Source organism: Haliotis cracherodii, unplaced genomic scaffold, assembly GCF_022045235.1.
Source record: "Haliotis cracherodii isolate W230 unplaced genomic scaffold, xgHalCrac1.p SCAF_12, whole genome shotgun sequence".
Lineage (NCBI taxonomy): Eukaryota > Metazoa > Mollusca > Gastropoda > Lepetellida > Haliotidae > Haliotis > Haliotis cracherodii.
In genome coordinates, this window is record NW_027266267.1 from 29,665,448 (window position 1) to 29,787,343 (window position 121,896).

Consider the following 121,896-nt stretch of genomic DNA (forward strand, 5'->3'; position numbering starts at 1 on the left):
GGCATGACTATAACCAAGCGGACGGAACGTGTGGCCTAATGCGCCGTGTGTTAGAATTGCACGTATTCGACCCGAGTATTACCTTCCGTACTCGTTTGTTTCCTCGGTGTTGTAAAAGTGTGACCATGTTTCAGTCTGGTCTTTCCTACACATTAAGACGCAAAGAAAAAGCCATACATCAGCCAGGATCAGGTGTCATGGTTGGTCGATATACCAGACATTTGAAATCTGGTGTAGTGACGTACCATACCGCCTTTCAACTAAAACAGGGCCAAAGAAGCGGAAGTACGTGACAACAGCTTCAAAAACGTCACGTCGACCTCTGTAAGGTCAAAACTGAAAACACTATCAATGGAATTTCGAGTACCTGAAATATGCAATGACTTTATGAGTGAGATAGTGAGGGGTTAAACGACGATTTTAACAGTTTTACGGTTATATCGTGGCGTGTCAGCTTAATGTGGGTGGAAAGGTCTCAGACGTTTACCACTTGGGTGAAACCCACGAGCACGGGTATGGTGCTGACAAACCTAGAAACATAATCGGAGCGAACCGGGATTAGAACCCACAATCATAGGTTTCTGGCGCAACTCTGCCATCCGTGCCCCAATGACGTTTATGAAGATATATTAAATACATAGTCAATTTGTTATAATTGTTGCTAATGTGACAGCTTTACGGAAATACGTTTCTAACAACAATAGAAACGAGGTTTTGTCAGGGTAAAGTCAAAATTATCCGATATGTAGCCAACTAAATATTAAGCATTGAATGACTTCAACTCATTCCATGACAGACCGGGTGGCCCTGTGGTTTCTGCATGACAGACCGGCAGGCCCTGTGGTTTCTGCATGACAGAACGGCAGGCCCTGTGGTTTCTGCATGACAGAACGGCAGGCCCTGTGGTTTCTGCATGACAGAACGGGTGGCCCTGTGGTTTCTGCATGACAGAACGGGTGGCCCTGTGGTTTCTGCATGACAGAACGGGTGGCCCTGTGGTTTCTGCATGACAGAACAGCAGGCCCTGTGGTTTCTGCATGACAGAACGGGTGGCCCTGTGGTTTCTGCATGACAGAACGGCAGGCCCTGTGGTTTCTGCATGACAGAACGGCAGGCCCTGTGGTTTCTGCATGACAGAACGGGTGGCCCTGTGGTTTTTGCATGACAGGATCCGCAGGGTCGTGGGAAGATTCTCCAGATTCGTCCCGGCTGTGATTTCTGGGCTGTCATTCCCCTGGTCCGATGTGGTAAAGGCCACTCCTGAATTTCTAGTGCTTTCAAAACAACTTTAAATCCCAAACACTCATCAACAAAGCTTCAGCTATACTCGCAATACAATACATGGTAAAACTAATGTGTTTACGAATGTTTCACCTTACTCTGAAACGAAATTAAATCAGAAATACGATTACAGCTAGGGAGCTTAGTGGGTCGTTATTTTTCACAATACTGATCAACTGCGAGACTTGACACCTACAGTGATAGCAAGTTGAGAAATACGGTTCGTGATCTTCTGTGTAGAAATCACGTAAATGGAGGGGTCAGACTGACAAAAAGAACCCTGCTTTTAATAAAGATTTATTATGATTATTGAAAGGTTTTTGTCGCGTTATTTACAACGAAGAAGACGAGCACTGAGATAGCAATAGGTTTATGTCAAAAGTGATTCAGTGAGCAGTGATTTAAGCCAGATGTGTGTAATATTCTGCACAACGTTTGGGATATAAGGTTTAGCACTTCGGTGAAACCCATGAGCACGGGATTTGTGCTGACAAACCTAGAAACATAATTGGGGCGAACCGGGATTAGAACCCACAATCAAGGGTACGCAACTATGCACAGCGAATTGCGGCGCCTTAGTACTGCCATGGAACTAACATATTCAGCTTCATTTCAAGTTAAAAACAACCTGCCTTTCTAAGTATCCCTATCAAGGGTTGAGAAGCACACTTCATAGCACTATGCAGACAAAACATTTTATGAGTGAGTGAGTGAGTGAATATGGTTTTACGTCTTTTGGAATTATATAGTGTTTCGTTATATTACTTTCATGTTGCTGTGGGAGACTTAGCATGGCTTTGAAGTTTATCACTGTAGTGAAACTAATTAATGTGACAGCTTTGTACAGCGAATCGCGGCACCTTAGACTACTTACCAAAGTACAGAAAATATATGGTGTATACTTCGCAATGTAAAATCAATGCTTTATTCCGTTTGCTGTATAGTTGAGCATTTTAATCTCATTTATAAGTATGGAAAAGAAATAAACAGAAAACCGTTACTTTAGTTTCATGAAATTTAATACTCAAACATTGCTTGTCTGAGTATTTGATACACACAGCATTAGACGGTACTGTGACGTCATTGTGGCCATATACGTTGTGTATTTGTTGTTTAGCGCCGCACTCAGCATATTCCAGCCATATGACGGCGGTCTGTAAAATAATAATCGCACCTGGAACAGACAATCCAGTGAGCTGAGGTGAGATGAAATTGGGTTTAACGTCGCGTACAAGATTATTGCACTTATATAGCGACGTGCATGCACGTGTGTGTGTGGCTGTTTGTACTAGACCGGACTGATGCCGATTTATAGTGCTACCGCACTGAGATACCATGCCGCAGTTTAACATGAATACCCCACTCAGACACAGTATACTGACTCCGAACCGACCAGTCCTTGCTTTAACCCCTTAATGCCGAGCGCCAGACAGGGTAACAACAAGTACCATCTTTTGACGTCTTTTAGTATGGCGCGGCCGGGGATCGAACCCGGGACCTTCCACTCTCCGGGCGGACGCTCTACCACTAGTTCACGGAGGCGGTCCAATCCAGTGACTGACATCATGAGCATCGATCCACGCAATTGGGATACCATGACATGCATCAACCAAGTCAGGGAGCCTGGCCACCTAACCCCGTTGGTCGCCTCTTCCGACCAGCATGGGTTGTTGTAGACTTATTCTAACCCGGGTCTTCACGACTGCTCTTCTTTGAGCAGTGTACTGAGCTGGAATCTACTCGGACAAATCATTGCTAGTGATGTTCATTCCGCTTTGTGAAGGATATGTTTTAATCTTCTTTACCTGATTCAATACATGCCTATGAACTCAGATATGCATTAAACGCAAAGATGTATATAATGATGAAATATATTTATGGTGACGTTGCGCTTTAACAGCAATGGCGTGCGTGCGTGTGTGCGTGCGTGCGTGCGTGCGTGCGTGCGTGCTTACGTGCGTACGTGCGCGTGTAACGTAACACAAAGATTCTTGCGATGTCAAGCGTTGGTAAAGTGATAAATATATTTTTTACCGAGGCAGATAGGAACATTCGTACGACATCATGAGTCCATAGCCACAGCCTACATTCTAGGTCATAAGTTACAGTGACTCAAGTCTTAACAGGTAAGAGATAACACGCTGGAAGTGCAGGGTGGTAGACGGTGAATATTGCACACTTGTTTTATATCGTGTTTCTGGTTCAGTCTTCTGTTCACATGCTAAGCTGCGGAAATACTCATCACAAGTCAGTTTCTACGTTTATCTGAGGAGGTGAGTGTGTATCTGTGACCAGGGAGTGACTAACCTCCACCAAACAGGGTAGGGGGGAAGGTACGAATGTAATCTCAGTAGTGCTACCCATTATAACTGATTTCAACAAGTATTCATTTCATCAAAGACGAACTGAGCTTCCTGTTGGTACTGTTGAAGTAAGACATGTACAGATGTCAGACGTCCAGGGACATGTTATCTATGGGCACTATCTCTCCTTGAACAACAACCACAATGGCGGACGTTTGTGATTTGTTTGAGGAAATTCGTATACCCCATACCACTGTGACCTTATCAGAGATTTTTATATAGTATCATAATTTACCTTTTATTATATTTATTGATAATGTCATTCATTCATTCATTCATTCATTCGTGTGTGTTCGGGAACATGTGTTGCTGGCATGAAGTGAATATGTCTGTTTCACGGCAATATGATCTACCTGAAGTTAGTAGTATGTTATGATCTCTGTATTAACTCTTCAACATGGCTGTGGATATTGTTGCACCTGTGCTAACAGCTGTGGTGTTGTCAACGCGCATGTTGACGGGGAATTGTCTCTTACGGGAATCAAGGATAAAATCGACATCACTGTCCCGAAAAGTTTTATGCACAACATGTTAACAATACACAAAAAATACACAATGAGCGGAATACCTGCTCTGACAACACAAAGACAGCGATGAGCGGATTTTCCAGCTCAGGCATACTTGAGGTGCGCGGAGTTCCAGCTCAACCTCCGGACGTTTTCTACGAGCGGCACATCCTGATCGAGGTCGTCCCTACACCAGCACTCGGAATACCAAGCTGACTAACAGTGTAATGGTAACACACATATAGTAATGAAAAACAATGGACAGCTCAGGGGGTGAACAATTAAGGCTATAAATGTCATACTATAAATAACAGTAATTAACGGAAGTGATATGGTAGCCTAGGTTTGCTGAAAATGCTGAAGGTTGAAAATAAATAAGACATGAAATTCATTATGAAGATAATCAAGATTTCTTGATCTGAAACACACACAGTCTGTGTTTAAAGTCTGTATTATGAAAGAAATACGATAGAAAACAGGATGAGATAGATAAACAATATTGTGTGCAAATTAAACATATCAATTACAATGTCAGTATAGCTAGTATGAAAGGCAATATACCAGTGTAGACGTTCACAAGAACCAAAGGATGACACAATGAAGATGCAATAAGGAATTACTGACCAGTCCTGGCGAAAGTCCCGACAGTGTACAAATCAAGTGAGGACACGCAGAGGTGAGCCTGGAGTGTTACAATGGAGTCCACAGTACATCATGCTCATTAATTCAACTTGTAGAAAGTTCCACACGACCACCGCGCTTTCATCACATGGTCAAGTTACTTCAACTTCTTTGATAGGCATTTAGAATTTGGAGTACCAAGTAATGATACGATTTATGGATGAACAACTTCTTTATTACAATTAAGAGCGACCTGTATATATACTTGTCAACCATACTCTGTATATCGCATGCTTGATAACGGTGTTAGAACCTACACCGAAACGTCGCTATTAATTGTAATAAAGAAGTTGTTCATCCATAAATCGTATTCTTACAAAGTTACTTCAAATATCTTACTGTTTCAGCATGTGGCCGACTCCGGTGACATGGCTACTTTTGGGTGTAACTCATGTAAGTAAAGAATAAACTTATGTATCGATTTCCTTCACCACGGTAACCCTGGGGCCCTCTGTCCCATGTGTCACTGATACCTCCCACAAGGCCTGGGTCCCTCTGTCCCGTGTGTCACAGATGTCTCCCACAAGGCCTGGGACCCTCTGTCCCATGTGTCACTGATGTCTCCCACAAGGCCTGGGGCCCTCTGTCCCATGTGTCACTGATGTCTCCCACAAGGCCTGGGACCCTCTGTCCCATGTGTCACTGATGTCTCCCACAAGGCCTGGGACCCTCTGTCCCGTGTGTCACTGATGTCTCCCACAAGGCCTGGGGCCCTCTGTCCCGTGTGTCACTGATGTCTCCCACAAGGCCTGGGGCCCTCTGTCCCATGTGTCACTGATGTCTCCCACAAGGCCTGGGGCCCTCTGTCCCGTGTGTCACTGATGTCTCCCACAAGGCCTGGGGCCCTCTGTTACGTGTGTCACTGATGCCTCCCACAAGGCCTTGGGCCCTCTGTCCCATGTGTCACTGATGTCTTCCACAAGGCCTTGGGCTCTCTGTCCCGTGTGTCACTGATGTCTCCCACAAGGCCTTGGGCCCTCTGTCCCGTGTGTCACTGATGTCTCCCACAAGGCCTTGGGCCCTCTGTCCCGTTTGTCACTGATGTCTCCCACAAGGCCTGGGGCCCTCTGTCCCATGTGTCACTGATGTCTCCCACAAGGCCTGGGGCCCTCTGTCCGACGTGTCAATGATGTCTCCCACAAGTCCTGGGGCCCTCTGTCCCGTGTGTCACTGATGTCTCCCACAAGGCCTGGGGCCCTCTGTCCCGTGTGTCACTAATGCCTCCCACAAGGCCTGGGGCCCTCTGTCCCGTGTGTCACTGATGTCTCCCAGAAGACCTGGGGAGTCACCATGTGGTGCTTAGGTTTCAATGTGAGGTTGCGTGTTTACATTACATGAAATAATAACTTAACCAAACATGCAGCTGTACTGTGATATGAGGTTCAAATATATTTATTATATATCTACATCCGTGAAATGAAATTGAAAGATCTACTGTTTCCATTGATTGATGTGACGCTTACACGAAATACGCATAAATGTTGCTACTGATCGGCAAGTTTTGTGTTGTAGGTCATTGCAGCAGCCACTCAGACGCCACCTCTCACCATACGTGAGTTCATGCAACGTTTGCTCCCATGTCAAAATAAAGATACAATGTCATAAATGTCTCGTTACAATATTTTACATAAGGTAATCAGTGTAATGATATACTTTAATGGAGATGATTATATCATCACTTGCCAAAGATAGAAAAACGAGTTCCTCAGGAATAACATTATTATGTAATTCTTCCCAAACATTGAAGTTATAATCTATTGGATGGGTTCTCATGGCCGGTTTGTGTCCTCAACGTGTGTACACATAGAATGACCTGGCAGACGCAGACTTGAACAGATGTCACATGTTATTCATTTCATACATGGTACTTTATTACAGTGTTTTCCATTTCCACTCCAACCCACTGTACGTGCGATCGTGGTATAGCTGGCGTGTGGCGTTGGCACGTAGGTATATAATACTATGTTATGTAACATATTTTATGCTTCAGAATGTCTCTCAAATGGTACTATCAACATTACTCAGAAGAAGACTTACGATGCCGAGATATTTGTGGTTGGAAACGTCCCCAATTGTTCGGATGCCATGCGACACTTCAGAGTTGACTCTGGGGACCATTTGCTGAACACATCATGTAGAGTAAGGCGCCATGCTTGAATTCATAACTTATACAGGGAATTAAATGCATTCCTCAACGTAGAAATACACGGTTTGCTTGTAAATAGCCATTGGCACCTCAAAAACCTTTTGATAGTAAATGTTATTGACCAATTCAGTTTCTTTACAACAACACACGCAGACACTGGGCTATTAATTCTGGTGACAGTGGTGGCTCATTTGGCGTGGTTCGAATCCCAGATTCGCCCCAGTGATGGTCCTCGGTTTGCCACCGTCACACCCGGGGTCGCGTCAACGACGTGGAAAACCTCTACGACAAGATTTACAACAGGAAACTGTTTGTTGACTGTACATAATGTTAACAATGAAAGCAAAGATTGACAGTATAAGAAATGGTTGAGCACACAACATAGCTCAGCACTGGGGGTGTACTACCGTTCACAGGTGACACTTCATACCCCGCTAATCCTTCAGTAGCTTGTCAGACCAATTGCAACCAATGGCTGCGGATGTGTGCATCTGGCTGAATAAATAGAATAGCCAGGCATACTAGTTCTCTATAACAATCTAATATGATTGGGTAATGGAAGGGGGGTGGGGGGTGGGGTGTGTGTGTGTGTGTGTGTTTGTGTTTGTGTGTGTGTGTGTGTGTGTGTGTGTGGGGGGGGGGGGGGGGGTCATATAAACTATTGCAATGGTATTGGCATAGTTCCAGTACCGCAAAAGTCCGTGTTATGAGGTGAGTTCCAAATTATATCGCAGAGGTTAACCCAGTAATCGTTACGTCCAAAACTAACTTGTTAAATCAGTTAATGACCACAAAAGATCAATGTCAATAAGTTATACTGACACACAATAAATGAGGCAATACAGTGGGTCAAATGAGTTGTAGCAGCAACAGGTAACGAGCCCTATAACAGCTCCCAAATGTTCCAGGCAAAGTATTTGAATCCAGAATAGGTTTGGGAAACAAGACAGGTCGAAAAGTCTTCGAAACGTCCCCTTGATGCTCTTATATATAGATACAGCCATCCTTCTAAAACTGTCCCTTCCGGAAACGTACTGTTAGCTTGCCATGTACATGCCATAAGGGTAGATAACTCTTGTTCTACCACAAAACCATCTTGAAAACTCCACTGTTGACCGCAGTCTGTTCATAACAGCATTTGGTTTTCTATCGGATTGGGTTAAGTCAGTGCATGATATTACCATTGGTACACTCTCTTTAAAAATCAGATCTTAGTTCTCGCTACCTCTCGAATGGTCGGATGAAAGGTGAATGTGACGTGACCTATTATGGCATGTCCTCAGATCTTTGTTAAGCGGTAGCGAGAACTAACAGTTGATTTTAATTAGATTGGTCATTGGTTAGATGCACAAATTGAAAAATAGGAAACAGAATAAACCCATTCTGTCCCTGCCAGCTGTCATCCAAAGTCTGGCTGTCCGACATGAAAGATTTGCAGTTGTTCCCACTACAAGGCCTCAAATAACATAACCATTGCATGTAAGCATCACTACATTAACTGTTTGATCGAAGAACTTGGTATAAGTGACATATCACATAATGCCACATACAAGGCCAGTATGTTAACTAGAGAAGACATCTGCCTAAACCACACACCAGTATTATCGGCAGACACGCCCATTCCTCTCCTGCACTGGATTCCAAAACATCACAAAGATCCGTACAAAGAGAGCTATATTGCTGTACCACCACATCACTGTCTCGAGCATGAACAATAATCAAGGAAGGACTCTCTGTATATTCACAGGCAGTATTTGAGATAAGTAGTTTCTCAAAACTTCAAATGAACCAAATCTCAAAAAAGAACCAAGTACTATCTAATTGTAAATATGTGTTTCCTATGAAGTATTTATAGCAAAACTGTAGATCTTAACAACTCTGTAAATATTGCACGTTTAGTAACTTAAGGAAAATGTTATTTCATGCCACATTGTCATGGTAAAGTTATTCTACGTAAGAATATATGAAGACTTGTTTCATAAACAATGAGTTCATTTAGCCATATCATTGTAGAAAGAACATATATGAACGTGTTCAAGAATGTCACTGTGTGTAAGAGTGCCTACTTGGAATTAGATAATGCTGTTGCAGTCGCTGAAGCTAATGGCAGTCTTGTAAATGCCGTTCATGCTCTAACACGACGTTCTACTTAACCAGGGCACGGCTGGGTATGTCCTAGAGGTGCTGAATTTCACTCAGACCAGTCACACAGGCTTCACCTCGACGGTGTGCTTAGTCAACTGTACTGGCAACGCAAGTGTATTATCACTGGTAAACACAATGTGAGCAAAACTTTAACTCATTCATTTGCGAATTGACCATTTTTGCTTCTTTTCGTTAAAGAGATTTAAGTTTACCACAGGCGGAGAACTGCTGTCGTGAGATGAGCAATGATTTTATGTGTATAGGTCTGTCTCCATGTTGAACTGCCATGTTCCAGCTGTGTTGACGACCAAGCTTATATACCGGACTACCAGCTTTCCCCAATGAAGACAATTTAGCATGCAGCTTAGAGACTAAAACCACACTGAAAATGTTATATTTACAAATATAGTAGTCTACATTTCCTTACCTCGTTCATTCAGTCAATTTGTTTAATCACTTGATTCACTTGATTTGCCTGTAAATGGGATTGATTTATTTGACTTATTGACAAATTCTACTATTAGGTTTAACACGACCACAAATTAGGATGCTATACTCTTTATTTGTGTCAACTGACAAAAATGCATATAACAAGTCAATCAAATAACAAGTTCAATACATCATTAAAGAGGTAACACAAGACAGTAAACTGTTTTATTACCAGTAGAATCAGTCAATATGTCAAATAAATATCTCTTTCTGGTAACTTGTGAAGTGACGGAGTGGTAGACATCTGTGTTTAGCGTTAGGATAGTTATTTCCCGGATTTCATCAATATCTGTAGAATGTCTTAGAATTATTTACGATAACCGTTCAATTTCGAGTCACCAGAAACAGGCCTACGAAGAGTCCAAATCCCGCCATGTAAATCTGTAAGTGAGGATTCTTCAGTGTGGCCAGTCAGGATGTTTCTTTATCATCTCAGAAACATTCCGTACTCGGAAGAGGTTGTACTGCCAAAGTTAAACGTTGCCGTTTTGCCCGCAAACACAACGCTGAATTCATCAATGACATCAGCTAGCCTCAGTTCCATGTATCTGGGTCAAGAGGTCATGCTGACCATCTACAACGACGTGTCACAAGGTAATACGATGTTTCGTATGTGTCACACAGTGTGATCTATGTCATGTGTCATACAGTGTGATCTGTCTTATGTCTCACGTAGTATGATTTATGTCTTATGTGTCACACAGTGTGATTTATGTCTTATGTGTCACGTGGTGGGATCTATGTCTTATGTGTCACGTGGTGGGATCTATGTCTTATGTGTCACACAGTGTGATTAATGTCCCAGTGTGTGTCACACTGTGTGGTCAGTGTCCTGTTAGTGTCACGTGGTGTGATCTATGTCTTATATGTCACACAGTGTGATTTATGTCTTATGTATCACAGTGTGATTTATGTCTTATGTGTGTCTCACACTGTGTGATCCGTGTCCTGTGTGTGTCACGTGGTGTGATCTATGTCTTATATGTCACACAGTGTGATCTATGTCTTATGTGTGTGTCACACTGTGTGATCCGTGTCTTATGTGTCACACAGTGTGATCTATGTCTTATGTGTCACACACTGTGATTTATGTCTTCTGTGTCACGTGGTGTTATCTCTGTCTTATGTGTGTGTCGACTAACCGACTGACTGACTGACCGACCTCTCAATCTGTTAATGGAGTAGTTCAATATAATTGTTGTCAGTAATGCTTCTGTGTGGACAAACTGACATGGTGGCTGCTTAGTTAGAAAAGTATCAACGGCAACTTCTCAAAATTGTAACCTACCATTTGGACATCAATATGTCTTCGTAATCAGACGATTTGAACCCGATCATAATTGACCATACTTAAACGTGAGACTTGACCCGCCGCTGAGCACTGTGATCGTGCAGGGGCTTTCATCTTGGTAGTCATATCCGGCTGTAGACCTGTATCTGTAGATCTGTCACTTGTCATTGTTAGTTTGTTCCCACATTGGCGGTATTTCCTATTTAAGTGTTGAGTCGATGCGTGATGTGTTTACAGGGAGAGCCTCCTACATGCTTGTCCCCACGCTGTGTGAAGCCTATCCTACTGCCAACTCGTCAGTCAGACTCACACTACTGCAAGGCGATCAAAATGGGTAAGTGGGTAAGGTGGTAGATGCACACGATTATACAACTTACGGTTATCGATTATTTTATTTTTCCTAGCAGTATTCAGCGAGTCATCTGTTTTCAAACACATCATCTGCAATCCCATTGCGTGGGTCTGCTGCAGATATATGAAAGGAAATAATGTGTATAAATTTGATTTGCACGATTGGGAGTGAGTCTTCAGCTATTCGTCAGCTGATATTGTTATGTGTGGATGTGATGTGGCAAGCTACGAGTTCCAACAAGTCAGAGATCAGCATCATTTTCAAACTGGTAGCGCATTTAAACTTGGGGCGAACTTCAAGCATACACCCATATCTTGCTTATAGCATGAATGACTTACCCATGGTCTACCAAGAGTCACTAGGTTAGAGTTACAGGGGGAGATGCATTTGTCAGTTACGAGCATACAGACGGGGGTAAACCTTACGCTGTTTACTACAAATTGTCCACATCCTTACTCACATACTCACATCCTTACTCTAACAACAACTACACGTGAACCCGTGTGTTGTATAACACCTAGACTTGCAAGTCCCTACAGGCAAGACGTGTGTGTACACAGGGCAGCCCAACTTTAAGATAAATAACGAAACCAAAAGCTGTAAGTAACAACAAACAATACAAATTGGTTTCCACAAAGTCGCTGAACAGTTCAGCTGTAGAATGGGCATCTGTTTGGAACTCTGGAGGGCGAGAATTGGTAATTTCTCTCAACCACGAGGGACTCGTCAAATCGGCCATCTTGAGCCCTACTCCCCTACTCGACTTGGTCGCCGTATGTTGATGTGGGCTGTCGGGTCCTTGCTACATGGGTGTTACTGACATGTATGTACAACGCGAGCTGTATCATCAGTACCTGCTGGGATAATATTCTACTTTCGGGGGACGTGGAAACTAATCCTGGACGTAATGGTAAAGGTGTTGACAGTTCTGAACCTACTGCGTTAAAATCAGAGATTATACAGGAACTTCGTTCAATGAAAAGTGAGCTTGCACATGATATTAGGGACATTAAAACCCAAACTCGCAAACTCAGTGCTACCGTGGAAGATAGTAAGCGAAATATGGAAGACCTATAGGGTGAACAGGCTATAGTACGTTTAGATATTGAGGCAGTAAACGAACGTTTGGACCAAATAGAGCAGACTCACAGTATACCTGCAGAACCCACAGCTACAGTGATACAGTTACAGAACGAAGTAGAAAGACTAGAACAATATAGCAGAAAGAACAATGTTTTGTTATTTGGAGTATCTTGTTCATTTCAAGCATGTGACCTGGAGATTCCCGTTGTGACAGCAGGGGCCGCACATGCGCCTCGTGAAAACTACCACTATGTGTGGGACATGGCGAAACTACAACAGTTCAGGGATAATCTTGTACTGCCACATAGGGTTGATTGTTTTGAACAATGTACTCTGTTACTACCAGATAGTATAGATGGTGCTGTTAACTCATTCACGGACGCCATTTGTACAGCTGCTCGGTGCATGAAAAGGACTTGTAAGTCTCGCGACAGTCACACACAACCCTGGTTTGATAGCGTGTGTCGGTACTACAGGTGAGAGAGAGAGAGGTGTCTCAGAATATATAGGCATCTTAAAAATGATAGCACCTTAGTTTGTTATTTAAAATCAAGAAATACTTATACAAGTGTACTACGTGATAAAAAGAAAAGTTATAATGAATATATGCGTAATAGGGTTTTATCTAGTCTTCTAAATAGCAAATGTTTCTGGTCTACCATAAGAGGATTATCTCGGAGTACGGCAACTCGTGTACCTAAGATATCACTAGAACAATGGGTAGATCATTTTAAAGATGTGTTTGACAATCCGAGAGATGAAGATATCGTTAACACCGACACGACTATTAATGATATTCATGATGATATGAGTTGCTATATTCTGGACTCCCCCATTTCACAAGAGGAGGTGCTTTGTGCCATCAACTCTTTGAAAATTGATAAATCCGGAGGAAATGACCACCTCATTTCAGAATTTTTTAAATATGCTAATGATATTTTTGTCCCGTATCTTACAGTGCTGTTTAATAAGTTGTTTGATAATGCATACTTTCCTGAATCTTGGTCTTTGGGAATTATTGTTCCGATACATAAGCGAGGAGACATCCATTCCCCATCCAACTATAGGGGTATATCTGTCCTTAGTGCACTGAGTAAGTTGTATGTTTCTATTTTGAACAGAAGGTTCACGTCTTGGTGTGAGGTCTATGGTAAAATTGCAGAGTCCCAGGCTGGTTTTCGTCATGATTACTCCACCATAGATAATATCTTTATATTACACTGTATTATCCAGAGATATAGTAGTAAGCGTAAGGGTAGGGTATATGGTTTGTTTGTCGATTTTGCAAAAGCCTTCGACAGTGTAAACCGGATGAAATTATGGTCAGTACTAGCTAATAAAGGTGTCGCTGGCAAAATGATAAAAGCTATACGGTCTATTTATACACCTGTAAAGGCCAGTGTTAAATTTAAACATACATTTTCTGAAATGTTACAGTGTCCAAGAGGAGTACGTCAGGGTTTTGTGTTAAGCCCCCTTTTATTCTCGATGTTTATTAACGAACTAGCTGCTGAAGTTGAACAGAATTCTGGACCAGGAATACAACTTCATCCTGATATAACAGAGATATTCCTGTTATTATTTGCAGACGATATTATTTTAATCGCAGATACTATAGGTGGACTTCAGAAGCGTATTGATGTTCTAGAAAAATATTGTAATGATTATGATCTAGATGTCAATTTGGATAAAACCAAGGTGGATGTTTTTAAGAAAGGCGGAGTGTTGTCAAGAAAAGAGATTTGGTACTATAAAGGTCTAAAGTTGGAGTGTGTGTCCTCCTATAAATATTTGGGCGTTACTTTTACGAGAAGCCTGTCCTGGTCAAGTCATTTTTCTAATGCTGGTCTACAGGGGAAAAAAGCAATGTCTGGAATTTTAAAGTCATTGATAAAAGTACATCCTCTTCGATATGACTTATATTTTAAAATATTTGATATGAAAATAGTCCCAATTTTGCTCTATGGTTCCGAAGTCTGGGGTCTACACCAAAATGATGAAATGGAAACTATACATACATTGGCATGCAAGCGCTTTCTATGTGTAAAATCGTCAACACCCAACAACATGGTTCGAGGTGATTGTGGGCGGTATCCATTATATATTTATGCATACAAAAGAGTTATTGGTTATTTGATAAGGTTATTGAGTATGTCCGATTGTCGCTTTCCGAAGAAATGTTATTATATGATGCTTCAGGCAGAAAGTAATGATAAAATTAATTGGGTATCAAAATGTAAATCTTTATTGTTCCGTTTGGGTTTTGACTCTGTATGGGAAAACCAGTGTATAAGTCATCCTCATTCGTTTTTGACAGAATTTATGTCGCGTCTGAAATAAAGTTATGAACAGGATTGGCATAGTCTTCTGGTAAAGGGTAGTAAATCTTTCTCGTATTCTCTATTCAAGGTATCGTTTGGTACAGAGTTGTATCTTAGCTATGTGACCGTCAGTAAATTGAGAGTGGCGCTAGCTCGGTTTAGATGTTTTTCGCATCAGCTGTGTGTTGAAACTGGGAGATATGCTGATATCCCACGTAACAGAAGACTATGTTGTGTTTGTAATGCTGGGTATGTGGAGGACGAGTATCATTTTCTGTTAGTTTGCTCCGGTTATAACAAGCTACGCATGGATCACTTACCACAAACATTTTATGAATATCCGACTATACAAAAATTTAATATCATTATGTCTGCAACTAATTGTAAATTAATTGAACGTCTAGCTATCTATATCTATCAAGCGATGTCACTTCGTAGTACATTATTGTCACAACAATAACAGCTGTGTACATCACGTCCATTGTAATACAAATGTAACTATGGGCCGATTGCCTACACTTACAAAATAAACCGAATTGAATTGAATTGAAGATAACAACACCTACACGTGAACCCGTGTGTTCTATAGCAAGACCTAAACGTGAACCAGTGTGTTTTAAAACAACACCTACACGTGAACCCGTGTGTTCTATAGCAAGACCTAAACGTGAACTAGTGTGTTTTTAAACAACACCTACACGTGAACCCGTGTGTTCTATAGCAAGACCTAAACGTGAACTAGTGTGTTTTTAAACAACACCTACACGTGAACCCGTGTGTTCTATGGCAAGACCTAAACGTGAACTAGTGTGTTTTTAAACAACACCTACACGTGAACCCGTGTGTTCTATAGCAAGACCTAAACGTGAACTAGTGTGTTTTTAAACAACACCTACACGTGAACCCGTGTGTTCTATAGCAAGACCTAAACGTGAACTAGTGTGTTTTTAAACAACACCTACACGTGAACCCGTGTGTTCTATAGCAAGACCTAAACGTGAACTAGTGTGTTTTTAAACAACACCTACACGTGAACCCGTGTGTTCTATAGCAAGACCTAAACGTGAACTAGTGTGTTTTTAAACAACACCTACACGTGAACCCGTGTGTTCTATAGCAAGACCTAAACGTGAACTAGTGTGTTTTAAACAACACCTACACGTGAACCCGTGTGTTCTATAGCAAGACCTAAACGTGAACTAGTGTGTTTTTAAACAACACCTACACGTGAACCCGTGTGTTCTATAGCAAGACCTAAACGTGAACTAGTGTGTTTTTAAACAACACCTACACGTGAACCCGTGTGTTCTATAGCAAGACCTTAACGTGAACTAGTGTGTTTTTAAACAACACCTACACGTGAACCCGTGTGTTCTATAGCAAGACCTAAACGTGAACTAGTGTGTTTTTAAACAACACCTACACGTGAACCCGTGTGTTCTATAGCAAGACCTAAACGTGAACTAGTGTGTTTTTAAACAACACCTACACGTGAACCCGTGTGTTCTATAGCAAGACCTAAACGTGAACTAGTGTGTTTTTAAACAACACCTACACGTGAACCCGTGTGTTCTATAGCAAGACCTAAACGTGAACTAGTGTGTTTTATAGCAACACCTACTAATGAACCAGTGTGTTTTATAGCAAAACCAATACGTGAACCAGTGTATTTTATGGCAACATCTACTAATGAAACAGTGTGTTTTATATCAAAACCAACATGTGAACCCGTGTGTTTTATAGCAACACCTACACATGAACCAGTGTGTGTTATAACAACACCTACACATGAACCAGTGTGTGTTATAACAACACCTACACGTGAAACAGTGTGTGTTATAACAACACCTACACATGAACCAGTGTGTGTTATAACAACACCTACACATGAACCAGTGTGTGTTATAACAACACCTACACGTGAATCAGTGTGTGTTATAACAACACCTACACATGAACCAGTGTGTGTTATAACAACACCTACACATGAACCCGTGTCTTTTATAGCAACAACAACACGTGAACCAGTGTGTTTTATGGCAACACCTACGAATGAACCAGTGTGTTTTATAGCGAAAACCAATACGTGAACCAGTGTGTTTTATAACAACACCTATACATGAAACAGTGTGTGTTATAACAACACCTACACATGAACCAGTGTGTGTTATAACAACACCTACACATGAACCCGTGTGTTTTATAGCAACAACAATACGTGAACCAGTGTGTTTTATGGCAACACCTACGAATGAACCAGTGTGTTTTATAGCGAAAACCAATACGTGAACCAGTGTGTGTTATAACAACACCTACACATGAAACAGTGTGTGTTATAACAACACCTACACATGAACCAGTGTGTGTTATAACAACACCTACACATGAACCAGTGTGTTTTATAGCAACAACAACACGTGAACCAGTGTGTTTTATAACAACACCTACTAATGAACCAGTGTGTTTTATAGCAACACCTACACGTGAACCCGTGTGTTTTATAGCAACAACAACACGTGAACCAGTGTGTTTTATGGCAACACCTACGAATGAACCAGTGTGTTTTATAGCAAAACCAATACGTGAACCAGTGTATTTTATGGCAACATCTACTAATGAAGCAGTGTGTTTTATATCAAAACCAACATGTGAACCCGTGTGTTTTATAAAAAAACAACACCTACACGTGAACCCGTGTGTTTTATAGCAACACCTATACGTTAACACGTGTGTGTAAAAGCAACAGTCCTGTGACGTTGTGAGTACGTGTGTGTTATAGCAGGGACGCTGTGAGTATATGTGTTGTATAGCAGGGACGTTGTAAGTACGTGTGTTTGATAGTAAGGCCGTTCTGAGTACGTGTGTTATAGCACGGATGTTGTGAGTACGTGTGTGTTATAGCAGGGACCTTGTGAGTACGTGTGTTTCATAGCAAGGACGCTGTGAGTATGTGTGTTTCATAGCAAGGACGCTGTGAGTATGTGTGTTTCATAGCAAGGACGCTGTGAGTATGTGTGTTTTATAGGAGGGACGCTGTGAGTACGTGTGTTTTATAGCAGGGACGTTGTGAATATGTATGTTTGACAGCAGGGACGTTGTGAATATGTATGTTCAATAGCAGGGACGTTGTGATACCTGTGTTTTGTAGTGGGGACCTTGTGAGTACGTGGATTTCATACAGGGACTTTGTGATAGCCGTGTGTTCTAGGAGGGACGCTGTGAATAAGTGTGTGTTATAGTGGGGACGCTGTGAGTACGTGTGTGTTATAGCAGGGACGTTGTGAGTACGTGTGTGTTGTAGCAGGGACGTTGTGAGTACGTGTGTGTTATAGCAGGGACGTTGTGAGTACGTGTGTGTTATAGTGGGGACGCTGTGAGTACGTGTGTGTTATAGCAGGGACGTTGTTAGTACGTGTTTGTTATAGCAGGGACGTTGTGACTACGTGTGTGTTATAGCAGGTACGTTGTGAGTACGTGTGTGTTATAGCAGGGACGTTGTGAGTACGTGTGTGTTATAGCAGGGACGTTGTGAGCACGTGTGTGTTATAGCAGGAACGTTGTGAGCACGTGTGTGTTATAGCAGGGACGTTGTGAGTACGTGTGTGTTATAGCAGGGACGCTGTGAATACGTGTGTTTTATAGCAGAGACGTTGTGAGTACGTGTGTGTTATAGCAGGGACGCTGTGAATACGTGTGTTTGATAGCAGGGACGTTGTGAGTACGTGTGTGTTATAGCAGGGACGTTGTGAGTACGTGTGTGTTATAGCAGGGACGCTGTGAATACGCGTGTGTTTTAGGAGGGATATTGTGAATAAGTGTGTGTTATAGTGGGGACGCTGTGAGTACCTGTTTTTTTACAGCAAGGACGTTGTGAGTAAGTGTGTGTAATAGCAGGGACGTTGTGAGTACGTGTGTTTTATAGCAGGGACATTGTGAGTACGTGTGTGTTATAGCAGGGCCGTTGTCAGTACGTGTGTTTTATAGCAGGGACATTGTGAGTACGTGTGTGTTATAGCAGGGACGTTGTAAGTACGTGTGTGTTTTAGCAGGGACGTGTGTTTCATAACGGAGGTTGTGAGTACGTGTATTTGATAGAGGGGACATCACTGACTGTCATGTAAGATACCCGCCTTTTTATTGAACAGATGCACAAAGGAAGATGGCGTCATCGGTAAGTTCACCACTGAAACGATTAATGACGTTGATGTAGCGTGGGCTCCCCTGTACGGCTTCATTTTCGCCGGCTATCCTGACTCCGACCTCGTCATAGACTGCACGGTGCTCGTGTGCCCGGCAAAACCAGCCGGCCGCTCTGGGGGATGCAAGGTAATGGCAAGTTTCGCGATATATGTTAGTGAGTGAGTTTGATTTGATACTGCTTTGAACAGTATGCCAGTTATACCAGGGCGTGTCAGCTTCATGTGGGAGGAAAGCCTGAAGTGATGCAGGTGTTGGACGTTTGTCACGTTGGTGAAACCCACGCGCATGGATATTGAGCTGAAAACATAGAAACATAATCAGGGCGAACCGGGATTCGTAACCACGATCATTGTTTTCTAAAACGCCTGAGGGACGCTTTAGACGAATGGGATACCAGTGCCAGTTAGATGTATATGAACGTCAAATATGAACACATGTGTCAAATACAACACAGCTTAAAGTTTTTGTAAGTTTTAATTCGTTTTAAAACTTAAGATCAGTCACTTGACATGGGTATTCAAATCTACAATTGTTCAACTGTCTTAGGGGCGGTTGAGAAGCCTAGTGTTTAAAGCGTTCGCTCGTCACGCCAAAGACCCGGGTTCAATTCCCTACATTGGTACAATGTTTGAAGCCCATTTCTGGCATCCTCCGTGGTGATATTGATAAAAGCGGCGTAAAACCATACTCACTCACTCCACTGTCTTAGATTGCGAGGACAGTCAATCACGAGGAGATGACAGAGCGGAATAACAGGCCATGGTGGCGTAAGAGCCGACTCAAATTGTGACCGAGTGGTCAGGCTCTGCACTGACGTGACCGAACTATGTGGCATCGAGCCCCGATCGCGCCAATTTGTACATATATTACTGACTACAGTGCCAAACAACACTCACTCACAAACTTCGTTTGCTGCGTTACGAGATGATTACCAAATTGAAACGCGGAGGTTAACCCAGAAATGATGAAATCAGTATATGAGCACACAAGATCAATGAATAATCAATTTTCACTATATTGAAACACACAGTTTTGGTTTAACAATCACAAAAGACAACACAGTAGGTCAAATACGTGGCAGCAGCAGTGAGCAGTCCCTCCACTATATGTCAGGGCACGTACGACTGGGCAGGATGTTTCACTGTCGAATGTCTTCAAGCAGGCCTCTGATCTGTAGCCTGAAATCGTGTTGGAAGCTGGCAGGAAGTCGGGGTTTTCAGACTGGTATCCAATCCGCAAGACACAGCTAAAGTCGAGAATTTCCCCTCTACTCGGTCCTAATATGTACAGCCAGCCTTCAAGAAGTTGTCCCAAACTTATAAAAAAAATCTCTACTGCCATATAACACTATGTCATGTGTGTATACTAGTCACAACAACAACACGTATCCCTGGCAGCATCGAGTTTTCAAATAGTGTGCAAATGTATCTTATTATAAAAAAGATTGGTTGGTAGGTATGTTGTTTAACGCAGGACTCAGTAATATTCCAGCTATATGACGGCGGTCTGTAAATAATTGAGAATGGGCCCAGTGATTGACATCATGAGCATCGATCCACGCAATTGGGATACGATGACCTGCATCAACCAAGTCAGCGAGCCTGACCACCCGATCCCGTTAGTTGCATCTGACGACAAGTATAGTTGCTTTTTAAAGAAAGCATGGGTTGCTGAAGACCAATTCTACCCCGGATCTTCACGGGTCTTATAACAATGAAGCCCTTCAGTGCCACTGCATGTTTGCTTTCTCAAAATGGTTTCATAAAAATAAAATAAATAACTAAAAATATTTACTCAGATAAATACATTGGATATCCATGGTAACTCCTGGAATGTTCATTTAGTATCTTGAATATCCACGACATCACCTGAAATAGTCATGCTAAAAATCTTTAACACATTTTTCTAAAATATCCATGAAATTAACATATCCGTGTATTAGGGAGAGGACGGAGAGTTTATATCATACTTAAAGGACAGTTTAAATCTCACCTTTTTAATGAAATACACGTGAACACGCAGTCAATATTGTTTCTTCGATTGATTTTTCGGGATATAAATTCCACGTAATCAAATTGTGACGTTTCCCTGCTGAGTCTCTAAATATGATGGGAATATTCAGAACACATTTCGACACAACACGTATTAATATACTGAAACCAAAGTTGAGCACCGATTCGTATTTTAAAACCAAATATCTTTGTTTCTCTGACCAGCCAAGCAAAGATTGCATCAAGAATATAGGCTACAATCGACGTCGGAAGCGTCACGTCGGTATGCCACGTGACATCATCCATGCTAAAGCAGGCACAGCACGAACCAGGGTTAAGCTGAAGTGCAGCCTAGCACAAAGCGGTAAGTCTTATCACATGGAAACGACATTTGATCGGAATTCCTGGCCAGAAATTAAACAGTATTCAGTACTCATGTTTTATCATTGACAACATCTGTAGAAAGATGTACAACTAAACAAAACCATACATGAAGGAGCGTTGTCGAATACTCCATCGGTGTTATGACCGTTCGGGATGGCTTAGCCTAAATATGATTGTCTGCGTTGATGGATTTGGCTGCTTATTATGGTTGCAACATAATCCATCCGGGGTCTACCAACGTCTACCAATGTTTAGCCTAGTGGTTAAAGCGTTCGCTCGTCGCGCCGAAGGCCCAGGTTCGATTCCCGACATGGGTACAGTGTGTGAAGCCCATTTCTGGTGTTCCCCGCCGTGAGATTGCTGGAATAATGTTAAAAGCGGCGTAAAACCACACTCGCTCACTCTGAACTGACGTCAGAAGCCTTGGAACCCAGCGTGCTGAAACCTTTGTTATACCCAGTTCATTCTTCAGGATGCCTAATTTATTGGCTATCTGACGGAAGTCGGCTGTCATTCACAATCATATGTATTTTATCAATAATGTCTTCGGTAGCGGCAGCTTCCCTGATCTCAAACGTGAATCATATTCGAGGCTATCTTTTCCCTTGTTGAACTCCACTGCCCACCCCTTTACAAAGGCACAGGAAGGAGATACTTGATTGATGGCAATGTGGTAGCCCATACATTCACCGAAAGAGAATTGATACCTACAGAAATATGCTGCCTGGTATTTGTTTTAATTGCCGTCTGTAAACACGGAACGTATTACACTATTACATGCAAACTGTTAAGGGTGTTTCTTGTATTCCTTGATACACTCTTCAGAACTTTTAAAACTATGCCGTCAAGCATACTTTTTCACTATTCCTTCAAATATATTTTTTATGAGCTCGTATTATAATATTGAACACACCCACGCCACAAATATGATATCAGCAGGTTGCACCATGTATACTTGTAATATTCCTGTCCCATAAGCATGGTCACTTACAGTTAAAGGTCAAATAAAAAAAAACCTTCATGAAGGTCAAACACAGAAAGACCTTGAACTTCACGTGCTGAAGCACAGACTGTGCCATCTTGCTGTGCTTGTCAGTGCCATGAAACTAAACTGCGCTGATTCTAGCGAATGTATACATGGAACTTAAATTGTACGAAACGAGTCCCTGATCTTGAAGTAATGAAATAGATACTGTATATTATCAAATGTCCATCTGTTATATTTCAGAGGCAGTTACTACTTCGGCGAGCTTGCTCCTTCCAGTTGCTGTGATGATGACCATGTTGTAAGATGTGTTTCTGTTTCATAAATTAAAGGGGTTTTGTTTGTTTGTTTGTTTGTTGTTTAACGCCTCCGCAATATTCCAGCTAATAATCGAGTCTGGGCCGAACAATCCAGTGATTTGTATCATGAGCATCGATCCACGCAACTGGAATACGATGACATGCACGAACCAAGTCAGCGAGCCTGGCCATCCGATCCCCTTAGTCGCCTCTTACGACAAGCAGAGTCACCTTTCATGTCTTGCGCTCGGCATCAAGGAGATGAAAAGGGCCGTTCAGCTCGGATGTATGTTAATTTGCAGCAACTGTTTCGATCGGATAGATCCATAAAAGGGTAAAAATCTCAACACTGTAACAATTTCTCACCTGACCTGTACATCAGTAGTTTGTTTGCAGAAATGTATTTTAAAACATTTGATTTCCATTTCAAGACTATTCACCAGTAGATTAAATTTCTTAAAATGTAAAATGCTAAAAAATGTACTATCAAGTTAATATTTGTTTGTTTATAAGCAAATATTTTCCTGGTTAAGTATCATATTCTCCGATATCAAGAGAAAAATCATATTATGGACACTTTTATTTTGGCAAGTTGATAATCAAAAAATTTGTTGGTTTTGAGATTTTTACCCAAAATCGACATTAGTCTGGCCTAGTAGAAGCAGCACACACGCGTGCCTGCATCAGTGTCCCTTTATGATTGAAATAATCTTGAAGGTGATTAAACACCATTTCACCTCACCTACACACTGTGACATGACTTGTTGACAATGTTGATTTGATTATATTGATCAGTGGCAGGGTTCATGGGTTCACCACTTTTGAAAATAACTTAAGCATCCATGTGACCTGAATCCGTAAAATATAAGTTGTGTAGGTATGTGTAATGATTGTTACTGCTGTACTGTTGATGTTCCACACTTGCCTGACTGTAACTACCCATGGAAAGTTACTGCTACAATGCTACTCGTCTTATCCCTGGCTGATGGCTGTAAGATGTGTGGTCCAGGCCTGCAGTACACAAGCCTAGCTGTGACCAGCGACTGTAACAACTGATGCACAGTACAACTGCACAGACACTACACATAATGTATCACAGTGTGTCAAACTGATAGAGCGGATGCTGGTAGTAGTTCTGGAAGTGAGATTGTGTCAGCTCACCTGCGGTCCGCTGTCCCAGGGACAAGAGTGTCAGTCACATGGATGTTGCTGCAACTCACAACACTGCCTGCATCAGATGTAAGGTTTTATTACACTGAGGAGTAACATCAGTACCACGTAACTCTCAAGCAAGCATATCTTGCAAACAAAGAACTGTCAACTTGGTAAAACATGTCATTCAACCAAAGAAATGTTACCAAGAATGAAATACCACATAGTCTATTATGAATATATAACTGGTATGATTTTGCCAGGCCTTGACTTGTGGAATTAGTTTAGAGATCTACAAGCTAACATCCTTGATTATCCACTGTATCATACATCTCCAATCCACCTGGATATACACCTGTCATAAAGGACCCGAGTATGCTGGGTAATCAAGGGTGACAAGCAGAATGTAATCACACATTTTTACATAGCATCAGCAAAATTCATTTTGAATCTCTACATTGATTGATAACAAAAATGCCTTAATATCTCTGTCTGGATCAGATACCAACTGAACGTCCTTGAAGAATGCTTGCTCAACTGTTCATATCTGCTCAGACAGGGTTATAACAAACACATTAAATAAACAACTTTAACAAAACAGATCAACCTTCCACATACTTTCTGATTGTCATAATACGTAATAAATATGTAAGCACATATTCCATGTTACATTTGTTGGCAGACAATGTGTTCAGACATTTGAGAAAAAAACACTGTACAGGATGCATTTTCCAATTTGGTTGTGAAATAGGTACACAACAATATGAAATCAAACGGTTGTCTGCATTTCGTCATAATATCATAATGCAACATTATATTAAAAGAATTGTTAGCATAGCTACAAGACAACCATACAATATATGTTGAAAATACAGCTGCAACATATATACTACATTGGCAGAGGCCCTGCAAGAATAGAGTCACAAGGTTATCATTAAATTCACAACCCAAAGGATATAAATAATAAATCACTACTAGAAAAGCAAGTTAAGAAAACATGCTTTGATTCCCTGCATCCTACTCGTCTGATGACACACAGCTGTATTCAGAATGATTAAAGAAAAACTAGTCAAGATAGGAAAGGGGGGTAACTCTGTTTACCTAAACCGAACGATGGCTTCTGCAACTGTGTTGATCTTTATATAACAAAATACGTAGTGATGACTTTGAGTTGTGTTTTTTATGAACATTCCCCTTCACTTCAGATGGCCAGGTCACTGTACATGTCCCCAGTATGTATAGAGCAGCAATGTGATGTAAGGAGACGTCCTGTAGCAGGTTTATACAGATTGACCTTTATCTTGTTAGACAGATGCTTCCTGCAGACAGTGGCTATGCTATCTTCTGTAAGGTGTGTCATGCACACTACAAGAACTACAAGTTCCATGTAATCTTGAGTTAATTAACAAGTAATTAGAAAGGTGATCCCATTTGACAGAAGTCAAAAGAAGAAGACATTACAGATGGAAAAGTGATGCCAAATATTGTCAAAATATCAAATCATAGCCTGAAATAGAGGATCTACGCTAACAATGTTCTTGGTAAAAGATATGCGAGTTGTTCAATGCTCTAAATCTTGTTCCAGCAAGTCAGCAAGGGCAGCCTCCCTATCGGTAAGTCTGATAATTTGCCCATGTTGACACTGGGACTTGAATAGTCTGAGTTTGTCCTGGGTTGGTTGTCACAACCGACACTGACACCGGATGCCCCGCAACAATTGCTTGCTGGCCTGCTGGAGGTGGTGCTGCAGCAATCACTGTTGCCCCTGAAGTGGCAACCTGAGCAAACTGTGTGTGTGCCAGCGCGTGTCCGAGATGGCTGAGCTCGATGGTGGTGTGCTGCTGGCTGGGGTGCTGGGCCGGGGTGATCACCATCGTTGGGAGGCGGGATGTGATGTGGAACTCCCCCGGACGATACTCTTGCAGTGTCTGGGTCAGCTCACTCATTGCCTGGGTCAGGAGGTCAGCAGCTTGAAGGGTCTCGGGCTGAGCTCCCTGGACTGTTGCGGTCACCTCCTCATAACGCTCAGGCTGCTGAGCAGGTTCCAGCAGAGGAAGTTCATCTTTCATCTTTGGTCGTTCAGGCAACTGTGGTACAAAGTCAGGATGCTTCTTCCTTTGATGTTGCATAAGTTTAGCCTTGCTGGCGTATTGCTTATGACAGAACTGGCATGAATGGGGCATGGTTGTGATGGAGCCCACTGTCTGGGAATAGGTCGGGTTTGGAAGTCCAGGGATCTCTGGGATGAGGCATTTCTTCCGGCTGCTGATGGGCAGATCTGCACCAGGGTGGTTTTTGATGATGTGAGCTTTCCGTTTGGAACTTGATTTGTACACTTTATCACAATACTGACAATAGTAATCTCGCTGGGTTTTCAAGATAGGGAGATTGAGTTCTGGCACCTGGTCAGGCTTAATCTCGGGATGCCTTTTGGCAAGATGGTTCACCAACATTCCCCGTCGTTTGAACCCTAAGAGACAGGTGTGGCATTTGTAGATAAACCTATGATAGTCAGTTGGAGACACTTTTGGAATGAATTTCTTGGATGGAGACCTGTCACCCTTGTGAGCATTTTTCACCTCCCGCTCTAAAGAATGCATTCGCTTTATATGCTCCTTTAGTTTGTCTTTCCGTTTGAACTGACGCCCACAGTTCTCGCACATGAACTCACGATGAGTCGAATGTCTTAGCATATGAAGCTTCAGCTTGTCCTGTCGAGGAAACACTTTATCACACTCCGGGCAGGGGTAACGTTTTTCAGAATGGAACGCCTTCATGTGTTTGCGAATAATATGATAATCATCAAACTGCTTCCCACACTCAGGGCATGTGAAATATCCACTTTGAGCGTGAAGAACTATGTGATTCTTCATGGTGGTGATCTGGTCGAAGCCAAGACGACATATGGGACACTCGTAGTACTTCTTGTCACTGTGTGTCTTCATGTGACAGGCCAGTGCGGAGTTGTTCATGAAGCGCTTGTAACACACATCACACTGCAAGGGCTTGCTGTCCTCCTCACCGTGACACAACATGTGCTTCTGGAGACGGTCCTGAGACCCAAAGGCCTTCCAACATTTTTCACACTTGTGAGGCCTGTTTGGATTTAGCAATTTCTTCTTGCTTTTTCCATGTTCAGAGGCATGGTCAATGAGATCTCTCTTGTTAGCAAACTGCCTGTGACACATTGGACAGGCCAGGTACGTCTCCATGCTAACAATTTCACCATCCTCAGTGCGCATGTCACTATCCGAGTTGGCGTTCTGCATTTCTCCGACATCACATGCAAATTTCTTGATTTCATCCAAACCAACATCTTCAGCAGCATGGGTCAGCGTATGCAAATTTAGGAGGTTAGAGTTGTCAAAAGTGAGGTCACAGTGCATGCACACCCACTCATTCCCACCAGTGTCCTTGCCCTTCTTCTTGTAGAGAGATTTGATCGTCTGCCTGATCTTCTCCGTGTGAGGTCGCCGCTGATACTTCTTCAGGGTTCTGAGGTCAATGTAATAAGTCAGAATATTAGACACACAATGACGGGCTGGTTTCTTGACGTATCAGTCAACACTTGATGTAAAATGTAGCATGGTCTAAAGATTTCATGATTTATTTCTTAACAGAAGTGAAATATATCTTCCCAACAACAAAAATTGTCTGGACTGGAGTTTCTGAGTATAATCACTTTGTTAAATGGCATTTCATCTTCATAACCTAATTCTATACTTCCATATAAATATACTTATCATCATATGTTAGGAACGCCAGATACGAGTGGGAGTGAGACTGGGGGGGGGAGGAGGACCAAGGATGGAAAAGCCCTGGGGCCCTCTTGACTCCCGTGTTAGATATGGAGACAGGTTGATGGTGCTACTCACTTGTTGAGGTAGATACTGGTGGACTTTTTCTTCCACTGGTAGCCAGATGTCTCTCCGAGACCATCCTGTAAAGTAGATGCAAGTGTAATGTAAATACAATTCAGAAAAGTATGTCATCTTATTCTGAAAATTGATCCTCTCAGTAGTAGATCTTGACATCTTATCCCGTAAATTGATTTACTCAACAGATCATGATATCTTATCCTGTAAATTCATAGATCTTGACATCTTATCCCGTAAATTGATTGACTCAACAGATCATGACAACTTATCCTGTAAATTCATAGATCTTGACATCTTATCCTGTAAATTGATTCACTCAAGTTCATCCTAAGTGCACAAAAAAAGCCTGATACTTGCATTCCCTGATGATTGAAGGCACTGAATAAATCAATGAATTGTACAAATAATGCAAGGACGGTAATTCGCAGACAGCACCTATTCCAATAGGCTCACACAGGAATAAATAATGTCATATCTTAACCACAACTTCAGACTGGAAAACTATCCTGAATCTTTGCACTAACCTTCTTCCCTGCTCTAGCCCGGGCCTTGAAGAGACCCTTTGTGAACAACCGCTTCTTGGCCTTGCTGCGGACTTCAACCTTTTCATCAAATTCATCATCATCACCTTGGTTTGCAGTGCCTTCCTCGTGACCCAGCAGATGGCGCTGTAGTGCCACAGATGTCTTGAAGCGTTTGTTACACTCGTAACAAGGGAATCGGTATTCCTGCTCATCAAGTGCTGAAACACATTCACATCTTACTCTCACACTTCATCATCATCAAGAATAGCACATAAATCTCCATCAAAAGTGCTTGTTCATTATCATTCATCAATCATGTGTACTCGTGATGTGCAGTGATATGTGTTTCTCATGCTGAGACTACCCACCATCTCTGTCCTCCTGCGTCATGTCATGGGTCTTCAGCCCCATCCTGGTGGCATAGTGGGCTGCGTACCACACCTAGATGGAAAAACACAAACAGTGAGTGAGTGAGTGAGTATGGTTTTACGTCACTTTTAGCAATATTCCAGCAATATCACGGCGGGGAACACCAGAAATGGGCTTCACACATTGTACCCAAGTCGGGAATCGGACCCGGGTCTTCGACGTGACGAGCGAACGCTTTAACCACTAGGCTACCCGACCGCCCCCTAAACACAAACAGTCAGTGGGGGAGTCAGTGGGGTTTTATGGCGCTTTTAGCAATATTCCAGCACTATCACAATGGGGGACAGAAGAAATGGGCTCCACACATTGTACCTTTTTTGGCTCAACAAGCAATGCTTTAACCACTTGGCAATACCACTTCTCCAAAACAGTCATACAGATACATTTGTTATCAAATGCTTCTGTTTATCATATGATCATATAAAACTATGTTACACCAAAACATGAAAATAAACTTTGAATAAACAAAATGCATGTACAGTAAACTACGTTTATAACAAACACACTTATAACAAACTGACTGATATAACAAACTTATATTTTAGTCACGATCTGTGAGAGAAAATCTCCCCTGGTCCAGAAGCAATGAGATTTTTTGGATTATGCTAATTTTCAAAATTATTTCGGCTTCACAAAGTGGAAACTGTATTTGATTTTCGGTATTGTGAGTCAAATTATGTTGCAATGTAACCAGAAGGGGATGTAACAGGAAGTAGGTGGCTACCCACACTCCTATTAGCAGCATTCACGGAAATGGCCATTAAACAAACAAGCGAATGGATCACAACATGTATCAGAGTGTAGTTCTCTCTATCAATGGTTACCTTCAGCTCCTGACGGGTGTCGATGGGTTTGGCGACTGTGAAGAAGATGTCCTGGCCGTGCTGGTATGCCACCAGGTTCTGCTCCATGAAGTTCTCTGCGGGTCTAACAAACATCATCCAGTTACACTTGTTCTCATCAGAGGTCTCGAAGTAGGCCAGTGTGCTGTCACTCCGGTCCAGCTGCAACAGCAAGAATCTGTGTCCATACAACCCGACACACATCTCGATATCCATGGGTTATCTCCTTGTCTGCTCATACATAGACTGTATACATGCATTTGGACAACACTATAGTGTCAACATTTCTCTGGAAGCACTGTGGACACATTCTCACAGGTATCGAATAGAGGGGAGACAAAGTGTCAACATGAACTTTACCAGGCCCCTGGAATCTGATCCTAGCTTCAACTCCAGGCAAGCAGAAGCAGGCTGCTAAGGAATGTCACACATGTAAGGGATTCACATAATAATACATCTTACCATCAGTGGAAATTTGTGCACAGTGACTTTCTCCTGAGAATCAACCAGATCTCCCACAAAAGGACCAAACTGGGTATACTTGGGGATTGGCTTTTTGGCAAACACTCCCAGTTCTAGAAAAACAAAATAGACATATTTAATTGGTAATGGATGAAACATTTTATTCAAAAGCAAACAGTTGTTACCTGTTTGAAATCCAATCATTCCTAAATGAAAGTACATACACTGTCTTAAGAATTTCAAGCTTTTGGGGACAGATGATATTAAATACTATAATGAAAAACTCAAGACTGTTAACATGAGCAAGAAAAATAATGAATGAAATATATTATTTATGGGAACAAGCATGATTTTACAGTATCTTCAAGGGGAAGTAATTTTCCAAGAGGAAAGAGTTACCTGCCCCTCCTGTTTCACTGAGGCGGTAGATCTGTAGTTGTGGCGGCAGGCTTGACCATGCCCGAGACAGCACCACCTTGTCCAACACTATAGACAGTCGGTGGACAGGACACTCCGTCGGGTACGTGGTCATGCACTCCTCACACCCTGAACACAAACACACAGGACGATTTATATTTCTACATTAATCAAACTGTTCTAAACACAGCACTGGTTGAGGAAACCATATTAACAACAATATGAGGAACACAACACTCATCCCACAAATCTGAGCTGTCCAGCAACATGTAGAACACAACACTCATCCCACAAATCTGAGCCGTCCAGCAACATGTAGAACACAACACTCATCCCAACACAACACTCATCCCACAAGTCTGAGCCGTCCAGCAACATGTAGAACACAACACTCATCCTACAAGTCTGAGCTGTCCAGCAACATGTAGTACACAACGCTCATCCTACAAATCTGAGCTGTCCAGCAACATGTAGAACACAACGCTCATCCTACAAGTCTGAGCTGTCCAGCAACATGTAGAACACAACACTCATTCCACAAGTCTGAGCTGTCCAGCAACATGTAGAACACAACACTCATCCTACAAATCTGAGCTGTCCAGCAACATGTAGAACACAACACTCATCCTACAAGTCTGAGCTGTCCAGCAACATGTAGTACACAACGCTCATCCTACAAATCTGAGCTGTCCAGCAACATGTAGAACACAAAACTCATCCCTCAAATCTGAGCTGTCCAGCAACATGTAGAACACAACACTCATCCCAACACAACACTCATCCCACAAATCTGAGCTGTCCAGCAACATGTAGAACACAACACTCATCCTACAAATCTGAGCCGTCCAGCAACATGTAGAACACAACGCTCATCCTACAAATCTGAGCTGTCCAGCAACATGTAGAACACAAAACTCATCCCTCAAATCTGAGCTGTCCAACAACATGTAGAACACAACACTCATCCCAACACAACACTCATCCCACAAATCTGAGCTGTCCAGCAACATGTAGAACACAACACTCATCCTACAAATCTGAGCCGTCCAGCAACATGTAGAACACAACGCTCATCCTACAAATCTGAGCTGTCCAGCAACATGTAGAACACAACGCTCATCCTACAAATCTGTACTGTAATAAACAATATTGTAGATAGATATCTAAGCTTAAAATCAAGAGCTTTCTTATATGATGTGGTAAGATGCCTGTATTCACATGTCTCCTGTTGTCCTACTGTAGCCTTGAGGTAAAGGAGTGCTGACAAGGGCTGGAGTCACATGGATGGCAGCCCCTGACTCAACGTCTGACACTTACACAGTTCATCTGAGTTGTAGGGTTTGGGGACGTAGGTGTGGCGGCGCCGGCGCCAGGAGGTGGAGGCCTGCTCCTGGTCTAATGTTGCGATACGGGTGGACTTTCTCACCTGAAACACAACATCATTACACTGCTGACACACTGACACCAGATCAGGCAACATTAAGTGACGTGGCTTTCTACAGCCTCTAACTAATCGAGTCTAGGCCACACCAAATAGTGACTGATATAATGAGCAGCACCCCATGTCATCATGGCACATTGAAAGGCATTCAAACCCAATCCAATTTAGTCACCTCTTATGACAAAAGTAAACATCATACATTACAGCAACAGACTGTTGAGGAATACTGTAACCTGGACACCCTACAGGGTTTAGTGTACATGTATATGATGATAATCACACGGGAATACTGTAACCTGGACACCCTACAGGGTTTAGTGTACACGTATATGACGATAATCACACGGGAATACTGTAACCTGGACACCCTACAGGGTTTAGTGTACATGTATATGACGATAATCACACGGGAATACTGTAACCTGGACACCCTACAGGGTTTAGTGTACACGTATATGACGATAATCACACGGGAATACTGTAACCTGGACACCCTACAGGGTTTAGTGTACACGTATATGACGATAATCACACGGGAATACTGTCACCTGGATACCCTACAGGGTTTAGTGTACATGTATATGACGATAATCACACGGGACTACTGTAACCTGGACACCCTACAGGGTTTAGTGTACATGTATATGACGATAATCACAAGGGAATACTGTCACCTGGAAACCCTACAGGGTTTAGTGTACATGTATATGACGATAATCACACGGGAATACTGTCACCTGGATACCCCACAGGGTTTAGTGTACACGTATCTGACGATGTTCACACGGGAATACTGTAACCTGGATACCCCACAGGGTTTAGTGTACACGTATATGACGATGTTCACATGGGACTACTGTAACCTGGATACCCCACAGGGTTTAGTGTACACGTATCTGACGATGTTCACACGGGAATACTGTAACCTGGATACCCCACAGGGTTTTGTGTACATGTATATGACGATGTTCACATGGGACTACTGTAACCTGGATACCCCACAGGGTTTAGTGTACATGTATATGACGATGTTCACATGGGACTACTGTAACCTGGATACCCCACAGGGTTTAGTGTACATGTATATGACGATGTTCACATGGGACTACTGTCACCTGGACACCCCACAGGGTTTAGTGTACATGTATATGACGATGTTCACACAGGACTACTGTCACCTGGACACCCCACAGGGTTTAGTGTACATGTATATGACGATGTTCACATGGGAATACTGTAACCTGGATACCCCACAGGGTTTAGTGTACACGTATATGACGATGTTCACATGGGACTACTGTAACCTGGATACCTCACAGGGTTTAGTGTACATGTATGTGACGATGTTCACAAGGGACTACTGTAACCTGGATACCTCACAGGGTTTAGTGTACATGTATATGACGATGTTCACACGGGACAACTGTAACCTGGATACCCCACAGGGTTTAGTGTACATTTTTATGACGATGTTCACATGGGACTTCTGTAACCTGGACACCCCACAGGGTTTTGTGTACACGTATATGACGATGTTCACACGGGAATACTGTAACCTGGATACCCCACAGGGTTTAGTGTACATGTATATGATGATGTTCACACGGGACTACTGTAACCTGGATACCCTACAGGGTTTAGTGTACACGTATATGACGATGTTCACACGGGAATACTGTAACCTGGACACCCCACAGGGTTTAGTGTACATGTATATGACGATGTTCACATGGGACTACTGTAACCTGGATACCCCACAGGGTTTTGTGTACATGTATATGACGATGTTCACACGGGAATACTGTAACGTGGATACCCCACAGGGTTTAGTGTACACGTATATGACGATGTTCACATGGGACTACTGTAACCTGGACACCCCACAGGGTTTTGTGTACATGTATATGACGATGTTCACATGGGACTACTGTAACCTGGATACCCCACAGGGTTTAGTGTACACGTATATGACGATGTTCACATGGGACTACTATACCCACCGACGCACTGACTCGGCCATGACTTGACTGAGGGTCATTCTCCTTGTCGTCGTCCATGACCCTGCTGTACACCTGCCCCAGTGCTGCATCGCTGCCAGTGACCATGCTGTCCGCCACCGCCTGGGCTGAACACAGAAGCAGATCATACAGCCTTCTACTCAGTCAGTTCAGATCAGTCCTGTTGGGAAACACCTTGTGTCATACCCCGACTGAGTGTTATGTCCATTGTTTTGGCAGGTAGTTATGCAACAACCTTGCATGTGCAATTTGCCAATAAGAATTTTGTTTGTTCATATAGTAGTGAATATAAACTATAAAAAATAGTCCTGTAAAGCCTCAAAAAGAGATAGCCACTAATGCTTTGAGTAAATGTGAGATTAATATACACAAAAGGCCTTTTCTCTGGAAAAATAACTCAAGTTTTGATAAGTATCTTTGGGATAAGCTCACTTCAGTAGTTTCCAGGGGCGCAACTAGGCTAATATTGAGTGTTAGCAAAACCAATTTTGCACACACACCCAAAATTTTTTAGATGTTCTTAAAAAGCTTGAGACTGTTTATGTAAGATTTTATTAGTAACAAATATTGGTAATTTAACTAATATAATGTTATATTAGTAATATATATGTGTTTCACCAACACATTTACCACTTCCACTCAAGAAACATCTATGACAAATGACCTATCATTATAATGGAAATAATTGTGAGAGCTTAAGTCACAAAGCATGTTTGTTTCCTAAAGGTTTCGTTAGATCATTACTGATATCTCAATGCAGGATGAACTCAAAAGGCAACAAATGTTTATTGTATCATAATAAACAGACAAAAGTCACTAGTAGACTACTGATAGGCTATTAGTTTGTCACATCGGCAAGGGGATGTCATGATGATCTAAAATAACCTTTCAGTCTTTGTTGACTGTGTATATCGTATCAACAAAGGGACATCATTCTCACAACTTCATAAACCATTTACAACTGAAATCCTAAAGTGTGTAAACATTCTGATTTTCAAGTAAGACAACAAATATCATGTTTGACGGATAGAGTTTGCATTGATAATACTGCATGGTTGGTAAATTGAGGTTGACTTATTTTTAAAACAAGCTTTTGAGGTGTAAGCAGTTGCTTTTCTGCTACAATGGTAGTTCTGCCCTTAGTTTCTGAGAAAACGTGTCCCCAATGCACATACTATGCACCTAGTAAAATAACATGGATCGAGGGCCATAACTCTGTAAACAAATAATTTAGGGGACCAATTTTCGACCTCAGTTGAAACAACAAAAGCATTGAAAAAGAAAAAAAATGTTTTGAAAGTATGCAAATTTTCATTTGAGTAACTTCAGCAGTTTCTGAGATAAATCAGACCGATTGCACAAAGTTGAAAAGCACTGGCCAGGGGCAATAACTCTGCAAACAAATAATGTACGGCACCAACTTTCAATCTCAGTCTTGACAAGTATCTCTTATATAAGCATGCAAACTTTCATTCATGTAATTTCAGTAGTTGCTGAGAAAATTTGTCTGCAATTTCACACACTAAGTTGAAAAGCATGGAGTAAGGGTCATAACTCTATCAAAAACGAATGTACAACACTATTTTTTAAAACTTATTTGAGATCGTGACCACTAATATCAGTGTGTAAAATTTCCTATCTCTAACTGGAATAGTTCTGGATAAAATGTGTCCACATTCAGATGACGGAAGGATGGACAAACTCTGTTCCTATATCCTATCTTCCTATTTATCTTTGTGTAGTAGACACTAAAACCATAACATGATAACAGGTGGTGGTGTATACATTCCCACTCAACCTGCTCAATTGCTCTGAATTGTCCATATTTTATACAAGCAACACACTTCAAATTCATAAAGTTACATTTTAAAGTCTGTGCTGTATTACATACGATACAGCGACTGACTATGGGGGTTATCACGCACACGTGAGATAGGGTCTAATACATGGCACTACAGAGTCTGAGCTGATGCTGATAGTAATGGAGGCAATGTTGCTGCTATTTTAACTACCTCACTCTGTCCACTGATACTGTCATTATTCCAAACACATCCATGCTACATCTGGCATGCCAATGTCCAGTTATCCGGCCGACATATTCTCTCACCTAGATCGGGTCCTATAGCTGAGCTCCCGACTGACCTATCCATGCCGGCCTCCATGACGATGACGTCCCCTGGCGTGTGGAGTGAGGTGTCGAGTGAGGTGCTCATGGCCACCTCGTGCGAGGAGGAGGAGGCCAGGTGGCTGCTGTCCATGGTGGCGTCCATCACCACGTGGCTGCTGGAGGTGGTGAGGGAGGAGGGTCCTGGCATGGTGGAGTGCAGGGCCTCCGAGTCCATGGCGGAGGTGGTGGACGTGTAGGAGGTGGAGGGGTGCAGGTAGCCACGGGACGCTGCAACATCCAGGGAATCAGGTCAAGGTGTGATGTCTGCCAGGATCTCCTGTCAGCAGCCCATATGTTTTGTTGAGGGAATTACTTCTTTGTACTTAAAGATATTGCTTTAGGGTTTTTTAAAATCCCTGTATTTGTTTTTGGGTGCTGCCATACCAGGATTAAATGTACCTAATTGTAGCTGTGCTCTGTCCACACTGTGTGTTTGTCTGTACATACTGTGTGTTGTGTGTACTTACTATGTGTGTTGCTATTGTGTTAGTCCTGTGTCGCTGTGGTCTGTACATACCGTGTGTTGGTCTGTACATACCGTGTGTTGGTCTGTACATACTGTGTGTTGTGTGTACATACTATGTGTTGGTCTGTACATACTGTGCGTTGGTCTGTACATACTGTGTGTTGGTCTGTACATACTATGTGTTGGTCTGTACATACTGTGCGTTGGTCTGTACATACTGTGTGTTGGTCTGTACATACTGTGTGTTGGTCTGTACATACTGTGTGTTGTGTGTACTTACTATGTGTTGGTCTGTAAATACTGTGCGTTGGTCTGTACATACTGTGTGTTGGTCTGTACATACTGTGTGTTGGTCTGTACATACTGTGTGTTGTGTGTACTTACTATGTGTGTTGCTATTGTGTTAGTCCTGTGTCGCTGTGGTCTGTACATACCATGTGTTGGTCTGTACATACTGTGTGTTAGTCTGTACATACTGTGTGTTGTGTGTACTTACTATGTGTGTTGCTATGTGTTAGTCCTGTGTCGCTGTGGTCTGTACATACCATGTGCATTGCTGTAGTCATGGACATCCTCTTGCGTAGTGTCTGGCTCCCCACTCAGACTGTCGAGGTCTCGGCCATCCTGCAACACACACACCTACACATCCTCTACCAGTGCCATTACACTTCCAGTCTACATTACATGTTTGTTTGTTCGTTGTTTAACACTGCACTAAGCAATATTCCAGCTATATGATGGCGGTCTGTAAATAATCGAGTCTGGACCAGACAATCCAGTGGTTGACATCATGAGCATCGATCCATGCAATTGGGATACGATGACATGCATCAACGAAATCAGTGAGTCTGACCACCTGATTCTGATAGATGCCTCTTACGACCAGCAAAGTTGCTTTTTAAAGCAAGCATGGGTTGCTGAAGACCTGTTCTAGCCCGGCTCTTCATGGGCTACATTAAATGTAGAGCATTTGGCCAGAGCAAGCATACAAAAAGAAATGCGTCAGTGATCATTGCTGTCAGGGTTTGAAAACACCCACCTCAGCAGCGTTACAAACAAATCTAGTATTTAAATTTAGAATACTCCAATCTGTAATTTTACGAGAAGAGCCCATAATAGACTTTCATGATTGATCATAACACTGCTAAGGGGTCATTCCCCTGCAATTGTCTATTGATCAGCAGTTAGGAATGTAATCAGTTCTTGTGACAGATTGTGACAGATTGTGACAGCTTGTGACAGATTGTGACAGCTTGTGACAGCTTGTGACAGCTTGTGACAGAGACAGCTTGTGACAGCTTGTGACAGATCGTGACAGCTTGTGACAGAGACAGCTTGTGACAGCTTGTGACAGATTGTGACAGCTGGTAACAGCTTGTGACAGCTTGTGACAGCTTGTGACAGATCGTGACGGCTCGTGACGGATTGTGACAGCTTGTGACAGATTGTGACAGCTTGTGACAGCTTGTGACAGATTGTGACAGATGGTGACACCTTGTGACAGATCTTGACAGATTGTGACAGATTGTGATAATGATTGTGACAGCTTGTGACAGCTTGTGACAGATGGTGACAGCTCGTGACAGATTGTGACAGATTGTGAAAGATGGTGACAGATTGTGACAGATTGTGACAGCTTGTGACAGATTGTGACAGATGGTGACAGATTGTGACACCTTGTGACAGATCATGACAGATTGTGATTGTGACAGCTTGTGACAGATTGTGACAACTTGTGACAGATTGTGACAGCTCGTGACAGATGGTGACAGATGGTGACAGCTCGTGACTGATTGTGACAGATTGTGACAGATGGTGACAGATTGTGACAGCTTGTGACAGATGGTGACAGATGGTGACAGATTGTGATTGTGACAGCTTGTGACGGATTGTGACAGATGGTGACAGATTGTGACAGATTGTGACAGATTGTGACGTACCGCTCTGTGGGTGTCCCTGTCCTCCAGTGTGGCCGACTGTGACATGAGAGGGGAGTCTCCCGAGGTGCTCACTTCGCCGTGTGACGCAAACTGTGGCATGGATGTCACATGCACTGTCACATAGGACGGGGCACCACTTGGCTGCGGTTGCTGAAACACCATGACAGCACTTGGATGTCAAAAGTTTTCTTTTGTTGGAGAAAATCAATCTGATACCCATTAAATCCACATGAATGAAATGTATCTATCAAAATAATTAGATTTAGTCTGTGTTTTGTAACCTTAAGGAAACTGAATCCATAGTTTGGCATTTTCACATACATGTGTATATACTCAGCTCATTACATCTCATATGCTTCACTGTCAGTAACCGAGGAAATAAAATTTATGCTAAAGTATTGATGTTCTAACATTACAAACAAAGGGAGATAACTCTCACAACAGGCAGTAAAGCTGTGTTGGGCTGTGCCTCGGAGCCATCTTGTCTGAGGCTGAGAGATGATTGGCTGACGGTACAGTCAGCAGGGGAGATAACTCTCTGTACAGCCACAACACGGTGATCTTGGTCCAGTACCACTTGATGGACTTGATAACCCTGAGAAACAAGAGCATGTTAATCTAATACACTACTGGAAGTCCACCAGATCCTATGTTCTATGTAGCCTGAAACTGTTACTCATAATTTCACTTCAACCAAAGTCATTTCTCTCAAACAAATAAAGAGGAAACATCCATACTAATTATTTCTTCGTTAATTCTTTTCCTCTGAAGGGAAACAGGAGTTCTGAAACATCTTTTGGGAAATGATTTTAGTCAACTGCTTCTCGCAACAGTAATATTGAAAATGTTTGAAAAGAAAACCATGTGAGGGTTTAAGCAATAAGGGATCTTTGTGTAACTGCAGGTACCTGTTGTTGTAGGGAACTGCTGTCTACAGCCGACATACGTATAACCTGGGCTGTTTCCGCGGGCTGGATCGTGGAGTAGGACGATATCCCATCACTCCCTGCAGCTGCTGCCACTTCGCGGTAGTCGTCTACTGGGGATATCCTCTCGTACGTGGAGTGGGCAGCCTGGTACACATCTGACTGGGATCCGCTGTACTCCCCGGAGAATGTAGCCGCAGGTCTCATAGAATGGTAGTGAGTCTCCTCAAACTCAGCGGCCTGTGGAAATTTTTAAGAACATCACAGATTTTAGCATGACAACATTATCTCATCTCTTGATAAATCAGAAGGTAAACATTGGATCCCATGCCTACTTGTTTCCCTTCACCAAGACACTTCTCATCACTGACAATGCTTGTCACTCAGTAGTACCATACTCTGCATGGGAGAACTACTGGCAGTACCACAACAAGCACCACCATCTTATTACTATACCTGGTTATAAGCCTGCATCAGTGACACAGCACATAGACTAGGCATTACAGATCCTGTACCTGGTTATAAGCCTGCATCAGTGACACACCACATAGACAAGGCATTACAGATCCTGTACCTGGTTATAAGCCTGCATCAGTGACACACCACATAGACAAGGCATTACAGATCCTGTACCTGGTTATAAGCCTGCATCAGTGACACACCACATAGACAAGGCATTACAGATCCCGTACCTGGTTATAAGCCTGCATCAGTGACACACCACATAGACAAGGCATTACAGATCCTGTACCTGGTTATAAGCCTGCATCAGTGACACACCACATAGACAAGGCATTACAGATCCTGTACCTGGTTATAAGCCTGCATCAGTGACACACCACATAGACAAGGCATTACAGATCCTGTACCTGGTTATAAGCCTGCATCAGTGACACACCACATAGACAAGGCATTACAGATCCTGTACCTGGTTATAAGCCTGCATCAGTGACACACCACATAGACAAGGCATTACAGATCCCGTACCTGGTTATAAGCCTGCATGGGTTGCGCGTTGTTGGTGTCATACTGCTGTGGCTGTTGTGGTTCCGGCGACGCTGGATTCATTGAGGACGAGGATGCTGTGACAAATTGGCTCTGATCTGGCTGTTCCCAGTTATGGTTACTGGCAGGACTTGGGGGGTCCTCCATCCTCGTTAGTCAGCAGGTATTCTTGTGGAAATTTGTAGTTTTACCTGGAAGACATGAAATGAAACATTGTGATGCAGTCACATGACCCACTGCCATGATAAATATGAACAGTACGCTCGATTTCATAGACATCATATTGAGTGTTGTTAGCGCAAATTATTGAGTCTTTGATGTAACATTATTCCTAAGGCATGTAACGCAAATAGTAATAATAAATTTTATGTTTCAAATTGTATAGTTATGCCATTGCTCCATGCAAGTCATCCCCAATTACCAAGTATTATATTTCATTCCGGAAGAGACAAATAACATGGACCCATTTGCTGCCATAGTTCGTTTTGAGTTTGATTGAAATGCTGTGAAGCTACAAACAGATGTCCAATGAAATTATTTTCATGAGCAGAAATCAACATTCTGTGCTAAAGGTAGTCTGCATAAGAGATTGCAGATATCACATGGTAAATCATCTCAATGAGACTTTATGTATGTCTAATTCATGTTCAGATTGGTTACCTGCATGATCATTTTAGTTATTTTTTTCCCATGCAAATTAGGGTTCTAAAATGTCAAGGGTTCTAGTCAACCCCAGAGCAATTATTCCCTGGACCAACCCCTGTAAGTGTCTAACATTGCAAGTTCCTAAAAGAAATTATCTGATATAGATAATGAAGGCATATAAATATAATTTAATTTACTAAATTTGGTTTTATATGCAACACAATTATGCCCATCAATATTAATTTCTCGGTGCTCTGAATAGGCCTATGAGGTCAGTATATATATATATTATATATATATATATATATATATATATATATATATATATATATATATATATAATCCACACATGATATTTACTAATTTAGTATGTCTGAAAAAATAATACAACTTATAAACTGGCGAATATTGAAAGTTGCCATCTTAAGTGAAAAGAAAAACATGTTTTTTTCTTAATTTCCAAAGTTTAATTAACAATGAAAGTATCCTTATATTTGACAACTCCATGCACAGGAAAGCCTTAATTAATCAAATACATTTTAAAATTTAAATGCAAGTGTAATGTGATATTGTTTTACTTGTTTAATACATGAACCTTTTGTTTGTTTGTGTGAAACAGATTTCACTGAGTAATTAAAGGCTTTCTGACTTTCACCCCATGATATTAAATGGGCACATCCAATAGGGAAGCTGTCTCTGTCATTAAAGACAAGAGGGGGTATGGGTGGGAAGGTCCCATTGACAAAACATCTGTCAGTGCGGAAAGGTCACGGGCCCTCCACAAACATTTCAGTCGCTGCAACTATTCACTGAGCTAATCTCACTATTAATTGGTTACACATTTCTTCTGTGTTTGGGATTAACAAGGAAATAAATATGGGAGTAAATTGTGAAAAATAATTCGAACTTTTGAAAAAGTCTTATTATGTGATCGAACGAGATCGAACTTGGAGCGCAATGCCACTTTTGATCCGACGGCTTCCACTGATATGGCCGACATGTCGAGCTTGCGATATAAATTATGCTAATGGCGACCAAGCCGCATTTTTATACAATATTAGATATATCCCCACAACTATATGATTTAATCGAACTAAGATGGTACTGTCCGTGACATTTGGAATCTTCTAAACCCATTAGCGACCCCGCACCCCTTAGGTAGACTGATCCATAAAGGACGGACCCATTTCACGGCAAATAATGCAGTTTAGGAAGGTACCACCATCGTCAGCCCGAGTGGGTGGGGGGCAAGTTGACCTCGATTTCCCCTCTCACTTTTACGGACAAAAGACTAACTTAAACGCATCAAACCAAAATAAAATGCACAAACGCATATAGTACAGGCTCTTTCGGTTCCTTGTCAACACGTTTTACACTGGTCCACGAAAGAAATAGAAAATTTTCAAGAAATATCATTTAATGAAAATTGACCTACCTCCCGATTGCCTCAAGTCTCGTTTCCTCCCGTGGTTGTACCACGTGATCACTGACGCCATGTAAATAAGTGGGTTCTTCGAAAATGGTCATTCTGAATCTGACTGAACCAAGAATCAAATAAAAAATGATCACTCTTGTTGTTAAGGAAGATGTATTTTCATTGAATCCTCAGAGATGTTCTAATTTCGAGTTGTATGGATTTTCTCTGTTAGACTAACCCATTCTTTGTGACTCCTATTTATCTATAGATATTTCGTAATTTCTGGAAATAATTTCAATCAAAGTAAAGAATTGTTTATAAAGTTTTGTATTTATCATAATACAATGGGGATAAACAACACTGGATAGTCTAGGTTGTGTTGATTTGGGTCATTGTTCGATTGCTTTAGATTTGGAGGTTTTATGGGTCATTTGTGTGAACCTTATAGGTCCGTGCTTAATAGCTACCAGAAGTCCTCATCTCCTTCGACTCGACTTCCTGTGCAATGAACAGACCCCAATGTAGTTTCGTATCGTACATGATCTCACACGTTTCAAAACTGAGAGAAACAGATGCCGAACAAATAATGTCAATTCCATAAGTTTTTTCAGGATTTTGTCGGATGGAAAGCTTGCAGAGCCATTAACCTCCCTATCCCTATTCTTAGGGAATTAGGATTTTTTATCCGAACTTTTGAATTGGTCCCCTACTGCTCATTATCAATAAAACTAAGGGGCTAATATTGAGCGAGTTGTGTTATACGCCGCTTTTATTCCGGCAATATGACAGCGGGGGACACCACACATGCATGGGCATCACACATATTGTCATGATCGTACCATGTATGAGGAATCGAAGGCTAAACACGAAGACATTTAACAAAGTACAAACACTTTTATGTCACTTATTCCACACTCATACATCTTTTACATAAATGTTTTCGTGTTGTAGATTGGTAATAAACATGGAAATATTTTGTTAATGTGCTGCTGCTACGATTTCGCTTGTGCCTTCATGATGAGTTGCATAAACTTCGTTTCGTTGAAACTACTTGGGTTCTTTTAATACAACCGTGTTGTTTAGACATGGCGGCTTGCATGAACAAGTGCCTTACTTGCTACGGAACGTATTGAAATATTTGCGATGGATGATGACATTCATAAATCTGGTCTTTATAAATGGAAAAGGCAACCCCCAAAGTCCTCTTCAAGAGTATATTCTCGCTCACAGGTGCCATCATGATTACAGTCGCTACACAAAATTTCATTGTTAAACTTGCCAACTTGGCCTTTTGCTAGTGACTTTGACAGTTGTACTGATGGTCTAACCACCTGCTAACCGAACCACAACATCAGCGTTGCTTAAACAGCTGCTTGTCGTTTTCGTTATTTGAAAACTGCGATGAACTAACATTTGTTTATATTTTCGACATTTTGATGTAGAGATACTGTAAATAAAAATAAAATCTGTATATATCCGTTCACCATTTCTTTTTCAGAACTGCAAAACCCAAGATGATATTCAGGATTGGATAAAAGTAAGGCTTGTTTTTGTTTGTTAAATCGTGTAACAGATCCATATCGGACAATCACACTGTTAGCTAACGGTATTCTACTACTCTTGAGCTAATTGATAAAAAGATCGTCAGAGGCAAATTGTATCAGAAAGATACTATTTTCATCTCCATATTGATAAGGAACACATAAATATACTTATTTATATTTTCCCCTATATATTGCTACATTTACAAACATATCACAATACGTTTTGCTGAACATTTGCACCTCAATATACCGCTGTACCTTGGAGATTTGATTGACCGGAGCACCTTTAGAATACAGTACCACAACAACAATATCTGCCGTAGGTCACACATCTCAAAGACAAGCAACCAGTTTTTGTGAGAATCCGTCTGACGCGAAACAAGGTGTAAATTTACCTAGTCATGCCTACGACGTTACGGAACTGAACGAAAAGGGTCGAATAGGTGATGGACACTTACGAAGGTTATGGGTAGGCATGGTGTCTCGTGACTTTAGTCTACGGACACTTACGAATGATCCCAATGCACACTCGGCCAAGGATAGAGTTTGGGTAATCCAATAGCCACTTAATGGGTACCTAACCCTAATGATCGTAAAGGGGTGATTGATCGTAAAGGGGATCCAAGGGCTAAGGATAGAGTTTAGGGTAGCCTACCCTAACACTGGCGACATTTCGATGTGTTCAGCGCCAATATAATATCCCCAATAAACTGCATTCATGTTCATAATAATGAAAATTAATGAACCGAAAAAATAATATATAATAAATTATGTATATAATAAAACTCTCAACACCGCTGGTCTTATTCAATAACATCGTGTGAAGAGATGATAGATCACTGGGAGGAACTTATGCACACTTGATGACCCCTGACGTCACACGGCATTATTTCGCCGGTGTGACTGGCAACAAAATACCACAAATTACGTCATAGCGTATTGTCACATGTTTGAAAAGTTTGTGGTACTGTATTCTAAAGGTAGGTCGATTGATCCATACACAAATTGGTTGATGACAGTTAGATATAAGCATGCTAGGTGCAATTGTTCAATGACTTGTACATACGCTAAAGTTACCAATTGGCTTACTTGTACACTGATAATTCTGAGAGCAAATATCATCCAACCAACCCTAATTTGGTGCTAAAACTATTAAAACATTTTGATGGTAATCACTTTTAGTTACACAGCATATACATTTAACTTTAACCATGTTTTTACAGCAGTTTTCCGAATATTTAATTCTTGATTTGTACACCATGTACATTGCTCCGGATACTTGGGGTGGTGGGGTAGTCTGTTCATTAAGGAGTTGGCTTGTTATGCTGAAGACCCAGGATGGATGTCTCACATGGGTACAATTTGTGACGCTATTCCCTGGCTCCCTCAGGGTGGTCTGGCTGAAATAATTCTAAAAGTGGTGCTGAAAGCTGCTCACTCACTCACTTGTGATAAAATTACTTCAACCTTCCATTTAGAAAGTGGAACAAGCCTCAGACAAAGCAACAGAGGCTGTCTTTGGGCTGAACCATTACTCTGGAAGGGAGAGAGGGAAGTATGCAGCCCTGCAAACAAGACAACAAGTGCAAGAGCATGATTCAGCTCTGTCAGAAGGTGGGGTTACCTGTCACTATCCATGTCTGCCTTGATGCCCAAACAATCTTTTCTGTTCAAATGTGATCAAAGTGATAGATAGTGTCCGGACATGTCTGGTTGTGACTGCAAAATGTCTGCTTTGAAAAAGTGCAAACCAGATATTTTAAAAATTGCCAAGAGGATGTTTTTGAGAAAATGCTTTCTGGACATTACAACCTGAGACTGAATATCATAAGAAAGGATATAAAATGAAGAGAAGCAAGTCAGGCTGACAAGTGCTTTTGTTGTTGCTCAGTGTATACACAACTTGCATGGACTACTGTGTACTATCAAAAACATCATATTATAATTCATGGTAAAAAACTACATCCTATCCCTTCAAGGAATTCAGGTGTTAACAAACTTAAATTGGTCAATAAAAATGTGAAATTTGAGATAAAATATCAGCAGACATGATGATTAACCATTTAAATTGTATTTACTGTTCTGCTAGGCATTATTTTATATGCAGAAATTAGAATTAAGGTGTCTATTTTCTCGTAGTCTAAGCCGGAAATAGCAATCACATGTACACATATTTTCTACCAATCTACCGGTGATTCGATTAATACATACACAATAATACTAACTCAAACAATTTTGATGCAATGATAGGAAGAAATGTATTTGAAACTATTATTTTATCATACATGATATATTTCAGTATTGTGTTATTTTAGTTGCAGCTTTTACCATATATATTTATAATAATAATAACCATAAGAGTAGCACTTTGGAACAGCATACACAATAATACTAACTCAGACAATTTTGATGCAATGATAGGAAGAAATGTATTTGAAACTATTATTTTATCATACATGATATATTTCAGTATTGTGTTATTTTAGTTGCAGCTTTTACCATATATATTTATAATAATAATAACCATAAGAGTAGCACTTTGGAACAGCTGATTGCTATTGCCGGATAGTTTTTATGCATGGAACAATTTAACATGTCACCGGGGAGACTTCCTGCAGACTTGCAAAAACGTTATGTTGGCATATATATATGATAGTCAAACTACAACAAATAAGAATTTTAATGAGTCAAAGTGTGGCGTTTATGATTATTGTATCCTTTCTCTATCAGCTTTAGGTCATGTCAAGGTGTCAATATCGGTAATCTGACCGTTGTTCATGTTGTTGCTGTAAATAACAGGAGTTGTGCAGTCTACGATCACTTCACACATGATTTCTCCGAAATTAATGTTAAAGGGGCACTGATCTAACGCAATTCCCCGGGACTGGTTGTTGCCTTTGTTATTGTTTTTTCCCAGTGAGTACCCGGATGTAGAGCAGAAATATAGACTAGTTCGCGACCTCTGCTGCGCCATTCGTAAGCGCATTAGTCACTTTAATGGGTAGTAATAAGGGCGTATGGTCACATTGATCAACAAAATGAAATACAGTTTTCGAGTGACTGAAAAACATTTCCATCTGTATTATTATGATAACGAATTCCAAACATTTTGATGTTTAATGTCATCACCAAGAGACTGAAAATGTTACGTTGAAAAGTACATTTCTATGTTGTTTGGCTTCTAATAATCTGTTGTGATGTTTGTAGGCCCTTTTGATCGTCTTAATCAATCTACACAGACTTTTTAGTCTAAATGACTGAAATATTTACACATTTTATAAATTGCCTGAGAGAATCACATTTTACAAATTGACGCTTACAAAGGAAAAGACCTGTGAAAACAATGTCTGTCGCGCATTGAAGAATTTCCCAACCAAAACGTAGAAAAACAAGAACGAATCGGTTCAAATGAAGGAAAACAAAATGCAAACATCATAATTACAACCCACCAAATTTATGTGTATAAATTTTAGGCAGCTTCCTTGTTCGAAGAATGTATCCGTGAATATCCACACAAAGGAACAATATCCCACTCGTCTGCAGCTGTACAAAAAAAACTTATTCGATGTCACGTGTCTCAGTAACAATCAAATATTTTAAAAGATATATATCGTTTCGGGATATTATAACCCGTGTTCGTTTCTCAACAGATCACTTGGATTGTTTCAGGTGTTTTACATAGGTGTCAAGTCTAAATGGTCGGCTGAGAAAGCCCACGTGACAACTATTTTCATAACGTCCACGGTTCCTAAAAAATCCATTGAGTGATAGATAACAATGATCAATCAATCAACGTATTATCAGTTAACCCTTTGAACAAAGTATGTTGTTTTTACATCGGCACTTCACGCCATGATATGAGTGTATTCCCTTTGTTTTAGTAAACCTAGACATGTAAACACTCACTCTTGACATATCCACTGTGCAAGATAACAGTGATTAATCAATCAACGTATTTTCTGTTAATCCTTTGATGACTAGGAACGATCCGTTGATTTACAAAATAAAATAAATCAACTGATCATTCATCTCTTGCTGGGCTGCCACGTGCATATTACATAACACACATTCCACCTCACTTCAAACCTGGATTTAGATTGAATAATTACCCCCAGACACAATAAATGCCAAATGGGAACCTTTGTCAGGTAATCTAAGTGGTGCTGCCACTAATTGTACCTGTAATAAATTCATTAACTGAGCATCAAGTGAATGACGACAAATACACAAGTGTAGGTTATACGAGAACACGTGGATGACAACAAGGGAGTAGTAATCGTATTATCGACGCAAGCCGAAAGCTCAGCTCCGCTGTTCTTTTTGCCTGTTGGTTTAGGCTGAAGAAATTAATTAACATGCGCCCTTTGTCGAAATCTTTATAGATCACAGTTAACCAATCAGTGTTTATGCAAAAGTGCGTAAAACAAATATTGCCTCCAGCCTCCAAGTTTATTGAGCTGTCCTTACAGACAGTAGACCAGTCTCTGGTCACGCTCAGTTGCGTTGCGTATCATTCGGGTACTCACGGGGGAAAAAACAATAACAAAGGCAACAACCAGTCCGGGGAATTGCGTTAGATCAGTGCCCCTTTAACAATATTGAATGATATTTTGAATAAATTTAATAAAATAGATTACAAACATTAGTCTGTATATACAATGAACACAGATAGCGTAATAACAGGATTAATTGTGTTTTTCAGTACAGATTTGTTGACATGGTATTTCTGGTGTTATATGCTCATGATAATGTCTTTAGTTTGTGTTGGGGAATAAACACCAAGACTCATTGTGGTGTGTTTTTTGGGGGAAAAGTCTGCAGTGTACTCAAGAAAATATGATATATGTTGTGAAAGTGACCCTTGACTTCATTCTTTTATTTTTTTATTCATACATGAACGTCCACCAGCAACTGTCAAATATGAGGTGGGCGTGAGCAACACACAAATGTTCATTCACCGGATCCCTGGTGAGAACTGACTAGTTACATGTTTCAAATTCTGCATGTGCATAACTTTGTTTTTAGCTCAAGACCTGCTTAGCAACTGGATGCAAGAGAAACTTCAGGTGGATGATGATGGTGATGAAGATGACCCTTGGCATCAGAGGGCAGTGCAGGCAGAGGTCAAGAGGGAATGGGATCATCTCCTTGACAACAGTGTCAATGACTGGCAGCTGGATGTCACACCAAGGTCAAAGATCAAAATACCAAATAGAGGTACAGAAGAGCACCATCAGCAGTGTTTTCCTGTTTTCTGCATTGAGTTGTCTTTAGGAATACCAGTATAAACACACTGAAACAGTGAGGTGGACTCCATGTTTACATAGCATCTTCCCCATTCAGTTTGTTCAAGTAAGACTGGTTATTCTGTACAAAAGTATGTTGTTACGTATATATCATCAAGAATAGCAGTTTTGGGAAATGGTTAAAATAAATTACATTTGTCATTGGTTTCAATGAGATTTAGAAAGTATTCAGTTAAAGCTTTCTCTCAGTATCTATATATAGAATACTAAATGAGCTCCTGTGTCATACCAGCTTTATGAAACGAATGAAGAGTTCTGGACTTTGACGAGCAAAAATAGTCATAACATGGCAGGGAGTTTAGTATTCTATTTATTACTTGCTGTTCAAAACTTTTTAGAATTTCACTGTCGTGTGTGAATAGGGCAGACATTGACACGATCCACAGCATAGTCCGTTTGTATTGAAGAGAATAATACTTCAAACAAGTCCAAAGTTGATACTTATTAAATTTGATCTTATCCTGACTCATACTTATGCTTATCTCTCTCTTTTCCGAATAGGTAGTGAAAACTTCCTGAGTTGTGTTCCCAGAGAACAGAGGAAACAGCTCACCCAAATGCACCTTTGCTCCACGCATGCGCACCGGAACCATGTGACCAAGACCAGTAACTCATTACTCTCTCATTTTCATGCTATCTGCGTAGATGGAATTTTTTCCTGTGCTCCATAATCCAAAATTAACCTTTTTTAACAAAATGTTTTGCTTGGATTATCTTCTGCACTATTCTATACATCATATCTGATGATTATTTTGTTTACACCACACCAGCATTCATGCAGGCTCCTGCCTTCCTGCAGCCACCAGCGTTTACACTACCTAATACATTTGCACAACCTACCTTTTTTACACAAGGTACATTGCCAATGCCAGCTATTAATACAGATATTATAGCAAATATAGTGTAATGGCTATGTAACAGCAATACGGAGAAGTAAACAGCAGGCCTATGGTCAGAAGCAGAAAAGCTCTAACACATCAATTATCTGGAATACGAGGCAGTAATCCATGCAATATTTCACTGGGCCCCACAGTTAAGAAACCAACGTCTGATGATCAGAACAGACTGTTCAACTGTGGCATACAATATAAATGTTTAAGGCACGATGAAATCAGAGACCCTCCTGAAGTTGACGTTCAACTTTACGAGCTGGTAGACAATCTGAACTTAACGATAACGGCAAGACATATACCAAGAGCCTGGTCAATTGATGGTCTGTCAATATCATGGGAGAGCCTAAATGCATATGCGTTACCAGCTTTGATACCACGGATACTACAAAAAAAATCCAACACAAGAGCCTCCTACAGCTACTTTTGGTAGCACCTTACTGTCAGGCGAGAACTTGTCGGACTATCAGGGAATCCAATACTAAAGCTTCCAATCGGGCCAAATCTACTGCTACATTCTCACTCCAATCAGGTCCAGCCAAAACCAGATCTATACGAACATCACGTATGAAACTTATCAAGAGCTGTCTCGTAAAAAGAGGATATTCTGTTAGAGCAGCAAAGTCAGTGTCCTTAGCACCTAGGAGATCAACAAGAAATCTCTATGACGATAAATGGAAAAGTTTTGACCAGTTTGCGTGATCCAAGGGTTTTCTGCAGCTAAAGCTACTATACCACAAGTAGCAGATTGCCTATGTCACTTAAGAAGTACAAGGAATCTTAAAGGTTTGACACTGTGCACTTATTTGGCTGCTATCAGTTCTGAACTGACTATGGCTAACAGAATAAAACTTACTAAAGTTCCCGAACTGAAAAGCTCTACTCAGATCTTTCGGACTTGAGGACTAACAGAAAATATTTAGAGCCCCAGCATGGGACCTGAATATAGTGCTACAACACCTAACCAGTGATGCATATGAACCTCTCAAGCAGGCTGACTTTGGACGCCTTTGGAAACCCTATTTCTTCAGGCATTAGCTACGGCAGCCAGAATGTCTTTAGATCCATGCGATAGACTTCAATCTCATTACATTTGACAGTTCTAACAACACATCAGTGTACTTTGGCTTAAGATGGGACTTTATTGCAAAGAACCAGTTACCAGGCCAACTAGACATGCTCTTTCCTCCATCCTGGTTGCAAATGATACAAATGATTTATCCCTATGCCCGGTCAGAGCCTTAAGAATATACCTACAAAAGTCTAATCTAGAAGACAAGGTTTAAAGAGACCTGTTATTCCTTTGTTAAGGAATACACACACAGAAGTATTCAGAAAAGCTATCTCATTCTGGATGAGAGCTGTTATTCTCAGAGCATACAGAGCAGCGGGAATGGACCCCCCTTCAGCCTCCAACCCTCACGAAGTAAGAACCTTAGCCTCAACTTTGGCACTTCTCCATACCACAGTTATGGAAGGCTGTTTCTGGAAATCAGCTACAGTTTTTGCCAATCACTAGCTCAGAGACCTTGCCACAGAAGTCTTAGCTGGTATTCACCAATTCGGACCATTGTTTGTGGCACAAATCCTACCAGACGACACTAAAAGATCACACTCGCCCAATATCAAGTAGACTTGTTGACGTCAGGTTACTGTTCCATAACCAACGACTGAGGGTCCATAACCCCTGTTTTAATATGTAATTTAGCACATGAGTGAGAAACAATTGTGTTAAGATTATTGCTCTTCTCTTAACACCCTAATCGTTTAAGGGAACAAGATTCTAGAATCTTGGAAACCCTACAAATCCACAAATCTATATGTTTTACTTACATTGTTGCTGCCCACATTAAAGGAAGGTGGTACCCCCAAAAAAGAAACAACACAGAAGATTAACAACGTTCCTATGGGGTTTTATAGAACAGACCGATGTTAATCACACATACAGGTGGAACCCACCACCTACTGTGAGATTCAAGCATAAGTATGAGTCAGGAAAAGATAAAATATGTATTTCTTAGAGTAAAAATATCATTTATACTTATCCTGACTCATACAAATGAGTACCCTCCCGGCCTTCCCCTCTTTCCACTGATGTGTTATGGACCATTAAGTAGGAAAATAGAGAGAGTGATGAGTTACTGCGTTTGGTCACATGGTTCTGGAGCCCATGCGCAGAGTAAGGGTGTGTTTGGGTGAGCTGTTTTCTCTGTTCTCTGGGAACACAGCACAGGAAGTTTCCACTACCTATTCGGAAAAGAGAGATATAATCATTAGTAGGAGTCAAGATACGTATATATGATATTTGTACCCTAAAAATACATTTCCATACCACACAATGGTCCACCTTTAGCATGTTCAGAATTCAGGAGTCCATTTCTTAGAAACTTTTGTAGTCCCAAGGTTATCCATAACATTCATATACATGGAGTGTCGTTGTGCTAAGATCGCCTTGTGGCGACATGATTTGTGGAATGTTTTTGCAAGGTCCACTGGCAGAACAATGTCTGAGTCATGTGTAGTGAGCCTCGCAACAGGGTTGATGGTGTCATCTAGTGTGTATAAGGTCCTCTCAGTGATCTGTCATCTCTACACGCAATGTCGTTGAAAAAGTCCAGCGATGTTGAGAGTTTTCAATTTTTATTGTGAAACTTGTTCCCGAAGGACATAAGCACATGCTTTGGTATTACACAATGTGTAATACAGCTGTATGTTTATTAAACAAGTGATCTCTTCATGGGCAAGTAATAAACGTAGATAAAAAATATTTGAAACATCAAAACTAATGTACTAGAAACAACCAAGAATCTTGTACGTGATCAGAATTCTGACTTCACTACTCCAAAAATGCATTGCAGTAAAATGATATAATTACAATCTTTTTTATGTCCAAATTATTTCTACAAGTATATTACTGGTGATGTGTTTAGAACAACTACAATTAAATGGGATGGTTGATAGTCAGTGAGTTTGGTGCTTACTAGTTACCTACATGGCAGTTGGATAAAATGCATCAGAACCCACTATTTGTGTTTAACTTGTGGTGTTAAATAGCACAGCCCTCACTGCTATCATGTCACAGAGTGATGCATACTTGTGCTATGGTTATAGACCCCTACTCCACCCTAAACTACTCTGATGACGAGGATGCTGTTGGGATGATACTGAGCAACATGATGCAGAAGCCAGTGGTGAGGGAGGAGTTCCTCAACGACCTTGGCCTTGGGGAGGAGGAGCAGAGGAAGAAGCACGATCCTCGGATAAAGATGGAACTCCGACACAAACAGGTGTGGCAGAAAGACAAAATCCTCTTTCTAGTTTTGAATTGATGGTATTGACTGTAGTGTTTGGGTATTCCACCACGCCAAGGTGTACCAGTAACAATCCAGGCTCTACCACAATCCATATTGTACAGGCAGTTCATTTGTTGCCACTGACCATCACTGCCCACAACAATACCTGCAGCCACATAACAATATAACCTCTAACCATCACTGCCCGCAACAATACCTGCAGCCACATAACAATATAACCTCTAACCATCACTGCCCACAACAATACCTGCAGCCACATAACAATATAACCTCTAACCATCACAGCCCACAACAATATCTGCAGCCACATAACAATATAACCTCTAACCATCACTACCCACAACAATACCTGCAGCCACATAACAATATAACCTCTAACCATCACAGCCCACAACAATACCTGCAGCCACATAACAATATAACATCTATCCATCACTACCCACAACAATACCTGCAGCCACATAACAATATAACATCTAACCATCACTGCCCACAACAATACCTGCAGCCACATAACAATATAACATCTAACCATCACTGCCCACAACAATACCTGCAGCCACATAACAATATAACCTCTATCCATCACTACCCACAACAATACCTGCAGCCACATAACAATATAACATCTAACCATCACTGCCCACAACAATACCTGCAGCCACATAACAATATAACATCTATCCATCACTACCCACAACAATACCTGCAGCCACATAACAATATAACCTCTAACCATCACTGCCCACAACAATACCTGCAGCCACATAACAATATAACCTCTAACCATCACTGCCCACAACAATACCTGCAGCCACATAACAATATGACCTCTAACCATCACTGCCCACAACAATACCTGCAGCCACATAACAATATAACCTCTAACCATCACTGCCCACAACAATACCTGCAGCCACATAACAATATAACCTCTAACCATCACTGCCCACAACAATACCTGCAGCCACATAACAATATAACCTCTAACCATCACTGCCCACAACAATGCCTGCAGCCACATAACAATATAACCTCTAACCATCACTACCCACAACAATACCTGCAGCCACATAACAATATGACCTCTAACCATCACTGCCCACAACAATACCTGCAGCCACATAACAATATAACCTCTAACCATCACTGCCCACAACAATACCTGCAGCCACATAACAATATAACCTCTAACCATCACTGCCCACAACAATACCTGCAGCCACATAACAATATAACCTCTAACCATCACTGCCCACAACAATGCCTGCAGCCACATAACAATATAACCTCTAACCATCACTGCCCACAACAATACCTGCAGCCACATAACAATATAACCTCTAACCATCACTGCCCACAACAATACCTGCAGCCACATAACAATATAACCTCTAACCATCACTGCCCACAACAATACCTGCAGCCACATAACAATATAACCTCTAACTATCACTGCCCACAACAATACCTGCAGCCACATAACAATATGACCTCTGGACTTGGTCAGTTGAGCTGATGATGTCCATCCACTTATCAATGGTCTGTTGTGATGGACAAAGTCTCTGGATTGCCATGCTGTTATACTGCAGAAAAAAGGAAAACCTTACCCTGTGATGGAAGACTTTGTTTGACATGTGTCTGAATGTAAGGTCTATTCTCTTGCCTTTTTGAGGAGCAGGTATGTCCACAAGAATAACAAGCATATTTGAAAGAAAATATCAACCACTGACAAGACAATGTTGCCATGGTATTTTGTAAAAATTTTCAAATTATCCTGCATTACCCTTTAATGCATTTACTGCTGTCTTTTGACAGAGACGACCTGTGTAAGATCCAGCTGCTGAAGAAAATGTGTGCCAACCAGTATAGGCAGCACCCTTGCACAGTCGGCACGTGACTCGGAAGTTATGACGTCACCATCAAAACACATAACTGCTTTGTCAACCTCCACGGACGGACGTATATTGTATCCATTTAAAGCATTATTTTACAAACTTTGCATTGTTTCTACAACAGAAGGCTGCTATGTTGTTTATTGTTTATGGTTTGTTACCTTTGGGTTTCTCCCATACATAATTGGTAATGTTTATCGCTCATTTGTGGCTTTAGTCACAGTACTTTACAGGTGTATTGTTGTTTCCGGCCATTTTGTTTTTTCCCTCCATTTGTGCAATTCACCACATGTCCACGTACTCGTGTTTTGTGTTTTGTGTTTTGAATTTGTTATTTGTCTCGTGTATTACACTAAAATTAGTTGTTATTTTGGCATGTTTAAGGCATTGTTTTTTTCCTACCTTTTAGTGTAATTGTTTTCTCTTATAAACTTTTATAACATGAAACTTTTTGAGTTACATTATGCTTCCGGATGTGTGTTTGTACGTCATATTGATTTTATGCCTCGCTGCTCTAACTGCCGTGGGAACAAATCTAGTCTAGACCCCCACCCCTGCTGCCTTGACTGTACTATGCCTTGTACCCTCACAGCGCAGTGCCGATATTGCAGTCCCTTGTTCCTTATCTATGAGTATCCATGAAATGCCTCACTCAACGTGTACGTCGACGCCCAGACACAGCTTACAACTTAGAGTCTGCCTCTTTCATCATGATAGATGACTGATGTCTTTTACACCTCCCTTGCCGTCTGGCGCCTTGGACTTCTGCGGCGCCTCGGACTTCTGCAGCGCCTCTGGCGCATTGGACATCTGTGGTGCCTATCATTTATGGACACTTAACCCAACATGTGCTCCCGTCTCCCTTCATGGATCCAACCTGGATGCAAGCGTTCATGCAGTTGTTGTTTACTCAAGCAACTCCAGCCACAGCAGCGCCGGCGGTGCCTCCTACGATGCTGGTGCCACTAACGTCCCTGATTACTGACTCTCTGATGCCTGTTGCTCCGGATGTTCGTCATCCGTCCTCATTCGTCATATGCCTCAGCGCCACTCTTCCATGTCCTCTCGATTCTGCCGTCGTTCTAGAAGTAGCTCACCCGTTGTTCCTCTTCATCGGAGGGATCTTTTTGACTTGATTATGATCTCCCGAGATCTCCCGAGATCTCCCGAGATTGAGACATACGTCCCAGGTAGCTGATTGGCTGGCTGACTATTTGTCCTCTGTCGCTCCCTCCCTGGGCACCGATGTCGACCAAATATTTCTATCTGGTCAAACCCGACCTCGTTCCACCATTCCCACCACTTCGTCGTTCTTTTAAACCACTCTCTACTCTTGCCTCCTCCGCCAGAGCCATAGGCCAAGATCTAATCCTAATAGGATCGACCACTTACTGACCGTCATGACCTTTCAATTCGAAATCAACTGAGGACCGCTCTAGACTTTTAGGGTACTTGGCACTCACGGAATGGGATTCCGAGTTCAAGCGATCTTTACTACGTCAAACCTGGTCGGGACATACCCTCTTTAATACCCTCTACCCACGCTAGGGTCTCCAGTTTTGCAAGGGACGAAATGACTCTCAGAGCCCTGTTACCCACCAGTCAGCGGCCAAGTCAGAGGCAATTACAAACCTTGCCGCTCCTCCCTCAAGGACGCTCCCCAAAACACCTCACCCTTTCATGGCCTAGGGCATGGTCATGGAAACTCTTGTGGTTCCTACCAGCCCCAATGTGATTGTCATTCCAGCAAGGGTGCCGATTCGAAATCCAAGTGTTGACCCGTTAGACTTCAACGACTGGGACCTCCCACCCCGAGTTGTTCCGGTCACCGACACGTCTATGGGTGGGAGACAAGGGCAGTTTTGGAGAATTTGGACGATACTAGAGGACCCGTTCGTGACAAACGTCCTCAGTCAGGGGTACCAGCTCCCACTGGCACTACATCCTCTTCTGACGTCCACTCTGACGGCATATTCACCACACCAATATCATCTCCTTCGCGACAGCGTCGACACCTTGCTTCGGAAGGAGGCCATATAGGTTGTGCACAACCCGATTCAGAGCCCGTGTTGTGCACAACCTCTATGACTTTTCTCCCCGATATTTTTGGTTTCCAAGAAGAGCACCACCAAAATTTGCATGATTCACTACCTCTCGATTTTCAACCTGTGTTAACTGGTACGTCCTCCTTACTTCCAGATGACCATGTTGAGGCTGCTCAGGACAAGAATCAAAGCAGGCGATTCCCTGATCAGCCATGACATCCAGGACGCCTATCTTCATGTACCCATCCACCCCAATGACCGGCGCTTCCTCAGGTTTTTTTCAATGGTACCCATTACCATTTGGAATTTCCACGGACCTGTGGCTTTTCACACGGATCACAAAGACTGTGGCTGCCTATCTACACCTGAGGAACGTCAACATCGATCCCTACATCCCTAGTGTCTTCTCAACAACCCGGGACTCGGAGTTGCTACTTCACCACAGGAATTTTACCCTGTGAATCTTCCATCAGTTTGGGTAGATCATCAATCAGACAAAGTGGGAGCTGACCCCATCCCTCTGTCTGCAGTTCATCGGTGGCCTGTTTCTCACGAAGCAGGACGTCCTTCAAGTTCCCAGAGACAGGTGGTTGAAAATCCTTGCCCACCTCCGCCCTGCTCTCAAGGGCCTTCTCACCTCGACTCAAGACCTGACTGCCAGGGGTCGCCTTCAACTCCGTCCCATTCAACGGTTTCTCGCCGCCTTCATTTGGTGCCAGGATCCAGAGATTCTCATCGACCTCCTGGTTCACCTACACCCATTTCTCCGGTGGTAGACGACGGCGTCTCCTTGACCGTGCTACAGCCTACACTGCACCTGTCGACGCATCCAAACAGGGTTGGGGGGCTCACTTTGACACGCAAACCGTTGCATGGCTGTCATCCGGAGATGGACTCCACTGGGACAGCAACAACTTCGAATTAGAAGCTCTTATCCTGGTCATCTCTCACTCGCAGAGCACCCTCCGTCGCACCCAGTTGACCATCTCCATGGACAACATCACCGAGGTGTGGTGTCTGAGGAATCAGGGTACTCTCCACTCTCTAAACCAGACCTTCCGATTCTTCGACCTGGTAGACAGATTAGACCTGCAATTCCTTGTTCAACACATTCCAGGTTGCAAGAATGTTCTGGCAGATGCTCTGTCCAGGCCGAACAAGGTGTCTCCCACCGAAAGGAAGCTCCACCCAGAGCACTTCGCCAGACTTTGTCAAGCGATCGACACCCCAAACATTGATCTGTTTGCCACATCTTAGAACTGCCAGCTGTCAACTTACATTTTACCGGTGCTGGATCCGGCTGCTGTGTCAGTTGACGCCTTCAGTGTTCCCTTGGAAGGATTAAACATGTATGCTTTTCCGCCCCCGGTTTCTTCTTCCCAGGGTTCTTCAAAAGATCCAGGCCACTTGGAACCTGACACAGATTTTGTTCGCGCCTATTCAACCTCCGAAACATCGCCAGAGACAACCCCCCGGAACTACCGGCGTGGCCCAACCTTCTGTTCCACCCACACAGTCTGTTGCCTTGGTTTCGTCTGCACATGTGCAGAAAGCCCTAGGAGCCAAGGGCTATTCAGTTAGAGCAGCCAAGGCTATTGCATTAGCCCATGGTCAATCTACACGGGGACTGTATGATGATAAATGGTGCTCGTTCCAGGCATTCTGCTCAGACAAACACCAGGATCCGATGACAGCGTCACCGCAGTTCCTTGCAGAGTTCCTTCTTTCCTTGCGCAGCACACGTCGGTTGAAAGGCTCAATCTCCACATACTTGGTCGCCATCAACTCCCTTCTTCCAAACCCGGATGATTGGAGAATGACGAAAATGCCCGAACTCCAGGCCTTGCTGTGCTCGTTCCATCTTGAAGACCAGAAAGCCAAGTTCAGACAGCCTGCGTGGGATCTGTATGTGGTCTTACAGCCTCTTCGGACAGCTTCTTAGAACCACTCCACTCGTCTTCCTTCTTCGACCTAACAAAGAAGATGGTGTTTCTACTGGCCTTGGCTACTGCCGCTTGGGTCAGTGAGCTCCACGCCCTCCACGTTTCCCGTGTCCGGTTTGTAATCGGTACTCAGGGCGCCATTCATCTGGGGATGTGCTGGGACTTCATGGCAAAGAATTAACTCCCAGGACAGCCTCATAGATCATTCACCTCTCTCGTCGACTGTGCGAGGGTGCTGCCTATACTGGTTAAAACAACTTTTTTTTCAGCAGATGGATCTCACACAGTTCGTCTCTCTGTCAAAAGACAGCAGTAAATACATGAAGGAGTAATGCAGGATAAGTATACAAATGTAAAAAATATTTAGTTTTTACTAATTCTGCATTCTGAGTGATCCACCAGTGGTATTGATTCCATGTTAGATCATGGTTTAGTTTTTTCAAATTCATTGAAACAATGAAGAACAAATGAAGTTATGTTATAACCTCATCATAAATCTTGGTCTTCGGTTGCCTCACACTGGGGGACTGTTGTAAATGCAGAATTTAGTGACTTTTAACCAGAGTGCAGTGTTGATTGTCAGGTGAAGGAAAACCGGGAAAAGAGAGAGCGTGATTTGGAGAAGAAGTGGAGAGAACAGCAGGAAAAGAAGGATTCATTCCATAAGGCCAAGCAGATGGTTATACAGGTGGGTGGAGCTAAGTAGATGGTTATACAGGTGGGTGAAGCCAAGGATATGGTTATACAGGGAGGCGGAGCCAAGTGGATGGTAACACATGTGGGTGGAGCCAAGGATATGGTTATACAGGTGGGTGGAGCTGAGCAGATGGTTATACAGGTAGGTGGAGCCAAGCAAATGTTGAGACATAGAAGTGGGTGGAGCTAGACAGATGATGATGCATGAAGTGGGAGGAGCTAGACAGATGATGATACAGGGCGTGGGTGGCACTAGACAGATGATGATGCGGGAAGTGGGAGGAGCTAGACAGATGATGATACAGGGAGTGGGAGGAACTAGACAGATGATGATTCGTGAAGTGGGAGGAGCTAGACAGATGATGATAAAGGGAGTGGGTGGCACTAGACAGATGATGATGCGGGAAGTGGGAGGAGCTAGACAGATGATGATACAGGGAGTGGGAGGAACTAGACAGATGATGATGCATGAAGTGGGTGGAGCTAGACAGATGATGATACAGGGAGTGGGTGGCACTAGACAGATGATGATGCGGGAAGTGGGAGGAGCTAGACAGATGATGATACAGGCAGTGGGTGGAGCTAGACAGATGATGATACAGGCAGTGGGTGGAGTTAGACAGATGATGATACAGGCAGTGGGTGGAGCTAGACAGATGATGATACAGGCAGTGGGTGGTTCTAGACAGATGATGATACAGGCAGTGGGTGGAGCTAGACAGATGATGATACAGGCAGTGGGTGGCACTAGACAGATGATGATGCATGAAGTGGGAGGAGCTAGACAGATGATGATACAGGCAGTGGGTGGCACTAGACAGATGATGATATGGGGAGTGGGAGAAGCTAGACAGATCATGATACAGGGAGTGGGTGGCGCTAGACAGATGATGATGCGGGAAGTAGGTGGCACTAAACAAATGATCAAAAGGAGAGTGGGGGAGCTAGTCAGATGATAAGTAGAGGAGATAAGATGACAGATGGGGTGGAATATTAAGTTATTGTGGACTGTTGTGCAGGAGGAGCGAGATCGGGACCTGAAAGTGAGGCGAGAGGAGCAGGAACTGAAGAAGGAGATGGCTCGCATCAGGAAGGAGATGCTGGAGGAGAGACATAAGCAGCAGGAGCAGAGAGACAGGTCACCCATCTTCACAGTCAATCGTAGAACCCAAACTGAGAAATGGTCACTTTCCTGTAACTATGTTCTGAAGTTATCATAACACTGCTTTTCAGTCTTTACCAATAGAACCACCAGTCATCACTATGTCCAATAAGGAAATAGAACTTCGAAGTTTGAAAGTACCTCAAACACCACAATGACAAATTTTTCGAAACAAGGATTGAACTGACTGATATTTGATAGTCAAGGATTTATGTGGAATAATATGCGGAGATTTATGAATTTGTGAAAATATCCAAATATCCTAGATTTGAGTACAGCACGGCCACACAAGTCACTGAAAGTGTGTTGTCTGCTGCAGAGAGCGGCGAGCCCGTGAGGAGCTGGCCCAGGAGGCGAGGGAGGAGCTGGCCAGACAGACGGAGCAGGAGCGATGCCAGCAACAGCAGCATCAGCAGGCCAAGGAGGCGCGGCAACGGACGATGTACGACAGACTCCACAAGTTCCAGATTAAACAGTCTAGTAAAAGCCTTAAGGTAACACAGCTCCTATTCCTAAAATTGTAACGCACTGGGTTTCAGCACACTTGCTCAGTGGGCAGTTTGTCCAATGCAACATAGTTGCAAAAAGTAGTCATTTCTCTTAAAAAAGTAATTATAGCTAAAATGGATTGAATTATCATAAAAAATGCCTGCATGTTATTAGTAACCTGCATTTCCCCATCGACTGGCTGCAGTTCTATTGTTATCTGGCTCACATTTCTTGTCTGTGATGTCATCATACATTATGTTCTATGATGTTTCTAATGTAAATCAATGACCTCCATTGTGAGGTTTTTATACAGCAATGTATGCTGCTGTTTGTTGTCTTATTCATTTTGGCATTAGCTACAAATTCTGTACATTTCAGCTCTAATAACATTATTTTTGCAGAAGCACTTGGTCTGTTCAACTGCCATCCTTCATGGGGCAGATATAATGGCAGATCTCAGGCTTCTGCAAATGATAATGCCCTGAAATATAATGTTACCCTTATATTAATCTTCACCTGCATCAGTTTCTGGGAAACTGTATGTGAAGATCACAGGGAATTTGATAGTTTTGTTTCCTACCTGTAACCACCAGTAATTACGTTTTCTTACCAGTAAAATATATCTGGAAAATTTCAGGTTCTGTCAGTCATTTGGATGGGCCAGAATAGTGTTGAAATACGGAACATATTTGGTCATCCTCATAACATGTTGCTAAGTAACATAATGACTAATTTCATGATGTTTGTTTTATGTATTCCTCACAAACCCATGGCAATGAGCTATGACTGGTTTATGAGATCTCCACATGTAAGGGCATGGTTTTGATGTGATTGTGGCTACGTAACCTTCCCGTTTTCCCAGTGCCTGCAGCGCCACTTCTCAGCCTGGTACAAGGTTGTGCTGGACCGCCGCCTGCAGACCGGGAAGGCAAGGGCGCTGGCAGACTGGAAGCTGCTGCTCCGAGCCTGGAACGCCTGGAGGTCCTACTCCCGTACTCGGCGCCTGGATGTAGAGACGAGGCAATTTCAACAGACAGTGCTGGATATGCATAGGTATGCACATCACTGAAAATGACTCCTTGTAAGTTTCCAGTACTAACAGGATGGTGTACACAGTGGCTGCTGTGTATTGAAGATACAAGTACCAGTACACCATCTACATGCCTTCATGAGTTGACTGTACACTAGAGATGTAGGAACCTCCATGAGTTGACTGTACAGTAGAGATGTACGTAGCTTCATGAGTTGACTGTACTGTACGATGTAGGTAGCTTCATGAGTTGACTGTATAGTAGAGATGTAGGTAGCTCCATGAGTTGACTGTGCAGTAGAGATGTAGGAACCTCCATGAGTTGACTGTACAGTAGAAATGTAGGTAGCTTCATGAGTTGACTGTACTGTACGGATGTAGGTAGCTTCATGAGTTGACTGTACAGTAGAGATATAGGTACCTCCATGAGTTGACTGTACAGTAGAGATATAGGTAGCTCCATGAGTTGACTGTACAGTAGAGATATAGGTAGCTCCATGAGTTGACTGTACAGTAGAGATGTAGGTACCTCCATGAGTTGACTGTACAGTAGAGATGTAGGTAGCTCCATGAGTTGACTGTACAGTAGAGATATAGGTAGCTCCATGAGTTGACTGTACAGTAGAGATATAGGTACCTCCATGAGTTGACTGTACAGTAGAGATATAGGTAGCTCCATGAGTTGACTGTACAGTAGAGATATAGGTAGCTCCATGAGTTGACTGTACAGTAGAGATATAGGTAGCTCCATGAGTTGACTGTACAGTAGAGATGTAGGTAGCTCCATGAGTTGACTGTACAGTAGAGATGTAGGTACCTCCATGAGTTGACTGTACAGTAGGGATGTAGGTAGCTCCATGAGTTGACTGTACAGTAGAGATATAGGTAGCTCCATGAGTTAACTGTACAGTAGAGATGTAGGTACCTCCATGAGTTGACTGTACAGTAGAGATATAGGTAGCTCCATGAGTTGACTGTACAGTAGAGATATAGGTTGCTCCATGAGGTGACTGTACAGTAGAGATGTATGTAGCTCCATGAGTTGACTGTACAGTAGGGATGTAGGTACCTCCATGAGTTGACTGTACCGTAGGGATGTAGGTAGCTCCATGAGTTGACTGTACAGTAGAGATATAGGTAGCTCCATGAGTTGACTGTACAGTAGAGATGTAGGTAGCTCCATGAGTTGACTGTACAGTAGAGATGTAGGTACCTCCATGAGTTGACTGTACAGTAGGGATGTAGGTAGCTTCATGAGTTGACTGTACAGTAGAGATGGAGGTAGCTCCATGAGTTGACCATACAGTAATTTAGAGTTGTCATGTTTCCAGGAAGCAGCAATTGGCAGAGCAGCATCACCACCTCACCTTGCTGCACCGCTATCTGACAGTGTGGCAGACCTATGTGCGGGCAGAGCAGGACCGACGCCATCTTCTGGCAGAGCAGAAGAACACACGGAACAAGATGATGGAGCTGCTGGACGCCGCGGCAACTGGCAGGTTGTGGAGTGAGAGAGAGGCGGAGGACAGCAGGAGGAATGAAGGGGATACTGGGAGAAAGAAGAAAGGGGACAGAATTCCCAACTCAGAAATGGTGGTGGAGGATCTGGTTTGTAATATTGTGGAACTGAGCTGTCACATGTGGGTGAATGTTGGTGGAGTGAGTGCGATCTTCATATCCTCAAGTCTGAAAGAGAAAGACACCATTGGTTGTAGATTAGTTACGTCTTTTCAACTTGTCCGATCTTTTTTTTAAAAAATCCTAGAAGATGACATGCACCTCTCCCCTGTGTAGTGATAACACAGGAATGTCATCACTGAATGTGTGGCACGCAGCAGTGTGACCTAGAAGATGAAATACACCTAATGGTTGTAATACCATACTTACTCATGTTGACAGGAAGACTTCTTCAAGCAACCGACCAGAGACCATCAAGGTCCCACACAATCCGGCCCAGTATCAACCAGGAGTGACTCTTCACTGGCCAGTAACAAGTCTCGCCCAAACAGGATCCCCACCCAAGCATGGCAGGTAACACGACGTCATGTCAACCTGACAGATGAAGAGATTGCATGTCTTGCTGGTGGAGACATGGAACAGAACTCCCAACATAGTGACACAAAAATAAGACGTCGGTTTGGCAAACAGCCATGGATGAATACACATTATGTTGTAAATAATTTTGAACATCGATACACATCTCAACAAAAGATGTTGCATAATCAACATAAGCAGATAAAGGAACAACGTCGCATGATTGAAGAGTTGCAGTTCAATCAGAAACAACAGTTGCATCAAGAAGAAGTTGCCAGGCAACAACTTATACAACAGCATCTTGCTAAGCAGGGGTTATCTCCCTTGTCTGACCAGCAGCGGGGCACAGAACCACAGTTAATGAATAATCTGACTCATGTCAGTCAACCACAGACTCAGTTTGTGTCCCAACAGCGGAATAATGTTTCGAAGGAGAAGGATACAAATATTGTCATGGAAACTGCCAGAACTGATTCTACAGGACACAGCGCTGTGACTGCCAGGTAGGCTACAGTTTTAGAAGTGCTGGTCTGAGGACGAAGGTGTTGGAATGTGTTCATTCAACACTTACCTCATCTGGTTGCCAGGGTTTCAGATCCGTTTATTTTCTAGGACACTGACTGATTATCATCCAAAAATAAGAAGTTTTTGCACATTTGGCTATAATATTATAAAAATGTCCTCATGCCATTTATCTCTTGCAAAATCACTGACTTCAGTCCAGCAATATATAATAAGTACTCTGAGATTCAGCCTGGGCTTTGAACATGATGGATACATATGGATTTACCAAGATGCAGGTGAAAAACTGGACTGTTCCCTATGACAGAGGAATCTGTCTAAACAGGAATCTGACTAATCCAGTCCTCTGTCAATACCGGACAAAATATGCAGCACCTACTTTACTGCATTGACTGCATTCATTCCAGACTGAATTTTGGGACAGTGGACCAATTTATCATGTTGTTGACATTCTCAACTCCGGATTCCAGACTGAATTTTGGGACAGTGGACCAATTTATCATGTAATTGACTTTCTCCACTCCGGATTCCGGACTGAAATTTTGGGACAGTGGACCAATTTATCATGTAATTGACGTTCTCAACTCCGGATTCCAGACTGAAATTTTGGGACAGTGGACCAATTTTTCATATAACTGATGTTCTCGGCTTGGGATACAATAGAGTTGTATTGAGTATAGTTGTTTAGAGCGTAATTTGATCCGAAATTCCATTTATAAATCTATCAAACATAGTAAACAGTTGATAAGGCTTGAAAGTAAATATAATTATGGAGATAAAGTTTATTGGAACGTAGCATTTGTTTTATCTTCTACTTCTCCTGCTTGTCATGTGACCTCTTCTTTGAAAGGAATATAATTTCTGTCTGCACTGGACTGCTGTCTAGACCAGTCTTCAAGTTAAGGTTCCACGGAAGTCTGGTGAACACAGATTCCACTGCACATTGAGAGATATTGCTGGTCAGAGAAAAATGCTTTCTTTAATCCATCTCTAGTTATGAAGCGTATTTAACCCAAGTGGATGTGAGGTCTGAACATAGAGCCAACAGGGTTTCTCAGTGTGGGTGCACAGGCCTTGAAATAGATTGGAATGAGATGTTTGGCTTGAAAAATCTTTAAATTCTGCCTTGAAGAAGCCTGGAATTTGCTAATACAATTGTCTGAAGGCATGCATATCATATTTTGTCATGTAGATGTGAACATGGAATTGTGTAGAAAACTATCATGTTTCTTTGCATCATACTTTGGAGATATTAGTTTAAAGAATTAGAGTTGCCTCCCTTCCTCTCTCAGAACTTGAGGAAATTCAGGATTCACTGTGGTCAGCAACAAACTGCATCACTTAGGTGAAGTCTTGCCAGACAAACGTGGCCAATTAATTGTATGATAAAAGATATGACCTGTGAAGATGCGGGGTAGAATAGTTCTTCAGCAACCCATGCTTACCGTAAAAAGCAACTATGCTTGTTGTAAAAGGTGACTAACGGGATCGGGTGGTCAGGCTCGCTGACTTGCTTGATGCATGTCATTGTATTCCGATGCTCATGATGTTAAGCACTGGATTTTCTGGTCCAGGCTCCTCATATAGCTGTAATATTGCTGAGTGAGGCGTTAATCAACAAACAAAAGAAGAAAAAAACCCGATAAAAGATACCCAACATAGTTATTTACAGTTGTAACACTATTACCTGTTATAGTATTTTTTAAACAAAGCAGTTATTTTTATTATGTGGTATTTCTCTTAACATAACCTGGAAATCACAGTTACATGTATCGTTTTTTATTAATTCCTGCCATCTATCAGTGATTTGGTTGAGAATTTCAGTGTGGTTATCGAGCATTATGTTTGGTGACTGAAAGTTGTTGTTTCTGAACTTTGTTCTCTGATCTCTGATTGTGGTTTAATTTTGTACCACCTTACGTCCTGTGCAGACACCACACAGCAGATGTTGCTGAAGCCTATCATTGCTGTTAGCTGAAGGTGGAGGATGTTGTCTCCAATTTTAAAGTGGGCACAGTGACTACCACGATGTGTTTATGCTACTGTTAACTTTGTCCGACATATAACTGCATGTATTCTAGCATGTGTGTGTGATGACAAATTGAAATGTGTATCGCCAGCTGTGAGTAGTAACAGTTGTGACAAATCATGGACAGTATACGTGTACTCACGAAGGCGTGGCAGGAGTCACTATTTAGTCTGTCGCTTGACAAAAACAAAGTGCCATTCCTGCCCCAAACTTGTTAATTCACAACCTGGATATTGTGAGTAGTGCCATGCATCTTTATTCTGACTTTAAGTAGCAGTTTTTGATGTAACCAGGATGTGCCGCCATGTTTTACTACTACATACTCATGATGTGTTATTTGTCAATAAAGATTTCCATTTCAATTGGGTTTAAAGATAAGTGCATTAATGGTTCAACACTTTGTTTAACTTGCAGTGTTTGATGTGTGAGGAAAGGTCCTAGATACACTTGCAGTGTTTGATGTGTGAGGAAAGGTTCTTGATACACTTGCAGTGTTTGATGTGTGAGGAAAGGTTCTAGATACACTTGCAGTGTTTGATGTGTGAGGAAAGGTTCTAGATACACTTGCAGTGTTTGATGTGTGAGGAAAGGTTCTAGATACACTTGCAGTGTTTGATGTGTGAGGAAAGGTTCTAGATACACTTGCAGTGTTTGATGTGTGAGGAAAGGTTCTAGATACACTTGCAGTGTTTGATGTGTGAGGAAAGGTTCTAGATACACTTGCAGTGTTTGATGTGTGAGGAAAGGTTCTAGATACACTTGCACTTCCAAATGTTAATGTGGCATATGCCAACTTCCAGATAAATGTACAAAATTCTACAAAAGTCAAAATTCTGTAAAATCAAAGTTGGGACAGAGTCCAAGGTTCGAGATAGCATTATGTATTTTTATGTCAATTTCAAGTGATTAAGTGGGCAAATTTATATGTATTCATATGTCGGCACCAGAGAATAGGTTCAAGATATCAGTACATTCAAGATAATGAGATTCATCTGTCATAGTGATATGGAAGCGTACTAGCTCCCCCAAAGCAGGTTGTATTATAATAGTTGCTGTGGTTGTATCTGTGTAGAACTGGTGTGAGCAGCCTCCCCACTGATCGGACGTCAACCTCTGGCTCAACGGCAAAGTCCAGCACCAAATATCTACAAGTGCTGAAAAGTAGGTACAAGTGGTGTTGTAAAACACAGAGACGCCCTGACCTCATAAACAGATATTTATATATTTTTTAACCAACCGATCCACACAATGTTAAGCCAAATTTATATTTTTTTAACTTATCCTGCATTACTTCTTAATGCATTAACTGCTGTTTTCTGACAGAAAGACGAACTGTGTGAGATCCAGCTGCTAAAGAAAAGTTGTTCCAACCAGAACAGCACCCTCGCACAGTCGGCACGTGACCCAGAAGTTATGACGTCACATCAAAACACATAAATGCTTTGTCAACCTCCACGGACAGACGTACTTTGTATCCCTTATGGAAATTATTGCTAATTGTTTCTTATGCTTTCATCGTATGCTGCTACATTGTTACCTGTTTATGGTCTGTTAATGTACGACGCCCTGTACTTTAACAACACAGTGCCAATATTGCAGTCCTTTGTCCCCTTTGTCACTCAATTAGCTCGTCGACACCCTAACCTGGCTAACAACTCAGAGACTCCCTTCCTCGTCACGACCGACACCCATTTGTGGTCTTCTACGCTTCCCTTGCCGAAGCCTTTATCAACAACATCGTCCCCTCCTCCGGTGACTACCATTACGGGACTGGCTTTTCCGCCTCCTCTGCCATCTATGTCGACAGCAGCATCGCAGCCGGCGGTCCTGGTGCTCCTGACGTTACCAGCACTCCCGACAACACCGGCACCCTCGGTTTCAACGGCTCCTTCAGTGCCACCGGTGCCTGTGTATCTCAGGTTTTGCTTTGCCCCTCCAGCAGCTCCGTAACCCTGTTGTTATAAGCCCCATGCTTTAGGAGAGATGACCTGCAAGTTCACTCCTTTGACGTGGCTGAAGGAGCTCACAGTTGAAGCCAGTTCTTCAAAGCCTCCTGAGATATGTGCTACCTTCGTCATAGGCTACCGGGTACCCACTTCTTGGGTTAACTGGTCAGAACAAGGTGTCTCTAATATCACAGTGATGATTTTTGCACTACACCAGCCCTGTTATCCGCCGACGACATCTTCTGTCTTTTTCGTCAACAGCGCCGGCACCAACACTCCTCTATCCTGCCCTAGCGCCAACGTTCCTCAAAGAGGCTCTTCAACCACGCTCCCGTTTTTTCCGCAGCGTTCCCGGTGCTCCTTTTTCGCAGAACTTGGGTTCACCACTTGTTTGTCTTCCACACAGTTCATTGGGGATTATCTGTATGTGGACATTGCATCTCTTTTCCGGCTGCAATGCGGTTTTCTCGGCTATTTCACAGGGTGTCACGTGTCAAGAGTGTAAACATCTCCGACCTAAATTAGGGTGACTGACCTAATGAGAGCAGTGTAATGTATTTCTTCAGATTGCTTTGCATGCTTACTTGTACGCAACCACTGAACCAGACGCCTGTCGTATTCCATCCATGTGCAGAGGATGGAAATGGTAGACCTCCTATACCAACAAGTCGGTCGCGGGGCAACACATTTCATCAACCCCACTCGCTCTGAGAACGGGAGCGCTTATAATGTGTTCAGGGGATGGAAAAGATTACCTTACTTCAGCCTGGGCTATCAGATACAGCGTCGATTTGCTAATTCTTCCTACGGCCATTCCATCAACCCCAGTTGACTACATGCCGAGTATTGTGTTGCCTTCCTTCATCATCACCTCGATATACGAACGGGAACGCTTATACAACCCTCAGGGGATGGAAGCAATCGCATTACTTTGTGCAGTACAATCTTTCTGACCAAAGACTTATACCTATTTAGATACAGGGTCGATTTTATGACTCTTACCACAACCGTTCCGTCACCCTCTGCTGTCTACATGCGGAGTAATGAGTGCTTATCTAACACCCAGGTGATGGAACTGGTCACCTTACGTTGTATGTGCGATCTTCCAGAACCAGTTTTCCAGATATCCACCTTATCTTATGGATATAGCTTCGACTTCTGACTAAACAGTTAAGTCGTTGCATCGGCGGTGAATTATGAAACATCTGTTAGTGTGTAAAATTCTAAGAATACTACCTGTAGTACATCAGGAATTAATCCCTCCCGCCTTCCATAACCTGCATCTGGTTGATGAGGGTCATGTGTTAAAAGAAGTGAAGTTTTCCTGCTTCGTGCATGCGCAGTAGCATTTCCTCTAAAGTATAGGGTTTTCCTCACAGCTATTACATATGTTGGCAGTGAGGAAAGACGTCTGTTTAAATTCTAAACGTTTTTGAGTGTGATTGATGGCCCAAACACATGACTGTGATGTAATAGAGGAAGTATTATTTGAATTTTACACAATGATAACAATTGTTTGATATGTAATGCCGCTGAGATATGACCTGAATATTGCTGAATGGGGCATAAGACCAAACTCATTCACTCACTGAAAATAAAAAGATCACCCCCATCCCACACACTCCCCAATTTTCCCTCCAACCCAGCCAGATTTTATATTCCCCACCACAGTTTGGTTGGGCATTTTGGAAGGCATCCGTTCTTCCACTTCTCAAAGGCGACCAAAAAAATTCAAAAACTATTTAAATTGCGGAAATCAAATTTAAAACACTGATGTTACTACTCACAACTTCAAATGACTTTGAACATTGGTGTCTTAAATTCATTTATAACAGAGTCAAGGCCCTTGCTTCATGTGTTTTCACTTAGTGCATTGTGTCTGCAATGTGGGGACACATTTTCATAGAAACTATTGAAGTTGCATGAATAAAACTTTGCAGGCTTATGTAAGAGATACTTATTAAGACTGAGTTAAAAAAGTGGTGCCATCAATTTTTCTTTTCCAGAGGTACATCCCTGTTACATGTATTTGTACAGAGTTAAGGCCCATGCTAACAACATTAACATCCATATTATTCACTACTTCAAGAACAAACAAACTTCTAATGTGCTCTGTGGCAGGGGATAGTGATAATACTGTTTTCTTGTTTGATGTTACTTCACATACATCTTATACACAACAGTACTGAGATGGTGAGTGTGTGTTGTAGACATGGAGGACCGGGCAGAGGAGAGGAAGAGGCTGAAGGCAGACAGAGATGCCAGGAGGAAGAAGGAGGAAGAGGAGAGACTGGTGAGCAGGGTCACACTCATCATGTGCTGGTGGGGAGTGGATGGACAATCTTCACCTCACAGCTTGTATTGGAAGGGTATTTGTGTGGTATCGACTGACTGGGAAGGCACATGTGTTCTCAGGCAGTCAGTACACACTGTACAATGGCAGTGTGGACTCGAGATCCATATTCTTTCTGATCATGATTTTTGGTGTGTCAAAACTGTTGATTGGTTTCACCAAAGTGGTAAATGTCTGCATCACTTGCATGATTAGAAAACACATTCCGACTGTCACTTTCATGATCTGGTAAGCGACACTTGGTCGGGTGAAAGGTCACCTTGTAATGAAACAAATGCCTTGGAACTAAATTGGATTGTATGGTAACTATATTGCAAGCGATTCCATGTCATTTGATTGGCTATACAAGCAAATTTATTTGTTTGTGTTTATGCATTCTTGTGTTGATGTATTTGTACATGATGCTATGGGTGCTGCTGTGTTGTACATGTTGCTGTGGGTGCTGCTGTGTTGTACATGTTGCTGTAGGTGCTGCGGTGTCCTACATGTTGCTGTAGGTGCTGCTGTGATGTACATGTTTCTGTAGGTGCTGCTGTGTTGCACATGATGCTGTGGGTGCCGCTGTGTTGTACATGTTGATGTGGGTACCGCTGTGTTGTACATGTTGCTGTAGGTATTAGTGTGTTGTACATGTTGCTGTAGGTATTAGTGTGTTGTACATGTTGCTGTAGGTGCTGCTGTGTTGTACATGTTGCTGTAGGTGCTGCTGTGTTGTACATGTTGCTGTAGGTGCTGCTGTGTTGCACATGATGCTGTGGGTGCCGCTGTGTTGTACATGTTGATGTGGGTACCGCTGTGTTGTACATGTTGCTGTAGGTATTAGTGTGTTGTACATGTTGCTGTAGGTATTAGTGTGTTGTACATGTTGCTGTAAGTGCTGCTGTGTTGTACATGTTGCTGTAGGTATTAGTGTGTTGTACATGTTGCTGTAGGTATTAGTGTGTTGTACATGTTGCTGTAGGTGCTGCTGTGTTGTACATGTTGCTGTAGGTATTAGTGTGTTGTACATGTTGCTGTAAGTGCTGCTGTGTTGTACATGTTGCTGTAGGTATTAGTGTGTTGTACATGTTGCTGTAGGTATTAGTGTGTTGTACATGATGCTGTAGGTGCTGCTGTGTTGTACATGTTGCTGTAGGTGCTGCTGTGTTGTACATGTTGCTGTAGGTGCTGTGTTGTACATGTTGCTGTAGGTGCTGCTGTGTTGTACATGTTGCTGTAGGTGCTGCGGTGTCCTACATGTTGCTGTAGGTGCTGCTGTGATGTACATGTTTCTGTAGGTGCTGCTGTGTTGCACATGATGCTGTGGGTGCCGCTGTGTTGTACATGTTGATGTGGGTACCGCTGTGTTGTACATGTTGCTGTAGGTATTAGTGTGTTGTACATGTTGCTGTAGGTATTAGTGTGTTGTACATGTTGCTGTAGGTGCTGCTGTGTTGTACATGTTGCTGTAGGTGCTGCTGTGTTGTACATGTTGCTGTAGGTGCTGCTGTGTTGCACATGATGCTGTGGGTGCCGCTGTGTTGTACATGTTGATGTGGGTACCGCTGTGTTGTACATGTTGCTGTAGGTATTAGTGTGTTGTACATGTTGCTGTAGGTATTAGTGTGTTGTACATGTTGCTGTAAGTGCTGCTGTGTTGTACATGTTGCTGTAGGTATTAGTGTGTTGTACATGTTGCTGTAGGTATTAGTGTGTTGTACATGTTGCTGTAGGTGCTGCTGTGTTGTACATGTTGCTGTAGGTATTAGTGTGTTGTACATGTTGCTGTAAGTGCTGCTGTGTTGTACATGTTGCTGTAGGTATTAGTGTGTTGTACATGTTGCTGTAAGTGCTGCTGTGTTGTACATGTTGCTGTAGGTATTAGTGTGTTGTACATGTTGCTGTAGGTGCAGCTGTGTTGTACATGTTGCTGTAGGTGCTGCTGTGTTGTACATGTTGCTGTAGGTATTAGTGTGTTGTACCTGTTGCTGTAGGTATTAGTGTGTTGTACATGTTGCTGTAGGTATTAGTGTGTTGTACATGTTGCTGTGGGTGCTGCTGTGTTGTACATGTTGCTGTAGGTGCTGCTGTGTTGTACATGATGCTATGGGTGCTGCTGTGTTGTACATGTTGCTGTGGGTGCTGCTGTGTTGTACATGTTGCTGTAGGTGCTGCGGTGTCCTACATGTTGCTGTAGGTGCTGCTGTGATGTACATGTTTCTGTAGGTGCTGCTGTGTTGCACATGATGCTGTGGGTGCCGCTGTGTTGTACATGTTGATGTGGGTACCGCTGTGTTGTACATGTTGCTGTAGGTATTAGTGTGTTGTACATGTTGCTGTAGGTATTAGTGTGTTGTACATGTTGCTGTAGGTGCTGCTGTGTTGTACATGTTGCTGTAGGTGCTGCTGTGTTGTACATGTTGCTGTAGGTGCTGCTGTGTTGCACATGATGCTGTGGGTGCCGCTGTGTTGTACATGTTGATGTGGGTACCGCTGTGTTGTACATGTTGCTGTAGGTATTAGTGTGTTGTACATGTTGCTGTAGGTATTAGTGTGTTGTACATGTTGCTGTAAGTGCTGCTGTGTTGTACATGTTGCTGTAGGTATTAGTGTGTTGTACATGTTGCTGTAGGTATTAGTGTGTTGTACATGTTGCTGTAGGTGCTGCTGTGTTGTACATGTTGCTGTAGGTATTAGTGTGTTGTACATGTTGCTGTAAGTGCTGCTGTGTTGTACATGTTGCTGTAGGTATTAGTGTGTTGTACATGTTGCTGTAGGTATTAGTGTGTTGTACATGATGCTGTAGGTGCTGCTGTGTTGTACATGTTGCTGTAGGTATAAGTGTGTTGTACATGTTGCTGTAGGTGCTGTGTTGTACATGTTGCTGTAGGTGCTGCTGTGTTGTACATGTTGCTGTAGGTGCTGCGGTGTCCTACATGTTGCTGTAGGTGCTGCTGTGATGTACATGTTTCTGTAGGTGCTGCTGTGTTGCACATGATGCTGTGGGTGCCGCTGTGTTGTACATGTTGATGTGGGTACCGCTGTGTTGTACATGTTGCTGTAGGTATTAGTGTGTTGTACATGTTGCTGTAGGTATTAGTGTGTTGTACATGTTGCTGTAGGTGCTGCTGTGTTGTACATGTTGCTGTAGGTGCTGCTGTGTTGTACATGTTGCTGTAGGTGCTGCTGTGTTGCACATGATGCTGTGGGTGCCGCTGTGTTGTACATGTTGATGTGGGTACCGCTGTGTTGTACATGTTGCTGTAGGTATTAGTGTGTTGTACATGTTGCTGTAGGTATTAGTGTGTTGTACATGTTGCTGTAAGTGCTGCTGTGTTGTACATGTTGCTGTAGGTATTAGTGTGTTGTACATGTTGCTGTAGGTATTAGTGTGTTGTACATGTTGCTGTAGGTGCTGCTGTGTTGTACATGTTGCTGTAGGTATTAGTGTGTTGTACATGTTGCTGTAAGTGCTGCTGTGTTGTACATGTTGCTGTAGGTATTAGTGTGTTGTACATGTTGCTGTAAGTGCTGCTGTGTTGTACATGTTGCTGTAGGTATTAGTGTGTTGTACATGTTGCTGTAGGTGCAGCTGTGTTGTACATGTTGCTGTAGGTGCTGCTGTGTTGTACATGTTGCTGTAGGTATTAGTGTGTTGTACCTGTTGCTGTAGGTATTAGTGTGTTGTACATGTTGCTGTAGGTGCTGCTGTGTTGTACATGTTGCTGTAGGTGCTGCTGTGTTGTACATGTTTCTGTAGGTATTAATGTGTTGTACATGTTGCTGTAGGTGCTGCTGTGTTGTACATGATGCTGTGGGTGCTGCTGTGTTGTACATGTTGCTGTGGGTGCTGCTGTGTTGTACATGATGCTGTGGGTGCAGCTGTGTTGTACATGTTGCTGTAGGTGCTGCTGTGTTGTACATGTTGTTGTAGGTGCAGCTGTGTTGTACATGATGCTGTAGGTGCTGCTGTGTTGTACATGTTGCTGTAGGTGCAGCTGTGTTGTACATGATGCTGTGGGTGCTGCTGTGTTGTACATGTTGCTGTAGGTATTAGTGTGTTGTACATGTTGCTGTAGGTGCAGATGTGTTGTACATGTTGCTGTAGGTGCTGCTGTGTTGTACATGTTGCTGTAGGTGCTGCTGTGTTGTACAAGATGCTGTGGGTGCTGCTGTGTTGTACATGTTGCTGTAGGTGCTGCTGTGTTGTACATGTTGCTGTAGGTATTAGTGTGTTGTACATGTTGCTGTAGGTGCAGCTGTGTTGTACATGTTGCTGTAGGTATTAGTGTGTTGTACATGTTGCTGTAGGTATTAGTGTGTTGTACATGTTGCTGTAGGTGCTGCTGTGTTGTACATGTTGCTGTAGGTGCTGCTGTTGTTGTTGTAGGTGCTGCTGGAGGCCCAGGAGGAGGAGATGAAGAAGCAGGCCGAAGAGGAGAAGAAGGCACGTGCTGCAGCCTTCAGGGAGAAGAAGAGGCTGGAGAAGCAGGTAGCACCGTACACTCAGTAAAACAGTATCCAGTGCTTCTTTACTCAGCAGGAATGCATGTTTTTCTGTGTTGAAGTTCTTTATGCAGCATGTGAAATGAGATATGAACAGCATGTGTATGCTATGCATATCAGTTTTCTATTTGATACACAACATGATTGTTAAAGTCACAAGGACCAATTGTTTAGCATAGGGCAAACTTCATGTTTGAATGAAATGTCCCATCTAGAATGCTGCTAAGAGACATGTCTGACTCTAGTCCTGCCCCTGATGAGCCTGCTAAGTATTGTCTCTGTTCCGGCCAGCGTGAGGTGGAGAAGCAGCACCAGACAGGGAGGATGAGGGAGCTGACACAGCAGGCAGAGGCTCACTACACTCGGTCCATCATGAAGTACCGCGGCATCAGGCCGCTCCAGAAGTTGGTGCTCATCGCCCAAGCACACCAGCAGCAGGCCATCTCACACCACAGGGAACACCTCATGAGGTTTGTTACAGTCATTGAATGGACTCACTACACTATTTACCTCCTGGCAACCTACTCTAGAACAGTGATGGTTTGTTGTACACTGACTGAATCGACTCACTACACTATCTACCGCCTGGCAACCTACCCTAGAACAGTGATGGTTTGTTGTACACTGACTGAATCGACACACTACACTATCTACCTCCTGGCAACCTACTCTAGAACAGTGATGGTTTGTTGTACACTGACTGAATCGACTCACTACACTATCTACTGCCTGGCAACCTACTCTAGAACAGTGATGGTTTGTTGTACACTGACTGAATCGACTCACTACACTATCTACCGCCTGGCAACCTGCTCTAGAACAGTGATGGTTTGTTGTACACTGACTGAATCGACTCACTACACTATCTACCTCCTGGCAACCTACTCTAGAACAGTGATGGTTTGTTGTACACTGACTGAATCGACACACTACACTATCTACCTCCTGGCAACCTGCTCTAGAACAGTGATGGTTTGTTGTACACTGACTGAATCGACACACTACACTATCTACCGCCTGGCAACCTACTCTAGAACAGTGATGGTTTGTTGTACACTGACTGAATCGACACACTACACTATCTACCTCCTGGCAACCTACTCTAGAACAGTGATGGTTTGTTGTACACTGACTGAATCGACACACTACACTATTTACCTCCTGGCAACCTACTCTAGAACAGTGATGGTTTGTTGTACACTGACTGAATCGACACACTACACTATCTACCTCCTGGCAACCTACTCTAGAACAGTGATGGTTTGTTGTACACTGCTATGCGCTGACTCTGTTGTCTCCTGTAGGAAGGTGGTGGTGTCATGGTGGGGACACACAGCGGCAGTGATGGAGGAAAAGAATCAGCTGGCAGATGAGATGAACAGCTTCCTTGCTGTCAAGCGATGCTTCACTCGATGGAAAATGGTGAGCTTCTTGTTAAGCATCCTCTAGAGAAACACTTGTTCTGTTGTTGAGTGTCTGACAGTACAGCACTGTAACCCCTGTGTCTGTCAGTACAGCACTGTAACCCCTGTGTCTGAAAGTACATCACTGTAACCCCTGTGTCTGTCAGTACAGCACTGTAACCCCTGTGTCTGACAGTACAACACTGTTACCCCTTTGTCTGACAGTACAACACTGTTACCCATGTGTCTAACAGTACAACACTGTTACTCATGTGTCTAACAGTACAACACTGTTACCTATGTGTCTGACAGTACAGCACTGTTACCCATGTGTCTGGCAGTACAACACTGTAACCCCTGTGTCTGTCAGTACAGCACTGTAGCCCCTGTGTCTGACAGTACAGCACTGTTACCTATGTGTCTAACAGTACAACACTGTTACCTATGTGTCTGACAGTACAACACTGTTACCCATGTGTCTGACAGTACAGCACTGTAACCTATGTGTCTGACAGTACAACACTGTTACTCGTGTGTCTGACAGTACAGCACTGTTACCCATGTGTCTCACAGTACAGCACTGTAACCTATGTGTCTGACAGTACAACACTGTTACCCATGTGTCTGACAGTACAGCACTGTTACCCATGTCTGACAGTACAACACTGTTACCATGTGTCTAACAGTACAACACTGTTACGTATGTATCTGACAGTACAGCACTGTTACCCATGTGTCTGACAGTACAACACTGTTTACTATGTGTCTGACAGTACAACACTGTTACCCATGTGTCTGACAGTACAGCACTGTTACCCATGTGTCTGACAGTACAGCACTGTAACCTATGTGTCTGACAGTACAACACTGTTACCCATGTGTCTGACAGTACAGCACTGTTACCCATGTCTGACAGTACAACACTGTTACCATGTGTCTAACAGTACAACACTGTTACGTATGTATCTGACAGTACAGCACTGTTACCCATGTGTCTGACAGTACAACACTGTTTACTATGTGTCTGACAGTATATCACTGTAACCCCTGTGTCTGACAGTACAACACTGTAACCCCTGTGTCTGACAGTACAACACTGTTACCATGTGTCTAACAGTACAACACTGTTACCTATGTGTCTGACAGTACAACACTGTTACCCATGTGTCTGACAACAGTACAGCACTGTTACCCATGTCTGACAGTACAACACTGTTACCTATGTGTCTGACAGTACAACACTGTTACCAATGTGTCTGACAGTACAGCACTGTAACCTATGTGTCTGACAGTACAACACTGTTACCCATGTGTCTGACAGTACAGCACTGTAACCTATGTGTCTGACAGTACAACACTGTTACTCATGTGTCTAACAGTACAACACTGTTACCTATGTGTCTGGCAGTACAGCACTGTTACCCATGTGTCTGACAACAGTTCAGCACTGTAACCCCTGTGTCTGAAAGTACATCACTGTAACCCCTGTGTCTGTCAGTACAGCACTGTAACCCCTGTGTCTGACAGTACAACACTGTTACAATGTGTCTAACAGTACAACACTGTTACCTATGTGTCTGACAACAGTACAGCACTGTTACCCATGTCTGACAGTACAACACTGTTACCTATGTGTCTAACAGTACAACACTGTTACCTATGTGTCTGACAACAGTACAGCACTGTTACCCATGTCTGACAGTACAACACTGTTACCTATGTGTCTGACAGTACAACACTGTCACCCATGTGTCTGACAGTACAGCACTGTAACCTATGTGTCTGACAGTACAACACTGTTACTCATGTGTCTAACAGTACAACACTGTTACCTATGTGTCTGACAGTACAGCACTGTTACCCATGTCTCTAACAGTACAACACTGTTACCATGTGTCTAACAGTACAACACTGTTACCTATGTGTCTGACAACAGTACAGCACTGTTACCCATGTCTGACAGTACAACACTGTTACCTATGTGTCTAACAGTACAACACTGTTACCTATGTGTCTGACAACAGTACAGCACTGTTACCCATGTCTGACAGTACAACACTGTTACCTATGTGTCTAACAGTACAACACTGTTACCTATGTGTCTGACAACAGTACAGCACTATTACCCATGTCTGACAGTACAACACTGTTACCTATGTGTCTAACAGTACAACACTGTTACCTATGTGTCTGACAACAGTACAACACTGTTACCTATGTGTCTAACAGTACAACACTGTTACCTATGTGTCTAACAGTACAACACTGTTACCTATGTGTCTGACAACAGTACAACACTGTTACCATGTGTCTGACAGTACAACACTGTTACCATGTGTTTGACAGTACAACACTGTTACCTATGTGTCTAACAGTACAACACTGTTACCTATGTGTCTGACAACAGTACAACACTGTTACCATGTGTCTGACAGTACAACACTGTTACCTATGTGTCTAACAGTACAACACTGTTACCATGTGTTTGACAACAGTACAGCACTGTTACCCATATCTGACAGTACAACACTGTTACCATGTGTTTGACAACAGTACAGCACTGTTACCCATGTCTGACAGTACAACACTGTTACCATGTGTCTGACAGTACAACACTGTTACCATGTGTTTGACAGTACAGCACTGTTACCCATGTCTGACAGTACAACACTGTTACCATGTGTTTGACAGTACAAGCACCGCCTGGTAATAGAGATGGAGAAGGCCAGGAGGTTCCGGGAGGGGAGGTTGCTGCACACCATCATGGACACCTGGGCTGACTATGCCACGGAGGAGAAGTTTGCCACCTGGGAGAGGGAGCGAGTAGCTAAAGAACATTACATCTGGTCAGTACCAATCTCAGTTTAGATATTTGCTGTGAGAAAATTATGTTTGTACCACTACCAGGAATAGTCTTTTATTACTTAATGAACATATAACATACCTTTCAGGGTTAGAAACTAACAGTTTTCGTCCACTAGTCCTTATAATGATAACATATAGCAAAACCCTTAAAATGGGCCAATTTCTACTAGTCCTTTGGATACCTTTACTGGGCAGTTTGGTAAGGACTACAGGACTAGTGCCAATTTCTAACGCTGCCTTTTGTAATCTAAAGTTAATCATGGTGAATCTCTATAGAAACATACAAGTGAAATTTATCACAAATATAGGCCTTGTGTGTGAGTATTCTGATACATTTTGTGCTTGTCACCACAGGAACCTGAAGAAAAGAATGTTTAAGGTGTGGACCAGTCTGCCGGAGGAGCGTCGGAAGGAAGTAGAGAGAGAGAAGAGAAGAAATGAGATGAGGAAGAAAGTGGCTCATCTTCTTCCTGACTTTGAGGGTCTGTTGAAGGCAAGCAGTGAGCTCCAGTGATGTGGCCACAGATGTTTCTCTCCTGCAGACAGTGGAGGCAGTGTGCTGACCTCGAGGGTCTGTTGAAGGCAAGCAGTGAGCTCCAGTGATGTGGCCACAGATGTTTCTCTTCTGCAGACAGTGGAGGACAGTGTGGACACTATGCTTCCTTTATAAGTGCGGAATATATCGTGATTTTCCTATTTTTACATATTTTAGACTTTTTTTAATTGTATATTTTTGGTGTTTATTCATTGTTATCCATGTTTGCTTCTTTAGGAAAAGTCCCACTGCACCATTGATACTGAGTCTGGATGTAACAGTATTGAGCAGTGGGTCAGACAAGTTTCCTCAGGAGACTCGTGTCATGCTGTGGTAAAACTGGTCTGAAGGAAGATCAGCTTATGAATAGACTCACTTGAAATCTGTGAAAGGAAATGGTTTTCAAAAGTGGATAAAATCATGAAAATAATCTATTACCCTTTGTTGTCTCTTTCAAATGCACTGTTTCTTTAATATTTTGGATGTACTGTATACATATATGCGTCACCTCCTTGTAACAGTCACTGCCTTGTAACCTCCCTACTACTGGCAGTCACTGCCTTGTAACCTCCCTACTACTGGCAGTCACAGCCTTGTAACCTCCCTACTACTGGCAGTCACTGCCTTGTAACCTCCCTACTACTGTCAGTCACTGCCTTGTAACCTCCCTACTACTGGCAGTCACAGCCTTGTAACCTCCCTACTACTGTCAGTCACTGCCTTGTAACCTCCCTACTACTGTCAGTCACTGCCTTGTAACCTCCCTACTACTGGCAGTCACAGCCTTGTAACTCCCTACTACTGTCAGTCACTGCCTTGTAACCTCCCTACTACTGTCAGTCACTGCCTTGTAACCCCCCTACTACTGGCAGTCACAGCCTTGTAACCTCCCTACTACTGTCAGTCACTGCCTTGTAACCTCCCTACTACTGGCAGTCACTGCCTTGTAACCTCCCTACTACTGGCAGTCACTGCCTTGCAACCTCCCTACTACTGTCAGTCACTGCCTTGTAACCCCCCTACTACTGTCAGTCACTGCCTTGTAACCTCCCTACTACTGGCAGTCACTGCCTTGCAACCTCCCTACTACTGGCAGTCACTGCCTTGTAACCTCCCTACTACTGGCAGTCACTGCCTTGTAACCTCCCTACTACTGTCAGTCACTGCCTTGCAACCTCCCTACTACTGGCAGTCACAGCCTTGTAACCTCCCTACTACTGGCAGTCACTGCCTTGTTTATTGTTTGTTTGTCCTAAACCAGTTATGTTCTGGTTTGAGGGCAATAATTTCAACGAATATTGATGATTTTCAGCCAAATTTGCAATCGAGGTCACAAAAGACAAGTCTAATTTCCTAACCAACCAAATCAGTCACTATTTAGTAGGTTCAATGACCAATGCAGATGGCTGGGTACTGGTTCTCTGAAGAGTATTCATGTTGGTGGAATTTGTCAAAATTAGACATTTAAATAATCTTCATGAAATGTATATCTGTCAAAGGATGTCTGATGGTATGTTTTGCAATAGTTTACATTTACTGTTTACCACAAGTGGTTTAATAAGTTGAAATTCAAAACATTCTAATGTCAGTGTTGTGATGAGCTACATGGTTAGAACTAAACTCAAAAGCCTCACTAGCCCGGGTAAAGATGAAATGCCCTTGTCATGTTAAAACAATGGGGAAATTTGTACTAGCCCACAGGAATTTGTACTAGCCCTGGGCTAGCAGGCTAGTGTCAAGTACCCTGAGCTAACAATCCATCCATCTCTTTTAAGAGTTATTTTACAGAAAATTAAAACACATTTTGAGGATACTGTCAGTATGTGCTTGTTTACCTGCATGTTGTGTTACTGTGTATACAGGGGGCTACCTCCAGGCAGCTGGATCAAAGCTGCTTTATATGTATCACTGCATGTCACATCAATGTGAGTGTGGAGGAAAGTGGCACAGGTTCACTTCATTGCTGAAACCCACGATCACAGACACATGCCGGCAAACGATCACGATTTCTTTTTGCATGAAGATCTGACGACACCTCCAAAGGTCATGACAGGTGAATGTCCTATGCAGTGTAGAAGCTTAGAAATTCTTGGTACGAGTAAGCGAACCATTCAGACAAGCATATCTGATTTCTGTATCTTGAAAACAAATATGATCGTGAACTTCTGACTGGCATAAAGAAAGCTATGCCACTCCATTGTGGATATGTTTCTGATTGGCATAGCATCTACACCTAAAGAAGTATGATCGAAGGAATATTTGTGTTCTGTGTGGGTTTACATTTGTAACAATCTTAATTTCTGAATTAAGGTGGAAAAGAAATGAAGTCAATTTGGTTTAGAAAGCTGACATCTGATTGAAGAACCCACACATCTTTCATTGAGATTAAGCAGTCCAGTTCATTTGGCACGACCTTCTATGGATGTGACCTCATATGTTTCATATCTCACAAGTTTAAATGTGACGTTTTCCTCCTACCTTATCCTTTGTTTCAAGTGTTAGTCATTGGAGCATTTTGACATAAGGTCTTCTGTGTTCTGTTCAACAATGTAACTCATTCCAAAACAAATTAAATAGCAACATAAACAGTAAAACATTTATTAACAACTTGAACATGGCAATGACAATTTGGCACTTTTGCTTTGACCATGACACATTGGTAATGAGGAATCAATTGGTAAATAGGGCCTTGTTTCCTGCAGCAATGAGGCCAGCATTGATGAAAATAATCACGGGTCCAGTTTGTATCTTTCTTGGGGTTAAAACAGTGGTAGATAATCATGATAACAGCACATATGCCACCTCAAAATCTCTATGTAAAATGTTTGATACAAACATCTGCAACTAACATTTGACGTCTCTGTTTGTAAACATGGTGAAGGAGCGACCACACCTTAGATGTACACTTATACTTTTCACAAGCTTCATTCAATATAGCTATTTTATTCAACTTTTTGGCATGTTAAGATTTTTCCACCATTGTGGTCTACCTAAGGCTAAGGAAAAGTATGACCTGAAAAAAATAAATAACTGGCAGCGAATTATTACTACTGATATTCAGACAATTTATACATGCCACACTTCAAACTTGTGAACATTAGGGTGGTTTCTAGTCTGTCTCACACTCCCTGAATCCTATTATGTCCCTTCTGCCCAGACCTTACTCTAATGCAATAGAACTAAATGAAGCAAGTCTTGGTCTTGGTTTTGCAAGCATGTGTTGATTTCTCATAAATAGGCACTCTTCATATGAATCATGTTATCCTGATTATTACATCTTACATGAATACTGAATGATTATCTCCACAATTACTGGGTGAAAGACACATGGTAATATTGATACACCTAAGGATTTACAACAAATACAAGCAACATGATAACTTCATTACACAATACAAAACTGATTGATGTATAAATCACATATCACATGGTGATCCACAATCATGATTATGATAAATCATGAAAGCATTTCTCAGTGTACAAGAAAGGAGAATAATAATAACAATATATTATTTAGAGAAAAAGACAAATTGAAAAAGCATGAATAACTTACTAGCTTAAGCACTGTTGAGGAAATCATATTCAACATGAAAATGATGAAAAGGGCTGAACGTTGACAAAATAAATAATAAATTGATAAATGTGAGTTTTTAATAGGAAATATTTGATAAATTATAACTATTGACAGCATTAAATGTATCATATGTGAGAAAAATCAAGAAATTGAATCTTTATGAAATGTTAAACACAATGAACAAAACAAACTATTTTCAAAAAGAACACATGGTGACAGGATACCTCAACAGTCTTTCCCAGTTAGATCCACATAGGCACTAACTCCTGACAGTGCCGGGGGTTCATAATCACAGTTACACTTTCCGAGGTTGGGTGTGATCCTGTCATAATGATTGCCGTGAGTGTGACACAGGGTGATGAAACATGGATGGTAGGATGTGTCTCTGGTGTAGGTGAATCGGGGCTTGAACAGCATCCAGTTGTAAGCATCACCAGAATGATCCGGAGACAAGACATAAATGTCTCGCTGAAGGAGTGTAGCTGCAGCATATATTTCAGCTGATGAAGCCCAAGTTGATGTCTTTCTCATTTCATTAATATGATCAAGCATCTGTGTGCCTGCATCCAGAAATTGTTCGAACTCTCGAGGAAACTTTTCCACCAAGTCCACCACAGCTTGACGCACATCTTCATGGAATTCTTCGGAGTCATAAATTTCTTTGCTAAGAGCTCGGAAAAAGCAGTTGCCATCCCCACGAATGTAATCAATCTGACGTCCGTCTGATGCAAGTTGGGACTTAAGGTACCGATACACTGGGTAGCTTGGTGTCGGAGTTACCCTGTTAATTGAATCTTGCTTTCCTTGGGGTTCTGTATGTTTTGTCAGAACGCTGTCACTATGGGAAGATGCTGGACTTGATTCAGCAAAGAAGGTTCTATTATAACTCTCAGTTATATACACATCTGATGCTGAATCGCATGCCAAGTCCTCATACATACACAAATCAATCAATTCATCTGACAGACGTGAATCTGATGGATCAGGCTGCTGGGAGGTGCCTTGAATGGCGTCTGAAAATCTATTTCTCGCTGATGATTGAGCGCCTTGAGAAACTGAAAAAGTTGATTCAGAATTGTCTTGACTAGATTTGCTTTTTCCATGGCTGGTGCTTTGGCTTGGAGAACTGGCTTGAGCTCTTCGACGGTTCCGTGACCGACTATTTACTCCATTATTATTGGTGTTTTGACTAGGAATATCGTGGTAATCCTCAGTCAGATCTATCAGTGGTTGTGGGCTGTATGGCGCGTCTCTCCCCTCAACCTGTATGGGAATAACAAACTCTCGAGACCTGCCACGCCTTCTGGTGACCTCTGGAGATCCAGTAGCAGGAATTCTTTCAGGGAAAAATCCACTTCCGTGTTCACTCAGTACATGGTGATGATGAGGTTCAACACGAAACATGTCACTGAACGGAATATCCTTAAAAACAGAACAGTCATGAATCTTCATTTCTTTGAACAAGACAATAACTTGTCACAATATTTACACTATCTGCTGGTAGTTCTTAGTAATAATAACCTGGCAACACTCACACGAAAGGACACTTTTAAAATGGCGACAAGGAGACTGAACAGTCACTGTGAGTTGTGTTGTTTCTATCGGTAGATCCTTGTCCTATCGATCGAATCCGGAAATACTAACAGAAAGTCTCTCTCTATGAACCCAGGTCTATCCACATCGAGGTTTCACTTCAAACTATGTTCCCCTTCTAACTCCTAAAATATTTAACGTGGGAATATATTCTTAGTCACTTGTAAACATAGCATGAATAATTCACACAAGTGGTTGTATTTATAAGGTAAACGCTATCACTGCTGAAAGTTGTTTCTCGCATGACGTAAACAATTGGAAGTCATAATGTCCATACAACTAGTTAATATATGGAGCGTAGACGACATAGTTATTTATTAAATCCTTTGTTTTTTATTCAAATGTTTGAATTACATACACTACATTCTGATTAATATATATCCATCTTATTCAAGTCAATATCTACATCAAGCGTGGTGCAAGAGATGTGATGAAAACTGTGTTAATAATAGTAGTCGTCGTAGAGTAGTATTTATTCTGTCGCATTGCGAGGGAGGATTCTGAAATGACGTCATTTTCTATATTTAGCAGACAAGTCCATTCAAGGTGTTTCCCGAGATCGAGAGGAAGTTCGTGACGGTTCTGGTCAGTTCTGAACAGATAAGAATCGCGGGTGTAAATTTGACTGCGTCTCAAGTGACCCTGTGTCATCAGATGATTCATACTCACACGACATTTAGAGGTTTTAATATATAGATCTGTAACCAATAAATCTAATGTTATTTTGTGATTGCTGACTTTTATCAGGTTACGTCTTCAGTGTGGTGGTGTTTTTCATTATCTGAACGAAACAAGTATTATTTGAGTTGGATAAATGAAGTATAATCAAACTGAAATTTGTATTTCTTGTATCGTTTGTATCTGTTTCGAAATAAAATATCGACAAATTCGACATATGTATCTTAATTTGTAGATATGTCCTTTAATATATTCCGAACATGTTTATGTGTAGACCTATATATGATAATTAAAGTTAACTGGTTTGTGGGATATAATTATTTCAAATACCCTATAAATTCTAAATAAAAAAGTTATATTTAAAACATTTTTCTCTTTAAGTTTATTCCAGCAATGTCACTCCATTACTGTCAAACAGTCCACAGATTTCTGTGTAAAATGTGATTGATTGCTTCATGGCCTTGTTAGTTTTATGTGACCATCACGCGTGGCGGATCATGGCAATACGCTCTAAATATAAAGTATATAAAATAAATAATGAGATATATAATTTTCCAAAGAAAGTATTGCAAAATACAATCTTCAAATTGTGGGTGTTCCATAACTTGTTTTCAGTAGTATATAATGTTAAAGTGTGTCATACTGTTGTCCGTAAATATTCTTTTTTGACATTTGATTTATAATCAACTTGTATTGTGTCTCTTGTCTTGTGCAAATCTACAAGTACATGTACTTGCATATAATAATTTGATGAACACCGCGTCGTTTTAAACAAACATCAAGCAATATCACGGAGGGGAACACCTGAAATGGGCTTCACACAATGTACCCATGTGGGGAATCGAACTGGGTCTTCGTTGTGACGAGCGACTGCTTTAACCACTTGGTTACCCCACTGCCCCCCATTGCTGTGGCGTCACCAAAAGATAAGTGTACTTGTGTAAACTACACATAAGGAGAAACATCCTAATTAGTGTCGCAACATAGTTAACGTTCATAACAATATGAAGTGCATTATTATGATTATAACATATGTACATTTTCAATCAGCTATCATTCTAATATTGTATGTGTATCTTAAGTATAGTTTTGTCAGAATCATGTATGTGTGTGTTTGTTTTGTTCTGTAACGGTCTAAGTGTCAAATCATTTCCATAGCGTTAGACAAAATGCTCCAATTCTAAATACTAAAATGAATCGAAATATGGCTAATGTAACAATGATGAAAAGCAAACGATGGGTGACCGTGTGCGTAAGCTTGACCCCTGAGTGTTTCCAGGGTCCCTGGGTCCTGCCCCACACAACACATGTAATCGACACGCTGTATCGCACACAACCCATAAAGAACTGCCACTCCTGTTCCACCCAGCCGTACACAACCCACACCCTGCACAACCCACACCTAGCCGTACACAACCCACACCCTGTACCACCCACACCCAGCCGTAAACAACCCACACCCTGCACCACCTACACCCTGCCGTACACAACCGACACCCAGTGCCACCTACACCCAGCCGCACACAACCCACACCCTGCACCACCTACACCCAGCCGTACACAACCCACACCCTGCACCACCTACACCCAGCCGTACACAACCCACACCCAGTGCCACCTACACCCAGCCGCACACAACCCACACCCTGCACCACCTACACCCAGCCGTACACAACCCACACCCTGCACCACCTACACCCAGCCGTACACAACCCACACCCAGTGCCATCCACACCTAGCCGTACACAACCCACACCCTGCACCACCTACACCCAGCCGTACACAACCCACACCCAGTACCACCCACACCCAGCCGTACACAACCCACACCCTGTACCACCCACACCCAGCCGCACACAACTGACACCCTGCACCACCTACACCCAGCCGTACACAACCCACACCCTGTACCACCTACACCCAGCGGTACACAACCCACACACTGCACCACCCATACCCAGCGGTACAAAACCCACACCCTGCACCACCCATACCCAGCGGTACACAACCCACACCCAGTACCACCTACACCCAGCCGAACACAACCCACACCCTGCACCACCCATACCCAGCGGTACACAACCCACACCCTGCACCACCCACACCCAGCCGTACACAACCCACACCCTGCACCACCCATACCCAGCGGTACACAACCCACACCCTGCACCACCTACACCCAGCCGAACACAACCCACACCCTGCACCACCCATACCCAGCGGTACACAACCCACACCCTGTACCACCTACACCCAGCCGAACACAACCCACACCCTGCACCACCCATACCCAGCGGTACACAACCCACACCCTGAACCACCTACACCCAGCTGTACACAACCGACACCCTGTACCACCTACACCCAGCTGTACACAACTGACACCCTGTACCACCTACACCCAGCCGTACCCAGCCGTACACAACTGACACCCTGTACCACCCACACCCAGCTGTACACAACCCACACCCTGTACCACCCAGCCATACAAAACCCACACCCTGCACCACCCACACCCAGCCGTACACAACTGACACCCTGTACCACCCACACCCAGCCGCACACAACTGACACCCTGTACCACCCAGCCGCACTCAACTGACACCCTGTACCACCCATACCCAGCCGCACTCAACTGACACCCTGTACCACCCACACCCAGCCGTACACAACCCACACCCTGCACCACCCAGCCGCACACAACTGACACCCTGTACCACCCATACCCAGCCCTACACAACCCACACCCTTTACCACCAAGCCGCACACAACCGACACCCTGTACCACCCACACCCTTCCGTACACAACCCAACACCCTGTACCACCCACACCAGCCGTACACAACCAACACCCTGTACCACCCAGCCATACACAACCCACACCCTGTAACACCCACACCCAGCCGTACACAACTAACACCCTGTACCAACCACACCCAGCCGCACTCAACTGACACCCTGTACCACCCATACCCAGCCCTGCACAACCCACACCCTGTAGTGGCCCGGACCCGAACTTCTGATAAACCTCGAAGTCTGGATGTAACGGAGAGTCAAAACACTTCTTTTCAATGAATAATTAGTTTTTATTCATGTGGGTATAACAATGCCTTATATGGACAATACAATTCTTCCAAATAAGTAGATCCCTCTCAGCTTTAAGGTTTATTTGTAAGGACCAGTGTCAGGGCAAAATAATTATTGCCTGTAACTATAATGGTATTTTACTGCTATAAATATATATAGATGATTTCTTCATCTGAATAACTTTACAGTTACTAAGAAAGCAATTTGTGTCTGTGTTCAAAAATGCAGTCTATTTATAGAAATGATTACATGAGGACAAGGGGAACTTTTGGGCTGAATTATCTGCCCTTTGATTGAAACTGACCTTTAGACTGCCAAAGTCAGAATGACCCAGAATGGATCTCATCGTATTTATAGGTGTGAGAAAATGGTCACATGTCTGTTATTGACCAATCAAATTACGAGAAATTACGTCTCTTTACGTCCTTATTCCTTTGAGGGATCTACTTTCACAATGTAAAATCACTGAAATAAAGAGGAAGGCAAACCATCTCAGGAGGTAATTTGGTATAAAAATGAGTATTTATACCAATCAATGAATTCTGTCTAATTGATTCACTAATTGCCTTCCAATATCACAAGATAAACAATTACGTCCTGCTACGTCGAAGCTACGTCCTTGCTGCCTGCCGAGAGGACGTAATAACAACAAGTAACATCGACTGGGAATTATGATGGACAATTCAAAGAGGAAGATTACAAATGTCAGGAGGCAATTGGAATTTATCTAATGCATAAGACGTTTAATAACACAAATTGGCCACTGGTATGCTTTGACAGAAGCACTGGATGTCATATTTATGAGAAACATGTTCATAAACATGTGACGCTAAATACTGCGTATGAATACATCAGCGAAGATTACATAGTTCCTGATGTCAGAATTAACAGTAACTTTAATACACGTCTTGACATATCATCAAATACGATTCTGGGTTCCTCTGGACATAGTTCATTAGATTAAATAAACTTTATAATGCAAAATGCTAAGCATTAGCCAAATTCAGTTACTTCATCGCGACCTAGGCTAGCTGTCACAAAGTTAAAATGGCGGGCGTCGGCGAAACACGTAGCTCAGCCCTGGTCACAAATTCACACGATTATGGATAAATATCAAGCTGCCAAGTGATTGTGATCTGTTTGTTGAAGAACAAAAGTATGATTAATCTGTATCTGATGGTTAATTTGCGTAACTGTGTGCTTAGAACGATGAATTCTTCAAAAGTTACGGTCAATGCAAAACTCTTGAAACAAGTAAACAAGATCGTTTTGACAGGCACGTTGTTGACATCGATGCTTATGAGGTACTGGCACATCCTAAACAATATGCGTAACATGATGGCATGGACATATGATTATTTTTACGAGATAACAGTGTGCCATGAAGCTCTACAAAAGCATGCTATGATCCTCTGATAGATTTCTTACCAAAACGGGATTCAAAACATTGAATTACGTGAAAACGAGGTTGGCAAAAATATACTGATATATACCTGCAAAACTTATTACAGTTTACAGGATAATTATGATATAATTCGTGCACTGTCATACAACCATCAAAAATACAGCAGGGAAATATTTAGGAAATATTTCTAATTTTTACAAGCTGTCATAACTTTCATATTTTATAATAAAGACACATTAATATTTATATATTCTTCGTGATGGCCATCACATCATCCCCCTCTTCAAAGATCAGGTCCCCTGATCTGCTAGTCCACTTCCAGGCGAAGACCGATCCTTGCTGCATCGATAGAGTTGATGATCCTGTCTGTTTCCGTATTCCTATGGCGTTGGGCGGCTTGATGCATGAGGATTATGGCCCTGGCAGTCTGGCCGTTTATCTTGCCCAAGGAGATGTCAACCAAGGTCCGGTAATCGTAAAGACGGGCCTTCCTTGATGGTGAGTGGTTCTCTGTATGCAGTAGGGTACCAGGGAGGGCAAGCATATTCCATCTGTCATGCAAGTAGCTCCTTTCAATTCGAGGGACTCGTCCTTGGAGGCCCTCCTCCAGGGTCATGGCAGCAAATTCCCACTGGAGGAGTCTCTCATCTGCACTGAGGGTCTCCCAGCTCCTAGGAGGCCAGGTGATGCTCCTTGCACCAGCAGAGAGGCGGATCTGATGGTGTGTCCAGTCCCTTCTGGCTGGGGGAAGCAGTGGCATGCAACCTGTTGTCAAGATCTTCTTGGCATCCCTCATGGTGTCCACTTCCCTTGGCCTTGGGGGAGAGCTGGGCCTTTGATGGTATCTTTTCTGTTCCTCTCTTCTTGGGATCTTTGATGCGGAATCCTTATGGGGAGACATGTTGGAGTTACTCGATCTTTTCTTGGGCCTGGGGGAAGGTTCCCTTGATGAAAAAGGGGATGTCCAATGTGTAACGGAGTCGATCAGGTTCATCTCTATCCCCAGAAGTGATGCGAAGGTGGCTTTCCTTGTCTCAAGTTGAGGTCCCTCCATTTTCTGCCCTGATCCACTTGGCCTGGAGTTGGGTTCGGCCCTGCCAAGAGTCCTCATCCGCCTTGTGAGGTTGTCGAATGACTTCGGACTCTGCATGGCTTCTTCTGAAATGCCCGCCTCGTACACAAACCCACCCCCAGGCGTATAGAACAGGACAGTAGCACCATTCCTCTGGAGGAGGATGTCTTTAATCTCTAGTTGAGTAGAGGCGCCACACTTGCTTTCTGAAGGGTCGTATTCTGGTGGTGTGTTAACTTCCGGTTCAAGACTTATGATTCCATCTGTAAATATGGACAGAGCATCATCTTGTACATCCTGCACCTCCACTGGTAGGGTCTTTGTGACCTTTTTAATCGTCTGCCATCCCTCCTCCCATTCTTCCTCTGTTCTTGGCATGCTGCCCTGTGTTGAGACCCAAAGAAGGACCATTTCCCTTGTCTTCGCTGAAAGTGCCGCATTCCAACCTGGAGCTGGTACCACACTCACATACGATTCTGGATTAAGTGAAAACCATGTGGCGTTGCTTTCTGATGTAAAGTCTGCATCAAGTTCCTGCAGCTGTAGCTTGTGCCTGGCATCACAGTGCCTCTTCCACTCTGAAACTCTTGAAAAGGACTGGAATGAAGGACACAGGATACAGGCTACCTTGAGTTTACGATGTGGTGCTGCTGCCAAATGATTCTTCAATTCTTTCTTCGTTGCAAAAGAATTGTCACATGTTCCCAGTCCACAGACATACTTGTGAGCCATCTTCAATGATTATGTGTATTCTGTAACACAAATGTTTTCTTTTAGACTCGCCTAAACATCCAACAATGCAGCATATTATTCCAACTTAAATGCCATCATGTGTAATTATACTATTGATTATGTCTTAAGGTCAATACTCTACAACCCTGACACTGGTTTGCATGGATCTCTGATAAATATCTTAGCCTCACAGGACAATCATAGCTTCTATCTTTACACGGGTCACCTCCATCGGTTCTGTGTACTCCGTTCTCACACGATGCCCAGATCAAATGCCACAGAAAGAATGTAAACAACATCAAGTCAGCAGGTTCCAGGGTGATCAGGCCTAGTCTTACTGCGTTACATGATGGATCCATCATCGTTCGCTGCAGCACTTCCATCAACATGTTCTTTCTGTTTGCAGATATCTGGCGCTGTATGAAGACACAAGTTGAGGTTCCACCCAACAAAGCTTCAAGTCCTTGTACAGCTCCCTAAGATTTACCAGAGCAACCCATGCAAGCAATAGCTTCAGCACTGAAGCTCAAGATCCTTCTTCGGGACATAGATTATCCCATCCAACTATTTACATCATAATAAAACTCCAACATTGTTAACAATAAACACAAACTTCTGAAGTTCAACTTTTCTTTAAGATATTGTTAAGACAGGTTCTCCAGGCCTAATCTTCTAGTTCCTTGAAGTTGACTGCTGACATCTTTTGATCCATGAGGGAAGGTTCTTCCTTCTGTAGAGTAGCAGCCGATCCACATGAAACACCTTAGAGGGTTGCTTAAGGGACCTTTTCACAAGGTAGGTGACATCATCTATCCTTTTCTCAATGAGATAGGGTCCTTTCCAACTTGAAGTGAGCTTCTGACAGACCCCACGTTTCCGTACAGGGTTGTGGAGCCATGCAGCTTGTCCCTCTTTCAGACATCTTCCCTTGGTCTTGAGATCATAATTCTTCTTCCGATATTCTGCTGTCTGTTTCAGGGATCTCCTGCCAGCTTCGTGAGCTCGTTTCAGCCTATCTTCCAATGTTAAGAGATATGTTTCAACATCAGCCTGATTCCGAAGCTCTTCTGGCCTCCCAATGACTGCTTGCATGGGCAGAACTATCTCCTTTCCGAAGACCATTTTGTTGGGTGTGCACCCAGTACTGGAATGCATTGAAGCTCTGTACGCCATCATTACTTGAGGCAAGTACTCGTCCCACCGCTTCTGATCCTTCTCACAATACATTGTGAGCATCTGTGCAAGGGTTTTGTTGAACCTTTCCACAGCTCCATTTGATTGTGGCCTGTAGCTAGTTGTCCTGGTCTTGTGGATCTGTAAGAAGTCGCAGATGTCTTTGAAAAGCTTTGACTCGAATGTAGAGCCTTGGTCAGTGTGTATCTGCATAGGCACACCAAACCTACTGATGAACACATCCACAAAAGCTTTAGCAACTGTGACAGCTTCCTGGTTTGGGATAGCAACAGCTTCAGTCCACTAAGTGAAACAATCACTTATAACAAGGATGAAGCGATGTCCTGACTTTGTCAGCGGGAGAGGTCCTAAGATGTCCATAGCAACTCGCTCCATAGGCTCTCCAACTGTGTATTCCCCTAGAGGGGCCTTAAGGGGTCCCTTAGGTTGTTTCTTTGCTGTGCAATGGTCACAGGTTTGACAGTAATTCTCCACCTCACCCTTGAGACCTGGCCAGTAGAAAGAGAACTTGACTTTCTCCAGAGTCTTTTCTCTGCCCAAGTGTGCACTGGATGGAATGTCATGATAGTACTTCAAAACGTCATCTTTCAGGCTCTGAGGAACAATCATCTGCTGTCGGGATTCATCATCTTCCATCCATAAGCGATAAAGCACTCCAGAGTAAACATTCAGCCGATCCCAGTGTCTCCAGAGAGTCTTGATAGTGGATGACATATGAGAGATTTCCTTCCACTCTGGTTTTTTTCCTTCTTCTTTGGCAGCAAGCAAAATCCCCACGTTTGCATCAGCCAACTGCTTCTGCCTGATTTCCGGGAGTGTCCAGCCTTCAAGAGAAACCAACGGCTCACTGGGTTGGTTCATATGGCTCCTAGTAACTGCTCGGTTGAATTCTGTGAAGATATCTGCTTGTGGGCTGCTGCCCTCTGAGACCATCTGATTTCCCTCTTCATCTGACGAGTCTCCCAGCTCCTGCTCTACTTCCTGTCTGAGACATGCTTTACAAGGGTTTAGTGACAGAGCGTCAGCATTTAGATGTTTTCTGCCCTGCCTATGGATGACCATGAGGTTGTAAGTTCCGAGTTCTTCAAGTCACCTGGCAACCTGTCCTGTTGGCTTCTTCAGGCTGCGCATCCAGCTGAAAGCTGCATTATCTGTTCTGAGTAAAACCTCCTGTCCATATAAGTAGGAATGAAAGTGCTTAAGAGCATTCACCACAGCAAGAAGTTCCTTACGAGTGACACAATACTTTCTTTCATGACAGTTCAGGGACTTGCTCATGTAAGCAGTGACCCTCTCTGTACCATCTTGCTCCTGAGAAAGTACAGCTCCTGTTGCTTTGTCACTTGCATGCATGTCCAAAATAAATTTGGTTCCAGGAATAGGGTACGACAAAATTGGTGCTGAAGTCAGTGCTTCCTTGAGGTGTTGGAAAGCATTCGAGCACTCTGCTGTCCAGGAAAATGTCACCCTCTTTTCTACCAGCTGGTATAACGGCTTGGCTATTTCGGCAAACTTCTCTACAAATTTCCTGTAATAGGAACATAATCCAAGGAAACTCCTCATCTGCTTGGCTGTTTTTGGCACTGGCCAGTTCTGCACAGCAGATGTCTTTTCTGGATCTGTTTCAATGCCTTTCTCGGACACAATGTGACCTAGAAACCTCACTCGTTTCTGGAAGAAGATGCACTTTGATGGTTTCAGCTTCAGACCAGCCCCTAGTAGTCTTTCAAAGACATGTTCCAACCTTTGCAAAGCTTGTGGCACTTCTATTGCTCCAACTATAATGTCGTCTATGAAAAGTAGACATTCCTCCCATTGCAGTCCCCGGAGCACTTCTTCCATTAGTCTTTCAAAAGTTGATGGTGCATTCGCGAGACCGAATGGCATCACTGTAAAGTGATAGAGTCCGAGTCCAGTCGTGAATGCTGTTTTCTCCTTGTCTTCGTCCACCACACCTATCTGCCAGAACCCTGAGTTTAAGTCCATTGTGCTGAACCATTTTGAATTCGCCAAGGCATCAAGGCAATCATCAGTTCTTGGTAGAGGGTATGCATCCTTTAATGTGACATCATTCAGTCGGCGATAATCTACGCAAAAGCGCATAGATCCATCTTTCTTTCGTACTAGGACCACAGGGGATGCCCAGGCACTGGTTGAAGGTTCAATTACTCCCCGTTTAAGCATCTTCTGGATCTCTTCTTTTTCAATTTCCCTTTTTCCAAAAGGTTGCCGTCTTGGAGGTTGTCTAATGGGACAGGCTGTTCCGGTGTTAATGCGATGTTCCACCTTTGAAGTTCTGCCAAGGTCAGCCGATGAAGTTGCAAAGACTTGTTGGTATCTTGCAAGAAGAACTGCAAAATCTTCACTCTCATCCATAGAGAGATGTTGGGAGCTTCTTTGCCAAAGGTCTTTGAGGTGCTCAGGAAGAGGTGTACATTGTAAGCTTGAAATATCAGCATTGGCGTTACAATGGACTAAGGCACATCTGTCTTGTTCTTCCAGCTGAATGTACAGTGACTCTGCTACTCCCATAACCATGTTACAGTGGAGTGTGACTTCATCAGGACTGAAGTTAAAGACATTGATTTTCTGGACCTCTTCAGATGTATCTACTACACACTCTGGTACATGGACTCCAGGCGGAAGATCCCTTTTCCCTGCTATAATACCAGCCGGAGCAAGTTTATTTGCCCTGGGTATCTTCATCATTATCCAGGCTCCTGAATGAGGTGGAATAACTGTGGTCTCACTCACTTCAACACGACAACTCATTTCAGCTTCGGATGAAATCCAACAACTTAAGGAAGAATCCCCTGAATTGAGCTTTAGACGTTTGTAGTCGATGGCACTCACATGCTTCAAGAGGAAATCTTGACCCAGGATTGCATCAGGAATTACATCACACACAAAGATAGGATGCGTGTATGTTTGTCCATCAAGAATAATGTCCATGTCAGCATGCCCTTCAATCTTTAAACCTGTTCCATCCACTCCTGCGACTTTAATGGTCCCTTGCTGGAGAAAAGGAGCATCTTCCAACTTGATCTGGTCAAATATCCTCTTTGATAATATTGTCATGGTTGACCCACTGTCAACAAGGACGTTTGCTTCTACACCATACATGACACCCTGAATGTAGAATCCATTATCCAAACCCCCCTTAGAGTTCCCAGTCAGTCCAACTCGGATAGCAGCATCTTCAGGCCTTGAATTCCCTGTCTCCCCATGGCCTACTGAGTCGACAGGATTGCTTTTCCCTGCGTCCCTGCAGATCCAGCATTAAAGGTGGACATCTGTTCCTGGCACCTTTTGTATATCGGGCAGTCTTTCATAAAATGTTCCCTTGATTTGCAGATGAAACAAGTTCTCTGACTTTGAGGTCGGTCATTTCTCTTCTCATATCTGAAGTTGTTGCCCTTTTCAAGCTTCTCTAACCTTCCCATGATCTTGTGCAGCACTTCACCCTGGAGATCTTCATTCGGCTTGGGTGCGCTCTCAAGTTCCAAGGGAGCAAGCCCTCCTTCGTTTCTGTTCCCTACTGCCCTGACTTGTCTCTTCTTATCTCGATGGTCACCAACCAATGCCTCGAACCTTTCAATCACCTCCACCGCTCCTGAAAGAGTCCTGCATCCTCTGTCAATGCAATGAAATTTAAGCTCTGGTGAGACTGTCTTGTATAGCTGATTAAGGGCAATAGCTTCCTGTGCCCTGCTGTCTAAGTCAATGTATGCCCTTTGGGTCATCTGTCTTAGTCATCGGCCAAAGCAGCAACTGACTCAGCATTCTGTCTCTGTCTGACTTCTAGCCTTGAAAGCCATAAGCTCTGTTGTCTCTCACTCCCAAATCGGTGGTTGAGGTTCCTAACTAGCATGTGCAGTGACCTCTTCTCGTGCGGGGTCAGTCCCATGTAGAATGTCCTAGCAACCCCCTTCAGGCTGGCAGCAAGAACTAAGAGTTGCTGGTCCATAGGCCAGTCACCGAGTTCTGCACAATTCTTGAAGTGTGACAGGTACTCCTCCCAGTCTGTTGTCCCATCATAGAAATCTGGCCTGATTGTGAAGGGTACTCTTCTTCTAGGTATGACCATTGGTCTCCTAGGTGTTGCATCATCTCTATGGTGTACTCTGACCTCGCCATTGGATCTGCTTGGCTCTTCATCAAGTGATTCAGCCTCTTCATACAGTTCATCAAGTGTCTCCTCTTCAAAAGATATGTCCCCTTGTCCTTCTTCTGCTGTGGTTTGATGACACTTGTCAAAAGAAACTTCTGCGTCTGGAGATGAAACTGTAGCCATCTTGTCACTGGTCCTAACTGTAAGTCCCTAGGTTCGTATCAAGGATGTTTAAAAATATAAACATCCCACTTCTGACACCAGTTTGTAGTGGCCCGGACCCGAACTTCTGATAAACCTCGAAGTCTGGATGTAACGGAGAGTCAAAACACTTCTTTTCAATGAATAATTAGATTTTATTCATGTGGGTATAACAATGCCTTATATGGACAACACAATTCTTCCAAATAAGTAGATCCCTCTCAGCTTTAAGGTTTATTTGTAAGGACCAGTGTCAGGGCAAAATAATTATTGCCTGTAACTATAATGGTATTTTACTGCTATAAATATATAAAGATGATTTCTTCATCTGAATAACTTTACAGTTACTAAGAAAGCAATTTGTGTCTGTGTTCAAAAATGCAGTCTATTTATAGAAATGATTACATGAGGACAAGGGGAACTTTTGGGCTGAATTATCTGCCCTTTGATTGAAACTGACCTTTAGACTGCCAAAGTCAGAATGACCCAGAATGGATCTCATCGTATTTATAGGTGTGAGAAAATGGTCACATGTCTGTTATTGACCAGTCAAATTACGAGAAATTACGTCTCTTTACGTCCTTATTCCTTTGAGGGATCTACTTTCACAATGTAAAATCACTGAAATAAAGAGGAAGGCAAACCATCTCAGGAGGTAATTTGGTATAAAAATGAGTATTTATACCAATCAATGAATTCTGTCTAATTGATTCACTAATTGCCTTCCAATATCACAAGATAAACAATTACGTCCTGCTACGTCGAAGCTACGTCCTTGCTGCCTGCCGAGAGGACGTAATAACAACAAGTAACATCGACTGGGAATTATGATGGACAATTCAAAGAGGAAGATTACAAATGTCAGGAGGCAATTGGAATTTATCTGATGCATAAGACGTTTAATAACACAAATTGGCCACTGGTATGCTTTGACAGAAGCACTGGATGTCATATTTATGAGAAACATGTTCATAAACATGTGACGCTAAATACTGCGTATGAATACATCAGCGAAGATTACATAGTTCCTGATGTCAGAATTAACAGTAACTTTAATACACGTCTTGACATATCATCAAATACGATTCTGGGTTCCTCTGGACATAGTTCATTAGATTAAATAAACTTTATAATGCAAAATGCTAAGCATTAGCCAAATTCAGTTACTTCATCGCGACCTAGGCTAGCTGTCACAAAGTTAAAATGGCGGGCGTCGGCGAAACACGTAGCTCAGCCCTGGTCACAAATTCACACGATTATGGATAAATATCAAGCTGCCAAGTGATTGTGATCTGTTTGTTGAAGAACAAAAGTATGATTAATCTGTATCTGATGGTTAATTTGCGTAACTGTGTGCTTAGAACGATGAATTCTTCAAAAGTTACGGTCAATGCAAAACTCTTGAAACAAGTAAACAAGATCGTTTTGACAGGCACGTTGTTGACATCGATGCTTATGAGGTACTGGCACATCCTAAACAATATGCGTAACATGATGGCATGGACATATGATTATTTTTACGAGATAACAGTGTGCCATGAAGCTCTACAAAAGCATGCTATGATCCTCTGATAGATTTCTTACCAAAACGGGATTCAAAACATTGAATTACGTGAAAACAAGGTTGGCAAAAATATACTGATATATACCTGCAAAACTTATTACAGTTTACAGGATAATTATGATATACAACCATCAAAAATACAGCAGGGAAATATTTCGGAAATATTTCTAATTTTTACAAGCTGTCATAACTTTCATATTTTATAATAAAGACACATTAATATTTATATATTCTTCGTGATGGCCATCACAACCCTGTACCACCGACACCCAGCCGTACACAACTGGCACCCTGTACCACCCATACCCAGCCGTATACAACTGACACCCTGCACCACCCACACCCAGCCGTACACAACCCACACCCTGTACCACCCATACCCAGCCGTACACAACTGGCACCCTGTACCACCCACACCCAGCCGTATACAACTGGCACCCTGTACCACCCATACCCAGCCGTACACAACTGGCACCCTGTACCACCCATACCCAGCCGTACACAACTGGCACCCTGTACCACCCACACCCAGCCGTATACAACTGGCACCCTGTACCACCCATACCCAGCCGTACACAACTGGCACCCTGTACCACCCATACCCAGCCGTACACAACTGGCACCCTGTACCACCCATACCCAGCCGTATACAACTAACACCCTGTACCACCAAGCCGTATACAACTGGCACCCTGTACCACCAAGCCGTATACGACTGGCACCCTGTACCACCCATACCCAGCCGTATACAACTGGCACCCTGTACCACCCATACCCAGCCGTACACAACTAACACCCTGTACCACCAAGCCGAATACAACTGGCACCCTGTACCACCCACACCCAGCCGTACACAACTGGCACCCTGTACCACCCATACCCATCCTTATACAACTGGCACCCTGTACCACCAAGCCGTATACAACTGGCACCCTGTACCACCAAGCCGTATACAACTGGCACCCTGTACCACCCATACCCAGCCGTACACATACCCAAGTCACATCGGGCCATGGATATATGTACTGGGGTAACAACCTGGCACCTACATGTATACCCAAGTCACATCGTGCCATGCATATATGTACCGGGGTACACCTGTGTTCTGGAACATCTAGCTACCTATGGAAGAATAATATTCTTCTTTTAATACTATTTAAATATATGAATGAGATTATAAGAATTTAATTAAGTTATATCAAATTTTTATCAAATTTATTACTTCTAAATTCTATTTATCGTCATACACATGTTTTTATCGCCAAGTTGTGTTGCTCATATTTGCCACACTAAAACGCAATATAGGTAGAGTACTTGTTGCAGGACAAATAGTTGAAGTTTAGCAGGGCAAGGGATGAACCGTACCAGACTAATGCCCTCATTCTATATACTAACGGCATAAAGTATGGGAACTGATGAAATGATAGTGGATGTGCAATGACGATAAATGTCTGTAAAATGAGTTTCGGGCGTGTAGATCAATATCTGGTGTGTCCACCATGTTGGGAGATACATACACAACACCTTGATAGCATACTGTTGATTAACGCCTGGAGAGTTACCCAAGCTTGGACAAACCAGCTGCTGCAACTATCCACGCCACTGATACAATATCAGCCAGGCCCCAATCTCCCTTCATCATGACCAGACTGGAGATCCTCAGTGAGCCGTGACCTTCACGGAGGGCTCTCATGTCATAGATTTGAAAATAGTCGGAAGACCACATCGAGGACACAAGGTGGTTAATATTTATTTTAAATTAAATTACGGTGGCACTTTTTATAAGAATAAGACATGGAATACATATGATTTGACCGAAAATAAGAACATATGACAGAAACTTGCATTTCCAATGTAACACAGTGTAACGAAGATGTTAACACAAAGTTTGTCTTGGGTACGATATGAGTAACGGAGTGGATCATCCTGATCATGACCGGGTATCCAGCAGGATCACGTCACCCGGGTATCTATCTAGTCGCGTGACTTCTATTTCGCAGCCTTAATCAACGTATTGTCTTTGGGGTCCAGGAAGTCTTTCCCAGACATGTCTGTGACGTTAGTGCAGCTCCGGATGGCCGAGTCACACACCTGGACAACACACACGTGCAAGTATTAGTCTACTATAGTCCATTAACCATCATTTAGCACCCGGTGTTTCACAATTACTTTGCATTAAACACACGTACATGCGACGAAAGTTGGTTATTTAGAAATAAACGACAAATGGGAGTTGTTTATCGTACAATAGTGAGTGAGTGAGTATGGTTTAACGCCGCTTTTAGCAATATTCCAGCAATATCACGGCAGGGGGACACCAGAAATGGGCTTCACACATTGAACGGGAATCGAACCCGGGTCTTCGGCGTGACGAGCGAACGCTTTAACCACTAGGCTACCCGACCGCCCCTTATCGTACAATAAAACACTGCAGGGTGAATAAACCATGAGGGACGATTAGTTTATTTCTTACATGAGATATCAACATTTTGTACACCCTCTTTAAGTCCATTTTATGAACAGGGGTGTTACGTTTGGTATTTCCCGTATATTCCCATAGTTCTCACAAGGATTATCTGTACCTTTTCTCCCAACACCGATTGCCATATCTCACTCACTTTTGGATGTGATCGTTCGGCCATTGCGTTTATCTGCGTTGCTAAGTATATGGCTTCAAGTTGCGAGTGTATGTTCAAATCTCCAGAAATGACGTCATGATAGAACAATGGTTTATCGTGAAATAAACCACGCCTCGTTCACGAATTTTATTCAGGGGGTCATCATTATTTAAATAGGGGTAAATATATTTTAAACATGTACTTTTTACTAACATCCTGAAAGAGGATGTACGTTTGTTGATATCTCATATAAGAAATAAACAACGACCACGAGTCGTTTATTTCTCAAGTAATCACCAGTTCAGACTACAAGTCCAGGCGAGGGGAGTGTTTTGATCCGGAATCCCCACGTGACCGTTGGTGACACGGGTGGATGATTATGAACATTACACGTGTGAATGTGTGACCTGCTAGAACCAGGCACTGACTATGGATCGTGTCAGTGCTGGATGTATATGTAACCCAATCATACACTCAGCCGCTTGTTACTTACAATGTCCAGTTTTCCACACGAGGGGAAATGGTGTTTTTTGACCGACTTATTGGAGACTTTGTTGTAGCAGGAGATGAACACCCAGCGGCGTCTGTCACTCACGTTCGGGCTGCTGGTGTGCAGGACGTTGCAGTGGAAGAAGACAGCGTCTCCTACAAACACAAGTAGTGGGGGACGATGACAGTCCGTTGTGAGACTCAGCAAATAGTGGGGGAACAACGACTGTCCATGAGATTCTACAAATAGTGAGGAACAATGATAGTCCGTAATGAGACTCAACAAGTAGTGGGTAACAATGATTGTCCGTAGTGAGATTCTACAAATAGTAAGGAACAATGATAGTCCGTAGTGAGATTCTACAAATAGTGAGGAAAAATGATAGTCAATAGTGAGATTCTACAAGTAGTTGGGAACAATGACAGTCCATAGTGAGATTCTACAAGTAGTTGGGAACAATGACAGTCCATAGTGAGATTCTACAAGTATTGAGGAACAATGATAGTCCATAATAAGATTCTACAAATAGTGAGGAACAATGACAGTCCGTAGTGAGATTCTACAGGTAGTTGGGAACAATGCTAGTCCGTAGTGAGATTCTACAAATAGTGAGGAACAATGATAGTCCGTAGTGAGATTCTACAAATAGTGAGGAACAATGATAGTCCGTAGTGAGATTCTACAAATAGTGAGGAACAATGATAGTCCGTAGTGAGATTCTACAGGTAGTTGGGAACAATGATAGTCCATAGTGAGATTCTACAAATAGTGAGGAACAATGATAGTCCGTAGTGAGATTCTACAAATAGTGAGGAACAATGATAGTCCGTAGTGAGATTCTACAGGTAGTTGGGAACAATGCTAGTCCGTAGTGAGATTCTACAAGTAGTGGGGAACAATGATAGTCCGTAGTGAGATTCTACAAATAGTGAGGAACAATGCTAGTCCGTAGTGAGATTCTACAAATAGTGAGGAACAATGATAGTCCGTAGTGAGATTCTACAAATAGTGGGGAACAATGATAGTCCGTAGTGAGATTCTACAAGTAGTGGGGAACAATGCTAGTCCGTAGTGAGATTCTACAAGTAGTTGGGAACAATGATAGTCCGTAGTGAGATTCTACAAATAGTGAGGAACAATGACAGTCCATATTGAGATTCTACAAGTAGTGGGGAACAATGCTAGTCCGTAGTGAGATTCTACAAATAGTGGGGAACAATGACAGTCCGTAGTGAGATTCTACAAGTAGTTGGGAACAATGATAGTCCATAGCGAGATTCTACAAGTAGTGGGGAACAATGCTAGTCCGTAGTGAGATTCTACAAATAGTGAGGAACAATGATAGTCCGTAGTGAGATTCTACAAATAGTGGGGAACAATGACAGTCCGTAGTGAGATTCTACAAGTAGTTGGGAACAATGACAGTCCATAGTGAGATTCTACAGGTAGTTGGGAACAATGACAGTCCGTAGTGAGATTCTACAAGTAGTGGGGAACAATGATAGTCCGTAGTGAGATTCTACAAATAGTAAGGAACAATGATAGTCCGTAGTGAGATTCTACAAATAGTGAGGAACAATGCTAGTCCGTAGAGAGATTCTACAAATAGTGGGGAACAATGACAGTCCATAGTGAGATTCTACAAGTAGTTGGGAACAATGATAGTCCATAGTGAGATTCTACAAATAGTGAGGAACATTGATAGTCCGTAGTGAGATTCTACAAATAGTGAGGAACATTGATAGTCCGTAGTGAGATTCTACAAGTAGTTGGGAACAATGATAGTCCATAGTGAGATTCTACAAATAGTGAGGAACAATGATAGTCCGTAGTGAGATTCTACAAGTAGTGGAGAACAATGACAGTCCATAGTGAGATTCTACAAATAGTGATGAACAATGATAGTCCGTAGTGAGATTCTACAAGTAGTGGGGAACAATGACAGTCCATAGTGAGATTCTACAAGTAGTTGGGAACAATGATAGTCCATAGTGAGATTCTACAAATAGTGAGGAACATTGATAGTCCGTAGTGAGATTCTACAAGTAGTTGGGAACAATGACAGTCCGTAGTGAGATTCTACAAGTAGTGAGGAACAATGATAGTCCATAGTGAGATTCTACAAGTAGTTGGGAACAATGATAGTCCGTAGTGAGATTCTACAAATAGTGAGGAACAATGATAGTCCGTAGTGAGATTCTACAAGTAGTGGGGAACAATGACAGTCCATAGTGAGATTCTACAGGTAGTTGGGAACAATGCTAGTCCGTAGTGAGATTCTACAAATAGTGAGGAACAATGATAGTCCATAGCGAGATTCTACAAGTAGTTGGGAACAATGACAGTCCGTAGTGAGATTCTACAAGTAGTTGGGAACAATGATAGTCCGTAGTGAGATTCTACAGGTAGTTGGGAACAATGACAGTCCATAGTGAGATTCTACAAATAGTGAGGAACAATGATAGTCCGTAGTGAGATTCTACAAGTAGTTGGGAACAATGACAGTCCATAGTGAGATTCTACAGGTAGTTGGGAACAATGACAGTCCATAGTAAGATTCTACAGGTAGTTGGGAACAATGACAGTCCATAGTGAGATTCTACAGGTAGTTGGGAACAATGATAGTCCGTAGTGAGATTCTACAAATAGTGAGGAACAATGATAGTCCGTAGTGAGATTCTACAAGTAGTGGAGAACAATGACAGTCAATAGTGAGATTCTATAAGTAGTTGGGAACATTGATAGTCCATAGTGAGATTCTATAAGTAGTGGGGGAACAATGACAGTCCGTAGTGAGATTCTACAGGTAGTCCCAAACTCCATGAAGGTTCATATTTCAATGAACTCTCACAAACCGAAAGTCAATTCTTTTTATGCGTATATATCCCGTTTGTACCTCGTTTGGTGTATACAGTTTCACTCTTTACGCGTGACATCATGTTTGCACTGACAGCCATACGACATGGCTGATGGCGGAAAAAGTAGTTCCCGAAAACGAGAGATGGCATGAGCGTATGTATGACATGAGCGTACGTATGACATGAGCGTATTTATGACATGAGCGTATGTATGACATGAGCTTATGTATGACATGAGCTTATGTATGACATGAGCGTATGTATGACATGAGTGTATGTATGACATGAGCTTATGTATGACATGAGCGAATGTATGACATGAGCGTTTGTATGACATGAGCGTTTGTATGACATGAGCTTATGTATGACATGAGCCTATGTATGACATGAGTGTATGTGTGACATGAGCGTATGTGTGACATGAGCGTATGTATGACATGAGCGTATGTATGACATGAGCTTATGTATGACATGAGCGAATGTATGACATGAGCGTATGTGTGATATGAGCGTTTGTATGACATGAGCGTTTGTATGACATGAGCGTATGTATGACATGAGCGTATGTGTGACATGAGCGTATGTGTGACATGAGCGTATGTATGACATGAGAGTATGTGTGACATGAGCGTATGTGTGACATGAGCGTATGTATGACATGAGCGTTTGTGTGACATGAGCGTATGTGTGATATGAGCGTATGTGTGACATGAGCGTATGTGTGACATGAGCGTATATGTGATATGAGCGTATGTGTGACATGAGCGTATTTGTGACATGAGCGTGTGTGTGATATGAGCGTATGTGTGACATGAGCGTATGTGTGACATGAGCGTATGTGTGACATGAGCGTATGTGTGACATGAGCGTGTGTGTGATATGAGCGTATGTATGACTTAATTGTATGTATGACATGAGCGTATGTGTGACATGAGCGTATGTGTGATATGAGCGTATACATGTGTGATATGAGCTTCTTTATGACATGACAGGATGTATGACATTACCGTATGCATGATATGACCGTATGCATGACATGACCACATGTATGATATGACCGCATGTATGACATGACCGTATGTTTGACATGGCCGTATGTATGCTGAAATTATTCAGCAGTAACATCTTGTGTAGTCTGGTTACAACCAGTGATTTACTTATATCAGTTGAGAACTTTCTGTGTAGAACTGCTTCAGTAAGTCAGTCAGTGAGAGTACACCCTGATACCGTTACTTAAAGTAACCAACGACTCCCCGGTGCATACTTCACAGCACTACTATTTCAGGTGACGTCACGTGACATGGCTCACCTGGCTGCATCTCGACGTATTTCAGTGGGAGTGCGTCTTTGATTAACTCCACCCTTGCCTCGTCCGCGCCCGTCTGGCCTCCGACTAACCCGTGATCGATGCGGCCACACTGGTGGGAGCCCTCCAGAATCTGTAACAAACACCCAGTGTGCCATGGACTGTCGTGAAGGGAGCGACAACAACTTCACGTGCAGTCATTGTGCTGCTTCAAACCTTCAGATGTCAGCCGGGTTACTAGGCCTGCTGATTGTAACACCACGGAGACTCGACCTAGCGTCAGTGTCATCAGCGAAACCACCAACCTACAAGTCTAACATGTTTGATTACGCCACAGTCAGCTATGTTCTGTCTATATCACGGCGATTTGTTTAACGTCATATAAGTAATAAACCAGTCACCAAGTCACATTGCCTGATGCAGTTCTGGTCTATGTCGTGGTACACCAGGAAATACACCCTGCTGAGTCGCCTGTTCCAGACATGTGATTGAGACCGGAAAAGGGTGCAGCATGTGTGGGCATTTAAACATTGCACTGTCGGCTCTTACGTACAAGAATAGTAGGATACTGCCACCTACCTCCACCCACCCAGCTCCAAACAGTCCCACCTACCTGCAGACTGTCCCACCTATCTCCAAACAGTCCCACCTACCTGCAGACTGTCCCACCTATCTCCAAACAGTCCCACCTACCTGCAGACTGTCCCACCTATCTCCAAACAGTCCCACCTACCTGCAGACTGTCCCACCTATCTCCAAACAGTCCCACCTACCTGCAGACTGTCCCACCTATCTCCAAACAGTCCCACCTACCTGCAGACTGTCCCACCTATCTCCAAACAGTCCCACCTACCTGCAGACAGTCCCACCTACCTGCAGACAGTTCCACATGTCTGCAGACAGTCCCACCTACCTGCAGACAGTCCCACCTACCTGCAGACAGTTCCACATATCTGCAGACAGTCCCACCTACCTGCAGACAGTTCCACATATCTGCAGACAGTCCCACCTACCCCGAGACTGTCCCACCTACCTGCAGACAGTCCCACATACCTGCAGGCAGTTCCACATATCTGCAGACAGTCCCACCTACCTGCAGACAGTCCCACCTACCCCCAGACAGTCCCACCTACCCCCAGACAGTCCCACCTACCTGCAGACAGTCCCACCTACCTGCAGACAGTTCCACATATCTGCAGACAGTCCCACCTACCTGCAGACAGTCCCACCTACCCCCAGACAGTCCCACCTACCTGCAGACAGTCCCACATACCTGCAGACAGTCCCACCTACCTGCAGACAGTTCCACATATCTGCAGACAGTCCCACCTACCTGCAGACAGTCCCACCTACCCCCAGACAGTCCCACCTACCTGCAGACAGTCCCACATACCTGCAGACAGTCCCACATACCTGCAGACAGTCCCACCTACCTGCAGACAGCCATTCTCCTGTACACTGGCGTCCAGGGCGATGAAGACACTGATCATGTCAGGGAACAGGATCCCGTTCTGGTACCAGTACCTGGGATCATCAGACAGTAGGGTCTAAACTAGTGTGTGAATGGATGGAGAGGTATGTTTAAATTTCCTTCGTGGATAATCTCATTCCTTCGTGTTCCCTCAGTGAACATTGCAGTATTGCTTCGGGTATAAACCATGCAGATCTACAAACACATCTATCGTGCGATGTTGAGATAATTATTGTTCTTTGGGAAAATCAAAGCGATAAGAGAGAGCAAAACATGTCGGATGTGTACGTATGACTTTTGTGCAAGTCCCTTTAGACCCATCTTCCCGAGGCAAGAGTCAAGTTTCCACCCTTGCCGAATAGGCTGGAATTCCTGGGCTCGATCGTAGCGCAACCAGGTCCCTTCTAAGCCTCTCCTATGGACCAGTCAGATCCCACCTTTCGTATCACTTGCATTTGTTTCAAACGAAATAGCGCCCAGTCAAGACGATCTGATCGATAATCAATATCTATATTGCGATAATACGGGTCTTACATCGCGAAGTGCATCAAATCACGCGAGTACTTTGATTAAAAACATGCAAAGATCACGAAAATATCTGTTGACAACGAAATGGCGGTGCATATGCTTTGCAAATCCTGCAATCGACCGAAATCTGCACCACAGTTTACGAACCGGATATCAATTTCGGCGCGCTATTTTGATTGGACTATGCATAGACTCGTTAGTCCAGCCAAAATGTAACTCCATAATACCAACCTAGTTCGGCAAGGGTTGCAACTGGACTTTTATAGTCAGTTAACTCTCTTGCCTCGGGAAGATGCTTTAGACCATAGAGCACTGATGACTATACACATTGATAACTATACTAGCATACATCTGCGTCAAGACCCGTGAGATCCGGAGTAGAATAGGTCTTCAGCAACCCATACTTGTCGTAAAAGACGAATATGCTTGTCGTAAGAGGCGACCAACAGGATCGGGTGGTCAGGCTCTCTGACTTGGTTGATGCCTGTCATCGATCCCAATTGCGTGGATCGATGCTCACGTTTTCAATCACTGGATTGTCTGGTCCAGACTCGATTACTTACAGAGTTCGGCGTTAAACAACAAACCAACAACAACAACAACAAAACGTCAAAGTCGAGGTTCCTCTTGTATCGCCCAGCATAGTGACTATGAACGCCAAAGCGTGAGCATTAACAGTGCACCTTTATCCTTTTGTTTTTGTAAATCGAGAAATCACTTTCCTAAAATTGATGGCTAGATTCACTCCAGATGTCGTGTAAAGCCACCCTGACACTTGCACGATTTTCGTTCCCGCAATGGCTCGCACTTCGGCGTGCCAATGATTAAAGTATTCGGGAACGAGCGTGAGGAGTGTGTAAAGGGTGCGGGGTGCGGGCCATGTCGTAGAGAGAATTTTGAAATGTCCAAAAATTTGGCACGCATCAATTGTCGTGCCATGTGCTTGCCACTTTCGTGAACCATGCGTGAACACTGCACGAACTCGGTGCGAACACTGCCGACGGTGCGTGTCGATGCGTGCCATGGGAATGCACTTCACGCTCTGACACGCCATGCCACGCATTAGTCACGAACTGTCCACGTTGTGGTCGCGCCTGTTCGCGCCACGTTCACGCATTCGAGCATGTCGCGGAGTGATCGTGCGGTCTTTAGGGTGGTGTCACCAGTTGTTCACGTAATCATGGAACGCCCAGCTCACGCATAGGTCGGGCACGTCACGAACCATTCGCGCAATGCACGAACTGCTCACGAAGTGTTTCCGCATTGTTCGTGGGTAGTTCCCGACCAATGAGCGACGACGGCGCTCGGGTCAGTGCGTATGTAAGTGGGTCCTGGTCATTCTGCAACTTGCCAGCAAACGGACAACATGCCTTACACGGTAAAAGTCCGTAGAAGAAGGGGAAGACCAATGCAGAAAAGACAGGAAGAAGAAAGGCCAGAGACAGAGTAAGAGACAGAGATTGCAGACAGGGTGAGGGATCTTCCTCCTCCTTCCTCCTGCTCAAGTGTGGATGTTGTTCCACAGACACAACTTGAAGTTAATACAGAGACTTAAATAGAACTGTCAAGTGAAGAAGAGCCCTCAATAAAACAGATGAAGAGAATCAGAGTGTCCAAGGAAGAAATTCCTGAGTATAAGTGGACAGATGAGGGTACCATGAAATTAGGAGAATATGTAAAAGACTACCCACAGTTGTGTGACAAGAGATAGAAGGACTGGCTCAATGGGGTACCACCCTCTGCCCGAACAACAACATTCAAGAACTTATACAAAGCATCTGCAACAGCTATGAGTACAATGCTGTGGGAGTCCTTGTAATTATAATAGAGGGAGCCTGCTTTGGGTGGCTTCTGGAGCTGAACATCTCAGCAACCTCCTCCCACTCTTCTTCAGTTTTGGGGCAGATGAGCACTTCGTCCTTGTAGACCTCAATGATGGCTTTGCACACCTCTGGTAAGAACTTGCAGATTGTACTTGCTTCAACTCTGAAGCTGTACTGTAGACTTGGATAGGAATTTCCAGTGACTAGGAAGCGGAGGGTGGCAGCCAGCTTGAGTCCAACTTCAAGCGGTTCTCTCATGAATGTGGTCTGTTTCTTAAGGTGAGGGGCTAACTTCTCCACAATCTCCACAGGTCACATGTACTTCTCAGATAATTCCTGTTGCCTCTGGGATCTTCCTTATGGAGTTCTGTCAGTAGCTGATCATAATGTCCGAACCCATGTCTTCTAGCCAACCATTCCCTCACCCACACTGTCCTTCCTTTCCTTATTCTAGTTAGGGTTGTCTCTTCTTCTTTCTCATGCTCTTCCTCTTGCTCTTGCTGCCTTTTCTCCTGCTCTTCAAGAAGTAATAGTCCTGCAGCTGCCAGATATAGACACCTTCTCTGTTCTGCAATAACAGTGTTTCTGGTATTCAGCATGTTGTATCGTCCACAGCGAGTCGAGGAATGAAACGTCTCTTCTATTTGGAGTTTATATACATACGCCAACAGCGGGATTTGAAGCGTGCCGCCAAGCGAGACAAAGCGTGACCAAAATTGCCACGACGACTTTAGGCATGCGCGAAGTCGTCAGGGCAATGCGTTGTGAAGCGGGAAAACAGCGGGAACTATGTGTGTCGTGTGTGACACTGCGGGACATTGCGGTACGGTAGTCGTTAACAATGCGCGAACAATACTTAATCTATACGTAAACAAGTCGTGCCATTGCGTGTCAATGCGTGCCAATGCGGCCCAATTTTGGCCGTGCATTACGTAGACATTTGCGTAACTTATGCGTGTACAGTGCGGTCTCAAGCCAAAAAGTTATCCACAAATTGTGAAATTGGATAAGTTGAAAAATATTACATTTTGGACGAGGATGAACTTGCAAGGACATCCTGATTAAACACACACTCATTTATCACCATCCTATACGTGGGTCGCCGCAGTGCACGCATCACAGCGTCAAAGAAAGACTTCATTATCACAGATCTCCCATTCTTTTAAACAATTGATCTGATTTCTTTTTGTAATTATCATCATATTCACCTTGCAAAATACGGACTAACATATATGTAGATGGCATATATCATTTAACACCATTGTCAGAATTACCCATAGTCCTGGTGCCAGACAAACTGTCCTCCAGTCCTCGCGTCCTTCATGTTAATCTTTGAGTGGTAGTGAAACACCTCGCCTCCCAGCAACTGGCAACACAAAACAAGTCCAAACGGGCGAGAATGTCCCTTACAGTATTCCATACCTAACTGATTAATAATCGCATGTTTGTCAAACGTAAGCACGGGACAGACATTTTTCCACCAGCTGTCTAAGAATGGCATGGAGACATTTTTTTAATATTTTTTTTTGCTTTCACATGATTGTTTGTTTGTTTGTTTAAAGTCGCACTCAGCAATATTCCAGCTATATGACGTCGGTCTGTAAATAATCGACTCTGGACCAGACAATCCAGTGATTAACATCATGAGCGTCGATCTACGCAATTGGGATACGATGACATGTACGAGGGGATATAAAAAAGGTTTGAGCCTCACACAGTATTCCTGGTCGAATGGTACAATGCGCTACACCTGATGTACATGAATGTCTTAGCTACTGATGCTATGTAGAAACATATTGCTGGCTGCAATTATTTTGTCACAACACTTCGTGGAAGAGACCTACCCCTACTGAATTGGCAAAATGGACAAATCTGAGTACAGAGCGGTGATAAAGTTCCTTGTCCTAGAGGGTCAATCTGCCAAACAGGTGGGAGAGCGATTGACTGCAGTTTATGGAGAGTCCTCCCCATCGTCTGCAACTATCAAACGGTGGGTGAAGGAATTTCAGCGTGGCAGAGGGAGCTTAGAAGATGATGCCCGGTCCGGACGGCCATCAACCAGTACCAGCCCTGAAAACATTGACACTGTACACAAACTAGTGATGGAAAACACGCCGTATTACTCTCCTTGAGTTAGAAGAAACAACAGGCCTATCATATGGATCCATACATAATATAATTTCATGGCAAACTTCACATGTCCAAAGTGTGCAAGATGGGTCCCGAGAATGCTTACAGATGACATGAAGCTATCAAGGGTCACCATCAGTGGAGCCTTGCTAACTCGGTACAACGCCAACCCAGATGATTTTCATTTTAGGATTGTAACCAGTAATGAAACCTGGGTTTATCATTATGATCCGGAGAGCAAACATGAGTCGATGGAATGGAAACACGCCACTTCTCCAAAGAAAAAGAAGTTCAAAGCCACCAGATCCACCAAGAAGGTTATGATGACCATCTTCTGGGACAGCAAAGGAGTGATTCACATCGACTACCTGCCCTAGTGCACCACAATGAATGGGGAGTATTACGTCAAGTTATTGAAGCAGGTGCACCAATCCATCAAGGTGAAACGCCATGGAAAAATCCGTCGTGGGATTCTGCTTCACCAGGACAACGCACCAGTCCATACGAGCCGTGTTGCAATGACAGCTGTGCAAGAATGTGGCTACGAACTCCTCCCCTATTCTCCAGACCTAGCCCCCAGTGACTTCCACCTCTTTCCCAGGCTGAAAAAAGTCCTCCGGGGCCGGAGATTTGAAGATGACGATGAGCTAACTGCTGCTGTGGGGGGTTGGTTAGGGGACCAGAATCTTGACTTCTACCGATCGGGCATCAGTGACTGGCAAACTAGGTGGAACAAGTGTGTGGAGTTGGGAGGGGACTATGTTGAAAAATAAAGTAGTAACAATCCAATTCTTTTTCTGTGTGAAGCTCAAACCTTTTAATATCCCCTCGTATCAACTAAGTCAGCAAGGTAAGTAAGGATAAGATATATGGATGAACAACTTCCTTATTGCAATCAGGAGCGACGTTTCGGTGTAGGTTATCACTTGCTTAATAACGGTGTTAGAGCCAACACCGAAACGTCGCTCCTAATTGTAATAAAGAAGTTGTTCATCCATATATCATATCCTTACTTACTTAGACTCCAACTTCTAAATGCCTCTTACGGAAGCAAGTCAGCGAGTCTGACCACCCGATGCCGTGAGTCGCCTCTTACGACAAGCATAATCACCTCTTACGGCAAGCATAGTCACCTCTAACGACAAGCATAGTCACCTCTTACGGCAAGCATAGTCGCCTCTTACGGCAAGCATAGTCACCTCTTACGGCAAGCATAGTCACCTCTTACGACAAGCATAGTCACCTCTTACGGCAAGCATAGTCACCTCTTACGGCAAGCATAGTCGCTTCTAACGGCAAGCATAGTCACCTCTTACGGCAAGCATAGTCACCTCTTACGGCAAGCATAGTCACCAATTCTAACCTGGATACTCACGGGTGTGTTTTCACGTGTGTTGTGTGTAGTCATAAATATCTAGGTAAACAAGAGAAGTACATGAAATCAGAATAATATCGATATACCTTTTCACAAGTCCTCACAACCCTTTCACTGCGCGTGACAAGACCTGTGACGTCATCACCTGGTTGTTTCCAACATGCCACGCGACTCTTCCTTCCGGTGTTGTCATCTGTCTGAAATTTGTATCGAGATTTGAATATGACATGAAATAAAGCCTCGGCACAGCAACCATATTGGCAATATATTTTATAGTTTTAATAAATTAACAGGCTATCCAGTAAAAGCCATCTCTTTTTCTACAAAAGTGAGTGAGTGAGTTGGGTTTAACGCCGCTTTTAACAGTATTTCAGTTATATCACGGCGTGTCAGCTTAATGTGGGAGGAAAGCCCGAAGTGATGCAGGTCTCAGACGTTTACCACTTCGGTGAAACCAACGAGCACGGGTATGGTGCTGACAAACTTTTCTACTATAGTCTGACTGTGGTTCATATACTTCTTAAATTGTCCATAAGGCACACATCGCTAAAATAACATAGTTTCCAGTAAAATAATTTTAAACTTTAGCTTCTCATGACGTTTTAAACAAATATTCGGTATTTTTTCATTTTTAGAGCAATATATGCAGCACACATACATGCTGTGACAGTTGACACGCAGCTTGTAATCTGTGAGTGTTGTGTTGTAGCATAGTCTTGGGCTCAGTGAAACTTTGTTATTTGTGAGTGTTGTGTTTTAGCATAGTCTGGGACTCAGTGAAACTTTGTAATCTGTGAGTGTTGTGTTGTAGCATAGACTGGGGCTCAGTGAAACTTTGTGATTTGTGAGTGTTGTGTTGTAGCATAGTCTGGGGCTCAGTGAAACTTTGTGATCTGTGAGTGTTGTGTTGTAGCATAGTCTGGGGCTCAGTGAAACTTTGTTATCTGTGAGTGAGTGAGTGAGTGAGTGAGTGAGTTGGGTTTAACGCCGCTTTTTAACACTATTCCAGTTATATCACGGCGTGTCAGCTTGATGTGGGAGGAAAGCCCGAAGTGATGCAGGTCTCAGACGTTTACCACTTTGGTGAAATCCACGAGCACTGTTATCTGTGAGTGTTGTGTTGTAGCATAGTCTGGGGCTCAGTGAAACTTTGTTATCTGTAAGTGTTGCGGCATAGTCTGGGGCGGTGTCAAAGTTTGTTATCTGTGAGTGAGTGAGTGAGTTGGTTTTAACGCCGCTTTTAACACTATTCCAGTTATATCACGGCGTGTCAGCTTAATGTGGGAGGAAAGCCCGAAGTGATGCAGGTCTCAGACGTTTACCACTTTGGTGAAATCCACGAGCACTGTTATCTGTGAGTGTTGTGTTGCGGCATAGTCTGGGGCTGTGTGAAACTTTGTTATCTGTGAGTGTTGTGTTGCAGCATAGTCTGGGGCTGTGTGAAACTTTGTTATCTGTGAGTGTTTTGTTGTAGCATAGTCCGGGGCTCAGTGAAACTTTGTTATCTGTGAGTGTTGTGTTGCGGCATAGTCTGGGGCTGTGTGAAACTTTGTTATCTGTGAGTGTTGTGTTGCGGCATAGTCTGGGGCTGTGTGAAACTTTGTTATCTGTGAGTGTTGTGTTGTGGCATAGTCTGGGGCTGTGTGAAACTTTGTTATCTGTGAGTGTTGTGTTGCGGCATAGTCTGGGGCTGTGTGAAACTTTGTTATCTGTGAGTGTTGTGTTGTGGCATAGTCTGGGGCTGTGTGAAACTTTGTTATCTGTGAGTGTTGTGTTGCGGCATAGTCTGGGGCTGTGTGAAACTTTGTTATCTGTGAGTGTTGTGTTGCGGCATAGTCTGGGGCTGTGTGAAACTTTGTTATCTGTGAGTGTTGTGTTGCGGCATAGTCTGGGGCTGTGTGAAACTTTGTTATCTGTGAGTGTTGTGTTGCGGCATAGTCTGGGGCTGTGTGACACTTTGTTATCTGTGAGTGTTGTGTTGCGGCATAGTCTGGGGCTGTGTGACACTTTGTTATCTGTGAGTGTTGTGTTGTGGCATAGTCTGGGGCTGTGTGAAACTTTGTTATCTGTGAGTGTTGTGTTGCCGCATAGTCTGGGGCTGTGTGAAACTTTGTTATCTGTGAGTGTTGTGTTGCGGCATAGTCTGGGGCTGTGTGAAACTTTGTTATCTGTGAGTGTTTTGTTGTAGCATAGTCCGGGGCTCAGTGAAACTTTGTTATCTGTGAGTGTTGTTTTTGGATTTAGAAGATAATGTTGACAGCTCCTCACAGAATACGCATTAGCCTGGATATATTCACTCTCCTCGAAGGCGCGTGTCACTTTCTTCAGTTCATCGGGCTCGAGAAGACCACTGAAACAAACATCCAAAGTTCACACGAACTCTGACAACAATGACAACAATGTCGAAATTAACTCAGACCACACAAATTAATTCTTTTAAAAAAATTTGTGCAGTGATTTACTAATAACACAATTACGATACACTTTATGCATTTCATACTTTACAAAGCAGTGACAACTAAAGCATCTGCTATCTGCTAATGGTGAGAGGAATTTAACACTCAACTTGAGAATATTCATTCGCTGTGTTTCAGTTTGGGGAAATAATACATTACTGTAATGACATTCAGAGCCAAGTTCAGGTTGATGGTACTACACAAGACAGCTACTACTGCCAAGATGATACTACAGTAGACAGTACCGAATAATAACATATCCCTTCTCATCAAATCCTCTTTTCATCTCGTCAGTAGCCTCGAAGGGCGATGTGTAGTTAAACTCTGAAAATACAATACCATACAATACAAAACAATACAATACAATACAACACAATAATCATTCCCGGTGATAATTCCTTGAAGATGCTACAGAAGACAGTACCGAATACTGCATTGATGATGCTACAGAAGACAGTACCGAATACTGCATTGATGATGCTACAGAAGACAGTACCGAATACTGCCTTGATGATGCTACAGAAGACAGTACCGAATACTGCCTTGACGATGCTACCGAAGACAGTACCGAATACTGCCTTGATGATGCTACAGAAGACAGTACCGAATACTCCCTTGATGATGCTACAGAAGACAGTACCGAATACTCCCTTGATGATGCTACAGAAGACAGTACCGAATACTGCCTTGATGATGCTACAGAAGACAGTACCGAATACTGCCTTGATGATGCTACAGAAGACAGTACCGAATACTCCCTTGATGATGCTACAGAAGACAGTACCGAATACTGCCTTGATGATGCTACAGAAGACAGTACCGAATACTGCCTTGATGATGCTACAGAAGACAGTACCGAATACTCCCTTGATGATGCTACAGAAGACAGTACCGAATACTGCCTTGATGATGCTACAGAAGACAGTACCGAATACTGCCTTGATGATGCTACAGAAGACAGTACCGAATACTCCCTTGATGATGCTACAGAAGACAGTACCGAATACTGCCTTGATGATGCTACAGAAGACAGTACCGAATACTCCCTTGATGATGCTACAGAAGACAGTACCGAATACTGCCTTGATGATGCTACAGAAGACAGTACCGAATACTCCCTTGATGATGCTACAGAAGACAGTACCGAATACTGCCTTGATGATGCTACAGAAGACAGTACCGAATACTGCCTTGATGATGCAACAGAAGACAGTACCGAATACTGCCTTGATGATGCTACAGAAGACAGTACCGAATACTGCCTTGATGATGCTACAGAAGACAGTACCGAATACTGCCTTGATGATGCTACAGAAGACAGTACCGAATACTGCCTTGATGATGCTACAGAAGACAGTACCGAATACTGCCTTGATGATGCTACAGCAGACAGTACCGAATACTACATTGATGGTGCTACAGCAGACAATACAATACAATACAACACAACACTAACAATATTCGTACAGAGTCCTCAAGCGGTCCTGCCAATGAACCGACCGGAAAAACGTAGCATGATCAAGCTGACACACATTCACCAATGTGTGAACTGAACAGTTTTGGGGAGAGACAGAGGCCTCAACACAAGTGATTATAACAGGAATGACTGTACACAAACGGATACAATATATCTTGGAACCAATTCATTGTTATGTAAAAGGTTCTGCTCTTCCTATGATAAATAATTCGATTCATTTACTTAAAGAGAACATCGTGGGCTGATTCAGCGATATCCTAGACATTATGTTCTTTGCTGTACTCAACACCTGCATGTGGATATGTGGACGACAACAGGGTTTGCCACTGTATCACCTCGGCTAGAGGATCAGTATTAATTCACTCCACGTCGCCTCGAGGGTATCAACTACTATGTCATGGTGTCAACAATGTATAAATGAAATGAATGCACCTACCAGTGAGAGCCATGGCGCCGCGTCTCGTCTGGTCGTGACTGGCGTAATCAGCACGGCAGATGTGTTCCGTCGGCATAAAGGTCAGTGTGCAAGTGGATGTCACACACGAGTTGTCAATATTACCATTTATTCTTAGCGCACACTTATTTAATGTAAACATTACATGGCGTACAGTTACAAATCCCGTTTAGTGAACCTAGCCAGCTCGATGTGGAGTCCTGCTGTTGGAGCAGGTCGCCGGCTGAATGCATACTTCCAATACAACCCGCATCTCTAGTATGTATTGATCCACTTACGAGTGAATACATGTTGTGCCTCCCGGCCCTGCTGCAGGTAGGTTGTTCTACATACTGCTCTGACGCGTAGTCTTTGTTTCGTCAGGACTTGTAGAAAGGTTTTGGTTTGCCATTGCAAATCATCATCTGTTTTATGCTCATTACTTATATAGTAGTCCCGGCAAAATACGGTTTGACTTGGAACTAATTGCAACAGAGTTTATTTCGCCACAATGCACTTCTACATGGTTCCCAAAACAACTTATCATAAGTTCAAATCAATCCCAGATTTGGAAATATGTCTAATTTGCATAATCAAATATTGCCACCAATTATCAATATATCTTCCATGTTTCTGATGAGGTTCAATATATTGATGAAAAAGGCATGTGTTGTATTACGAAATAGCCATATTATGTTTCAAAAAAGATATTCACAACTACTGTGAAAGATATCCGCAACTGACAAATCTACATCAAATCAAGATGGCCGCCTATTTCAAAAAGGCCGACAATTTCAAGATGGCCGACAAGTTTCCTAATTATGAGTTTGGACTGTAGAATCAAGAAGAAGCACCTGCCAGAAATACGGTCTCATTTAAGTGTTGTGTGCGGCCATGGTACAGGCTTTCGAGGTATAATGACCCTGCAAGGTCCAGCTACAGCATTCACCTTGACGAATTTTTCCACTGCTCATCGCGTAATAATGTTCATGAATCACACAATCATGTAACTGAATAAGCAGTGGGTCAAACCTTTTCAGAATAATATTCAAATATTGGTATTTCGTGGTTATACTGGATTTCCGCAAATGAAATACAAGGGAGATAACTCTTCGACTTCTTGTGAAATAAACTGGTTTGGGCTAATCCTAGTTTTCACCGCCATTTTGTCTAAAACGCCCAATGAAATGTACAGGCGGATAATTCGAAATTGGCTATCTCTGGCCATGACGTTATATATATTAGTATCTTAGTAACCAGCTGGACAAATTGTGTCAGCTCTTCAAGTGAGTTTGTGTTTACACTGCCTTCACCACTGTTCTCTGTCTACAGTGTGGCCGGCCTCACATACAGGTGGGCAGTGGTGCAGTGAGACAGGTAGCCTGTTCGACAAACACACAACCATGTCTTTCCAGACACATTCCAGCTATATGACGACGGTCTGTAAAAGATTCTTGTCTGGACCAGACAAACCAGCGATTAACATAATGAACATCGATACACACAATTGGGACACGATGATATGCATCAATTAGGTCACCTAGCCTGATCACCCGATCACGTTAGTCGCCTTCTACGGTGGCGTGAGTCACCGCAATGGTAAAGCGCTGGATTAACACTCAGTTCATTTCTCAATTCCATATTTCAAAGGCATGATCCAAAATTCGTTGGTTAACCACAGGTAAAGAATCAGGACATAATTCTTGCTCACTTCATATTTCCCTTAAACCTGTGTCAGACAAACTATTCTCGACCTGATACGTCCAATTCTTAATACCACGGGTCTCTACCTCATAATAGCATCCTCTTAAAATACAATTTTAAGTCACAAGCAGTTTACTGCAGTATTATTAATAATAAATTGTATCTTATGTGATAACGGGAAGCGACCAAGTTCTGTGTACGCCATAGAATAACTAATAGATTTATTTACTCCTAATTACCTTACACAGAAATGTAAATGTAATGGTTCAACATTGTCTCCACTATGGGCACCCCAGACAGAAGCATAGCACAGAATACTGCCAACATAAGTCAAATACTGACAGCAGATAGAGAGACCTGATATTGTTGTATAGAGAGAACAGAGCTTTCCTACCCTGATCCGGCAATTGTATTTCAGCTTTAGTAAACTTATTATCATATTGCCGGCCAATTCCTAAATTTGTAAAACTATCAACACAACTATCTAGCCACATACCAGTCAGTTTATCTATTTAATAAAATTAACGTTATAATATTACTGTTCCAGTGGATTGATTTTACCCTCCTTTCTAAAACAACTTTTAGTACTGATCCCCACTTATTGGAATACGTGTATAGTAGAGTCAACTGTTCCTGTAGCCCATTAGCACATTTACAGTCCATCACAAGGTCATCAGCGTGCAACAACAGTAAAATACTAAGAGACGTACACTCATAAGGATTGCAATTATCTTCCAAACAAACGTCATTTAAAAATCAATGACATGTAGAGAAAACGATATTGAGACAACACTTTCCCCCTGCATTTAGTCATGTATTTTTGAAATATTGGCATTTATATCATATTTAAATACATAGAATAAATAACTGTCGTTCAAATAGTGAGTGAGTGAGTGAGTGAATGAGTGGCAATATTCCAGCAACATCACGGCGGGGGACACCAGAAATGGGTTTCACGAACCCGGGTACTTCGGCGTGACGAGTGTATTAGGCTACCTCACCGCCCCGTTAAGAGACATTCCAAAGTGACATAGCTGTAGGTACAATTTTTTAAGAGATTTTGTACAAGTGTATATTTATCCTACCAAAAACACTCCTTCACCCTCATAATTGATCACTAAAAGGGACGGTCGGGTAGCCTAGTGGTTATAAAGCGTTCGCTCTTCACGCCGAAGACCCGGATTCGATTCCCGACATGGGTACAATGTGTGAAGCCCATTTCTAGTGTCCCCCGCCGTGATATTGCTGGAATATTGCTAAAAGCGGCGTAAAACCATACTCACT

General features: G+C 42.8%; 7 protein-coding genes and 1 pseudogene across 7 annotated transcripts; 4 read left to right on the top strand and 4 right to left on the bottom strand.

Moving 5' to 3' along the window:
• The first annotated feature begins 3,418 nt into the window (after positions 1 to 3,418).
• On the top strand, positions 3,419 to 22,564 carry LOC139457764 (uncharacterized). The gene is made up of 10 exons (XM_071239117.1): positions 3,419 to 3,554; positions 5,179 to 5,224; positions 6,344 to 6,383; positions 6,822 to 6,970; positions 9,135 to 9,259; positions 10,048 to 10,205; positions 11,140 to 11,236; positions 18,804 to 18,994; positions 21,103 to 21,213; positions 22,462 to 22,564. The coding sequence occupies exons 2-10, from the start codon at positions 5,180 to 5,182 to the stop codon at positions 22,521 to 22,523; spliced, it is 978 nt and encodes a 325-aa protein (XP_071095218.1). The 5' UTR covers positions 3,419 to 3,554; position 5,179; the 3' UTR covers positions 22,524 to 22,564.
• A 1,214-nt stretch (positions 22,565 to 23,778) lies between these two features.
• LOC139458335 (PR domain zinc finger protein 10-like) lies at positions 23,779 to 42,348 on the bottom strand. Its single transcript, XM_071239723.1, has 16 exons — positions 42,265 to 42,348; positions 40,167 to 40,375; positions 39,162 to 39,419; positions 38,693 to 38,848; positions 38,254 to 38,403; positions 36,859 to 36,937; positions 35,788 to 36,075; positions 33,663 to 33,787; positions 31,539 to 31,647; positions 30,204 to 30,350; positions 29,805 to 29,917; positions 29,325 to 29,504; positions 28,440 to 28,512; positions 28,072 to 28,289; positions 27,545 to 27,609; positions 23,779 to 27,164 (listed from the first exon to the last, which is right to left on the bottom strand). Exons 2-16 carry the CDS (start codon positions 40,329 to 40,331, stop codon positions 25,277 to 25,279), a joined length of 4,014 nt encoding a protein of 1,337 aa, XP_071095824.1. The 5' UTR covers positions 40,332 to 40,375; positions 42,265 to 42,348; the 3' UTR covers positions 23,779 to 25,276.
• A 981-nt stretch (positions 42,349 to 43,329) lies between these two features.
• On the top strand, positions 43,330 to 81,363 carry LOC139458336 (coiled-coil domain-containing protein 191-like). Its single transcript, XM_071239724.1, has 18 exons — positions 43,330 to 43,476; positions 43,745 to 43,783; positions 45,269 to 45,404; positions 48,816 to 49,007; positions 53,098 to 53,273; positions 59,767 to 59,871; positions 60,899 to 61,017; positions 61,361 to 61,535; positions 62,393 to 62,583; positions 63,892 to 64,168; positions 64,460 to 65,097; positions 68,218 to 68,306; positions 71,302 to 71,384; positions 75,814 to 75,915; positions 76,221 to 76,399; positions 77,234 to 77,351; positions 80,024 to 80,178; positions 80,552 to 81,363. The coding sequence occupies exons 1-18, from the start codon at positions 43,390 to 43,392 to the stop codon at positions 80,709 to 80,711; spliced, it is 3,021 nt and encodes a 1,006-aa protein (XP_071095825.1). The 5' UTR covers positions 43,330 to 43,389; the 3' UTR covers positions 80,712 to 81,363.
• Positions 56,232 to 59,364, top strand: LOC139458002 (uncharacterized; annotated as a pseudogene).
• On the bottom strand, positions 80,373 to 86,135 carry LOC139458337 (uncharacterized). The gene has a single exon (XM_071239725.1). The coding sequence runs from the start codon at positions 85,756 to 85,758 to the stop codon at positions 84,532 to 84,534; it is 1,227 nt and encodes a 408-aa protein (XP_071095826.1). The 5' UTR covers positions 85,759 to 86,135; the 3' UTR covers positions 80,373 to 84,531.
• A 1,646-nt stretch (positions 86,136 to 87,781) lies between these two features.
• Positions 87,782 to 88,441, top strand: LOC139457273 (uncharacterized). Its single transcript, XM_071238681.1, has one exon. The coding sequence runs from the start codon at positions 87,782 to 87,784 to the stop codon at positions 88,439 to 88,441; it is 660 nt and encodes a 219-aa protein (XP_071094782.1).
• A 5,908-nt stretch (positions 88,442 to 94,349) lies between these two features.
• LOC139457275 (protein NYNRIN-like) lies at positions 94,350 to 95,129 on the bottom strand. The gene has a single exon (XM_071238682.1). The coding sequence runs from the start codon at positions 95,127 to 95,129 to the stop codon at positions 94,350 to 94,352; it is 780 nt and encodes a 259-aa protein (XP_071094783.1).
• A 3,426-nt stretch (positions 95,130 to 98,555) lies between these two features.
• LOC139458338 (ectoine dioxygenase-like) lies at positions 98,556 to 119,071 on the bottom strand. The gene is made up of 9 exons (XM_071239726.1): positions 118,912 to 119,071; positions 117,244 to 117,322; positions 116,811 to 116,892; positions 114,629 to 114,739; positions 112,312 to 112,403; positions 108,649 to 108,739; positions 107,219 to 107,348; positions 103,055 to 103,206; positions 98,556 to 102,034 (listed from the first exon to the last, which is right to left on the bottom strand). Exons 1-9 carry the CDS (start codon positions 119,069 to 119,071, stop codon positions 101,933 to 101,935), a joined length of 999 nt encoding a protein of 332 aa, XP_071095827.1. The 3' UTR covers positions 98,556 to 101,932.
• Positions 119,072 to 121,896: the final 2,825 nt, after the last annotated feature.

Coding starts and splice junctions, on each gene's coding strand:
- LOC139457764 (XM_071239117.1), top strand. CDS start 5,180: ATGTGGCCGACTCCGGTGACATGGCTACTTTTGGGTGTAACTCAT. Junction 11,237..18,803: donor CTGCAAGGCGATCAAAATGG/GTAAGTGGGTAA, acceptor TTTATTGAACAG/ATGCACAAAGGAAGATGGCG. Junction 21,214..22,461: donor GTGCAGCCTAGCACAAAGCG/GTAAGTCTTATC, acceptor GTTATATTTCAG/AGGCAGTTACTACTTCGGCG.
- LOC139458338 (XM_071239726.1), bottom strand. CDS start 119,071: ATGTTTACATTAAATAAGTGTGCGCTAAGAATAAATGGTAATATTGAC. Junction 108,740..112,311: donor GTCTGGCACCAGGACTATGG/GTAATTCTGACA, acceptor TGATGATCCCAG/GTACTGGTACCAGAACGGGA. Junction 107,349..108,648: donor AGGAGAATGGCTGTCTGCAG/GTAGGTGGGACT, acceptor TGTTTGTTACAG/ATTCTGGAGGGCTCCCACCA.
- LOC139458337 (XM_071239725.1), bottom strand. CDS start 85,758: ATGAAGATTCATGACTGTTCTGTTTTTAAGGATATTCCGTTCAGTGAC.
- LOC139457273 (XM_071238681.1), top strand. CDS start 87,782: ATGGCTAATGTAACAATGATGAAAAGCAAACGATGGGTGACCGTGTGC.
- LOC139458335 (XM_071239723.1), bottom strand. CDS start 40,331: ATGGAGGACCCCCCAAGTCCTGCCAGTAACCATAACTGGGAACAGCCA. Junction 31,648..33,662: donor ATGGCCGAGTCAGTGCGTCG/GTGGGTATAGTA, acceptor GTTGTGTTTCAG/GTGAGAAAGTCCACCCGTAT. Junction 28,513..29,324: donor ACACCCGTCAGGAGCTGAAG/GTAACCATTGAT, acceptor TTTTCCATCTAG/GTGTGGTACGCAGCCCACTA.
- LOC139458336 (XM_071239724.1), top strand. CDS start 43,390: ATGGATGATGACATTCATAAATCTGGTCTTTATAAATGGAAAAGGCAA. Junction 61,536..62,392: donor AGTCTAGTAAAAGCCTTAAG/GTAACACAGCTC, acceptor CCGTTTTCCCAG/TGCCTGCAGCGCCACTTCTC. Junction 64,169..64,459: donor AAATGGTGGTGGAGGATCTG/GTTTGTAATATT, acceptor TCATGTTGACAG/GAAGACTTCTTCAAGCAACC.
- LOC139457275 (XM_071238682.1), bottom strand. CDS start 95,129: ATGGTCATCCATAGGCAGGGCAGAAAACATCTAAATGCTGACGCTCTG.